At 34.4% G+C, this 128,744-nt stretch overlaps 3 protein-coding genes, 2 long non-coding RNA genes and 2 pseudogenes across 14 annotated transcripts; 6 read left to right on the plus strand and 1 right to left on the minus strand.

The window, feature by feature from the left end:
• The first annotated feature begins 31,271 nt into the window (after window positions 1–31,271).
• On the plus strand, window positions 31,272–38,208 carry LOC112034983 (cuscuta receptor 1-like). 2 transcript variants are annotated; one of them, XM_065763019.1, is made up of 4 exons: window positions 31,272–31,730; window positions 34,841–34,915; window positions 35,024–35,170; window positions 35,881–38,208. In XM_065763019.1, the coding sequence occupies exons 1-4, from the start codon at window positions 31,361–31,363 to the stop codon at window positions 38,106–38,108; spliced, it is 2,820 nt and encodes a 939-aa protein (XP_065619091.1). In that variant the 5' UTR covers window positions 31,272–31,360; the 3' UTR covers window positions 38,109–38,208. The 2 variants fall into 2 exon arrangements, with proteins under 2 accessions (XP_065619091.1, XP_065619092.1); XM_065763020.1 differs by lacking the exon at window positions 31,272–31,730 and adding an exon at window positions 34,365–34,522.
• Window positions 38,209–43,920: 5,712 nt separating this feature from the next.
• Window positions 43,921–51,659, plus strand: LOC112034776 (uncharacterized). Of its 7 annotated transcripts, none has more exons than XR_010624810.1 (3): window positions 43,921–44,109; window positions 45,758–45,899; window positions 46,926–51,659. It is a non-coding gene; the product is annotated as an uncharacterized LOC112034776 (long non-coding RNA). The 7 variants fall into 7 exon arrangements; XR_002885411.2 differs by having other exon boundaries at window positions 45,758–45,850; XR_010624809.1 differs by lacking the exon at window positions 43,921–44,109 and having other exon boundaries at window positions 44,654–45,850; window positions 46,926–50,266; window positions 51,119–51,659.
• A 3,014-nt stretch (window positions 51,660–54,673) lies between these two features.
• Window positions 54,674–55,926, plus strand: LOC112035065 (DEAD-box ATP-dependent RNA helicase 20-like). Its single transcript, XM_065763011.1, has 3 exons — window positions 54,674–54,787; window positions 55,214–55,299; window positions 55,402–55,926. Exons 1-3 carry the CDS (start codon window positions 54,677–54,679, stop codon window positions 55,556–55,558), a joined length of 354 nt encoding a protein of 117 aa, XP_065619083.1. The 5' UTR covers window positions 54,674–54,676; the 3' UTR covers window positions 55,559–55,926.
• Window positions 55,927–70,608: 14,682 nt separating this feature from the next.
• LOC112035987 (uncharacterized) lies at window positions 70,609–74,566 on the plus strand. 3 transcript variants are annotated; one of them, XR_010624812.1, is made up of 6 exons: window positions 70,609–70,871; window positions 70,978–71,128; window positions 71,439–71,486; window positions 71,605–71,728; window positions 71,914–72,028; window positions 74,204–74,566. It is a non-coding gene; the product is annotated as an uncharacterized LOC112035987 (long non-coding RNA). The 3 variants fall into 3 exon arrangements; XR_002885582.2 differs by having other exon boundaries at window positions 70,614–70,871; window positions 71,020–71,128; XR_010624813.1 differs by lacking the exon at window positions 71,914–72,028 and having other exon boundaries at window positions 70,615–70,871; window positions 71,020–71,128.
• A 1,414-nt stretch (window positions 74,567–75,980) lies between these two features.
• Window positions 75,981–100,993, plus strand: LOC136063099 (receptor like protein 21-like; annotated as a pseudogene).
• LOC112035797 (bifunctional UDP-glucose 4-epimerase and UDP-xylose 4-epimerase 1-like) lies at window positions 88,115–92,310 on the minus strand (annotated as a pseudogene).
• Window positions 100,994–106,172: 5,179 nt separating the features above from the next.
• Window positions 106,173–107,979, plus strand: LOC136063100 (uncharacterized). The gene is made up of 4 exons (XM_065763008.1): window positions 106,173–106,432; window positions 106,566–106,960; window positions 107,087–107,267; window positions 107,679–107,979. Exons 1-4 carry the CDS (start codon window positions 106,173–106,175, stop codon window positions 107,977–107,979), a joined length of 1,137 nt encoding a protein of 378 aa, XP_065619080.1.
• The last annotated feature ends 20,765 nt before the right edge of the window (window positions 107,980–128,744 follow it).

Below are 128,744 nucleotides of genomic sequence, written 5' to 3' on the forward strand. Positions count from 1 at the left end.
AGGGAAAATAATACCCAAGTTCAATATCATATACATAATATAAGGTCCAATCTATTCACTCGAATACTAATCAAATGATAATGAATTCCTCATGAAAATATGCAACTAAGCTGAAATTTGTTACAATGAAATAGATCTCGCCTCGACATCATCTATAGCCCAAGGCATGTGACATTTTGACCTGAAATAAAGAGCATAAATCAATGTAAATGTTAACTAAAATAGATGACAAAAATGCTTACTAAATAGTTTTAACATCCAAGTAAAATTTTAACATTTATGTTTTAAAAAATACCATAGCTAAGAAGATATGAAAGCTTTATGTGTTTAACAAAACTTAATATGCATCAAGACTCATTCTCCAAAAGAAATAAGTCCAAATTAACAATTATTACAATCATAACAAAGAACGTATCAAAAGATATTTGTGTTCAAAATTATTAACATTTTAGTTTTAAGAAGGTTTACCTCCCAACCATTTGTTTCTTATAAATCACATCTTAATTGATATCTACCTGTATTAAAACTCTGTAATGCCTTGGCCAAATTTGAAGTAAAATTGCACCACAAGTAGAAAAGCTCAACATATATTCCTCAAACCTACCATAAGTAGGTACCCACTAATTGAAAGCTTATTCAGTAGTGCACTCCCAGATTAGACTTGATCAGTATATATAAAATCAAATTGAGAATTGTATTCACCTCTTTTTTTTCTTTTCTTGTTTTTTTTTTATTTTCTGTCAGGTTCCAACAAAAAGCCCTGTAGCTTGGGCTATAAAAGGAGGTCCTTATTCCTATCTTATTTTCAAAAAACATAATCTACCAATACTATGAACACTTTTAAAATCTAACATATTTGACAATGAGGGTTAAATTGAATGGAAAAAAGGATCACACACTCTTTGCCCATAAACCTCATAATATAATTTTGGATAAAGACAGTTGTATCATATCACAGGAACTTCTTTTTTTGGATAAGTATACAGCTATATCATATCACAGGAACATAAGTACTGATATTGAGAATTTTCACAAGCATTGATTTACCTAACAGTAAAGAAGACTTGTATCTTTCCTGCAAAAAGCGTTAAACCCTGCAAGAAAGATGGTCCATGTGGAATCAATCTAATTCTAAATTTTTTTTAAAAAAAAAAAAAAAAAAAATTCGCATATTATTGAAAGCAATATTAGTAGTTATTGATTGAGCAATTGTTATGTTTATATGAGTATTTGTGATTGAAAATTTTTTATGTGCATAGGATTGTGTTTTGTTATTTCCCAACAGATACCCATGTAATATTCTGAATGTAAATTTTAAAGAAAAAAAAATGTGAAATATTATTAGCAACGACAATGTCATCGCTAATATTTTATCATATCATTAGTGATGACAAACAATATCATCGCTAATATGCAATTTTTAGTGATGACATGTTTGTGGTCACTTATATATCATTATCTGTGATGATAGCAAGTGTCGTCGCTAGTAATGACATATTAGTGACAACAAAAATGTCATCGTTAATAATAATCTACTAGCGACGACAAAAAAATTCTTCATTACTAATGAGATAGTAGCAACGACATTTTGTCTGGGGGTCTCGAGTTATTTATGACGACAATTGTCACTATTAGCGATGACTTTGTAGTTGTTAATAGTATTGTGTTTGTGACGACATGTATATCGTCACTAAAAAGCTTTTTAGTTACCACTTTCGTTTAACGAAAGTTAGCGACGACATTTTTCGTCGCCAATATAATTAGCGACGATATTTAAAGCATTAGTGACGACTATATGCCATCGCTAAAGACCAAATTTCTTGTAGTGCTCCTTGTTGCTTTCTTTTCGCAATAGGGCTTGATGTTTCAATTTTTCGTTTTGGCCCTTTAGATTTGATTTCATTTGCATACTAACCCTTCACATTTGATTTAATGTTCCATTTAGCCCCTCATGTTTGATTTAGTTTTCTAGTTGACCTGTTATGAAAACGAAAATTTTGAAATGTAATGGACCAAATGGAAAAATGAATCAAGCATAGGACCATTATGAAAATTTTGAAATATAAAGGGCCAGTGTGGAAAAAAAATCAAACATGCAAGACTAAAATAAAAAATTTTAAATGTAAATTGCTAAAATAAAAATAAATTCAAATTTTAAGATTCAAACGTGTTTTTAAGTCTGCAATTTCATAGAAGATATGAGTAGAAAATAGGTAACTAGAATCGGTTAAAGATTATTGGAAATGAATTATAGCTACAATGTCGTTATTAAATTCAAAACCATATTCAAGTGCTTGTACTCAAATAAACCGCTTTTACTTTTCTAAGAAATCAATGTCCATTTGGAAATAGTTTATCTTGTTTTTTCTAAAAATGTGCTAAAATATATTTGTAGATTGAAAAGTTTTAGAAAGTGAGAAAATGCATGAAAAAGTGAGGTTTTAAAATTTTTTACATAAAAGATAAAAGCTGAGTTTATAAGATAATACAAAACAAACACTCAAATGAGACCACTTCATAGATCGATCGTAAGTTCCAGATAAGTCATGGAAAGAATTGTAATTGCTCTTTGAGAAATGTTAAGTCTATAATATTTTCACAACAAATTTTAAGTAACCAACTATTACTAATGGATAAAAAAAGTGACGTTAGTAATAGACTTATATTATAACCGGTATCAAACCTCTTTTATAGAGTAAAGCAACAGGTAACTTTCTGAGTGCTTGATGGACAGTTTTGTTTTTACCTATCTAATTCCACCGCTAAGGTGGAATCTTCCAATTTATAGTGGACCAAAGAAATCTTTCAACTTCATCATTCTAATTCTTTTAAAAACAATTTGATTTCAATTATATGGGCATCCCACTTAATATTGCCTATTTTGGTGGAGACTCCATCAATAAATTTATATTGACAACATGTCTATCACAGAAACCCTAGCNTTTTTAGAAAGAAAATGTTATAAGTTATAATCATGGTAAATTCTAATTCTAATTTTTCAGATTATTTTATTTTTCATCATAAAAAATTACTTTATCTATCATTTCATACTATTTTATAATAAATAATATAAATTATACAATAAAATAGATAAAAAATTTCTCTCTCTCTCTCTCATTTCTGTCCTGCCTCTCATTCACTATCTCACAACCACACAACCAACCACCACCATACCACTACGATCCCATCACTGCCACCAAAATCCCAACGGAACCAACCCAAATTAAAAAAAAAAAAAAAAAAAACCAGCAAATCCATTAAACATAAACTCATTAAAACCCAACAAACCCAGCAAATTCAGCACCTGATTTGATGCTTCAAACCCATTAAATACCCAGCAAATCCAGCACCTGATTTGATGCTGTAGCCCCGCACCTCAAGCTTCTCCATAACGAGAGTGAACTCGTGCAACGGTACCAACGCAGAAGCCAGAGATCCGGTATGTGAACTCGCGCAAAGCATTTCTGAGGTTGCCATGTGGGAGTGGCGGTGATAGAGATCTGGTACTGTGCATTGTTGAGAAGTTAGAAAGAGACGTGAGAGAGGGAGAGGAGATGAGAGTGACCATGAGACGTTGAAGAGAGACAGAAGATGAGATATTTTGAAATAAAAAATATATATATGAGATTTAGGATTGTGCTACAGTATCGTTATATATTTGGGATTGTACGGTAGCATAATTGTAAATTTTTTAGGTTTATAAAGTCTGGATAAGGGGTGTTGGGACGTTTGATTGTAAAATATGTTGACATATGCATATGCCATTGCGGTGAGTATGCTCTAATATTTTCAAAACAAATTTTAGTAGTAATTTAGGTTTCATTGAAAATAAAATTATCATTTTCGATTTTTTAAATTTTAATTGAGATTTTTAATTTGTATATATTTATTTTATTTATTTCATATTAATTAATTACTAAATTAATTATAACATCATCATGATTTGACCTTAATCTAACTTAGGTTCGACCTTAAAAATCTTGAACTTTCTTTCTTTACCAGTTCTTTGAATGGTTTGGGTTTGGAAACCATGGACTAGACACAATGCTAGTTTGAGGAAGCAGGTTAAGAAAACTTATAATATTTTTCATATAAAAATATTTTTAAAATTATTACATTAATATATCTTAACTCTTTACAAAATAAAAATAAAAATAAAAATAAAAATTCAAATATCAAGGTGGCTTAGCTGTAGACCATTTCGGCAAAGTACAATTACAAACAAAACAAAACAAAGAAGTCCAATCTAAGTGTCAAGTGGATTAGCTGTATACCATCTTGAGTGCTGCTTTGAATCCAATGGTCAGTAACTACGTTGGATTCTTAAACGTTCATACCAAACTTCGTACCCTATAAACGTTATTGTCTTCTACTTATTTTTGCTTTCCCCTACAGCCTCCACCATTCTCTTCCTTTCTTGTCAACCTCTTTTTCACAAGTTTCAAACAAACAGTAGTCTCTCTTTCACAATTTTCCAACAAACAGAGAAGAAGTAGATGCATATACAGAAACAAGAAGCAGATTTGTAGTCTCTCTTCTACAGTTATCTATTCTTCTTCTATTCTTTTTCTTTTTTTTCCTGGGAGAATCTAGGGGTGTTTGGTTTATATTTTTAAACAACTATTTTTAGTTTTTAAACAATATTTTACACATTTAATGTACTTTTTCATTCATATGTATTTTTACAAATATTTTTAAATAATAATTTTCAGTTTTTAAATACATGTACCTGGACTCTTAATATTGGGAAATTGATTTGGTTTTGTGACTTTTTTAAGGACCGTTAGACCTGTGCCCGGCTTTGAAAACCGGGCGATTTGACTACGGTTTGAAAGGTTCACTTAAAAATTAAAATTTTCAATTTTGGTAGTTTAAAAAATTAAAATGATAAATGATTTTCAATTATTGCGGTTCGACTAGCCGGTTCGGTCCGTATTTCAATTATTAAACTACTGATATCCCATCCAATTACTTGCCTAATAAGTAACAATATAAATAAAATATATCATCTTTTTTTATAATCTATTCCAACCAATTTTTGTATTCTTTAAATTAATTAGTATTAAATCAACACAATGCTTCATTAATTTCTTTTTTAGGGAAATAATGGCCAAGAAGTTGACAAAAACCTCTTTGTAAATATGCTCTCTTTATTTCACACTAATTATTAGGATAAAAAAATGAGACATTTACTCGTAGCCTATGATCTGAAAGAAAATTATTAAAGTTAACACAGTTTTGCTCAGAATATTAATCTTGTAATATAAGTGATTTTTTTATAAGAAATTTATTTATGGTGCAAAATAATAAAGGGTAAACTATAACTTCATTTAATATATTCAATTTAGGCATTCAATTTTATATTAATCATATTTAATAAAGTATTCAAGCATTAATTAATTTAGTGCATATGCGTTTGTACAAAATATATTACTTAAATCTAACAAATTCAGCTAAAGACTAAAATAAACACTAATAGACTAGCCATTTGAAAAGGTGTCTTCTGAGAACACAATTTAAAAATCACAATTAGGATTTATTTGAGATCTACTTATTTTTCTAAAATTGAAAATTTTTTGTTGAGAGTACTGTAAATAAAAGAAAAAAAATTAAATAAAATAATAAAGTGAGACTCATACATAGTACAAAAAAGTATAATGGGGCCATAAATAATAGTAAAAATAAGTTAACTTTTAAATTTGGAGCCAAATGCACGCTTAGATGAAATCTCTTCTCTCGCAAATAGAAGAGCAAGCAAGTCGACAAAACTAGAAACAGTAGCATTATAAATATTTTCAATTTAAAATTGATGGGTAATTGTAAAGTCAATGGGTGGTTGGGATAGATAATGAAATTAATTGGACTTTATCACTTGATTTTATTTTCGCACATGGCACAAAGCACATCCATCCATATAATACATGGTTCAAGCTTGGACGAAGTTTGTCCTCTTGAAACAACAAATTTATTATTATTTTTTCAATTTGTATTAAAATTTTGATATAAAAGTATTAAAAACCTCATAGATTCACTTCCAAAAAATAATAATAATATGGATTTTATTAATGTGTGCCCTTAGGGCACACATTAATTTCTATTTTTGGAAAAAAAAATTTCTCGAGAATTGAAAAAGAAATGACAACTTTTTCAATTCTCGAGAAAATGTTTCCAAAAATAGAAAGGTTAATGTGTGCCCTAAGGGCACACATTAACCGAACCCTAATAATAATAATTGTTTGGTCACTTGATGTAATATTGATTACAAGTCTTTTGTAGTTTGTACTACAATTATTGATACATTGTCAACAGCTTATTAGCATTATTTGAACAACAGGGACAAACTGGGATTCTTAAAACATTTTCCTTTTTTCAATTATTATGCACTATATAGATGTTAAAAGCATTACTTTGTCGAATGGATCCAAAAAAATTTCTTAAAAATAACCACAAAAAACAAAAAGGTATGGTTTTAAAAATCGGTACGGTCAAAGAACCAGAATGGAGAGTGGTTGTCGGTTTTATGGTCGGACCAAGGTAGGACTGATGGTAGAATTGATGATGTCATAAATAATTAATTAATAATTATAAAATATAAATAAATAAATAAATTTATAACTAATATTTTAACTAAAAAATTAAATTAAATAACAATAAAACATTAAACCTTAACTTTAATTTATAAAAAATGATATATCCATAACATTTTNAAAAAAAAAATCAATTCAAAGGTCATGTGAGCTCCCTAAGTAACATGTAGAGCCGCAAGTGACATTTAGGAATCTATTTCTAAATGAAGTTATCCTTCATTAATGAGGGCATTTTTGAACCACAAAAAATCTAGTTGAATGAGGAGAATCCACTTATATATAGTATCTTATGTATAGTATAGAACTGTAGATAGTTAGAAATATGTTGTTAAATGATTAAATTTACCATATTTCAATAACTTAAGTTTTTTAAAGAATCAGTAATTTAACATGTTATTGTCATAAAATTAGAAATTAATTATTTAAAATGGTTGACATATTTCAAACTTTTATTAGTGGAACATAGAGTGGAGCAAGAAAAGTGCTATGCTACAATTTTTTTTTCTTTTTTTGGTAATAAGTAATACTAACATATACTTCGTTGTTAAACACTCACAACACTACAAATTCCATTTGCAAACCACGCAAGTTTAAGGGAAAAATATGAACATTGTGACTTCTACAAACCAATCTTTCAAAAATCGACCTATGAAAGACAGTATACCACATAATTATAGAAAGCAAGATCATTGTAGAAAGAAAAAGATATAAGCCAATTAGGCAATTACAAGTCAAGTTACCGTGTCAAGCGAGTCGGACTTCAAAATGATGTTATTCACTAAATGAGCAATCAATCGTAAATTCAGATGTAATACTAATTAAATTGATCTAGTGGGAGACTAAAAAGCAATCATGCGGGAGTAAGAGAATGTACAGTAGAGTAGAATAAATTTGAGATTAGAAGAAGGTTTTTTTTTTTTTTTTTTTTTTTTTTTTTTTTTTTTTTTGAGATAATTACAATATGTTACTATTCCTTCGGATCGAATTCCTTGCTTCTTACATCTCCAAGTACTTTATGTGAGAGGAAGTGTCAATTTAGCTATAATCCTACAACTCGAATTCTTTCCTCTCTACACTCTCAAGTACTTTTCGTATGAAGAAGTGTCAATTCAACTACAAGGCCTTTGGCAAGAAGGTTTTCAAATCCATAACCATGATTAATGTCTCCACATGCTTGGTTGGAATAATTAACCGGCCAGTGCTTCAAAAAGTTGTTAGATTTGATCCATGCAGATATCTATGGTTTTAGCCTAACATATTCAAAGAATTCAATTTGAATCCAAAAATTGATTAAAAAAATAGATTGAATTTATATAGCTAAATAAATAAGTTTGGGATGAGGTTTTTCAGTAAAATATTTTGCAAAATCAGAATATAATTTGGCAAAAATAAATTGAATTTGAATGTGTAGATGGGTTTATCTTATTATTATTATTATTTTTAAGAAAACCAGCACAGTAGTAGCATTATTCTTTGATTTAAAAAAAAGAAAAAAAAAAAAAAAAGAGCAGACGCATTGGCATTAGTCCTTGGTAAATTGAGAACAGGTAGGTATTGCACATGATGCAATTACAATATATGAATGGTTGAAATTGATAATTATAAAAAAGTAACTTTCATTCTTAACCATTAATTAAAATAAATAAAAAAAAAGTTATGAAAAGTAAAAATTGAAAGTTAAAAACGCCTTTTCCAGTAAGTCAGAAAAGCCTATGCAATAAAATGCTGTTTTCTACTGTACAAGTTTCCGTAAAACATATATGATCGGAAAAAAAAAAAAAATCTTTTACCAAAAAAAAAAAAGTGTTGAACTTATCTCAAATAAAAGTTTCTCAACACCATGCGAGGATTGTTGTTTTTTATATTATTTTTATAATATATAGTATAGTATATACAATATGCTATGTTGTTAAACACATAATAGATTCCATTAGTAACTGAAAACTAGTCAATTTTAAAGAAGAAAGATTAGATGAACATTGCGAGTTGTGACTTTTTACAAGCCAATCTTTCAAACTAGATGTGGGAAAGGCAAAAATAATAATAAGCCAATTACAAGTTATCGTGTCAATTGTTAACACAATACTCCATTAATTTCTTTAAACTAATTAGTATTAAATCAACACAATACCCCATTAATTTCTTTTATGGGGAAATCATGGCCAAGAAGTTGACAAAAACCTCTTTGTAAATATGCTCTTCTTATTTCAACCTAATCATTAGGATGAAAAAATGAGACATTTTCTCATAGCCTATGATCTGAAAGAAAATTATTAAAGTCAACACAGTATAGCTTAGAATATTAATCTTGTAATACAAGTGATTTCTTTATAAGATTTATTCATGTTGCAAAATAATAAAGGGTAAACTATAAGCTCATTCAATATATTCAATTTAGGCATTCAATTGTTATATTAATCATATTTAATAAAGTATTCAGGCATTACTTAATTTAGTGCATATCCGTATATACAAAATATATCACATAAATCCAATAAATTCAGCTAAAGAATAAAATAAACACTAATAGAGTAGCCATTTGAAAAGGTGTGTCTTTTGAGAACACAATTTAAAAATCACAATTATGGTCTGTTTGGGAATTGCTTATTTTACTAAAACTTAAAACTTTTTGCTAAAAGTACTATAGATAAATCGAAAAGTTAGCTAAAATAGTACAGTAGGACTTATGAATAGTACCAAAAAGTGCAAAGGAGTCCATGAATAGTAGTAAAAATAAGCTAAATAGTAAAATAAGCTGGCTAGCCAAACACACACTTAGATGAAATCTCTTCCCACGCAAATAGGAGAGCAGCAAGTCAGCAAGACTAGAAACAGTAGCATTATAAATATTTTCAATGTAAAATTGATGGGTAATGGTAAAGTCCTGGGTGGTTGGGATAGATAATGATTGAATTGAACTTTATCACTTGATTTTATTTTGGCTCAAGGCACAAGGCAAATCCATCCATAATACATGGTTTAAGCGTGGACGAGTTTGTCCTCTTGAAACAACCATTTTATTATTATTTTTTCAATTTGTATTAAAATTTTTAATATAAAAGCATTAAAAACCTCATAGATTCACTTCCAAAAAAAATAACAATAATTGTTTGGTCACTTGATGTGATATTGATTACAAGTCTTTATTAGTTTGTTCTATAATTATTGACACATTGTCAATAGCTTATTAGCATTATTTGAACAACAAGGACAAACTGGGATTCTTAAAACATTTTCCTTCTTTCAATTATTATGCTCTGCATAGATATTAAAAGTGTTACTTTGTCGAATGGATCCAAAACATTTTCTTAAAAATAAACACAAAAAACAATAAGGGTACTAAAATTTGATTTGGGCTTTTGGGCTAAATTGTATTTGTTTGGGCAATTTTTTAGAAGTCTTACGCTCGCAACATTTTCATGACACTTTTACAACAAATCCTAGATGAGCAGTTTTTACTAGTTATAATTTGAACCTACGATAGAAATCACTTTTTTGTCCACCAATAAACTGCCAATAACACCTTACTATGTAAGATTTATTTGTGAAACTATTGTGAAAATATTGTAAAAATTGTATTTTTTGAAATTCTTTGGTTCAACCTTTAACCGACCAAAATTTTGGAGAGATCAAGTTTTATTTTTAATGGACTCCAATTTTTTATTTAGGGTGTTCAAGTTTTTTCAGGGTGGTCAAAATTTTTTTCTAGGGTAGTCAACAACCCATATTAATTTAAAATTCTAAAATTTTAAGGTATTAAAAAAAAAAAAAACGATTCAAGGTGGTCATGTGACCACCCTAAATAACATGTAGAGCTGCCAGTGACATTTATGACCCTATTTCTAAATGAAGTTACCCTTCATTAATAAGGGCATTTTTGAACCACAAAAAATCCAGTTGAATGAGGAGAATCCTCTTATATATAGTATCTTATATATAATATAGAACTATAGATAGTTAGAAATATGTTGTTAAATGATTAAATTTACCATATTTCAATAACTTAGGTATTTTAAAGNCCTATTAATTTAAAAATTCTAAAATTTTAAGGTATAAAAAAAAAAAAAAAAAAACGATTCAAGGTGGTCATGTGACCACCCTAAATAACATGTAGAGCTGCCAGTGACATTTATGACCCTATTTCTAAATGAAGTTACCCTTCATTAATAAGGGCATTTTTGAACCACAAAAAATCCAGTTGAATGAGGAGAATCCTCTTATATATAGTATCTTATATATAATATAGAACTATAGATAGTTAGAAATATGTTGTTAAATGATTAAATTTACCATATTTCAATAACTTAGGTATTTTAAAGAATCAGTAAATTAACATGTTATTGTCATAAAATTAGAAATTAATTATTTAAAATGGTTGACATATTTCAAACTTTTACTAGTGGAACATAGAGTGGAGCAGGAAAAGTGCTATGCTACAATTTTTTTTTTCTTTTTTTGGTAATAAGTAATACTAACATATACTTCGTTATTAAACACTAACAACACAACAAATTCCATTTGCAAACCACGCAAGTGTAAGGGAAAAAAATATATGAACATTGTGACTTGTACAAACCAATCGTTCAAAATCAGACGTATGAAAGATAGAATACCACATGATTACAGAAAGCAAGATCATTGTAGAAAGAAAAAGATATAAGCCAATTAGGCAATTACAGGTCAAGTTACTGTGTTAGGCAAGTCGCCCTTGAAAATGATGTTATTCACTAATTGAGCAATCAATCCTAAATTCAGATATAATACTAATTAAATTGATCTAGTGGGAGACTAACAAGAAATCATACGGGAGTAAGAGAATGTACAGTAGAGTAGAATAAACTTGAGATTAGAAAAAGTTTTTTTTTTTTTTGAGATAATTACAATATGTTACTATTCCTACGGATCAAATTCCTTCCTTCTTACATCTCCAAGTACTTTGTGTGAGAGGAAGTGTCAATTCAATTATAATCCTACAGCTCGAATTCTTTACTCTCTACACTCTCAAGTACTTTTTGTATGAAGAAGTGTCAATTCAACTACAAGGCCTTTGACAAGAAGGTTTTCAAATCCATAACCATGATTAATGTCTCCACGTGCTTGGTTGGAATAATTAACCGGCCAGTGCTTCAAAAAGTTGTTAGATTTGATCCATGCAAATATCTATGGTTTTAGCTTAACATATTCAAAGAATTCAATTTGAATCCAAAAATTGATTAAAAAAATAGATTGAATTTATATAGCTAAATAAATAAGTTTGGGATGAGGTTTTTCAGTAAAATATTTTGCAAAATCAGAATATAAGTTGGCAAAAATAAATTGAATTTGAATGTGTAGATGGGTATGCTTCTAGAATTATGTTATTATTATTATTATTTTTAAGAAAACCAACATAGTAGTAGCATTATTCTTTGATTTAAACAAAAAGCAGACCCATTGGCATTAATTTGTGGTAAATTGAGATCAAGTAGGTATTGCACCCGATGCAATTACTATATATGAATGGTTGAAATTGATAATTATAAAATGTAACTTTCATTATTAACCATTAATTAAAATAAATTATAAAAAAAAAAAAGTTATGAAAAGTAAAAATTGAAAGTTAAAAACGCCTTTTTCAGTAAGTCAGAAAAGCCTATGCAATAAAATACTGTTTTCTGCTTTACAAGTTTCTGTGAAACATATATGATCAGAAAATAATAATAATAATAATTCCTTTATCAAAAAAAAAAAAAATCTTTTCTTTTACCAAAAAAAAAAAAAGTTTCGAAATTATCTCAAATAAAAGTTTCTCAACACCATGTGAGGATTTTTATTTTTTATATTATTTTTATAATATATAGTATGGTATATACAATATACTATGTTGTTAAACACACGTAACAGATTCCATTAGTAATTGAAAACTAGTCAATTTTAAAGAAGAAAGATTAGATGAACATTGCGAGTTGTGACTTTTCAGAAGCCAGTCTTTCAAACTAGATGTGAGAAAGGTAAAAATAGTAATAAGCCAATTACAAGTCATTGTGTCAACTGTCAAGCAAGTCGGTCTTGAAAATGAAATTATTCACTTAATTGAGCAATCAATACTAAATTTATATATTTAATGCCACTAATCAATGGTAGCTTGATACATTTCGGGGCTTAAAGTGAAAATTGATTATTTTATTTTAGATACAAAATTACTACTAATTAACATGAATCACATAGAATTTTTCTTTGTTGTAAAAATTTTAAAGAAAATTTAACAAAACTTTTGCTACTTGTTGATTTGGCAGATTGATAATAGTAAGTAAAAAAGTGGTGTTAGTGATAAACCTAGATGTGAACTAGTAAAAGTTTGTTAACTAAACTCTTATTATTATACTTATATTTTTTTTAAAAGTGCAAAACTCATAATATTTTTCACAACAACTCATAGGTTTAAGTTGATTCTTGTTTTCTATTTGAAAACACTACTATAATTAATGAATAACAAACTGTAACAGCCAGCAACTTAGCATTTAATGCTATCTGCAGAAGTACAAGTCTGATGCAAGCTACGAGTCAAGTTTGATGCAAGCTACAAGTCATTTAATGCTATCTGTAATGAGTACTGCTGTGCTACATGCAGTTTAATACTTACTATTATTGCTGTTTAGTCATCACGTGTTGATCATGTGATATTTGAGTTAGTTATTAGTGGACTGGTTTGTTAAGTTTGTTAAGTCAGTTAGTTATTTAGTTTTATGAGTAAGTGAGTCAATGCATATAAGCTGATCAGTTTTTCAATAATATTCAAGCAGAGCATTTCATTCATTTTGTTTTCTCTCTTCTAAATTCAATAGCTAACAAAATTTAATTCCAAGGTATTGTTTTGAAATTACCAATATATGTAAAGAAACGCAGAATAAATTTAAAATCTATTATTATATGATAGATTAGGTCCCAAAAAATTAATAATAGACATTTTACCCATGTTAAAGTCAATATTTAAGGAAACTTTTTTTTTAACAGAATAAATTTAAAATCTATTATTATATGATAGATTAGGTCCCAAAAATTAATAATAGACATTTTACCCTTGTTAAAGTCAATATTTAACTTGATAGGCCAAAAACATATTGACCCCTTTTGATGAATTAATTGATTAATTAGCCAAGTTTATTAATTAATCAAATTAACATGCAATTGTACTTGGCAGCACAAACAAGTCACCAATTAACTAAAGTATGCAGTGGAAAATAAATTGACACGGTGATTTGTTTATAAATGGAGAAAATTTACATAGCAAAAACCCCACCGAGTGATTTTAAGGTCACCACTCCCGAGAATCCACTATTACCAAAACAAGCGGTTACAAGTAAAGGAATCCCAATACCTTATATCAATCTATAGTTGAACCCTTACCCCAATACCCAATTAGACTTGTTCTGTAGTGACAATCTCTCCTTCCAATGCATGGCTCCCAGTATGTGACTAACCAATTGCGTGGATCCCAGTACGAGACTTGATCACCAACTTGAGAAGTATGTTGGCTACAAAGTTCTTCTGTTCATCACATGATGAAGAACATGAAGTTGCTTGGTTATAAAACCCTACGGTGTACAAACACAACAGCTTCTTCAAGAAAAATATGAACTAGGGCAAATTCTGTATCCGATCACAATTTGCATGAACAAAACTTTGCTTCACACTTGCACACCTTTGACAGCCCTTAAAATAATCCTTATATAAGTTTAGGGTTGTGAGAAAAGAAAGCCCAAACATACATTCACGGATTTGATGAAAATCAGCTTGAAAAACTAAACTTCATAACCTTGATAAATAGCCATCTATCGAGCTAGGTGTCAAGCCACGGGCTTCAGCAGCTTTTAAATCTCGATAGATACTACCTGTTGAGCTTTAAAATCCTGTACTTACTCACTTGATTCTTGGACAGACTTGCATGGCTTTAACACTTGAACTTGAAACCTTATTTCTTGAAGCATTAAACACATCCTAGATCTACCCAATTTACAAGTAAAGTGCATTTTGTAAAAGGATTAGTCAATTACATAAAATGTTGACATATGTTTCTAACATTAAATCACATATGTCCTAACATAACTTTTAACATCTTCTCTGTTATAATTCTTCTTTATTATCAGGTTAAGATCTTAATTGCTTTTTGGCAAGTAGCAAAGATTCCAATCTTAGATCTCTTTATTCAATACAAAAAGCTTTACATGTTAAGCTAAATGAGGAAACCTTTTTTCGGAGACATTAAACATAAGATCATTATCAAAATTGCTAATTTCTTACCATCATGGATACGCAAACTTTCATGTAAGTCATCAGACTAGTACGATTAATCCCCTACAACACGTCAGATAAAATTCGAGCCATTCAACTAATTGTGCCAGTCATTTCCACGTGTTTGGAGTAGCAGGACAAAAATCAAAGTCTTCTATTTCTGTTCTTTTCCTCTTTTTCTTCTTTGTCCCATTGTCCACGCACATGATCTTCATTTTTCTCCTCTGCGTTCTATCATCTATTTCAAATGGTTGGCTGGTATGTAAATGTATCATTGTACAATCTTTGAATTTCCTTCTCTCTCCCTTCACGTCCACGTGAATTTTCTTTTAAATGTTAGATATGTTGATTGATTAGGGCCACATTAGTTGCCCAATATTTTATTGGCCAAGATTCTCAACATATATATTATTGGCGAACATATTTGGCTGTGACATGGATTTGAATTTATATTCTTAATAAATCATTAGATAAGTTCTAATTTTTAATATATATATATATATATAAAATAGAGACAGAGAGTAACTGTTATCGAAATATTTCATTTTTTAATCTGTTAATCAAATTGAAATGAGGTTGGATATGGAATTCACAATATGGTTAATAAAACCCTGTAAATTTTCATAATATTAACACTTTACAATTAATATCACTTATATCTTCCTCTAAAAAAAAAAAAACACTTATATCAATAATAAAAAAAAAGGATCAAGTCGTGACAGAACCCAAAAGAAATGCCCTCACCCTGTTCAATATTGGTCAAATTACTTTCGTCATTACCAAGAATAATACCTGCATCATCTCTCTTTTCCAAATTTCAATAATAGCTAGTTAAACAAAAGGTGTAACAGGAATTTGACTGAACCTATTAAAACAGAAAAGGATAAGGCTGTGTTTGTTTCAGAAGAAAATATTTTCCAAACACCATAAAATGTTTTCAGGTGATAATATTTTTTGGAAAAAAAATTATTTTCAAGTATTTAGTTGTGTTTCTAAAAATGTTAGGAAAAATAACTTTCTTTACACATACCATCAATATTTTTCTCTCTACGTTTATTTTTACAAAACGAAATAAAATAAAGGAAAAAATGTACATAATTCTTTATAGTTTTCCCATAAAACACAAAAGCTCTATGAAGTTTTGATTATAATTTATAATGTAACACTTAAACCTATAACTATATATATATATATATATATATATAGAGAGAGAGAGAGAGAGAGAGAGAGAGAGAGAGATGGGTTCAAGTTACACTGGTGTAACTTGACTAGTGTTACACCTATTTTAGACCGTTGATTCTCATTAAATCTAACTGTCAGCAAAAGACTTCCTCTCACATCATTAATATGTAATTATTATTTACCATGTCTAACTCATTTAAATTAAATTCCCCACATTCATTGCCTTACTATCAATAATCATCTTCCTATCCATCAAGCAAATCACCTCGGCAAAGATTGAGGATTGGCAAGTAGTTTTGATATTAAATGCAGCTAGTAGTTTCAAGAGGTTCATTGAACAAGTAAATTCAGCAAAATACATTGGCAATGCTACTAAAATTATGTACATTCAAGCAATACAATCTGATTCTATCGACAATGTATATTCACCACCAAAGGTCCAATATTACACCAGAGAAGGAGTAAGAAAAAAGAAATATTGAATATTGATGAGATGTTTACAAACATCTTCTATTAATTTCAAGATTGGATTCTATTGACCTAATTGAATAGAATTAGAAGTGGGTGTGGAGAATAATATTTTTTATTTTTCTAAATAAGTGGAAGATGATTATTAAGGAGAGAGAGGTGGTGAATGTGGGGGGATTTAATTAAAATGAGTTGACCTATCAAATAATAATTACATATTAATGATGTGAGAGGTAGTCTTTTACTGACCGTTAGATTTAATAAGAATCAACAGTGTAAAATGGGTGTAATTCTAGTCAAGTTACACCAGGTGTAACTTGAACCCATCTCATAAATATATATATATATATATATATATATCAATGGTGGAGTTAGGATTTCAACTCTGGGAGGCAAGATTAAATGACACCTCGATACTCATTATTATGATCATGTTTCTTCATAAGTTCAATTAACTACATGTGTGTGTGTATATATATATATATTTATATATTTCATATCATTCAAATAAAGAAAACAAAAATAATCAAATTATAGTAAATAAAAAAAAAAATAATAATCTAAATACATAATGTCGAAATTAAAATAAATTGAGAAAATAAATTAATGTAGGAGTGTTAGGAATATAAAATATACCTATAAAGTTGTATTAATGTTTCAGTGCCTTGAATTCTTTTAAAAAAATTTGTAGAATTAAGCATATGTTTCTTTATTTGTTTAAGTAGTTAAAATTAAGAATTATAGAAAGAGTATGAAACTATGAAAAATTAGAAGAAAATATGAATCATGTCAAGGACACAATAAAAATTCACAACAATTTTATAACATTCCTTAAATTAGCACATCATCTCATACAAGTGGGTCACTAAAAAAATTTAAATCATATATTGTGGTTTACATCATGAATGGAAAGAACACAAAGTAGATTTTTTTAATGCCCTATACACAAAAAGAAGGTGATTTCAATTTTTCATCATTGACCTTTTTTATGTCTAAAAAATACCAATCCGTAGTTTGTAGTTTGTACCATATACTATGACCCTGTGAAAAGCAGATAAATTCCATAATAGTGAATTTAACCATTTAAGTAGCCCGCTAGGAAAAGACGAAAACTAGTATGATGATTGTTTTTTTCTCTTAGAGTAACATGCTTTCTAATATGTAGGAGGGCAATTTAGGCTTCTAACATCAAACTCTAGCATTATACTATTATATACAAATTCTGGGGCAGGTCAGGGGGCAGCCGCCCCCTCTCCTTGGCTCCGCCCCTGATATATATAAATATATAAATATATATATATATATATATAAAGAGTGAGATGGGGTACATTGGACAAAACTTATATTTGGGATGGGAAAAGTTCAGACGGTAGGATGACTCAAGCATAATGGAGAATTTTTACCATCATAACTCGTTTTTCGCCAAAACCAAACATACCATTAGTTTACTAGAAGCTGCGAATTTTCAAATAGAGGGAGGGTGAGAGCTATTTTTTCACTCGAACCAATGGTTTTTCAAAAATTGATAGGAAAAACAAAATGTCAAATCACTAATTTATCAGATGCAGTGAATTTTCAAAAACTCATAGGAAACAAATGTCAAAGTAGCATCATTTTTCTATGGGCTTTTTCATCAGTTGGCCCCATCATCTACAAACGGGGGGAGGGCGAGAGAGTTTCTTTTCCGCTTTCCATTGAGTTGGCAAGGAATTTTCAAAGTAGTCATTAGCATTATTCTTTTGATTTAAAAAAGAAAAGCAAACCCATTAGTCCTTGGTCTCCCACCAATCAGCGGAATACATACGCAAAGGCAGAACAAAACAAAAAAAATGCTTTTTCAGTGCTTTAGTTTAGCCCATATAATAAGAGACTGTTATCTCTAGTACAAGTTTCCGTTAAAAGAAAAAAACATTCCAACTTATCTCAAATAAAAGTTTCCCAATACCATGCTACGATTTTTGTTTTTGTTTTTTTTTTTTTTTTTTGTAACATATAATATGTTTTTTTTTTTTTGAGAAGCACATATACTACTTTTTTAAACACATATAACAGATTCCATTAGCAAGTACAAACAACTCAATTTTAAAAAAGAAAGATAAATACTGTGAGTTGTGGTTCCTACAACCCAATCTTTCAAACTAGACTAAAGCAAGACACGAGAGATTAACGATTGATTCTGCTAATAATAAATTCTTTTCACCAACCCTTTGGAAAAATTGGATCTTTTTGTAGGAAGAAATAGACATAAGCCAATTAGAAGTCATCATGTCTTTTTTTTTTTTTTTGGTAGAACAGGTCATCATGTCAACTATCATGCAATTCGGTCTTGAAATGATATTATTCACTAAAAATTGATCGATCAATCCTAAATTCGCATATACCACTAATTAAATTGATCCAATGGGAGACTAATAAGCAATCACATAGCAGCAGTAGGAGAATGTGAAGTAGAGGAGAATAAACCTGAGATTGAAAGAGACTTGAACCATTTCAATTAATGCATATTTTGATTTTTTTTTTTTAAAATTTTTGTTGACACCATTTAGGTGACAAATAATTTTGATCAAGACTACTATAAATTTTAGAAATAAGAGGATCAAAGTGTAAGTTTACCAATCCTCAAGGAAGTTTTCGGTATTTTCTCTAAACTTTTTCTATATAATACCCTTGACCTGTGAGATGTAATAATTTCTCCCCAATCTCAATCATTTCATAAGTTGTAAACTCACGGCACTTTTTGTTTGGCTTAACACTTTTTTTTCTTTAATAGCTTCCCAAGGCACTCAACTTCAAGGCCTTTATTTAAAAAAAAAATCAAGGTTTAAAGAATAATAATAAAAAAACTTAAAAGTCTTAAATTAATGGGGCCCATATTTTATTTAAGTACTATACGATAGAAAACCTTGAAGTTTTCTCTACTTTTTCCATTTTTTGAATATTTTATAGCTTTAAATTCTTGATTTTTACTATAAATCCAAAATTTAAGTACTTAAAAGAATAACGAAAGAATGTTGCATTTTAAATATTTTTTTTAAAAGAAATGAAAGTAGTGAGATTAGGTATATTACTATACTTTTAACATTGTCTTATTTTCTTAATTTATTTAAAGGAATCATATTCGATGTTTAAACTTTATACATTTAGATTAAGCTCTTATTTTTAAGTTAATTTTTCTTTTATACTTTGTCTTATAATCTTAATTTTTACTCCCCTATAAAAATTCTGGCTCCACCACCTCCTAATCCAAACATATTAATTATGAATCAAATGCAACGAATAATTTCAAGAAAAAATTAATAGGAAACAAAATCAATTTTACATTCTTTTTTTCCAACCAGTTGGCCCCATCATACTACAAATGGAGGGAGGGTGAGAGAGAGCTAGATAGCAGCATTTCATTAATAAAAACAGACCATTTTAATGGCACTTGTTAGGTTCTAAATATTTAGGAATTTATATATTTAGAACTCTAATTTGTATTGTTGGCAAACCATGATCAAAACAGGTTATTTAGTCTTGTTTAGGCTTGCTCAAAATTGTGTCTTTCATGTAAAGTTGGAATCGAGAGGCTGCAGATGCATTGGTGCATTTTGGCCTAGCTCGATTGATCAAAAGAAAGACTCAATTGATCGAATCTAGGGCAGAATGTTTTTCTGCAGATTTTTCCAACTCAGCCCTACTTCATTAAACGTTTAGGGTTTTATGTTTTTGCCCTAGGTATATAAGGCAAAACTCTAGCCACGTTTTTATGGGTTGCTTTGAGTGTATTGTTGCTTATACTTTGCGGTTTGTGTGAATCTCTTATGAGATCATTGAGGAGCTTTCCTTCACATAAACTTAGGGTTTTCAAGGTAGAGATTATTTCAACATCTTGATGATCAACTCGGTTGCTGCCATTGGAGCTTAAAGAATAACAAGCGTGGGTGCTTGTAGCTGATTGGAGAATCTAAGAAAGAAGGAGTTCGTGGATTCGAAGCTTGCACGTGGTCGTGTTAGTAAGTTCTACTGGTGGGTAGCATTAGGAAATCAAGCGGGGAGCTTGTAAGTCCTTTTGTATGAACTTCGATTCTTTCGTATAGTGGATTCAGTTTACTTTGAGGATAGCTAGGTCAAATCCTCCCTAGGTTTTTACCGTGTGGTTTCCTGGGTCATCATATCATTGTGTTATTTACTTTTCCGCTGCTTTATATTCTTGATATGATTGTTTTTTTGTGATAACTTAGATTGGCATAATTTGACTAAGTTAATCACTTGGCTAATTAACTAGTTTAATTTGATTGGGTTAAGGAGTCTAAAACCATTCAAGTGGTATCAGAGCAGGTAGCTCTTGTGTTGTTGATCTTTTGATCTCTGAGCTGATCCTTGACCCCTGTTGTCATGGAACATGGACACTCTCTTGTTGTTCCTTCTCACTTTGATGGGAATAACTATGCTTATTGGAAAGTAAGGATAAAAGCATTCCTGAAATATATTGATGAGAGGGTTTGGAATTCTGTTGAGTACGGATGGGAGAAGCCCATTACTCTTGTGAGTGAGTGGCAAACTTCTCAAAAAGAAGCAGCTGGGTTTAATAGCAAAGTTATGAATGCCATCTTTAATGATGTTTCTATGGAGGAATTTAAGAGAATCTCTAATGTTGAGGTTGCTCATATTGCTTGGAAAATCCTCCAGACTGTGCATGAAGGCACAAAGGCAGTTAAGATTAATAAACTGCAACAATTAACTTCTATATTTGAAAGCATTAGAATGTCTGGTGATGAATCTTTTGATGAATTCTATGCTAAACTGAATGATATTGTTAATTTTGCTTTTAATTTGGGTGAAGTCTATGATCAACCTAAAATTGTTAGGAAGATTATTAGATCCTTGACTGAGGACTTTAGGCCCAAAGTGACTGCCATTACTGAGAGCAAAGATGTGGACTCCATCCCTGTTGATGAGCTTGTAAGATCTCTTCAGTCCTATGAGCTAGACCTACCCAAAGCTAACAAATCCAAATCAATGGCTCTTAAGTTAGTTGATGATGTTGAGGTTGGTGGATTTGATGATGACCTCTCTGCTACAGAGATTGTGTACCTTGCCAAGAACTTTAGAAACTATCTTAGGAATAACAACAGAAAGGCAAGAGATATAAACACTGCTGAACCTAGAAATTTTAGGAAGAATGATCCCACTAAGGTTAATAACTTTGAAAAACCTAGAGAAAAAATTGGTCAATCTTCAAACAATTCTTTAGGTGCTCAGTGTTTTGGTTATCAAGGGTATGGTCATGTTAAGTCTAAATGTCCTATTTACTTGAGGTTTAAGGGTAAAGCTATGGCTGTAACCCTTAGTGATAATGAGGTTTCTAATGATGAGTCTGGATGTGACGAGGATGGAAACTTCATTGCTTTCACTACTACTGCAGTAGTTAATGAAAGTGTATCTGTTGAAGAGAACCCTTCTGATGGGGAACTCTCTGAGAAGGCAGATCTTCAACAGGCCAATAATAAACTTTGCAAAGTTGCTGCAAAGGATGCTATGAATGTTGAACTTGGCCTGAAGAAAATTGAATCTCTTGAACTTGAAAAGAAGAATTTGCTTATTAAATTGTTAGATGCTAATGATCTTTTGAACAATGTGAAATTTGAAAATATGCTCTTGCTTGATAAAGTTAAAATTTTGGAACATGATTTATCTGTTGCTAGATCTGCTAGTTCTAAACTTGATCAAATGCTGAGTGTTCAAAAGACTCATTCTGACAAATCTAGATTAGGTTTTATTGAAAGCATCAATGTGTCTGCTCCTACTTCCACAAACTTTGTTCCTTCATCTTCTTCTGAACCTTTCGTGAGTGAGGTCGTTAGTGAAACTGTCAAACCCCCTGTGAGTGAGGTTGTTAAACCCATAGAAGTTTCACCATCTAGGAAGATTAGGGTTGATCTGAAAGAGTCTAAACCTAAGGAGTCTACCCTTTCTAAGGACAAGATGCATGGTAAACCTGCATGGATTTGCCATTTTTGTGGAAAGTCTGAACACATTCGTCCTAACTGTTACAAGTTTCAAGCTGCAAAGAGAGCAAACAAACCAAAAGTGTCTGTGCCTCAAGCACAAGATCCTATGACACTCATTGGTGAAATGGTGAAGGCTTTAAACCTTTATTCCAATCCTGGAGTTGGAAATCACTCGAACGTGAATAGGAACTCCAATGCTTGTGGTGCATCTAATAGGTGTTGGATGCAAAAGACTCATTCTAATTGAGTCTTTCTGACATGGTCCTTGTGCTTCATTGCTCATTCCTTTGTGACCATTGTTCTTTGGTTTTTGTGTTTTTATTCTAGGATTTACATTGCATAACATTCATGCATTTCATTCTAGGATTTATTTGTGTTTTTCTCTTTTAAATAAAGAAAAAAAAAAAGGGAAAGCAAATTGTGTTTCGTACTATTTTTCTTGGTTTTTGAAAATAAGGTTGGTCAATTTATTTATACAGAACATGTACTTGTACCCTGTTTAGCTTTGATGAGCTTATTTATTGCACTTGACTAATTGAAGCTTTGTAGTACATGTTGTGTGGGAAAGATGTTTATGGTGTTTATCACTTTGTCTTAATCTTGAAGTCACATGTTGTTTGACTGTTGGACTTGATCCTTTTGAGAAAGGTATAAATAACCATCTCACCACTGTTCACTAGCCAATCATGAACACCTTAGTGCATATCTTAAGATTATGTGCTCGAGAAAGTGTAGCACATGCACAAAAAGAACATAAAGTGAAGCCTCGGTTTAAATGCTTAATGCTTAAAATTGGTGTGTACTATTAGGCTTGATGCCAAATCACTTAAACTAAAATTGGTGTGTATATTATGAGGCAAAAATTCAAGAAACTTACATGATCGCAAGCTTATGATCTAGGAGATGTGGGAGTTATAGGATGTAACTCTTTAGGTAATAGTCTCTATTAAATTCTATGTGATGAATTTTGTAGATTTTGTGATTGATTTCTATTCACATATCACCTCACATGTGTCTCAAGTTTTTGCTAGTTGCACACACTACACAAGTTACTCTTTGCTAAACACTGTACATAATATTATGTGTGTTTTTGGTCTGACCAACCAAGTTTGAAAATACCTTGAGTATTATGCAAAACATCATTTTTGCTTGAGAATTTAAAGGGAGAATGGCTGAAATTTTGTTTGGAGAAATTGGGATCAAAACTTGGGTTTTTGAAAAAGCATTCCATCTCATACTCATGCATTTTGTTCATCAATTTTAATGCTTTGAGGAGTTGTTTTCAAAAATGTGGTTTGTGTTTTTCAAAACTGTAATTTTTCTCAAAATGTTGTGAGCCGCTACCTGTTTCGATCGATCCAATCTGTTTTTCGATCGATCAAAATTTACTTAAAATTATTTTAGAAATCTCGGATTGATTCGATCGATCGAATGTAATTTCCGATCAATCGAATATCGTGAATCAAGTTTTTTAAAACTCAGATCTGACTTTTTCAAAGTCACTTTTCAAAAAGTTTCAAACTTTTCTCTTCTCTCTCTGACTTGGCAAAGCTCTACAACGATTTTTTTGTCGTTTTCTTCCAAAATTTTTGCAAGGTTTCTCTCTCCTTGGACCGGTATGTGTATTTTACCCTTCTTTTTGCTTTTATTTTCACATTTCATGCATTTTTCATGTATTTTAATTTGGGGATTTCGAACCTATGCATTTTGGGGTTTTTGATGATTCAATCCATTTTTTATGAAATTGATCAATGGGTTTTGTTCCTATGATGTTATTATATTGATCCTTCTTGTTTAATTTGATCAATTTTGAGATTTGTGAAAAATTGAAAATTCTAAGGTTTGAGTTTGATCCGATTTGGGGTTTTAGTTCAATTGAGTTAAATTGATAAAATTGACTTGTTGTTTTGATGAAATTGGTCATTTTAATCTATTTTCAACCCTGTGTGATGATCAATTCATCAATTTGTTTCAAAACTTTCAAGTGGTTTTTCAAATTTTTGGGGTTTTTTGGTAGAAACTTTATGCTCAAGCCAATTTTGTGTAATTGAACTTAATTTGAACTTTGTTTACTGCATTAGAACATGCATCATGTCATTAATACTGTTCATGCATCATATAGAATTTTGTTATATTTTGTTCTTGTGCTAACTTGCAGTCTGTCCTTGGGTTTTATTTTTTGTTCTGTTTTTGTTCTTTTGGTTATTTTTCTGTGTCTCTGTCCTTTCCTTAGCATCATGCCTAGGAAAACTAGAGCTCATAGGTCTGTTCCCTTACCTACTCCTTCCCTACCTTCTTTTGACTAAGAGAAGTTTCCGAGTGAGAAAAACGAAGAGATTTATGATAAGCTGAACCTTAGGAGAAAAATTTGGTCTGAGCGTGCTATTGTCTTAGATGAGCTTGATCTTGCCATTAGGGTAAACTTTGAGCGTCAGGGCTGGTTACCCTTGGTGGATATTTCTGATCCTTCTCCACCTGCTACCTTGATTAGAGAGTTCTTTTCGAACATCTCTATCTGCGTCTATGATTCCAACACTTTGGTAAAGAGTTGGATACGAGGCGTAGAGTACACCATTACTCCTACGGTAGTGGCTGATGCTTTAGGGGTACCCTTGGTCCAGCACCCAGTCTACCCTTATGATGAGTCTCCTTTGTTGAGTGATGTCATGTCTTACATCACTGGGTCTTCTATCCAGTGGGGTTCTGATTCTAGGATCACCACTGCTGAGCTATCTGAGTTACATTATCTCTTCTTTAGGATAGCGTGTCATTCTTTTTGGCCCATTTCTCATCTACACACCATTCCTCTCGAGCGGTGTGTCTTTTTGTTTGTTCTTGTCACTAATGCTCTTATCAGTTTTCCCCATTTGTTTCTTCGTTCTTTGAATGAAGTTTATAGAAGTTCATCTTCTTCTCATGTTCTTGTCCATCCTATCTTTATTCATAGGATTTTGCTTTATCTTGGTCTAGATGATTTCCCTTCCTCTAAGCCCGTTCATGTTATTGCTCCCACAGGTGCATCTTTTTTTAGACAGAGGGTTGCTCACCTTCGAGTTGGCTCTAAACACCCTAGGTCTAAGCCTTCTGGTACATCACCTCCTCCCTCTTCTTCTACAGGTCATGCTGGTAAGGACGTTGATGATCCTGTTGGTGGTGGTGCTGCTGCTAATGTTCCTCCACCTTTATCAGATGATTTTGATGTACGTCGGACCTTGGAGACTGTCACAATCGTTCAGGCAGCTCATGGTTAGATTTTGGTGGACTTACTTGATGAGATACGTGTTTTGTGAGCTGACTTGGTGCATCTATGTTCACCCTCACCACCTCCTTTTGATGATGGCTTGTGATTGCCATTTGGCATTCCGTCACAAAAAGGGGGAGTAGAGTTTTGACACTTGTAGAGGAGGTTTTGTAGTTAGGAGGAGATTTTTTTTTGTTTTGAGGAGCTTGTGGAGATTTTAGATTGTATATAGGTGCTTCACTTTGTATATCATTTTTTTGGGGCTACTCATGTTAGGGGGAGATACATTTATTTTGATATGGGTGATTCTTGTTGTTTGTGATTCACTGCTTATTGATTTATATTTACGAGATTATTCGTTGATATATGTCTTTCTTATGTGTTGTGTGAATCTTGACAAGAATGTTTTTTGTTGTATCTAACTTAAGGGGAAAGTTAGTTTACATGTCTGTTGATTTACTGTTTTTTGTCACACATGCATTTATACGTTTGTTGAGTGTTTCAGGAATATACAGGTTGATTCAATTGAGCTGCTTTCTACACTTGCAACCGATGGATCGTAGTTAGGATTGAATTGTAGTATTTATGAGCATTATTTATGTAAAAGGCTTTTACTTGTAAACTTTGAGTTTTGTGTTTGTGTTTTGTCATGGATTGCCAAAGGGGGAGTTTGTTAGGTTATAAAGATTTAGGAATTTATGTATTTAGAACTCTACTTTGTATTCTTAGCAAACCATGATCAAAACAGATTGTTTAGTCTTATTTAGGCTTGCTGATTGCCAAAGGAGGAGTTTGTTAGGTTATAAAGATTTAGGAATTTATGTATTTAGAACACTACTTTGTATTGTTAGCAAACCATGATCAAAACAGGTTGTTTAGTCTTATTTAGGCTTGCTCAAAGTTGTGTCTTTCATGTAAAGTTGGAATCGAGAGGCTGTAGATGCATTGGTGTATTTCGGCCTGGCTTGATCGATTGAAAGAAAGACTCGATCGATCGAATCTCGGGCAAAATGTTTTTCTGCAGATTTTTCCAACTCAGCCCTACCTCATTAAACGTTTAGGGTTTTATATTTTTGCCCTAGGTATATAAGGCAAAACCCTAGCCACGTTCTTATGGGTTGCTCTGAGTGTATTGTTGCTCATACTTTGCGGTTTGTATGAATCTCTTGTGAGATCATTGAGGAGCTTTCCTTCACATAAACTTAGGGTTTTCAAGGTAGAGATTATTTCAACATCTTGATAATCAACTTGGTTGCTGCCATTGGAGCTTAAAGAATAACAAGTGTGGGTGCTTGTAGCTGATTGAAGAATCCAAGAAAGAAGGAGTCCTTGGATTCGAAGCTTGCACGTGGTCGTGTCAGTAAGTTCTACTGGTGGGTAGCATTAGGAAGTCAAGCGAGGAGCTTGTAAGTCCTTTTGTATGAACTTCGATTTTTTCGTATAGTGGATTCAGTTTACCTTGAGGATAGCTAGGTCAAATCCTCCCTAGGTTTTTACCGTGTGGTTTCCTGGGTCATCATATCATTGTGTTACTTACTTTTCCGCTGCTTTATATTCTTGATATGATTGTTTGTTTGTGATAACCTAGATTGGCATAATTTGACTAAGTTAATCACTTGGCTAATTAACTAGGTTAATCTGGTTGGGTTAAGGGGTCTAAAACTGTTCAGCACTAACAGTTACGAAAATGGACAGGCAACAAGTGGCAAAACACCATCACTTTCATCGAAATTTCTTTTCCAATATGTTGGCAGTTGGCACCCATTATTAGAGAAAGAGCTGATTTTTTTCCCAGTGAATTGGCAATGCAACTAACTTTCAAAGTGGTCCATTAGCAAAAATTGATATTAAAAATAAAAATCAATAAAAGTCGTTCATGAGAATTTTTTGATTTCAGTCTACCCACATAAATAGACTTACACTCAATTTTATAACATATTTACATGTCAATATGTGATGATTACAGTAATTGCTAAAAAAAAAAAGCACACCAATTTCAAAATAACACCTAAGTATGTTGTGAATTTAAATATATAATTAGGTGTTCCTAACATTATTATTATAATTATTTTAAGAAAACTAGCATTATTCTTTTAAAATGTTGATAAATTGTTTGATGGTTGAATAAGAGATCTGAGATTCAATTTCCGCCTATACTAAAAACTGATTAGTATCTTGGTCTATTAATAAAAAACTAACATTAGGAGCAGACGCCATAGGTTGAAACTTTCTCCAAAAAAAAAAAAAAAAAATCTAACTCTAATACACGTTTTTCAAGTCTTAATCAAGTTACTCCTGTGAGATCTATGAGGTTTTGTACCTTCTAACTCTATCAAGCACCTATCAGAGATCAAATCCATATTGTTAGTACCAGCGGAGTAAAGTTGTAGCCAAGCCTTCAGCTATCAAGTGTATTAAAGATCAAGGCATGAACAAGTGGTTCATGTGAGAACAGATCCAAATCAAAGAAGTCTGTGGAGTTTAGAGCATAGTTTGGTACCTATGCTAGATTTACTATGAATTGGTATTCTTGACTATAAATGATCCATTTAAACACCCAGAGCGATCTAAGTGTCAGTTCGCTGGATTTCCATTCTGACTGGCCAGACCGGTCCAAGTTTAATAATCTTTTGCTATGGTATTTATAATTGCAATATCTCCTCTATCATTTATTCTTTTGCAAATTCTTTCACTTTGTGCAGAAGCGTGTAATGTGTTCTATTGAATCTTTTAAATTACACAAATCACAATCTCTCGTTTCTACTAGGTGTTGGTCATAACTTTCCATGTCTTGTCGTGTCTTTTCTTTAGTAATCAATAAGAACACACAAGACCATGATCACAGATTTAAACATCAATACAAGAACATAAGACCGCAAGCCCAGAACCAAACACAAACTCAAATTTAAAAACACAAAGAACACAATAACAAACTAAATCTTTCATCTTCAACAAGAACTCTAAAGAACACAAATGTAGATTTAAACATAAGAACACATGCCCAGATTTTCTAGCATTTTCTTGCCCTTTCTTGTCAACCAAACACAAAAACTCAAACACAAATTGATTTCCAGCAAGAACAAGAACAAAAACACAAACCCAGCAACAGATCTTCCTTGTCAACCAAACACAAAAGCAACAAACACAAACCTAGCAATTGATGATGATGAGGACGAAGATGTGGAAAAGCTTCTAGAGCCGTTCACGAAGGACCATCTCGTGGCTTTGATCAAGAAGGGAGTGAGCAAGCACCTAGACTTGATTGAAATTGTGCATGAGCTCGCCGATGTGGACCCCATCCACCGCAAGATCTTCATCCACAGCCTCGGTTGGGACACCACCGTCGAAACCCTCACCTTGGCGAGATTGAGGATTGCAAGGCGTTCACCGACCACGTCTTTGGTAAGTCCAAAGGCTACGCCTTTATTCTCTTCAAGCACCGGAGTAGCGCTCGGAAGGCTCTCAAGCAGCCCCAGAAGTAGATCGGCAATCGCACCACCCCATGGTCGAGACCTATGGCCACACCCATCAGTTGCTGATATTTTAACATAAACACAAGATCACAAATTCAAAATTCGAAAAGAAACAAGCACCGAGAGAGAGAAAAAGAGAGTCATGGATTTGAAAAGAAAGAAGAAAAACAAAGATACAAACACAAATAGAGCAAGTAATAGATCTGGAAAGAACGAAGAAAAAGAAGTATAAAATGAGAGTGAATGAGAGTCGGCCATGGCTGGGATAGCTCTGTTTTCATGTTTAATTTCTTGTTCATGTTTAATTTGATGTGGATCTATAGTTTGTTATTGTGTTCTTTGTGTTTTTAAATTTGAGTTTGTGTTTGGTTTTGGGCTTGTGGTCTTATGTTCTTGTGTTGATGTTTAAATCTGTGATCATGTTCTTGTGTGTTCTTGTTTAAAATGAATTAGATTTAAATTTATGTATTTTATTGTTTTTAATTCTTTTTTTTCTTTTTTTATTTAGTTAAAATTGATAAATTATTTAAAAAAAAAAATTAGATGCTGATGTGGCATTTTTAATAATATTTTAATTCCTGCGTCAGCCACCTCAAATATTTCCTTCGGTTGACTGACGGAAAGGACGAAAATAACACGCGTTAATTGGTTTAGGGACTAAAAGTGGTAAAATTAAAATATAGGGACCAAAATGGAAAAAAACCAAAATGTAGGGACTAAAAGTGTATTTACACCTAAAATAAAATTTGTAACAAGATCCACTCCTATCCAAATTTGTCTTCTCCATAGTTCAAATTCTTGGACCACCACAGCTCAATTCATATAATATACATTCTTCACATACTAAAATCAATATTTATCTAAAAAAAAAACTAAATGAAACATGCCATAATCATCAAAATTAATGGATTTGTACCATACCGATATGTAAGGTCCAATGATTTCATATAAGTCACCAAACTAGTATGATTATGTCCCTTGCAACATTTCAAATATCCACCCCAATTTATCTTGTGACAGTCATTTTCACGTGTTTTGACAATTCTAGATGGTAAAAACAATTTGAATTCATAGAAATTAAAATTCGCCTCTTTTACTTCTTTTCTACTTCCTTATCAATCGCGTCTCCCTTTAGATATTTTCTTTGTCCTACCGTCCACTCATATGAACTTTACTTTTTTGTTTATTAGTTTATGTTCTTTGTAAGATGATTCATTGGTGTGCACATGTATCGTTGTACGATCGTTTCAATTTCCTTCATTCTCCCATCATTTAAGATATGTAAAATGATGCCAAGAGTTTTATATCTAAATAGACACATTTTATTATTTTTAGTGAAGATACCTAAGTTTCAAATATCCTTTCTCTTAATTATCAAATTATTTCTAATAACTTTTGCTCATTATTAATAAAAGAAAAAAATTCTAGAGACAAACTATTTAATTACTCTAAATAAAATGACTATAAAATTTAATCATGTTAACATTAAAAAAATAATTACTTATTATCAATAAGGAACTAAGGATTACAAAGCTCAAAAGAAGTGCTAATCAGAAAATTATTAGGTACTCTCGGAGTACCATAAATATGTATTCTCCTCTCTCACATGAATGGTAGGTTACACCATGAATTTAATTAGTATGACTCATTATTCATATAAGAGGAAGAAATATGCATTTATAATACTCCAAGAATACACAATAATTTTCTGTGCCAATCACCCACATTGCCAAGCTGCTTTCATCATTTTGTCAAGAAGAATACCTTAATTATCATTTTCCAAATAAATAAAGCTAATAAAACAAAAAGTATAACATAAATTTTTCTGAGTGCGAGCCCATTCAAAACAGAAAATAATAAAATAGAACGTGCAATTAGTGCTTTCTGACTAAACAAAAAGTAAGCCCACATGTCAAGTTGATACCAATAAGATTCGGTAGAAACCAATTACACCACGTAGCCCATGAGATTCTTTTGCCCAAAGACTTTAACCAGAAGTTTACCATATTATATGGATTTAAATAAGCAAGCCTTCTAACTTTCTCTATATAAAGGCTCGTAGACTTCTAACTTTCATGTCTTGGGTACTAACACAGAAGTTGGTTTACCTAGAAAATTTAAGTAGGAGTTTCACAAAATTTCTCAATGGGGTGGCCTTTAGTTAAATCTTTGCTGTGGTCTTTACTACTCTTTGTTCAAATTCATGAGCACAGAGCTTGTATTGAGGAAGAGAGGATGGGTCTCCTAGAATTTAAATCCTTTCTAAAATCCCACACTAATTATACCAAGCCCTTTCTTCCGACATGGGTTTACGAGACAAAGGGTGGGTGTTGTAGATGGGAGCGGGTCAACTGTAGCACCACCACTGGTCATGTGATCAATCTCACGCTCTCCAATATAAACAATGATCCGAAGGGGACTTGGTTCCTAAACGTGTCCTTGTTGCAGCCTTTCAAAGAGCTAAGAATTCTTGATTTATCTGACAACGGAATTGCTGGTTGGTTAGGAAATGAAGGTACGTGAGCTCTTGCACCTACTATCATACACCCCACTCCTAAAACACACACACACCACAAAAGAACTTTATGCTTAATAGGAATCCTAAAACACACACCACAAAAGAACTTTATGCTTAATAGGAAAGGCTTGGGAACATGGTAAGATTCGATTAAGGGTCCGTTTAGATATAATTTATTTTGCTAAAAACTGAAAAATGAAAACACTGTAACAAAATAATTTTTAAATGTGTGAATAGGTTCGTGAGACCCATTTTTAATATTTTTTTCTTAATAAATTGGTTGTGGGTCCTGTGAACAGTGCATGAATAGTGTATAAACAGCGCTCTATGTCTCCTAAAACAATGAAACATGTGCATAAAAAAAAAAAAGAACTGTGCAGACGTGAAAAGCGCAAATGCAGATGCTAAATCCAAACATATACTAAATATCCCTAATCAAATTAAAAATATAATAGTTTGTCATCTGCTCTCAATTTGATTAATTAATTTTTTTTTTTTTTGAGGAATGGTCATTTTAATCATTAGATTAGATATAAGTTCTCTATTTTAAACTTTTTTTTTTGGAGTCTCATTTACTCTAAACTTTAAATACAAATATTTAGACTATAAACTTTACATATGTCAAATATGTATAACGGTAATTTATTTAGAAGTATTTAAGGAGCCTCATTATGATGCGTCAAATTTTTATGACGTATACAAATTGTTGTTTTCCATATGAAAACATAGGTTTATATCACTCTAAAAGATAACGCAAGTTATTGCCATATGCATCGACTAAGGGACACATAAAATGGTTCCGTCTGGCTTCTTAATTACCCTCTCTCAACGTTTGTTAAAACCAAATAAAAAGGTGCAACAGTCCTCGCAAATTCTCTTATTATTTTATATTTGATTTCATCCCTTCCCTCTCGACCCTTTCTATCTCCATCAAACCCAGTTTGCGCGAAACATTGTTTAGAAATGAAGCATCTTAAATAAACAGTGTTGTAGAGCCAAAAATGTGGGAGTGCTCTGTTTAGATGAGCTCTAATTTCAAGTATCCAGGACCAGCGGCTGCGAAATACATGACTCACATATACCCGCTATCGTAATAGATTACAGAATTCCATGTGTATAACTTAACTTGGAGATGTTTGGTCAATTTAAAAACTGTGTATTATTTATGTTCTTTTGGTATTGCATTCCAATGATGCCATACGTTGGATGAAATTTGTACTAAACTTGATATCAGTTCTCCTCATTCATAGATACAATGATTATGAACCAGAATTTTAAACTAAGGAAATCATTTTTCCTGTCAAAAAATTATTTTGGCTAATTTTGTTAGAGCATGGGAATGCCTATTGTTATATTCGTTAGCTAGGAGATAAAGTTATAAATTTTTTAAGGTTTTGACAGATTATTCTTAATTGATAAATTGGTCCTCTAGGAAGTCTCACCATGTTTGAGACAATCAAAGCCAAGTAATGTATCTGGTGTTAATGCTAAATCTTCATTTGTTCGACAATACGATTAAGCCTAAACTCAAAATGCTCGATAAACACATGCACAGAGGGTAGAGGGATCAGGGAAGCAGATTTTTTAAAAAGTCAAAAGGGCCTAACTCTTTTTTTCTTAATTCTTTTTTATTCAAAAATGCCTAACTTTTTTTTTTTTTTCCTTTTTTTTGGAGTCAAAGCATATGCGTAAATATTTTAGTTTGTCTTTCGTTATTGAATAATTGCTTTAGTATTTTATTGCTTTTACTTGTGTGTTATGATCAACAAATCAATTCAAGAACACGAAATGACGACAATAAATGCCAATCATTAATAAATTGTATTTTGTATGGTTCATTACTTGTTTTTTCTTACAAATAAATGTGCGTAAAATTAGATTGTAAATTGCTACTTATTTTAATACTGTCCTTTACTTATGCTTTCTCACTAATTGCTACCATTACGGTATTTGCATCAATCAATGCAAAATAGAAAAATGCATCAATTTTAGACATTCAACTCTCAAAATCATCCTTATCAGTCATGTTAAAAATTTGTAAATTTACAAAATTATTATAGTAATAGTGTAAATTTACACAAATACTATTCACTTTACATATATTTATTTATTTGTATCTCGAGACTAAAAGAAGATAATAGGTGGTAGTTATAGTATGTGAAAAAAAAATTGATATTTTAATGTAATGAAGTGTAAAATAGATAATGTAATGTGAAATTTTTTTAAAAAAAATGAGTATGTAAAATAAAAAAAAATTAGATTCTTATACTAAAATAGACAAAAAAAATTTTATGTAAATATTTTTACCAATACTTTATCTTTTCTTTAACATCTACTACCGAACACCTATAATAATGGTGGACTTTGACGTAGACTTGGTCTTGCTCTTGGCTTCATAAATAAGAAAGGCAAATACAACTGCCAACAATTCATATCTATATGATAAAAGTGCAAACCTATGGCTTACAATCATAAAACTTCACACCTATCCAAAAACATATATATCTATTTTAGAAACATATTTGATTCTTGATATATATATATATATATATATATATTTTTAGAATGACTTTCCGCATTTTGTTGATAAATTTAACAATGGTCTTTTTTTTTTTTTTTTTTTTTTTTTTTTTTCAGAATCAATTGTTTATCAAATATGAGCAAGCTAACACAATTAAATTTAAGAGGAAACAACTTTGACAAGGAAATTTTAAGATCCTTAGGTGCCATCCCAGTTCTTAAATCTCTGGATCTAAGTTTGAATAATATGTGGCCTCTTTCTAGCAAAGGTACGTGTATATCTGAATTTCTTCGCAAGAATACCATGAAAAAGTTTACACAAAACTGAAATCTTATAACCAATATTTACCTTTATCAAAATTTACTCTCTTTGTGTTAAAAGGCACAAAATGCTTCAGTGCAATAACTAATCCTTTTGATATATACAAATGATAGTAGTAGTTTGCCTTCAATATTCAATGAGCATTTTAACCGAAATTTGTGTCCATTCCAATATAATAGTGTTTAGTTCTACTAGATCTTTCTTCTGTACTATTGGTTTCAAGCTTATATATGAAATTTTGAATATCTCTTCACCGGTGATGTAGAACTGGTTTATCTAAGCAACTTGGAGGTCCTTATCTTGAATTCTTGTGGCCTTAATGGAAGCCTACCATTCAAGGGTAAACATTCCAACATCTATTTTTATTGATTTTCCCTCAATTAATCTCCTTAATGGAAGCCATTTTAAATACTTTCTCCTAACATACTATCATCAATTTTCCTGGTAGATATGGCAAATTTCAGCAGTTTGGAAATTTTAGATTTGACTGAAAATGATTTCACTGGAAGCATTACTCCATATATCGGAGCGTTATCTTCTCTCAAGGCTATCTCATTATCTTATAGTGGACTCAATGGGACTTTAAACACTCCAGGTGAGAATGTACAATGAAATCAATCATTTACAATTTTGATTAGGAGTGTGAGAACAATTGAAAGAGAATGGTTAGTAATTTTAATCCATTGGACCTACTCCACCATTTGTTAATTCATAATTGAGCCAATTTGCCTAAGGCAGCCGTATAGAATAAGGTCCCATAATTTTGGCCCTATAGTAGTACAATATTTATATTTTGTTACAATTTTAAATAAATCATGTCACATAATTTTTTTTTTTTTTTTGAAAAGTGACAAAGCTTAGCTACTCTTTTTCTATTTCACATCCAAACTTAGCTCCTACCTAAAATCAATTATAACAAAAAAAAAAAAAATTAGGAGCATTAGACATAATATCAATAATAAATAAGTTTTTAACAAAACTTGAATACAATTCTTCTCAAAAGAAAAAAATTGAATACAAAAATTTAATTAGTAATTTTACAACTAAAAAACAATAGTAACGAATATGCAGCAAAAACTTATAATATAGAAATTTATGTAAATAATATTAAATTGATATCGAAATATAAGAGAATATTTGACTTAAAATTGTCTTCTTAAGCCTCAAATCTTTTTCGCCCCCCCAAAAAAAAAAGGGTCAAATCTTATTGAGCGTTATTTCATATATTAATTAGGTTGTGTTGTCGATTCTTTCAGTGGCACAGGTTTAGGATAGACACCACTAATCTTTTGTTGCTTTTGACAGAGTTTTGTGCGCTGAAGAGACTTGAAGAGATAGATCTTTCTGAGAATGGCTTTGAAGGGATGCTTCCTCCATGTCTAAACAATTTGACATCTCTTTCGTTCTTAGATATATCTGGCAACCGGTTCAATGGAAACTTGTCTTCATCTCCAATAGCCAACCTAACATCCCTTGAGTACATTGATTTGAGTTATAATCTTTTTGAAGGTTTATTCTCATTCAGTTTATTTGCTAATCACTCCAAGCTTAAGGTGATTCAATTTTTGAGTGATAACAACAAACTAGATATAGAAACTGAGAATCACAGTTGGGACCCTTTGTTTCAATTAAAGGTCATAGTACTGTCTAATTGTAATCTCAACAAGCTCACTGGCAACTTTCCTAAGTTTCTCTTGAACCAACACGAATTGCAAGTCGTTGATATCTCTTACAGTAAATTGAATGGAAGCTTCCCCATATGGTTGCTTGAAAACAATGCTGGACTACAACTGTTAAATCTTCGAAGAAACTCTTTCACTGGCGAGTTTCATTTGCCATCAGATCACTACATGAATCTTCGTTGGTTGGATCTCTCAGAAAATCACTTTGATGGGAAACTTCAAGAAAATATCGGAAAGTGGATTCCAAAATTAGAATATCTAAATTTATCCCATAATCAATTTGAAGGTAATCTTCCATCCTCAATAGGTGACATGAGTAATTTGTGGGCTTTGGACTTGTCCTTTAATAATTTTTATGGAGAGGTACCAATGGAATTGGTTGCTAATTGCACCTCCTGGGAAATTTTGAGGTTATCTAATAATAACTTTCATGGTGAAATTTTCTCGAAGCACTTCAACCTATCCTTGGCATCTTTAGAATTGCAAAATAATAATTTCACAGGCCGTCTTCCAGTTGTACCCCTAAAGATCTCGTTGGTCCTAAATATTAGCAACAACCACATGACAGGTACAATTCCTCTATGGATAGTAAATCAGAGTACGTCACCAATGGATGTTGACTTCAGTAGCAACTCTTTCAAAGGACAGATTCCATGTGGACTACCTTCATCTAATATAATAAACCTTTCTCATAACTTGCTTTCAGGATTGTTACCTTCTTGCTTGAATCTACAAGATGTTAGGCACTTACTTTTGGAAGGGAACAAACTCACAGGGTCATTACCAAAAGCTATTCTCAATTCATCATCTCTTGTGACATTGGACATTAGAGATAATTGCTTTATCGGCAACATCCCTGATGAAATTGATGGACTTTCCAACTTAAAAGTGCTTTCGTTAAGTGGCAATCATTTTAGTGGTTTGATTTCAAAGCAGTTGTGTCGGCTAAAGAGGATAGGCATAATGGATCTTTCCAATAACTCTTTTTCTGGGACAATACCGTACTGCTTTAACAACATATCCTTTGGGAAGCTAGCTGCTAGTGATTTTGTCTATATACATGGCTTAGCTTTTGGGATAGGAGGTTTTTCCATCCCATATAAATCTCTTCTAAATAGGGATTTTCCAATTGAAGGGTCATCTTTGTACTTCTATGACCAAGTTGAGATTGAGATTGTGACGAAATATAGGCCTGACTTGTACAAGGGTCTCAACCTTGATTTGATGTCTGCATTGGATTTGTCATTAAACAAGCTAATAGGAGAAATCCCACCAAAGCTAGGACAATTATCTTCACTTCATGGACTAAACTTGTCTCACAATCAGTTGACAGGTTCTATTCCAAAATCATTCTCAAATTTGACTCAATTAGAGAGTTTAGACCTTTCTCACAACAATTTGAGTGGGGAAATTCCTTCGACATTGGTTGATATGAACTCTCTCGCCGTTTTCAATGTGTCTCACAACAACTTATCAGGTAAACTTCCAGACTTTAAAGCACAATTTGGAACATTTGAAAAGAGTAGTTATGAAGGAAATCCATTTCTTTGTGGTCCACCACTAGAGAAAAGTTGCACTGAGAAGGATAAGTCACCTCAATCACCGCAAAAATCTTCAAAGGCAAGTGGGGGAAAACGTTATGAAGCTGATCCTCTATTCTTCTATGCAAGTTTTGGGGTATCATACATTATTTTCTTTTTCGGTGTGATCAGTATTCTTTATATTAATCCTCATTGGCGGCAACGATGCTTTAACTTGGTTGAGGATCGAATGTACTGGTGTTACCATTTTGCTCTAAATTCTCAAAAGCTGCTAAACCGTACGTGTATTAGATGTACTCTATTTACATAGAAATCGTTGGTGATAGTATTGATAAATACCTATGTATATGTGTATGTTTGGTTATGAATAATGGTTATCATGCTCTATTATGGAGGAGTTTACTTGCACTTTTTCATTTGTATTGAAATTTTTGTCACTAGCCAATGTTATAATTTCATTTTAAAATAACTTGTGGAATGTTTTTTACATGTATTTATTTTGTTGTATACAATATCATTTACATTTTGAGAGATAGTTACAATTATATTATATTTCATGAGGAAAGAAAAAAAAAAGAGCTTACAATATAAAATGGAAGAATTATTATATGATTATTTTGTTGATATATTAAGATACGACATATCACTTCAATGAATTAACAATTATTTAAGTACTAGCCCTATGGCCTAATGGTTGAGGCATGGTTCATTGAAAAAGATTATACAATTTTTTCATGGAGTGTTTAACCAACATTTTTAGAAACTAAACACTAAAAAGAGAGCCAAGAGTCTTGTAACTCAACTGATTACCACTTCTTGGTGTTTCTAATAAAGACATCTATGGTTCAAATTCTCCCCTCCCCATATCTAGGCTGTAAACGAAACAAATCGTTCATGAACAACTCAAGCTTGGCTCGATAAAAAGCTTGTTTATTTTCGTTTGTATACAAATAAACCAAGCTTAAGCCTTAGTTTTAGGCTTGTTTGATAAACAAGCCGAGCTCAAGCAAAAAAAATTGTTCATGATCAAGCTCATGAACAATAGGGCTCAATACAAAACATGCCGAGCTTAGTCTCATTTATAGCTTGATATATGTTTACTAAATAAACTCATTATTATGATATTACACATATGCTTTGGAATATTACCTTGTAGCTTGTTTATTCATATATGTTTTGGAATGTTAGTTTATTTAGATTTGAGAAGATTATAGTTACACGAATGAAAATATATGGATGTAAAAATTGTATTTTGAACAATTACTCAAGCTATAGACAATGAATGATGATGGATGGATTTAATTATGTAAAATTGTAATTTAAACAATTTCTATTCATGAGTGCTAGAAGCATGATAAAATGAGTATATATATATATATAATATATTTTTTTTTTTTTTGTTTACTTGATTTTTTGGTGATATAAGCATTTGGTGATGCATTTTTTTGGATTTCAAGCTAAAAAGCTTGACTTGAGCTCGAGTTTGAGCTTGATATTAAGCTCAAGCTTGGTTTGACTAATTAATTAAGCCAAGCCAAGCCGAGCTCAAGCTTTTTGGCATTCTCACGAGCTCGAGTTCAAACCTTGTTTTTTAGGCTTGTCCAAGCTCAAGCCAAGCTTAAGCATTTGATTTTTATTGACGAGCCAAGCTCAACCACCACTACTCTACAAAGTTTGGCTCGTTTATAGCCCTACGCCACGTCATGTTGTGTGTGTGTGTGTGTGTGTGTGTGTGGGCGCTAAAAAATGAATAAAATACATTTTGATCCTAAAGTTTATCTACTAAACACTTTTAGCTCCTAAAGTTTCAAATGAGTATTATTCATTTCCTGAAGTTTTCATAAATCGGCACTATTAACTTTTGTTTATTTTTTGCCTACAAGTACTTTAACAAATAATAACAAAACTCTTTTTAAATGATATGACACATTTTTTAACCAAAACATTTCACTTAGACCGAATCTAGGAGGGCAACCCATTCCTATTTGGATTTTGCCTCAAATTAATTCTAGTCCTTCAAAATCTCTGTTTTAAGGAGAGAACATAAAATTCTTTGTTTTCCAAGAGCAAAGATGTGATACCAAGGAAGTGAATTCCGTACCGTACCGGCCAGTAATCCGGTACAGAATACCCCTCTATTTCGTACCGGAAAAAATACCGGTTGTACCGGCCAATTTCGGGCAATACCGGCCGGTACCGGGCATACCAGCCGATACAAAAAAAGTTTTTTTTTTTTTTTTTTTAAAGTTTTGTAATTTTTGAATTTTTGTTAGGACAAAAGGGTAACTTATTTGCATTAACTTATTAGTATTATTTGTTTTTTTAGTATGCAATGGTAACTTTTAATCTTTCTATTTTTTATATTGTGTTTTTTTTCTTTTAATTGATACTAAAGTCTAAAACCATAAATAATTAGTTTTTGAATTGAGGAAATGTTTATGATAAAATTTTATTTATTATAATACACACACACACACACACCCACAGACATACATAACATACACACACACACACACACACATATATATATATATATATATATTTATAAATATAAAAAATAGCGGTAAACCCGAAACGGTACACCGGTATTGGCCGGTATCCGAAATATATCGTACCACTGGTCAAACCGATACAGCCTCCAGTACGGTATTAACTCCCTTGTGTGATAACCGAAAACAAGCATACTCAATTCCAACTTATAAAAGCATTTGCATAAGATATGTTAAAATAGCATAAAACTGAAAATATAACTATTAAAGCCCAAATTCACTTGCTTCAGATCATGAACTAGTTATGCAAAATAGGATTTTCCTACTGTGCTTGTCCAAATTTAGGAGGCATTGTAACATATGAAATCTATTTTAATTTTATTAATTCTTTGCATATGTTGAGGGTGAATACAAAGAGTGGATTGTCGTTGTTGTTATGTGTGGAAGAAGAGAAATGAATTAAAAAAAATTAAGAAAATTTGATATTTTAATGAAATAAAGTATATAATAAATAGTCAAATGTTTCAGCAAAAAAAAAAAAAAAAAGTCAAATGTGAGTGTTTTAGAAAATGGTTGGCTAAATAAAAAAGTAGGTTTTTATTTTAAAATAAAAGGCAAGTATACGCTGGTATGAATGCTCTAAGAACTACTAATATGGAAAATTTTTTCACAGTTCTTTGGTGTAGTAAATCAATAATTCTAGGATCACAATTTTTACTACACATTTACTTGCAACTATTTTATATGATTGACTGTGAGCCGTGGAGAAAAAATTGTAAATATATATGAAAATGACAAATAGTTAATCATAATCTATCACATAGAATAATAGTGAGAAAAATTGTGGTCCCAAAATAAATGTAATTAATTATTAACGGTAAACATAGAATGCTTGCTAGAATAGCCTTTTTACATTAGAACACCTCGTTTTATTTTCTTCATTGGGGTGGGGGGAGGGGGTATTGGCATCTGGAAAAGATTCTATTCCGCCTTAATTGGTACTTTGATTGGGCAAGAGGGTTCAGGATTTTCAGGTGATTAATGACAAGTATTACATTTTTTTGAGGTGATTTTGTATTACGATATTTGATCCAGTCTTTTAAAACCCATCAATCTAAAATTGAAAGCACTTGTTTATAGCCAATATTCTGATGTTGACTATTCAATTGAAATCGGGGCAGGGACTAAGGCAATGGGAAATAGAAAGGGGCAGACAGCTACTGTGTCAGACGGTATTGCATGGGGCAAATCTCTCTCTCAACAGCTTATTTTGGATAATTTTTTTTTGGCCAAAAAGTACATTTTCGTCCCTACATTTTTATGCGATTCTCATTTTGATTCCTAAATTTTTTTTTTTACCGCTTTTAGTCCATATCCTGGAAAACGCGTCTCGTTTTTGTCCTTGCCGTTACATCAGAGACGGAAATTGCACAGGTGGCAAACGGAAGATGACGTGACCATTAAAATAATAATAAAAAAATATTATTTGGCATTAAAAAATGCCACGTCAGCACCTACATTAAAAAAAAAAATTTAATTTATTAATTTTAACTAAATAACAAAATTAAAAACAGAAAATGAGAAAACAACAAACCAAATTCACATTCTTTTCTTTTCGTTAATTTTTTGGAAGAACATGTTCATGTTCTTTGTGATCTTTCCCAGAACATGATTTTACATGTTCTTCGCAATTTAATCCTTGTTTTATTTTCTTTTCTTTGTCTTTCTTGTATTTTCTTTACAACCAAACACACTATAATTCAAAACTTAGATCAAACAATAATCAACATCAACAAATCGATAATCTGAAATTGAAACTAAAAACCTAACCCAGAAATCGAACCCATAATTTTGAACCCAGAAACTTGAACCCAACGCACACCAATCAAAATCAATAGATTTTCATCCTCTTTGTTCACAAAATCAACACCAATCTCCAAGTTGGAAACCCACTAATCCAAATTAGAAACACAAAATCAGCTCCAACTTGGAAACACAAAATTCATCGATCATCAAAACATCGAAACCCAGCAAATCAAACACTCAAAAAATGCAGAAATAACCCACAAACAGCTATCCACATTCCAGACCAACAACAAACCCAGAAACTTTAAAGAAACCAGCTGATCACAACCATCCACACCAACACCAACACCAACACCAAACCCAGAAATTTCAAAGAAATCAGTCGACCACAACTATCCACACCAAAAATAAACCCAAACCGATTCACAACCACCAACACCCATAATATCTTCCTTTCGCAACCGCTAACCACCACCACTACTAACAACCTTTAATTTACGACCACCACATTCACCACCAATGATCTATGTTTCACAACACCCACAGCAACCTATCCATAACTCGCGAATCCAAATCAACACACTACCCAAACCAATCTACAACCTGTGAATCTAGTTGCCGATCTCGCCGCTTCACTAATCCGCAAAGCTCCAATTTTGAAGCAGACTTGAGCTTGAGACCCGATCTAGACCAAGCCCCATACCAGAGCACTCAATTGGTTGGGGAGAGAGAGATAAGAGGAGGGGAAGGGGAAGGGTCTCACCGAATCGGCGGTGGCGTGGGCAGGGAAGGCTAGGTCGGCGGTGACCAGGGCAGGGAGGCGTGGGTCGGTGGTGTGTTGGGTCTATGTTGGGGTTAAACCAGCAACGTGGTGGGCTGAGCGACGGCGGGATTGGCATGGAGTGAAAGAGATGAGAGTGAGAGGGTTAGAGAGGGAGTTAGAGAGGGTTAGGGCATTTGTGTTTTTGAACTTCATTTTTTTTTTTTTTTTTAATTTCTGGGTTTCTGTTCTTAAATTTGAGTATGAGAGTGAGAGGGTTAGAGAGGGAGTTAGAGAGGGTTAGGGCATTTGTGTTTTTGAACTTCATTTTTTTTTTTTTTTTTAATTTCTGGGTTTCTGTTCTTAAATTTGAGTTTGTGTTCTTGTTCAAGACATACTTAGATCTCAATTCATGTGATTTTTAGTTTTTAATTCTGTTTTTAATTTTGTTATTTAGTTAAAATTAATAAATTAATTTTTTTTTTAAATTTAGGTGCTGACGTGGCATTTTTTAATGCCAAATAATATTTTTTACTATTATTTTAATGGCCACGTCATCTTCCGTTTGCCATCTGTGCAATTTCCGTCTCTGATGTAACGACAGGGACAAAAACGAGACGCGTTTTCCAGGATAGGGACTAAAAGCAGTAAAAAAAAAACATTTAAGGACCAAAATGGAAATCGTGTGAAAATGTAGGGACCAAAATGTGTTTTTCGCCTTTTCTTTTTTTTAGAATGTTATTTTGGATAATTTATTTATATAAATTTTATCAAAAAAATTATAATTTTTAATAATTTTAGTTCAACGTAAATAAATAAAAGTTGGATTATTTTAATATATATATATATATATATATTAGTTAAAAATCAATAACTGATTTTTTAAGTTTCAATTTTTATTATTTCAATTCTCTAAATTTTAATTTTGTCATTTCAATTTTTTAAATTTCAATTTTTATCAATTAAGTATTCTGTTAAACTTTTGTTAGCTTTTTCTGCTTGCTAACCAAAACAATGCAGTTTTGAGCTTTTATTTTTTATATTCTATATCCCGTAATTAAAAAAAATTGAAACTGTTATTAAAAAAAGAAAAGAAACGAATACGGCCGCTAAGGGGGAACGACGTCGTTCCCCTGCTGCCTCTGAAAACAAAAATATCCACAAGCGGCTTCGTTCTCAAAACCTTGCTGGCTTTGCAGAGAGCTTAGAGAGACAACAAACTTGCTCTACTTGTACACCACACCCAAACAAAAATGGTTTGTACATCTTCTCTTTCGATGTTGTCGTTTGTTGTTTATTTTTTTTTAATAAAATTTATTTTAAGGATATGAAATTGGCTAATGAATATTGTGGGTTTTGTTCACTGTCCAAATGGGTTTTAAGGGGTTCTATTCGTTTGGGATTTGGTTATTTCAAATGGGTTCTTTTGGGTGTTGAAGATATGTTAGAATCCGGATATGGGTGTTCAAATATGTAGATTATGTGTATGGTTTTTTTATTCTCTTTGCAAAGCCACCAAGGTTTTCTGATCGAAGCTGCTGGTGATTATATTTTGTTTTCAGGGGCAGGTGTCGTTCCCCCTTAGCTGCTGCTTTTTTTTTTTTTTTAATGACAGTTTTGCTTTTTTTTAATTATAAATTGAAACTTAGAGTAGTGAAATGAAAAAACTAAAAATTATTGGACTGAAGACTCAGTCTTCAGCTCTGCCACCTCAGCCTCCACCAAAAGAGTCATTTGCTCGGCGTTACAAGTTTCTCTGGCCTATGCTTTTGGCTGTCAACCTTGCTGTTGGAGGTCCCATTCTTTTTCTTATTCATCGGCTTTGTAATTCACTATTTATCTTAATTTCCTATACATTTATGTATGTGGGTGTTTATTAGTATACAAAGTAATTAAATTTATAAAATGATGGAATAGGTTTTGAGAGATTTCAGCTTAAAAGAATGGTTTTTTAAGATTATTGATTGCTTTTCTTGATATTGTTTGTTGATGGGTACTCTGTTGTTAGGATAGGGATTATGGTTTTAGCATCATTTTATGAGGATTCCTTGCTACAATCAATCATAGGGGGTGGTTTCTGATTAATGGTTTTGGAGAGAAGTGAATGTGATCAATGGAATTTGGTGTTCCAAGGTTGAGCTTGTGTGGGATTTATGATTCTTTCTAGTTGAGAAATTGTGTGAGAATATGTTGACTCTAGCCTCTATGGATTTAGATCTTAATTGGTTATGTGACATCTAATTACTAAAGTTCTTGTTCTTTGCTCCTCCTGTGCATTAAAGAATCTAGAAACGCAATATAGGGCTAATACACTGTTCTATTTTTCTGACAAGTAAATTATATATTTATATATACTGTTCAGAAATAAACATTTTATGTGTTGTGTGGGATTTATGATTCTCCTTGTCTTCTACCCAAGCACAAAGGGGGTTTATAAAAAGCTTATTTCTGGTCCCCAAAACCCTCCCCTCCCAGTTAGTTGAAGTAGAGGCAAGATCACTACTTGAATACCATGTGGTTACTTAAACTTTTAGTTTGCAACAGGTTTCGATCCATGCATATTTATAAAAGGATGCATATTCCTTCATTTTGCATATTCTTTAGGTGTACATGGTATCTTGCATACTGTAACAATAAGTATGCTGGAGTCATTCAAATGGCTCATTAGAAGCTTATAATAATATGGGTGAGTGGCAACATATTCTATTTGCTCAAACTCACTCACCTACTTAACTAATCCCTGAACAAATATTGATGGCTTTATAATTAGGCGTAAGGAGGCCCACCACTCATCTCTCTCATACCCTGCAAAAGTGGTATCTTTGTGCACTATGTACAATCTTTTTAATCTATAGGACCTACATCTGGTGATCATTTTTAATATCTTGTTTGTGTCTTAGTCAGGTTTGAGAAAGAAAAGCTGGAGTATACAAGAAGACTTCAGGGGTAGTAAATCTGGTTTCGTTAAATTTACATGGAAATTGACTGAGTGGTCTGGTAAAGGAAATATATTATTTGCATGTTATGGTCTTATATAGTTTGAGAGGTATTCATTACTAGCTTTGTGGTCAAACTTTCTCTTTCATCCACTCTCTGTTTCTGTGTAGCTTTTCTATATAAGTTGATAGTTTTTAATATATATATATATATATATATATAAGATAGACAATTGTATTTTCATTTTCCTTTGCCCTAAAGTAGCGAAAGAATGCACACAATGTTCTTGTTCTTATTTGGCTTAGTCCAAAAAGAAATTGTTGTTACTGCATTTGTTGATGGAGGCAGTAGTGGTCTTCGTTTGAGGATATAGCAGGCGTTCTATAATGTGGAGCTCTTATCATTCAAGCTTCAGCAAGATGCTAGGACTCTCACTTGAAACCTTTTGCCTATTGGATCATTTAAGCCTTTTTAATTCTATCTTACATCTTGTTAACACAATATTATGTTTCTTCTATCTTGGCGGAAAATTTTTATTTAATTTTTGATGTTTGGTATGGTGGAAAAGGCTAGGTCTTTTACATGGGAACTCCCACCAACTGGATCATATAAGTTTTTCTGAATTTTATCTTACAGCCGACATTATATTAAGTATGTTTTTTATTTTGATAAACATTTTCTACATTTTCCAACATTTGGAATAATATGGTTCTCGTCTTTAAAGCTTCAACTAAAGGTTGCTAAGGCTCATACATGGGCCCTTTTACCTATTGGATTGTTTAAGCTTTTTGAATTATATTTTATAGTTCTTTGACATAATATTATGTTTCATTTATTTTGATAGAAACTACAAATATAGACTTTTACACATAGATTTCTTTTACAAATATCACTATTGGAGTTTAACCTGAGTAATAGTTTTGTCTTTGAATTTTTGATTTCAACAATCAACACCTTGTACATTAGGTTTGTAACAAGTCAAAGCATTTGATGGTGTTTTTTGTTAGGCTTTAATTGAAAATACTAATAACAAGTAGGCGTGATTTCTATTTTGTTCTTGTATAATCTAATTTCTTTAAGATCTCAACATATGGGATTTGATGCAGACATTTTACTGATAGGTTTGATTTTCCAGAATGGTTAATTTGCTGGAGGATATCATGGATGGCAGCCGAATACTGATCTTCATGACTACCCAGGAAGGATGTGATCAGGTCACCCTGCAGCTTTGCATGGATGGTTAGCAAGCTCTTTCAATTAATGGAGATAAAAGTCAAGCAGAAAGGGATTGAGTCCTCTCAGATTTTAAAGCTGGCAGGAGTCCTATTATGACTGCAACAGATGTTGCAGCTTGTGGTTTGGGAATGGAGATAAAACTTTAATGCTTGTTGAAAGACTTGATAGAAATTCATTTTTAGTACAGGAAATTGTGTTGGTAAACAATAACTAATAGCATTCATCATCATCATTATCAACTCATTTTGGAAAGAAATCATTATCTAGATATTCTTGTTGTCCCTATTTTAGGTCTTCTTTTAATTTTATCAGGTTTATAGAGAATATTTTTTAGTATTGATCATGCTTTTCATTGATTAAACAGATGCGAGCCATTTCACTCAGCTCTTTGCTGCATATGTTGGAGATCCACCTTTATTTCTTGTTTGCACTCATTTGTTATATTTTCTATTTTGATGCTGCTACTTGGTCATTTTGAAAGATTCATGTTCTTTAGTTATTGCTTTGCTATATTTAGTGGTCTCTAATTGTCTCTTGAACATCTTTTTTTTATCTAAGTTGGTGTTATTTGTCACGTGGATTCTGCTTGTATGTCTGTTGAGCCACTTGTTTTCATGTCTATGGATGTTGCCCTTGAACACTTATTTTCAGCTACAGCAACACTCATGCATGCAGCAATATATTAAGGACTTAAGGTCACAGGTTCTCTGATCTAAATAAGATTCTGATGTGAGAGGTTGTTATCCTACTGCATTTCTTATGACTTGTGATGTGCTTTGGTTTTGGGGCTGATGTGAAGGACATGAATTATGTGATCAATTATGACTTCCAGGGGTATTTTCACCGCATTGGTCGAACTGGAAGGGCTGGGGCAAAAGGAACTGCATTAACTTTCTTCACAGTTGGAAACACCATATTTGCTAAGGAACTCAACTGCATACTTGAAGAAGCTGGATAGAAGGTCAGTCCTGAATTGGCTGCAGTGGGGCATGGTGCACCTCCTCCCCCTTAGATTAGTTTTGACTAGTTTGAATACTCTTAGGTGGTGTTTATATGCATGAGTGTGTGTACTTGGTTACTAAAATCAATTGTTTCAGTGAATATCAATCAATAAGGTCATGGGGGTTTTCGAGATTGTGGGATTGGTTATGGTGGTGGTCGCACGCTGTATTTTGTGGGAAACATTAGCATGTGTGATTAGAAAATAGGAGTTAAAATGTCTTTTCTCCTTTCAACTTTAATTTCTGTTGATTTTTTGTTCAATTACGTAGAGGACTAACTATAGTTAGTGGTGGACTATGTAAGATAAAACATCTGTTTATATCATAAAAGTTTTGAGGAAGATGATAAACAATTGTATTTTCATTTTGCTTTGCCCTAAAGTAGTGAAAGTATGTGCAAAATGTTCTTGTCCTTAATTAACTTGGCCAAAATAGAAATTGTTGTGGCTGCTTTTGTCCTTATTTAGTGGTGATAAATACATTTTTCTAGTTTTATATGTAGATGACATTTTACTTGCAATTAGTGTTGATTTTGCTAAATGAGAGAAAATAGTCCCTCTCAATATTTTGAGATGAAGGATTTTGGACAACCTTTTTGTGTCATTAGCATTGCCATTTCAGAGATAGATCACAAAGAAAGTTAGGATTGTCTCAAAAGGCCTACATTGAAAGGCTACTATTCATGAGTCCTATTGCACTTTCTGGTACTAATCATGGGTCTCATTGTACTATTTTAGCTAACTTATAGCTTTATTTACAGTACTTTCAGCAAAAACTTTTCAATTTCAACTAAATAAACTGTTCCCAAACGGACTCAAAGTATAAATATAAAGATAGTTTTATCCGTGGGTGAGATATGAAGGGGTACTCAAATGGCTAATAATTAGTCTATTCATAAAGAATTAATGGCTCATAAAGTACTCACAAAGGGAGTACCATACATTGTAATACATGGAAGTACTTGTTAAGAGTATTACTGCCATGATTCATGTATTGGATTGTTTATTTGAGTGAGAGCATTTCACAACAAGATGGCATAGGTAATATCTTTATCTTACCATGACTATCACTCATCAAGTTATTTAAATGTCATGTGGGCCAAATGGGAGAATGTAAGATTATCTCTATTAGGAGGCTTATGGTCCATGTAAAATTTACTCCAATTGATTAATTACAATATATATAGATTTATTTTAGAGTGATGGATAAAGACCCATCTTTTTGGAGTGTATTTGTTAACATCACTTAAAATGTCACTTAGTGAATAGATGTTATTTAGTAAATAAACACTTTAAAGTAACTTTGAATTAAACTTTTTGATGGAAGGAATATATATTAAAGAGAACAAACATTAAATTGGAAGAGTCCCTAGTATAGCCTTCAGAAGTCTGTGTTTTCTATCAAAGAGTTTTTAAGGCATTGGCCATAGACTAGAAAAATTCATTCACAAATCATTCTTTTGCAATGTGATTTTCTGTACAAATCATTTGAACAACATGACTAGAGGTATTTTATTTTTCTTCGACTGTTTTAGATTTCTTACATCCAATTGATGCTTACAGTCATTGTGTTGGGAGCTGTTGGTCATTCTAATCTTTTTGTTATTTGCTTTAATTGTGGTTAATTATGCAAGATGGGTTTTGATTTTGTAAATTAATTTGAGTGGAATTAATTCTGTACCATCTTCCAAGAGAGGATTAGATTTAGCTTCTCATCTCTTCATTTTCAATCTTAATTTTATGTAAAATATATTAGTAGAATTTTCAACGACTGTCAATCTTTTCAACTAAAAATTCTATACTTTGACTCAGTCATTGAAATGCTGTTTTGAATTCGCCATCGTAATGGTTGTGTTCAGCATAGTGGTGAGCTGGGGTAATTAGAGTTATGGATTCAAAAATTTATTATTTTGTAATTATAAATTAACTAATTATGTTTTGTTACTTCTATTTTCTTAATGTAAAAAGAGGAGAAATTTCGCTCGAATTTTTTTTTTTTTTTGAAAAATTTCAATTAATATTATTAAGTTATAGTTCGGCATAGTGGTCTTTCGTAAACAGCACAGTTGAAACAATTTCAAGAGCAGTAGCACCCACAGAAACCCAACGAGTTTTCTTCACCATCAGCAATGGAGACTCAGTCTTAAGCTCAGCCACCACCAAAAGAGTCATTTGCTCGGCGTTACAAGTTTCTCTGGCCTATGTTTTTGGCTGTCAACTTTGCTGTTGGAGCCTTGGAGGTCGCATTCTTTTTCTTATTCCTCAGCTTTTTAATTCAGTATTTATCTTAATTTCCTATATGTTTATGTATGTGGGTGTTTATTAGTATACAATGTGATTAAATTTATAAAATGATGCAATAGGTTTTGAGAGATTTCAGCTTAAAAGTACGGTTTTTAAGATTATTGATTGCTTTTCTTGACATTTTCTGTTGATGGGTATTCTGTTGTTAGGATAGGGGTTATGATTTTAGCATCATTTTCTGAGGATTCCGTGATACAATCATAAGGGGGTGGTTTCTGATTAATGGTTTTGGAGAGAAGTGAATGCGATAAATGGAATTTGGTGTTTCAAGGTTGAGCTTGTGTGGATTTATGATTCTCCTTAGCAAAGAAATTGTGTGAGAATATGTTGACTGTGGCCTCTATGGATTTAGATCTTAATTGGTTATGTGACATCTAATTACTAAAGTTCTTGCTCTTTTCTCCTCCTATGCACTAAAGAATCTAGAACCGCAATATAGGGTTAATACACTTTTCTATTTTTTTGATAAGTAAATTATATATTTATATATACTGTTCAGAAATAAACATTTTGTCTTGTGTGGGATTTATGATTCTCCTTTTCTTCTACCCAAGCACAAAGGGGGTTTATAAAAAGCTTATTTCTGGTCCCCAAAACCCTTGGTTCCCTCCTAGTTAGTTGAAGTAGAGGCAGATCACTATTCTTGAATACCATGTGGTTACTTAAACTTTTAATTCGGTACAGGTTTTGATCCATGAAATGTTTATAAAAGGATGCATATTCTTTCATTTTGGAAATCCAGGAATTTGTTGTTGATGAAATTTCTTCCTGTTTTGTTAAAATGGTAGGAACTGCAATAGCTCAAGGCATTCTTCACTGTATTAGTACAGCCTTATGGTCGGAGTGATGTTTTTGGCTATTTATCATATGGAATACAGCCAACGATCAAGTAAAATCCTTGTTTGTATATCATTCTAAGTGACAAACAATAGTCGCGAATCATGATCCTTTTTACTCTAGCATAATCGGTACGGATTATTGTTATGTGAGAAAATACATAAGTATAATCATTACAAAAGGTGGGAGAAAGAGACAGAATGCAATTCTTGCATAATTTTTAACTGGTAGGTTAAAGCTCTACTACTTGGTGTAAACTACTTGATGTAAAGTTGCAGGAATCAATTCTAGAGGATCAGCAGCGCAAACTTTTCATGTGGATATTGGAAGAGAAAAGGAAGATCAAACCAAAAGATCCTGAAGAAAAGAAGCGCATTGATGAAGGGAAAGCCACTATGAAACAGTTTATTTGAGCAAAACCTATCCCTAGTATCTAATTATTTAACACTTGTTCTCAAATTTAGAGATTAATGAATATTTTCTTTCTTTTTACATGAAGTTAAGTTTATCCTTATGTCAAATCTCTTCAAAGTTCTTTAAAACATTGTTGTTCAATGCAAAGGATAATGCTGATAATAGTTAGTAAAATATAGCACCAAGTGGCAACTGGATACATTTGCTTTGCTAATTGAAGAGCAGATGACTACTCTCTCTTTTGCATGTAACAAATATTGCATCATAAGATGTTCTCTTTTAGGTGAGGACTCAAGGGGATCATATTCACAGAGGGTAGGGTCTCAACTTAGCCCAAATCACTCAGATTGATGGCTAAGCCATCAGCCCTCAACTAAAAGATAACAACTGAAAATGATGACACAGAGCTCTCTGCTTCATTGTTTTCAATTACCATAGGATACAATTGCTGGCCATTACCTTTATCAAATGGCCCAGCCAAGCCCACAATAGTTTCTATTATTATGTTTATGTTCGTGGGCTGGACTGGGATTAATTTACTATCCTCTTTCAAACCAGCTCTTGCACTGTACCACTCACATCGACGAGATCTAATGGCCTTTTGAATCCTAGCTTAAAGTAAAATACTAAAATGATGTAATATTAATAGCAGAGGTTATTTTTTTTGTTCAAGAGATTCAGAACCATTCATTATCCAAAATTCGAATATGCATATTTAATTAATGAATATTAATAATTAAAAATTAAATTAAAGAATTTTTAATTTAATTAGAAATTTTTTAATATTGGGTTGCTTTATCCCATGAGAGTCAAGAGTATTAATTCTAAACTAATTAATTTAATTTTACATGATTTAATTACTAAAAAAAAAAAGAGAAGAAAAAAGGAAAAAAAATTAGTTAATTTTTTTTTACTCTCTTTCAATAACTAATAATAATAATAATAATAATAATAATAATAATAATCTTTCTCATTCTGCCTTTGGGCCGCCACTAGCAGTAGCAGAGTGCCTTTGGACAGAACTTGCAACATTTCGTGATGGCAAGTTAGCATCGTCAGTCCTTTCATCTTCAGAGCTAGAATCATCATCGAGCTGCTTTTTCATCGATGAATAAAGAAGACGCCTCTTGAATTTCTTCTTAGCATCGTCTAGAGGTTTCTTCTCTAAAATGGCAGTCTCAGAAAGGTGCATGTGTAATTTTGACTAAAATTTTGTCATTGTTATTGTTTTATTCTTCATTTATGTTTTTTTTTTTTTTTCAAAAATAATTTTAAACGTTTTATTTATACAATGATGCTCTCTGTTTGGTTATAAAGTGGACAGAAACCAACATGGATAAATATTGAATGCAAATTCTCTATAATACTTTATATTCTATCAATTACTACTTTTCATGTGTATGATCGCTTTTCATTTCAAACTTCATCTATTTTATAAGGGAAGTGAAATCAAAACATAGCAAACAGTAATTAGTAGAACATAGAGTAATACACAAAAAATAGTGTAGGGAATTTGTATTAATAAATTTTTACTTTTCACAAAATTTGTGTACTCACGTGGCATAAGAAATTTTAAATTAATAAACATCAAAGTGAATATTTAGTATTTTTAAAGAAATAAAAAAAAAGGATAATAAAATAAATGGTTTTGATGAACAGATATTAATAGCATAAATTAGTAACTATTATACAAAAAGAAAATATTTAGGTTGAATTTTATAAGAGGTATTTAAAGGAAAAAAAAAGCAAAATTTAAAACTAATTATAAATTTTCTTAAAATACATATGTGAAAACTCAAAATTTTAAAAATTTTCTTCAAAAAGATTATTATTATTATTATTATTATTATTATTATTATTAGTTATTGAAAGAGAGTAAAAAAAAATTAACTAATTTTTTTTCCTTTTTTCTTCTCTTTTTTTTTTTAGTAATTAAATCATGTAAAATTAAATTAATTAGTTTAGAATTAATACTCTTGACTCTCATGGGATAAAGCAACCCAATATTAAAAAATTTCTAATTAAATTAAAAATTCTTTAATTTAATTTTTAATTATTAATATTCATTAATTAAATATGCATATTCGAATTTTGGATAATGAATGGTTCTGAATCTCTTGAACAAAAAAAATAACCTCTGCTATTAATATTACATCATTTTAGTATTTTACTTTAAGCTAGGATTCAAAAGGCCATTAGATCTCGTCGATGTGAGTGGTACAGTGCAAGAGCTGGTTTGAAAGAGGATAGTAAATTAATCCCAGTCCAGCCCACGAACATAAACATAATAATAGAAACTATTGTGGGCTTGGCTGGGCCATTTGATAAAGGTAATGGCCAGCAATTGTATCCTATGGTAATTGAAAACAATGAAGCAGAGAGCTCTGTGTCATCANATGTGGTTGTGTAGTGTTTATCTTATTTCTTGTTCAACCCACTATTTTAACACCTAACAGCCATCAAACATATTCAAAATCCAATATTTTTAATACTGAAACCTACCTAAGAGAGTGTAAATCATTGGTTGAATTTTCAAATTTTCACTAATAAGGGGAAATCTCTAAACATTGCTTACCCTCCAGTATTTTGCTTAATTTTGTTGCCTATTCATAATATTAGCCATATACTCTTGTTTACTTGAAAAGCTATTGGCTTTAAAGACTAAAGTTACCAACATTTAATTATATAAATGCACATACTTGTTAGGTGTGTATCGACCATGCTTATGAATCTGATGATACATATATATGTATTGTATGAATCATATTGATTGTGTACGATTTATAGACATGTGAGTTTAAATTGGGTTTTTTGTTAAAATTTGTGCTTTGACTTGAGTCCAACTAGTGATTGGACTTGTTTTTAACAAACAACTATGGGACACTTGGTTGTTTTGAATTTTATAATTGTTTAGATTTAATAAATGCTTCATTCTAGGATTGACCCTGGTCCTGGGATACTGATTGCTTTAATGATCACTTTGTAATGTTTATGCCCAGTTGCAAGTAGTACAAATGTGGTATTTTGAAGATGCCAGCTAATCCACTGTTAAGTATCATTGATGGCAATGCGATGGGCCCTTTACTTCCCTCCTAATGTTTTGCTCAATGCAGATTCGCCCAGATCGTCAAACTTCGTACTGGAGTGCTACCTGGCCTAAAGAGGTTGAACAACTTGCTAGACAGTTTCTTTACAACCCGTACAAAGTAAGGTGCTCTAACTTAATTTTGCTACTGCCTACTGCAGTTGCGGGATTTCTTCTGTTAGGATATATTCTTTTCTGTGTTTCGTTTTAGTTTTATACTTTTGATGTGTGTAGTTGCCAGTCATAACTCATATGTCATTTTACTCGTTTTGAGGCAGCTTGTTTTTTTGGGAATTTTCCCCTACTCCTCCCCCCACTTTCCTTTTTCTTGAAACTGGGGGTAATCTCCCAGGTTTAATGGCTTGGTTTGTAATTGCTAGAGTTCTGGAGGGCATATGACCTTTTTTTTCAAAAAGGGCATATGCCTTTATTTTTTTCCAAAAAGGGCGTTTGCCTTTTTTGAAAGTTCCTGCTTTTGTGGTATGCGTATCTGTTTGTAATGTGCGATTATGTTATGTGATTGGCTCTTATCTTGGACTTTGCATAGGTGATAATAGGATCTCAAGATTTGGAAGCTAACCATGCTATATGCCAGCACGTTGACATTGTTTCTGAAAACCAGAAATATAACAAGTAAGGCCCCATTTCTATTTTGTTCTTGTATCTTTTAATTTCTTCAAGATTTATCATATGAGATTTGATGTGGTCATTTTACTGATAGGTTTGATTTTCCAGATTGGTTAATTTGCTGGAGGATATCATGGATGGCAGCCGAATATTGATCTTCATGGATACCAAGAAAGGATGTGATCAGATTACCCGGCAGCTTCGCATGGATGGCTGGCCAGCTCTTTCAATTCATGGATATAAAAGTCAAGCAGAGAGGTACTGAGGAAGAAGATAAACAATTGTATTTTCATTTTGCTTTGCCGAAAAGTAGTGAAAGTGTGCACACAAGAAAGTCTACTTCAACATTCAGTATCTCATTAGGTTGATATCAAAGCAACCCTGGTTTGGATCATTGGAAGGTTGCGAAAAAGGTTGAGATACTTACAAGGAACCAATGATTACAGGTTGACTTACATGCATATTAATCAGTTGGAGGTGATTGGTTACCCAAATTTCAATTTTACCGGATGTGTAGACAAGAAAGTCTACTACACATATAATTTCCTTTTTATTTTTTGGAGGTGATATATCTTAGAGAATTACTATATACAATTGTTGCTTCATCTACCGTGGAGGCTATTGAATACTAAGCTACAACACATGCATTATTTATGATTAAAATCTTTTTATCACAAATCTCAAGATTTTCAATTCTACATCAAGACCTTTAAAAATTCTGTCACAATTTATTTGATTGCATTTTTCTTCTCTAAGAATAATAAAAGTGCAAGCCAAAGTAAGCATATTGACATAAAGTACACTAGTGTTAGAGAGAATATTAAGAAACAAAAGGTGTCCATGAGCTATTGATCACTGATCCCATAAGGTCATAACTAAAGGTTTGTTGGCTTAACCATATAAAGATCACGCGGAATATGTGGGACTGGTTAGCTTATTTGATGCTTAATCTCTTTTTATTTGTTTTGTTTCACAATACTTTTACAACAAATCATAGGTGGTTAGTTATTAACTTGTTATTAGTTCTAACTTGAACGTACCACTGAAATTACTTTGTTGTTCACCAATAACTACTTGTAACAACCTCTCACTTAAGATTTGTTGTAAAAATGTTGTGAACATAATATTTCTCTTTACATTTAGGCCTTTATTTGGTTATTTATAGAGAATTAGGCAAAAAGTTTTTTTGTGCACATAAAGTATAAATATAAAGGGAGTTTTATTCGTGGTGGACATATGAAGGGGGACTTGAATGGCTAATAGGTAGTCTATTTATAAAGAATTGACGGCTTATAAAGTACTCGCATAGTACCATACATTGTAATACATGGAAGACAATCCTGGTTATAATTAAGAGTTTTACTGCCATGCTTTATGTATTGGATTGTTTATTAAAGTGAGAGAATTTTACAACAAGATGATATAGGTAATATCCTAAGTATGTTACAATGATCATCACTCATCAAGTTATTTAAATGCCATGTGGGCCAAGTGAGAGAATGTTAGGAGACTTATTGTGGCCCTCGTGCAATTTACTCTAATTGATTAATTACAATATACTTAGATTTTATTTTAGAGTGATAGATAAAGAACTTCTTTTAGGAGTATATTTGTTAACATCACTTCAAATGTCATTAGTGAATAAACACTTTAAAATCCTGAGTGGGTGAGGGACCGGCTTAAGGAACTGCTTGATTGCCGCGCCATTCTTGTTGCAAAGGAAAGCCATTCCGAAAGCGGCTACAACCTTCGAGCTGGCATCCTTAACCAAGATGCCTCAAAAAATACAGCAACAAATAAAATAAGGTAGAGGTCTTCCATGAATGGGAAGGACGCACGCTGGGTGTTCCATTTTATAGAATCTGGGCGTACATTTGTAGGTACCTTCTCAGGCAGGATAAGTAACTCTTAATTAAATTTTTTAATGACAGGAGTATTAAAGAGAACACACAATTTACATTAAATTGAAAGGGACCCTAGTCTAATTTTTAAAAATTTGTGTTCTCAATCAAAGAGTTTTTAAGGTATAGGCCGTAAGCTAGAAAAGTTTCCTTCACAACTCATTCTTTTGCAGTGAGATTTTCTCTACAAATCATTTGAACAACATGGCTGTAGGTATTACTATTTTTTTCCTTCCACTGTTTTAGATTTCTTACATCCAATCCAATTCATGCTTACAGTCACTGCATTGGGAGGTGTTGGTCATTGGATTTGAAGGAATTACTCGTTTTATGTTTTTTTTTTTTTTTCCTTATTTACTTTAATTTTGGGTTATTTTGGCCTTGTCCACTTTGATTTTATTTCTTTTTATTTCCTGTGAAGTGTGAGATTGGTTTTAATTTTGTTTCATATTTGTAAATTAATTTGAGTGGAATTAATTTCGTACCATCTTCGGAGAAAATGGGTATTTGCCCATTTTGCCAAAACTTTTCAGCAAAATGCCCATATCTGAAACTATTTAAGAAAATGCATCTATTTTAAAATTCGATTTTTGGACAATCGAGTTATAGTGAGCTGAAAATTAAAATTTTATTATTATTTTTTATTTTTGGAACTCAAGTTCCATGAACTAGAGTTCCATGTGAAGTACTCGAGTTCATGGAACTCGAGTTACTTGAAAAAATTCAAGTGGAACTCGAGTTCTAGAAATTTTTTATTTTTTTTTTCTAAGTCCACGTTCGCTATAACTCGATGTTCCAAAAATCGAGTTATACATTTGAAACTTGATTATTAGAAAATCGAGTTTCAAAACAGGGGCATCTTTCTAATTAGTTTTAGACATGGAGCATTTTGCTAGCTATTTTTTTTTTAAAAAAAGGGCAAAAGCCCATTTTGGCCTCCAAGAGAGGGTTAGTTTTAGCTTCTTATCTCTTCATTTTCAATCTTAATCTTATGTAAAATGTATCAGTGGGACGTTCTATAACTTGCCTTTCTTATATTGATTTGTCAATCTTTTTAAGTGGAAATTTTGTACCTTGACTTAGTTTTTGAGATTTTTTTTGAACTCGCCATCATAATGGTCGTATTCGGCATGGCAGTGGGTTCAAGTTATAAGAATTATGGATTTAAAAATTTATTACTAGGGGCATGTTTAGTAAACTGTAATAGGCATTGTAATGTAATAGCTATTCTTATGGTTTAGCTATTCAATAGTTTGGTTATATTTTTATTAAAGGGAATAGTAATTCCTTATGAATAGCTATTCTCTAAAATGAGGAATACATATTCCTCTCTAAAAGGGTTGTAATAGCTATTCCTTAGTAGATGTAATAATCTTTAACATTAATATATTTCCAAATAAATAAACTTTCCATATCCGCCTAACAATTATGGAAATAAAAAATCATCAAAAAATAACTCATCTCTGTAAAATTTAAAATATATTAGTTTTTAGGAAATATAATTGTATGAATGAGATATTTTCTAAAATAGATCATAAGTTTTATTCTAATGTTACAACTCACAACCAAACTAATGGATAGGTTTAGTTATTCCATTACAACATATTTTATTTCCAGTAATAAAGATTATAATTTTTGTTGTAATCCACATTCAGTGTACCAAACGAACCCTAGATTGACTAATTATGTTATGTTACTTCTATTTTCTCAATGTAAAAAGGGGAGATGATTCACTAGAAAATTATTTTATTTTTTTGAAAAATTTTAAATGATATTGTTAATTATTATTAATTTAAAATATAAATAATTTATTTATGTTATTAAATAAGTCTAAATTTAATTGCTTATTGCGTCATGAATTTGACCATTGATTAAATCCGATCAACAACCAAAAAAAAAAAAAAAAAGAAAATTGATTTGTCAATCTTTTCAAGTGGAAATTTTGTACCTTGACTCAGTTTTTGAGATTTTTTTTTTGAACTCGCCATCATAATGGTTGTATTCGGCGTAGTGGTGGGTTGAAGTTATTAGAATTATGGATTCAAAAATTTATAATTAGATTGACTAATTATGTTTGTTACTTCTATTTTCTTCATGTAAAAAGGGGAGATAATTCACTAGAAAATTACTTTATTTTTTGAAAAATTTCAATTGATATTGTTAATTATTATTAATTTAAAATATAAATAATTAATTTATGTTATTAAATAAGTATAAATTTAATTGCTTATTACGTCACAAATTTGACCATTGATTAAATCCAATCAACCAAAAAAAAAAAAAAAAATTTGAAAAACCATTTTCTTGTTTGGGCAAATTACAACTTATCTACTTGTAGTTTGTCTAAAATTTAAATTACTTATGTGTGGTTTAAAAGTTGGCACTTTGCTTACCTGAAGTTCACTTCATTAGACTTTCATTACCCATCTCTGTACTTTTACAATTAAAAACACAAAAAACATAACAAAAACATAAAAATCAAGATCTAAAAGTATATTTTTTTAAATGGTGAAGTTTTGGCTCAAGAACTTTCTTAAGCCTATCAATCCGAATAAACTCTCAAGGGGATATTCATCGATGAATGTTTGAATTTTGCATGTCTTGACTTATGGATGTTGTGCAAATCACAAATGTTAGCCTCTTACAAAGTAATTTTTAGGCATATTTTGATATGATAAACTTATTTTGGACTACAAAAAACCAAATTATTATATTCTGGGAGAGAGGCCATGGGGAGATTAAGGCTTTGGGCCATTTAATCCAACTGGTTCATCTCCAACTCTACTATTGTGCTTGAATGGAGTTCATTTTGGGTATTACCAAGAGTTGATGAAGATGAGAAAGAAGCGGTAGATGTAATGATTTTTAATTTCATCATAATTTTAGTATTACTTCGAATTTTTATGAAATAATGAATTTTTAAATTTTGAATATAGAAGTCAGAAATGTACTTACTTTTTAAGTTGCTGGTGTGATATACTCCATGTAAGACTCCACTTTGTATATTGTACTCCTTTAGCATTTTCCGTAATTTCAAGAGGATTTCTATGTTTATCTTGTTGTGAATTACGAATAAGTGATTTGGAGAAAATCCATAAGTCATGACATGCAAAATTCAAACATTCATTGATGATTATCCCTTGAGAGTTTTGTTTGGATTGATAGGTTTGAGAATGTTCTTATGAAGATGAAAAATGTTCTTAAGCCAAAACTTCACCATTTTAAGAAATATACTTTTAAATCTTGATTTTTATGTTTTTTTTTTTGTATTTTTAACGCTGAAAGTACAAAGGTGAGCTACAAAAGCCCAACGGAGTGAACTTTAGGTGGGCAAAGTGCCAAGTTTTAAATCATAGGTAAGCAACTTAAATTTTGGTCAAACTACAAGTGAGTAAGTTGTAATTTGTCATTTTTGTTTCTTATATTCTTTGTTTGATCTGATTTTTAAAACCTTTCTAAGGGAATAAATGAAATTGGAGTAAAATCAATGAGCATAATTTTTTTTTTTGAGAAAAAAATCAATGAGCATTTAGGTGTATTAAAAATTAATTGATGTGTTAACAAATATGCCACTATTAATGGTTTACTTTAGTCCACTACAAGGAAGGCACACTATTTTAAAATTTATTATTTTGTGCAATGCTTGTTTGCAAATATACTTCTTACATGCCAATATATTTACAAAATGTTGTGAGTTTCAGTTAGCTCAATTGGTAAAATTTTTTATAGTTGAATAAAATACTAGGGGTTCAATTCACGCCTACAACAAAAACAAATTGATGTCTTGGTTTGATTATAAAAAGCGCAATCGTCAAAAGTAGACGCCATAAGTTGATATTCTACCCAAAAAAAAAAAAAATTATGAAATGTTTCACGTAACATCACCTCTCATCAAGGTCAAAGGAATAAGGAATTTGTCTCTTGCAATGAGAAAAAAGGAAGTAGCTTTAATTCTTCTTAAAAGTGACACACATGCTTTGAATGTGAGAGATGGCCAAAAATTATTGCGGCGCCAATCAATACAAAAGAAATCAAGCAACTGATTGCTTGAATTCAAGAATATTGTGCAGCCCAAGTGCCGAACAAAACAAAGAAATAAGTTGTTTGGAAGGAGGCAAGCAGATCATGGTTGTTGGCTTGTTGCCATGCATCAAAAAAATTGGTTGGAGTGTCAACTAAAAGGAAAAAGAGCAAATACAAGCATTTAAATTTTTTTTGTGTAACAGGAGGAGCATATCTTTGATTTTTATTTTCGTGTATTTTTCAAATGAAAGATATTTAAATTAAAATTTTATTTTATTTTATTTTATTTCAAAAAATATTTTTTAGTATTAATTTTCATATATTTAAAAAAAAAATGCAAACTATGTTATTTTGGAGGTTACTAACGACGCAATTCTAATGGAGACTAACAGGAGGCATGAATTGAATAAATTTGAAAGTTAGAAAATTTTACTAAATAAAAATAAATTTAGAGGAAATGAACTTTAATCAAAGTCAGAGAGTCAATATGTAAGATATTTAGTCAAATACTAAATATTGACAAGTAAAAAGAATGGGAGAGAAATGGGGAAATCGCAATTTGAGTTGTAAACACTAAATTGTAATAGATTTTTTTCACAAAATATGTAGAGACAGCTCAAAACTTTTCATTGTTCATTTCAAGTTCCTAAACTTTAGGATTTTAATATTAAGACTTCGCTATAAAATTGCCCCTACTCAGGGGCGGAGCCACCTTATGCACTGGGGGGGCCATGGCCCCTCCAAATATTTTTAAAACCTCTCTAATTATAGGTAAAACTAGGACAAAATGGGCTTTTACCCTTTTCAAGCAAATTAAATAGCTTTATACCCTCTTTCTCAAACTAATTAGGGAAATGTTATTCTTTTAAAACTCGATTTGTTATAAATCGAGTTAGGTCCTATAGTGGCATTTTTAAATAGCCTATAGTGATGTTTAAGGCCCTATAGTAGCATTTTGTAACTTGACCTCAATGAAATCGAGTTATAGGTAAAAAAATTGCCTATAACTAGATTTCATTGAAGTTGAGTTAAAAAACGTCACTATAGGCTCCTTAAAACGCCACTATAGGGTTTCAGGAATTTTTTTTTTCTAACTTGATTTATCATAAATCAAGTTTTAAAAGAGGGACATTTCCCTAATTAATTTGGAAAAGGGGGTATAAAGCTGTTTAATTTGCCCGAAAAGGGCAAAAGCCCATTTTGTCTGGTAAAACTAGGCTAGAATCATTTTGAGTTAAGAGTTGGCCCCCACAAGATTAAAAGATTGGCCCCTATCCAACACGTCACTCATAAAATTCTTCCCACCCCAAATACCAACTGTGCAATCATAAAAATTAACTCCTTTTGTCTTTTCCATTCTTCTCTAAATCATGATAGCCACGTCTATATTTTTTTAGTTTTTAGTTATTCAATTTTTGTAAAGGGATAAAACTGAGGTGTAGTACATCAAATTACCTAATTAAAATCATATGTATTGAATTTAATTGTCTTTAAAAATAATAACATTAGTTGTATTTTATTGGTCATGTTAAACATGTGCTTGAATTTAATTGAAGAACCTAATGTATTACACTTAGGATATTGTACTTAAGTTTTGCACTTTCTCAAAGCTATTACAATATCCATTTCCACTTAAAAACCATTGAAAAGACTCTCCTCATCACTTGGTGCTCTCTCTTCAGTTACTCTTCATTAACTCTTCCATGGAATGCTCTCACATAATCACATTTTCATTAGTTTCTCACTCTTCCTTAACAAAGAGTTTTCTTATTTAAGGCTAAGCAAATATTGAGAAATACCAACTTCTTCTTTTCTTCTTCTTCTGCAGTTTTGTTGTATACTTATATTTGATTTCTATGAATGTTATGGAATTATGGTTTTTCAAAAGAATAGGAAAAACTCAAGAAAAAATTACTTAAGACGCTCAATTGGTTGATTAACTTGTTAGTATTTTGATATTTGAGTGCTATAGAATTACACTAACAAAAAAATTCTATCAATAATCTTGTATTATAAATATACTGTATTTTGAGTTTTTTGTTGAATTGCAAATCAAAACAATAGTTTTACCTTGGCCACTCCAAGCAAAAATTCCTGACTACGCCCCTGCCCCTACTCAAAGTCACATATTCTATTTTTTTGAAAAAGTGGAGTCACTTGAAGTCTTGAATAGCATGTTTACCACATCAAAATAATACTACAAAATCAACGTACCAAACATATTATCTTTTAACAAGTTGACTAAATGTAAGGCAATGTTTTAAACAATCTTTTTGACCATTGCTCTTTGGTCCTGCAATAAAAGACAATGCCGTAGAAATTTGACAAATCGAGGCGTGGTCATGAGAATGTTGGCACCCAGAAACAGGCCACTTGGAATCTGTTTCTCTATAATCACTACAATCACAATGGCCAATTGGTCATATAAGCAGACCACACGGGGCGTGCTATCGAATATAGATGCTCGGCATTTTCAAACTGGCTTTTATCCTTATGAACACAGATGGAGTCAGGACTTGAAGTCAGGATGGAGTAAATTCTAAATTTTAAAACGTTAGGATATAAAATTCAAATACTTCCAAATTTTAGGGTTGTAATTTGTAATTTACCCTTTATTTTTTAATATTTTAAGTATATGGCAATCATCATTGAAATTGGTAATTTTATACCATATTGATCAATACAGGTTGGCAGTTTTCATATTGGTCACTAAGCTGGGAACGACTATGCCCCTACTACATTTTAGATTCAGTTCTTTTAGGATGACATCATTTGCCACAATTGTTACCACATTTGGATGATATATGCAATTTTAATCGGTGAACTGACAATTTCAAATGGGCTCAATACATTTTTTCCACAACTCACAATTGCCCATATATTGTGGCAGAAATTGTGGTACAAAACGTGCTTACACGTACTTTCTCTTTCAATTTAAATACCAGCCATTTCAACTACAATCATTCTAGCAAAGTTTCACCTCTTTTTCATCTCTCTCCTTTCTCCGTCAATTGCGTTTCCGGACTCCATACATACGAACTTTCCTTGTTCTTTCTATTTAGTTCTTTGTCAAATTAATGGTTGGTTGGTGTGTGTGAATGTATATGATCTTTTCATCCTTCTTGTTTCCATCACGTTTATGTGTAATATTTATTTATTTAGTGCTATATACGTTGATGGATCAGGCCACATGAAATTGGCAGGAATATTAGTCTGGGACGTGTCTGTTATTTATTTATTTATTTGCTGAATGTAAAAAGGAGGGTCTCCGGTATAGGCTTATCAACCCTACGTCACGTGACGGTAATGGATAATACCACAAATACTATATGGGCTTTTATGGGGCTATCATTCTAACCACTCATCTCTGGAAGTTGGGACCATTCCGGCCTTAGACATTTTGTATTAATTAATTTAATGTTTTCTATATTATAATTATTTCATTTAAAATCTATTTTTTTTTGCCTTTTGAAATGCAAATTGACTAATTAAAATTTTGTATTCAATTTCTTCTAACATCTCATTTTCAATCAATAATATAGCTATTCAGTTAATCCACTCCAAATGAACCTCTTTCTACTAATAAATCTCCTAATTTTGTGTCAATATTTTTCCAATTACCTTGATCATAAATATTTGTAGGAATGTAATTCGACATGTCATTATTATTTTCATTTTCTTCTAGTTGAACATCATTATGGTGAACTTGTTAATTTGTGACATTTTCATCATTATTTTCATTTTATTCTAAATTCTTTTGAAGTTCTTTATCAAGATTTGTTGTATTGCAAAATTGAACATCTTTGTTATCTTGCAATTGTATTGTTTCATTATCTTCTAACTATTTTTGGTGGATTTCTTGCTCATTTGTGATATTTTCATCTAAATTTTGTGTTGTATTTTGTTTATTACTAATAACAAATTTATCCAGATTTTTTGGAGTTTCATTTAAAACTAATATATATTTTTTTCTTTTCTACTACCCTTCTTTACCAAAACTTTTGGAGCCCCTTTCCACTTGGGGGCCTTAGGCAATGACCTAATTGGCCTAATGGAAGGGTTGGCCTTAGTTGGGACAAGGACTTCTACTATCAAGCTACATCTCCATGTGGTCGTTTGGGACATGTGTTTGCATTTATAAAGTCTGTTAATAAATTAGTGATGTGTCATCAATCAATCATTCAAAAAATCATTTATTATGTTGGTGTAATCTGCTAGTTTCATTCATAATGATAGAAATTTATACTTCATAGAAAGGGAAATGTTAACAAATGCCGTAAGTACATTTGTTAGTAAACTATTTTAAGAAAGTTTTATGAAAAAAGAGAAAGAACAATTAATATTTTGACAGTTTTTTCAATTTCCCGCGTGGAACCCACATGTCATTGAGATATGGGTCTTGTGAGCCTGTCTTAGGAGATACTTTCTCTATTCTTTCTTTTAGTTTTGTTTCTTGGGGTTGCATGCCATTGTGCTGGCTTTTATGTACAACTTCCGGGTAATGGGACGAGTACATTTCTTCTTTATTAATATACTTTTATCATTTATGTCAAAAAAAAAAAAAATCAAAAGGCTAATGGAAAAAAAAAAAAAATCAAAAGGATAAAAAAAAAAAAAAAAAGAAAAAAAAAGAAGCGTAACAGAGATTTTTCAGAACCCATTAAAACAGAGATAATTAAATGGAAAATTCGATGAGTGCTTTACTTGAAACTTACTAGACCAAAAAAGAAAAAAAAAATGAAGAGAACTTTTTTTTTTTTTTTTTTCGTGAGAAACAAAATATAAAATTGCAGAGAACCTAAATGAACATGCAAATGAATTCCGGCGGAACCCAATTACACATAACCCATGAGAGAGATATATCCATACACATAGTTCCTTCTCCTAAGTCTTAACTATTACTAAAATATAAAAAAAAAAATCTTAACTATTTGTTGCTAAAAAAGTGTTAACTATTTGTTCCATTACCCTTAGCACCTACTCATGAGTTAGTATCATTAGGGCCAAAAAGTACTAAAAAAGAGCTTTAGATAATACACAAAAGTTATAAAAGATAGAGAAATGCTTGTCCACAACATTTTCATTATACTTTCATGACAAATCTTAAGTGGTAAGTTATTATTGGTTATTATTAGTTGGTAGGCAGAAAAGTAAATTTAATGGTAAGTTTAAATTAGAATCAATAATAACTTACCATATATGATTTGTTGTGAAAGTATTGTGAAAATATTGTGAACGTAAAACTTTTTTATAAAAGATAACTATTAGCATCTACGATCTAGCTTCTATAGAATGAAATAATAGTTTTTGCTTGATATAAAGAAAACATAAAGAAAAAAAATATAGAAATGTTGAGAGTTTGTAATTTAACTGGTTAATATTTTTTAGTGTTTTTAAGACATTCAAGGTTCAAATTCTCCCTTCCTTGCTATCAAATTATATATATAAAGATAGGCACATATTTGATCATTAAGCAAATAGTAACCACTTCAATTAGTCGTCACAATTGAGCTTTTAAAAAAAAATTCATTAACCATTTTTAACCTTATAAAAAAATATAAATAACTACTTGTCTAGCATGATATATATATTGTGAAATAGTAGAAATTCTAATATTCAATGTTGTGTTTTGAGACTAGTAGAAGCGCATTCACATGGACAGAAAGATAAACTATTAAATGAAACAACAATATATTTAACGTGGTTTGATAAACTCCATACCTACATCCACAAGCAATGCAACACTAGCTAAATTTACTATTAATGATATGGATTACAACAACACTTAATTAAACTGACTCACACACCTTGCAAATATAAACAAAACCTCTCACAACTCACAAACCTTACTCTCACAAACACAAACTCACTTACAAACCTCACACACATATACTCACAATCCAAAAACCCCAATACACTAAAAAAACTCACACGCTCACAAAACAAACTCTTAACTAATACCACATGTATCTTTCAACTCAAACAAATTTATCAAACTGCTTTAAGAAACCCACATTATGTTCTTCTAAGAGTCTTCTCCCCATGTGGAAGGATTTCAAAAGTCACCAAATCCTTTGCAATAAATTTTGTTTATAAGGCGGTTTTGATTATATTTTTTCCTGTACAATGAATATCCATATTCCTCTTCAATAAGATAATTTTTTTCCTTTCATATCAAGAAAAATCCACATCTCGTTAAGAAACCTAAACCAAATCTAATTAGAAATTTGATGCAATATTTAATGATATATTTATACAACACTTAATTGATATAACAATGAATCTTATAAGTAAGAAAATTTATATATAAACACATACAAATATTTAAGTTAAATGAAAATAAGTAGATAACCCAATTGAGAGTGATTCTATGAGGTATATCTGTTTGTTTGTTTAGACCCCTGAACACTCAGATTGTTTAACCTAATTAATTAACCAAGTTAACACTTAGGTTTATTATTCAGATCTAGGTTAAAGAGCAATAAATCATATCATGTAGTGCGGAAAAATAAATAAGACAACGATATGATTATGCAAGAAAACCAATGAAACCAACCATTTCAAGGTAAAAAACCTAGGGACGATTTAACCTGATCTATCCTTAAGGCATACAAAGCCACTATGATAGAATGGAAGTTTATAATAGATTTCCTCCCTAAAATCTAAAGCTACCTCTTGTAGAACTTACTCACACAACCACGTGCCGCTCTAAATCCATGGACTCTTCTATCTTGAATTTGTTGCACACAAATACACACGTTTGTGACTTTGAGATCTCACTCAAAGGTTTTAGATCACCATCAGTAGTGGATCTTGTATGCAACAACTTCTACAGCACTGGATGAGATTCTTTAAGGAATATTGCCAGTAGAAGACTTTAGAGAGAGCCTTGGGTACAAAAATCCCAGATCTACAATTGGAGGCACATGATGCACTCTTTTCTCTCTAAAAACCTCTAAAAACCCCATCTAGGTTAGCTTATAATGTCCTTTAAATACTGCAAAAAACAGATCGCAATTTGAGCTTCAAACGGACAAGTTATGGCCTTTTTATGTTTGCTTTTTTGTGCTGATCTACGACTTCCGATCGATTGAGCCTGATCAATCAAACCCTTCCGATCAATCGAGCCTGATTGATTGAACCAGTCTGATTTTGACTTTTTGAATCTGCAGCTTGTATGTTCTTAGAATTTTGACTTGCAACACTTTGAGCATTATCTAATATGGCTTCACAAACTCTAAAATCTATATCTAGACAAGTTTATGTTCATGGTTTGCCAATTGTTCTAAATTTTTAGAACCTAACAATATCAATGCGGATTAGGATCCCATACAATACCTAGGATATTGCATAGGCTCATTTGTCTCACACACGATTTTTATTTCTTTAATTTGTAATTTTATAATTTGTAATTTTTTATTATTATTTAAAGATTGAGATTGAAATTTAAAAAAAAAAAATTAAAATTCTCAATCTCGACAATAATTGAGAGCAATTGCATATGGTAAAATACCCCTTAACTTGATCAGTGTGAATACTGTCATCAATAAAGAAGCTGGTGTTCAGTGGAGGTTGACAAACTTTGTTTCCGACATTCAAGGTTTAATTTAGAATCAAAGCAATGTGAACTTAAGAAATGTTTTGTTGTAGCTTTGATGTTGGGCTTGGGCGGCCGCCCCTAATTTTTGTAAAGTCAATTCAGAAGGATTGCCTAGGTCTTGCTTGACAAGAAAGATTCCTTCTCTATTGCATGGGATGTTTTGCTGTTTTGTTTCTCTCTTTTCCGGCTATAAAAGTTTTTGTTTCAATTTAAAAAAAAATGAAAAAACCCAAACCGGAAAAGCTTTATTCATTTAATAAATGAGAAATATTAGTAGAGTAAAACTACAATTACAAACTATTTTATAACATTTTTACAAACTGTTGTTGTGGGTAACTTCCTATTGGTTTTCATTTAGGCCTACCATAAATATCATTTTTTTTATTTACCAATAACCACTCGCCATATTAATAATTAGTAAAATTTTGAAAAAAAATTTTGTGTCTCTAGCATTACTCATTCAAGCAAGAATGTAGGTAAAATAAACACTATGCTTTAATAAATGCTTTATTTATTAGATTCAAGAATTATTATTATTATTATTATTATTTTTGGTTTGTGGAACTCAGTATTTTATTTTTTCAGTTTTTGTCTTCATGTGACGTAGAGGAGGGTAAACACGAGATTGTGTTTCTATGATTTTAGTTGACACCGTTTAGGTGACAATTTTGACTTTAATTTTTAGAAATAAAAGGATCAAAATGTAAGTTCAATAAACCTCAAGGAGCGTTATATAATTTTCTCTAAACTTTTCTATATAAGAAGACTAAGCTAGAAATGAAAGTCGGTGCTTCACAATATTTCTCAATGGAGTGGCCTTTAGTGAGGTCTTTACTGTGGGTTTAAGTACTTGTTGCTCACATTCATGAGCTAAGAGCTTGCATTGAGGAAGAGAGGATGGGTCTGCTAGAATTGAAGGCATATCTGAAATCCAATACTAATTATACAAAAGCCCTTCTTCCACCATGGGTTTACAACCTAAAGAGTGAGTGTTGTAATTGGGAGCAGGTCAAATGTGATGACACCACTGGCTACGTGATCAAGCTTTGGCTCTCCAATATAAACCATGAAACTCACGTCTATGCTGGTAGTGAAAATTGGTTCTTGAACGAGTCCTTGTTGCTGCCTTTCAAGGAGTTAAAAATTCTTGATTTATCTCACAATGGAATTCGTGGTTGGCAAGGAAATAAAGGTATGTGAGCTCTATTTCTAATTTCAAACTCCCCAAAAAAAAAAAAAAGAGTTAAAAGAAGAAGAAACACAATCATTATAACTCTAGTCGGTAACATATACAATGCACAAGAAATTTTATTTTTTGTCTAAATATGAAATTTGATAATTATGTTAGTTATTAACAGTCTTTTATTTTTGTCTAAATAAGAAATTTAATATGGTAGTTATTAAAAAATAATTGTTATAGTTATTAATAGTCTTTTATTTTAATTGCAGCAACAATTTACTGCAGATCTAATCTAATACTATATATAATAGCAGAAGCTTTTAATAAGGTGCTGACATGTAAGGCAAAATGACCCCTTAAAATGTTGACACGTATTCAATTTTCCCTTTAAAAACCCGTACGTTGCAACGTTTGGTACTTCAAAACTCTGCCACGCTTGCAATTAAAAAACCGGTTAGAAAAAAAACCCGTTAAAATAAAATAAAATAAAAAGGCGTTGCAATTAAGAGAAAGAAAATTAGTTCTTACATTTAAGGAGGTAGTGACACGTTTAAATAAAAAGGCGATAAATTAGGTTGTTTGGTATTGCTACACACCGTTTAAAAGCCTGTTGTTATAAATAACAACAAAATAACCGGTTAAAATTAAAGCATACACGTAAATGGAAATTGAGAAGCGATGAAAGACAGAGAATGGAGAACGGAGAAGGAGAGAGATCGAGAGATCAAAAACTGAAACCTAAAACATCAGACACCATTCAAGATGAAGAAGAGTCGTACAGTCTCTTCCAATATCCCCAAACTCTCTCTCTCTCTTCTCACGAACCCTAATCTTTTTCTTCAAGAATATTCAATCCCTTCAATCCAGGCTACAGGTTTGTTCTTTAATTCAATCTTTTTCCGATTCAAGATTCACGTATTTGTTTCTTGCTCTCTATATTATTGAATTCCTCAAAATTTTAAAATTTTTTGAAAAATCAGATTTGAATCGATCTTTGTGTGTGTGTATGGCGAACGGTACAGATTCGAAGGAATTCGTGTTGCTATGTCGGATTCGAACGGGTCACCAGCGCGAGTTCACCTTCGCAATGAAGGCGCAATTAGAGATCTGCGGGTATCAGAACCGGCTCCGGTACGTTTTTCTTCATTTTTTAAGACTTGGGTATGAAATATTACTTTTTATTGAGTTTTTTTTTTGTTGGATACGTTTAGATTTGATCTTGGCTTTGATTCCTTTTTGTTTTGGGTTTTTGGGTTCTCTATGAAAATGTTTGTTTTCTCAATTTTTCGATATTTTTTTCCCTATTTTGGATTACAGAAATCACTAAGCCTTTCCCTGTTTTCTAATATCTGCGTTCAAAGTTTTTTTTTTTTTTTTCCTGGGGTTTTGATTTGGAAAACCGGTTTTGCTGTTGATTCACCACCAATCTCCTCTTTCACAGGTAACTTCTTTTCTCTTTTTTTCTCTCTTTGGAGCACTGGCCATTCAGGTTTTTCTCTCTCACTCTTTGGGTTTTCAGTTTTGGTAGATTTTTGGATTCCAATTGGTTCTTAATTTTTCCAATTCTACTTTTAATTTTGATTTTAGGTTTTTGAATGTTTTGGTAGGTATTTAGAAGCCAAAAACAGCGATTGATAGAGATCACAAGGCAGAGAGAGGAACATTTGAGGACTGCCATTACCGCTATTCTGGCCTTCTGCAATCATCCGGTCTCTTGCTGACTTGCTATCAGTAAGTTTCGACTTTACAAAACATTTTTTACTTTTTGAGAAAGAAATTGGCGTTAAATATTATTTAGGCTTGGGATTGTTTTTACTGTACGTATTTGGCTGAGATTATGGTATTTTGATTATTTTGGTTTGATTTTTTTTGCTTAAACCTTATGACTGACAACCTCTTACTGTTTACATATAAAGAAACCAAAACATTTAGAATCAACATTAAGAGAAAGTTGGTAATTGTAAGTCACGCACAAAGACGAAGAGATGGACAGCGAGAAAGAGGAAACAGGGTATTCACACCCATTGGCAGGTAAAGCTTTTAAATAAAAAAAACAAATTCGGCTTTAAAGTCTACAATTTGGTTTGGAATCCGTTTGAACTAAAGTCTTTTGGTTAGAATCAAATAGTTGCTTTAAGAGATTTATTTTATTTTGGGTATTTGTGTTAGATTTAATTTTGTTTAGGGCATTTGTTTTTATAAAACATCAATTGACTCAAATTTAAACTTCGCTTTTAAGATAATGTGGTGTTGAAGAACTTGCGTGGCTAACATGTTTTATTCTTTACAAATTCTCATCACAGTTTTTTAAAAAATCATGTGGGTTGCATGTTTTGATCATTCTAGAATAGACTTTTTACATTGTTAGTGGTATCCAATAGAGTTTTTTCTCTCGCTACCCGTTTCTACTTTGCAGTCTCTACTGATAGTGTTCTGCAAAACTTTTCAAAAAAACATAAACAATTTTGGCCCCCAAACTCTCCCTATAATGTTTTTTTAAAGATAAGATTATCATCCTGTATAGTGATAAACTTTGTATATCCCACACAAAAAATAAAAAATAAAATAAAATTAAAATTAAATGGGCATTCAAAAAAACTAGGATGTATACAAATTTTTTTTGAACAAACTTACATTGGAGAGTTGGAGTTGACCATGAAAGGAGACCCATTTCTTGGTCTCTCTCTCTCTGAGTCCTTAGTATTTGGCATCTAGACTCAGTATTTCTTCTTCTTCTTTGTCCTTACTTCTTTGTCCCTTTTACAGTTTTTTACTTATGAATCTCTAAGTCGAAGGTTTCTTTTTTCACGTTATAATTTGCTGGATTGCTCCAACTCCGACCACATGTGTGGCTCACGTGTTCTAGCCACCGGCTATCACCAACTTCAATATATTTACTATTTTATTTGTTATTTTTACCATTTCATTAGTGTTTTTAGGACAATAACATTTCATTCGTTTTTTTCCAGTTTCTAAAAAGTGAATTTGACACTTGATGTGCTTTTCTTTGTTTGCTAGCAAAACACTTTTTGCTATTTATATCATCATTTTTTGCTCTGTACTCCACTAATTTTTTTTTTTTTTTTGGAACCAACCTTTTTTTAACCCCTCCTATTACTAAAATAATTTTAATTATTGATAGATTTTGTAGCTATCTGAATTCTGGGCTGTACATGAACCACTAACAAATGCAGAATCAAGTTTTGATTGGTCGTGGTCCAAACCTTCATTTTTCAGATTTAAATTTTCACTGAACTATTGCATTACTTTTTACAGTTCAACCCATATTTTCAATGTTTTCTTAGGCTTCGTTTGCAGTATTTCTTTCATCTTTCTCTGCTGCAATTTAAAATTGCTATGTTTTATTTATTTATTTATTTTTGAGCAATTGGAAATAATGGCTGCAATTATATGGATTGCCCTCTTTGCAGTTTCACTAAGAATAGTTAGGTATACAAAAGTGCTCACCACAGCCAAGAAAGAAAACCAAAAATCCATAAACTGATACCAAAGCAGAAGTAAAAGTTACAGCACACATCACGCGCATGATACAATGCACTTGAAATTCCACTAGACATGAATTGGATCTTACCTTCTGTTGTAGGACTTTAAAAGTAGAAAGTAAGGCTACAGCATTTGATGCAACATGAAAAATAGTTTGCAATCTCTGTTCTAATGGTTAAGAGATGTTATTTTTTGGTTTCACATGCTGTGCAAACCAAAAACCAGCTCAGCTAGATGTTGCATAGATCACTATTATCCATAGAAACATCATGCCAAATTAAATTAAATTAAAGGGAGTAGATATATCATAGAGTCCAAAGAGAATAATTGCACAGATCACTATTACCCATAGAAATCCTTGGGTAAAGTATAATATTGAAAACCAGATTTCGCTTATACTTGAGCTCACTACATTTTCTGTTTTAGAGCATTTTGGTTTCTTAAGTTATATTTAAACTTAATTAATTTTTGCCTTGCTACTTTGTGTTTTGTGTTATAGATGTGGTTTTGATCTTTGCAATATGTGTTGAGCATGAGAGTTATATTATTTATGTGAAATGAAAGTTATGTTTTTCTCACCTCTAAGTTTTAACCATTTGATCGTCTGGGTGTTTCTTTTAAATATTATTAGATATTATTCTCATATACTTTAAATGAAAACATGACAATTGTTAATGCCTAACTGATTAAAAAAATTTGTAGGTAACTATTGACTGTCATTCACGTGAGCAACAAAGCTCTACATCAACTTTGACATTCCAAAAGTCACAAAGGAAATTATGCCAAAAGGACCTCCTAAAGGACTAGATGGATAACTTTCTTACATAATAGAAAAATAGTTGCTGAAATAGAAGACTTGGATGCATAAAAAATGCTTAAGAATTATGCACCAAGCTCTATTCTTCATACCCTTTTCTTATTTACTTAATTTTCTGTTTTATTTCAGATTATGAGAGATTTAATTTTCTGTATTTAGGCTATGGTTTTGTAATATGAGCATCCTAAGACTCTTATATCAACATGAATTTAAGTTTTGTAATATATGTGATTCTAATTTTGAACTCAGTTATAAATGTAGATTGTAATTCATTTGCCTCTATTAGATTGCCGCACTGTTTAGTGTAGCCTTATTTTGGGAATACAAGATTGATGAAAATTGAGAATGCTATGAGTATGCATTTTTATAGGTGCTACATTAAAAAGCTTCTAATTTCAAGTAATGAATCTGAGTCCTAATTAAGTACTGAGCTTAATTGTTGACATTTTGGGTTTATATTATACAAATAACAACTAAAGGGTATGAACAAGGCAAATATTCGGAGTTGAGAAAATTAAAATACAAACCATTGCGGGAGATCGCCAACTTTTGGAAAACTAAATATCAAGAAACCTATTAATCTATTGTGCTTGGTCTCTTACTTTTTTCCTTTTTTGAAGTCCCAAGTTGTTCAAATATTAGGAAAGCTGTTAATCTGTTAAATAAATAAAAAGGAATAGCATAATGGTGTGAGTGATGTAAAGGTGCTATATACAATTTTATATAGATAAAATTAATTGGTGACATGCAAAGCCAAGATTGTTAATGTTAATAACAAATGGGGTATTATTTTTGCATGTCTTACATGCAACACAAAGCTCAATCCTATCAAAGGAGTTTAATGGTGTGAGTGATGTAAAGGTGAGCCTAAATTATAAAATGATCCCGCGCATTGCGTGGGTTAAACGCTAGTTTAAATAAAGAATATGATTTAAACTTAATCAATATATATATATATATATTAGAATAATGATGTGTAAAATTGTTAGGTCTCAAAAGCTTATATGACAAAATATATAAGGTCAACAAAAATCAAATGTCCCAGTCTTTAGAGTAATGCTACATCTACAATATTTTTATAATAAATTTTTAAAGAACTTTTTTTTTTATTTTAAATTTCAATGTTTTTTGAGTTACTTTGTTATTCTTTATTCTTGATTTACCTTTCTCTAAACTTGAAAACTATTTCGAGAGAGATTGAGAAACATTTGAAAGGAAACTCAATCCTGACGGGGGACAACCTATAAAGTGTACCAACCAAGGAAGTTGATACTATATTGATACCGGCTATACCTAGAAAATATATTGTATTAGCCATTAAACCGGTATTGGTACTCCTCTGAAATGTACCCAAAAAAATACCAGTTTGTACCGGCTTCTTTCGGTTGTATTGGCCTGTATTGGCGTCTTGGCTAGTACAATAAAAAAATAAAAAATTGAAAAAAATTTATTAATTTTTTTTTACTTAATCTAATATATTTTTTAATATATTTAAGCTAATATGTAGTAGGCTTATAAAATATGTGGATTTAAAATTTTTTGTTGATAAACATAAAAATTAAATAATAGCTATTATTCACTTAGTAGTGACTAAGAGCTCATTTGAGATGTGCTTATTTGTTTTAGCTTATTTGAATTTTTAGCTTCTTTTTGGTACTATTCATGGGTACCATTGCACTTTTGGTATTATTTATGGGTCCTATTGCACTTTTGGTACTATTCATCGATTTCATTGTACTATTCAACTAACTTTTAACTTTTTTTTTTTTTACACTTTCAGTAAAAAAATTTCAATTTTAGCTAAATAAGCTGTTCCCAAATGGACACTAAATGTACTTAATGCGTGTAGATTTCTTCCACCTTCCCATGGGATAATTTGATCACTGAACTTGTCCTTGGAGGAGTGTAGATTATTTTTATCCATGAAATTATTTTGAAATAAAATTTTATTTATTTTGTTTTTCCCTTTAAAAAATATTAAAGGGCACCCGTTTTCTATTGCATTCTAGGATTTAACAATTGGTTGTATACTTTCTTCAGAATGGAATTCTTTGCCTAAATTGAACAAGCTAATGCACATAGATTTAAGTTGGAATCTCTTGCAAAATGACATTTTAAGATTTTTGGGTGCCTCCCAGATCTTAAATATCTGGACCTAAGTTACAATGAAATGCAAGGGCCTCTTTCTAGCAAAGGTACGTACATGTAAATTCGAATTTTTCTCAAAATTTCCCCCTTAAATTTCTTTATAAAAAATACCATGAAAAACTCAAACAAAATTGAAATCTTATATGTCTTATTGACCTCATCTACATTTACGCTAATTGTACATGCTTTCTAGTGAATACTTCAATGCAACACTTCAATGCATTTAATAAGATTAAGATTCTCTTGAGTTTTTAGGGTACTTTACTACAAAGAATTCTTTAAATCCTAATTTTTCTTTCAATATGACTAATGTAATTCTCTTCACCTATGATTTAGAACTAATCTAAGAAATTTGGAGGTACTCATTGTGCGAGAGAATCGACTCAATGGAAGCCTACCATTCAAGGGTAAAATTCCATCATACATTTTTTAAAGGCTATTGATAATCCTGGAAAATCAGTGGGTTGAAAATCTCCGGGCTTCGATGATCTTGAAGGTTAAGTCTTGAAAAACCAAATTCAATCAGAGAAAGACCGGTAGAGGCCGGTCTAGGGTCCTCCGATGGTGAAGTCAGTGGGCTGGAATAGAGAGAAAACTATTTCTAAGGCTTTCTTCTTTTTCTGTAAAAAAAAAAAAAAAGTCTGAATCCCTTACCTCTACGTATAGAAACGTTTATATAGTGCACATGGAACGGTTACTTGCTCTGATAATTGTTCCTATTGTCGAGAAATTCATCAAAGTCGGAGGTAACTTCCATAACTTCCATGGAAGTTACTTTATTTGGACTGGTGCTTCATCACGAATAATGGAGGTTTTGGTTCATAGATAAGATCTAAGTTTAAGTTCAAAATATTTGCCTCGTCCGTCCTTAATTAAGGACAGACAAGCCTTGGCACAAACTTGAGTGTTTGCCTCATCCGTCATTTGGGACGGACGAGGCCTCGTCCATCCTTAATTTATGACAGACGAGGCTTGATGGGGACGGACGAGGCAATTTTGTTGCGCCCTTCCTCCGTTCTTTTTCCAAGGACGAACCATATGGACGATTTTGGAGGTCACATTTTATAACATCATCAGTTGCCCCCTTGTCCATGGGTCGTCCAAAGAGATGTAAGACGTGTGTTGGTTGCAGATTGGTGTGCCACGTGTCATGAATTCATTGGTGAAAAAATCTCGTCGATTGATCTAACCGAGGAGTTTGCCACGTGTCTTTTGTTGATTTGGTTACGTCGCTTCAGATGCCGGGGTTTGTTCCCTATAAATAGTGGAATACCTCCGGTACCCTCTTCATTTCTGAAATTTCTCTCCTTGTCCTTCCTCATCCTAGATCCTCGTCTAGAAGCTTCTCGTATCTATAGCTTTCCTTCGTCCTAGATACAGGTATTTCTCTTTTTCTCGTCCTTAGTTTTCCTGTTAAGATGGTTGACGTTGTACTTTCCTCGTCTAGCGATAGTGTAGATAAGGCTATAGATGAGTATAATGATGAGAGTAGTTACGACAGTTCTAGTAGCAGTAGTGATAGTAGTGGGGGGAATACCACGGACAAGGAGTATGTCTCTAGCATCCCTAGGCTTCCTATAGAGGTTGTACAGGAACAGCTTAGGAAGGCCTCAGGGTCTCAAGCTGGTACCTCGTCCACTGCCCCTCGTTCTGGTCCTTTGGACGAGGAGGAGGTCACTGTTTACAGTTATGTAGTAGATATCCCTTCTAGGACAGACGAACAAAGACTAAAAAACCTTAGGGAGTGGTACCAAATCCCAGACGAGTTTAACCCTAGGTGGCCCATCCGAGGAGAATGGTGTTGTAACCCTCACTTTGGGATAGGCGTTTATGAGGCTTATCTTTTGGGGGGTTTAAGATTCCCTTTAAACGCCTTTACTAGGGAGTTGTTGATTAGGTTAGGTTTAAGAGTATGCCAATTCAACCCAAATGCAAGGAGACTAATCATCTCAATGCAAATTTTATAGGGTGAAGTATTTGGAAAGGACCATCCTCTTACTGTGGACGAGTTCCTTTATTGTTACAAACCTTCAGAGATACATCAATCCCTTGGCTTTCATCAATTCACAGTCAGGGGTAAAGATTGTAAATTGATAAAGTCCCTGGCCTCGTCTGACAGAAAATGGAAGACGGAATTTTTCTTCGTCTCCGGCTTCTGGGCTGGGAATCCTGTAGACGTTGGCCGGGACACATTTGGTCGTTATACCGGGGACCTAGGAAACCTTCGTCCTGAGGGTAAGTTGCTCCCCTTTTTCTTTTGATTTTTCCCTTTACTTCTTTTAATATTAACGATTAACTAAAAGAAATTTACTTGTTTCATTTCAGCTGTTGAACGATCGTCTTTGAGCAAATTTTACCGTGAACGCGTCAACAGGGCTCGTCTTCACGCGGATAGGGACTTCCATTCTTTGGTCTCACTTAGACGACTTGCCAAGTGGGGTTGGGCCTTAACCCATTTGACGAAGCAATTGCACACGCAGTCACAGTAAGAAGAAGTAAGTCTTAAGTTCCAAGCATCCATGCACATTGTTTACTTTGTTTTAATTCTAAAAGTATTTTTACCTTTTTTTTTTTTTTTTTTTTTTAGGAATGGCAACAATGAAAGGGAACAAGGGAAAAGATGTGGCTTCTGAGGGGGATCGTCCTGAGACTGAAATTCAAGCTTGTCCTACGACTGGGGAGAAGAGGAAGACGCTGTCAAAGAGCTTGGATTTGGGAAATCTCCCCAGTCGAAGAGGCAAAAAGGCCAAGTCTAGCTCGTCCCAGGTAGTCAAGCCTACCCTTCCCTCATCCCAGCAGCCTGTACATATAGTTGATGTGGACTCGTCCATCCCAATTGAGACCACTCCGTCCCAGACCACTCCGTCCAAGACTGTGTCAACCCCGTCTCAGCCTTCTCGAACGGTCCCTTCAAATATTATTGAAAATGAGGACCTGGCCTGGGAACGTTTCAAGAAGGTTATGATCGACGAAGATATAAACGTTTGCTATGATATGTCCCTTAAGGATTTTGAACACTTTGGTGTTCATGACCTTTTCAAGGTAATACTCATATCTCGTCTTGACCAAGGATTTTCACTTTCCTTCTTCGTCTCTCTCCTTTTTTTTTTTAACTTTTATTTGTTGTGTTTCTTTTTTGTAGGGCATGTCAAAATTTATAGCGGCGTCTAGGCAGGCCACAGGGTTGGACAAGATGAGGATCCTATTAGAGACGAGGGTCCAGGAGTTGAAGGTCGAGGCGAGACAATGGGCTAAAGTGGCTGCCTAAACTACGGACGAGGTGAAGGAGTTAAAGACTTTGGTTGAGGAGCTGAAAACCAATACTGCAGAGAAGGACGCTCGTCTTGAGGTCCTGTAGAAGAAGAATGACGAGTATGGCGCTCTCCTCTCCAAAGCGAAGAAAGACGCAGTGGCTGAATTTAAAGCGTCCAAACAGTATATTGATGTTTTGGACACTAATTACGCAGCAGGGTTTGAAGATTTTAGAATGGAGGCTATGGAAAAGTTCCCTAGCGTAGACTTCAGCCCCATTTTACTTAATCTGAATGCTGCTGCCACTAGTTCTCTCGTTCAGACTGGCTCCGACGACATCAATGTTGAAGACAATGCTACAACCCTGCCTCCTCAGGACGCCTCCAATGTTGCTCCCTCTACTTAAAACTTTTCAATGTATTTTTATTTGGTCCATTTTGTGACCTTTATGTAATTTCAATACATTCACTTCGTCCAAGGTTTTAGGATGAGGTTTTAAACAATCATTTCAGTTTATTTAGCAAGGGCTTTTTTGGACGTAGGATATCCACCCTTGACTTAATGAATGTCATTTTCCTGTTGCATATGTATGGACGAGTTTTATTTATTTTATTTTTGCTTGACTTCGTCCATATTTTACATATATTCGTCTACCATTTTCATTGGAATTTCAAATGTAATTCATCTATGTGAAATGGTAATAATCAACATTACTCGTCCAAGGACCTGTTGAGAAATGATAAAAATTAGCATTCCTCGTCCATGGACTTGGTTGATTTTTATGCTTAATAAAGTCTAAGGCCTTTCATTTTACTCGTCCATGGACTGGATTTTTTTAATAAAGGCCTTAGCGAGATTGAAATACAGCCATACATTTCTTCGTCCATGGCTTAATATGCACTCGTCTATGCATTCTCTCGTCCACGAGTCAGACATGTATTATGCTTTACTTCGTCCATGGTATGGACGAGTATGTTTTGGGCTTTATTGCAATTAGCTTTAAGCACTGGCTTTGCTTCATCCTCTGATTTGGACGAGCATGCCTTGATGTTTTTCCCTTAGGAAAGTTTGTCATTATATCTCCGCGTTCAGAGAATTGTCTCATCTTATGCTTTTCAACCTTTTCCAGGGTAAATTTGAACAAACGTAGTATGGGAATCAGTGAATTACACAACATTATGTACATTTCACAAATATCGTTCATAACATAAGTATTGTTCATAGACGAGGCATGCACCTTAGAGGCCAATGCCTTTATTTAAACAACACAAACTATAACGTCGTCCATAAATTTAACATAATAATATAGCCACACCAAATATAATAATAAAGTTTTTAATCCCTGAGCTCATCCAGAGTTATGCTCCCCCAGGCTGGCATTCTACTGATAGTACTTCCTCAAGTGCTCCACATTCCAAGGATGCTCCAACTTCCTCCCATCAAGGGGTTCTAACTAATAGGATCCTTGTCTTTTATAGTTGACGACTCTGTAGGGGCCTTCCCAATTTGGTCCCAACTTCCCATGGGCTGGGTTCTTAGTTGCTAAGGAAACCCTTTTTAGGATGAGGTCCCCTATGTTGAATCGCCTTGGCTTTACCACTGCGTCATACCGCCTAGCCATAAGGTTTTTATATCTTGCCATCCTTTACTCAGCATTCGTCCTTACCTCGTCTATTAAATCAAGGTTCAAACGGAGTTGTTCCTCATTAGCTTTGTCCTGGTAGGTTGTCACCCTATGATTGGCCACGTGCACTTCTGCGGGTATAACTGCTTCAGTTCCATATGCTAGCTTAAAAGGAGTTTCTCTTGTAGGAGTTCTCACTGTCGTTCTATATGCCCACAGAACACCTGGAAGCTCATCTGGCCATATTCCCTTAGCCCCCTCAAGCCGAGTCTTGATTATTTTTAACAAGGATCGGTTTGCAACTTCTGCCTGGCCATTAGCTTGTGGGTGGGCTGGTGAGGAGTAGTGATTTTGAATTCCAAAGTGTATGCAAAAATCTTTGAAAATAGCATTGTCAAATTGTCGTCCGTTGTCCGATACCAGCACCCTGGGTACTCCAAATCTGCACACAATATTCTTCCATACGAAGTTCTTGACATTTTGTTGTGTGATGTTGACCAAGGGTTATGCTTTTACCCACTTGGTAAAATAATCAATACCAACCATGAGGAATTTCATTTGCCTTATACCCAATGGAAATGGACCCAGAATGTCTAGTCCCCATTGCGCAAAAGGCCACGAGGCTGTCATTGGAGTCAAATACTCTGATGGTTGCTTGGGGACGTTGCTAAACCTTTGGCATTGATCGCAGACTTTGATGTAGGCCTTAGCGTCAGCTTGCATGTTTGGCCAATAGTATCCCGCACGGACGACTTTGTGGACGAGCGACCTGGCTCCTGAGTGATTGCCACATGCTCCTTCATGAATTTCTCTTAATATGTAGTTCGCTTCGTCTGGGGCCAAACACCTGAGATAAGGCTGGGAAAAACCTCTTTTGTAGAGAATCTCATCCATAAGAACGTACCTGGCCGCCCTTGCCCTCAGCTTTCTAGCTTTGTCTTTTTCTTCTGGGAGTCGTCCGTCTTTTAAGTACGACACAATCGTAGCCATCCAATTTGCTCTATTTTCCACCTGTTGTGCTTCTGGGATGTCTATACTTGGCATATACTGAATTTCATCAAACTTGTCTATGGCTTCACTCGCTGAGGCTTCTTTCGCCAAGGCATCAGCTTCCATGTTCTCCTCCCTTGGGACTTGAACGAAGCTAACTTCTTCAAACTTCTTTATAAGGCGCATCACTCTGTTTAGATACTTCCTCATTCGTTCTTCTTTAGCCTCAAACATTCCATTCACTTGGCCTATGATTAACTGAGAATCTTCCAAGACGAGGAGTGACTTTGCTTCTACATATTTGGCCAATTCTAGCCCTTTGAGAAGAGCTTCATACTCAACTTCATTATTAGTTGTCTGGTACTACAAACGAACTTTGTATTTTAGTTTGTCCCCCTCTGGAGATTGCAAAACCACACCTATTCCTCCTGCGTACAGTGTAGACGAGCCATCCATATGGATGACCCACTTCTTGCTGTTTTCCACTTCTCCATCATCACAACTTAAGGTAAACTCAGCAATAAAATCTGCCAGAGCTTGAGCTTTTATGGCATGCCTTGGTTGATACTTTATGTCAAACTCACTGAGCTCGACGGCCCATTGGATCAAACGTCCTACAGCCTCTAATTTGTTCATTGCCTTCTTGAGTGGGTGATCTATCATGACGTTAATGACATGAGCCTGAAAATAATGCCTTAGTTTTCTGGAGGCTGTTATCAATGCAAAAGCCAATTTCTCCATTAACGGGTACCGTCCCTCTGCTCCCTTCAATGCTTTGCTGGTATAGTATACAGGTCTTTGTACCTTGCCCTCTTCCCTCACTAGTGCTAAACTCACTGCTTGTGGGGTGACTACCAAATATAAGTACAACTCTTCTCCTTGCATGGACGGGCTCAATAACAGGGCTTTGGTGAGATATATCTTCAAATCTTCAAAAGCTTTCTGACACTCGTCGGTCCATTTAAATGTTTTTTTAAGAACCTTAAAAAATGGCAAACATTTGTCAGTAGTTTTAGAAACAAACCTGTTGAGGGCGGCAACTCGTCCGGTGAGGGACTGGACTTCTTTAACATTGCTCGGAGGCTTCATATCCAATATTGCTTGAATTTTATCAGGGTTTGCTTCGATTCCTCTGTAGGAAACCATAAATCCTAGGAATTTCCCTGATGATACTCCAAAAGCACATTTGTTAGGGTTCAACTTCATATGATACTGCCTCAATGTGTCAAATGTTTCCTGCAAATCGTCCAAATGCCTCTCCTCGTCCTGAGTTTTTACCAACATATCATCTATGTAGACTTCCATATTCCGCCCGATCTGTGGACGAAACATGTGATTGACTAGTCGTTGGTATGTTGCTCCAGCATTCTTTAAACCGAAAGGCATCACTTTATAACAAAACAGTCCCTGACTGGTGATAAAGGACCTCTTCTCTTGGTCTGCTTCGTCCATCCTAATTTGATTATAACCAGAGAAAGCATCCAGGAAACTAAGCAACTTGTGCCCTGCAGTGGAATCTACCAACTGATCAATGCGCGGCAACGGGTAATTGTCCTTGGGACAAGCCTTGTTTAAGTCAGTGAAATCAACACACATTCTCCATTTGCCATTCGCCTTCTTGACCATGACCACATTGGCTAACCAGTCAGGATAGTATACCTCTCGAATGAACTTCGCCTTAATTAACTTCTGAACTTCCTCCTTAATAGCATTATCTCTCTCAGGAGTGAACACCCTCTTCTTTTGTCGCATTGGCTTGGAGGAAGGGCATACACTCAGACGGTGGGTAATGACATTAGGATCTATACCTGGCATGTCTTCGTGACTCCAAGCAAACACATCTCTGTTTCTTTTTAAAAAACAAATGAGGTCCTTCTTAATCTTCGCTTCTAGATCTACTCCAACCCTGGTACACCTCTCAGGGTTATTTTCATCTAAGGAAATATCTTCCAATGCTTCTATAGGTTCTGCCACAACTTTCTTTTCTTCAATATTCATTGCTTGAATTTGCCCGTTCGTAGCCAGCATGGCTAGATAACACTCCCTTGCTGCTAATTGGTCTCCCTGTACTTGGCCTATCCTATGTTCCGTCGTGAACTTGATTGACAGGTGGTAGGTAGATGTAACTGCCTTCCACCTGTTTAGGGTTGGCCTTCCAATTATTGCATTGTAAGATGACGAGCAATCTACTACTAGGAAATTCACCTTGGTAGTCAACTGTCGTGGATATGCTCTTGCCACCATTGGTAATGTAACAGTACCTACAGGTTGTACCTTCATTCCTCCAAAGCCTACTAGAGGTGAGTGCACTGGACAGAGCTGGTCTCGTCCGATCCTCATCTGCTAAAAGGCTGGGTAATAAAGAATGTCCGTTGAACTTTCGTTGTCTATTAGCACTCTTCTAGTTGTGTAATCAGTAATGAGTAGGGCGATGACAATAGCGTCATCATGAGGATGATGGATTCTCTCAGCTTCCTCGTCCGTGAAAGTAATCGGTTGTTCGTCCCTAGACTTCGCTCTTGGCGATCGTCCTGAAAGTTAGACGCTTTGTACTTCCTTCAAGTATGCTTTCTTCGTCTTGGATGACCGTTCTGCCAAACTTCCCCCAATGATAACTTTTATCTCGCCCAGTGGTGGTCGTGATGACTCCTCTACTTTCCCTTTCAACTTCTCATCCTTGTGATCTCGTCCAAGGAAATTTCTCAACTTCCCTTGCCTTATGAGATTCTCAATCTGCTGCTTCAGATCAAAGCACTCATCTGTGTCATGGCCATTGTCTTTATGAAAGCGACAATACTTGTTCCTGTTGCGCTTGTTGGGATCTCCCTTCAATTTCTCTGGCCACTTTAGGGGAGGCTCGTCCTTGATTTGCATAAGGATCTGTTCAAGTGGCATGTTCAATGGAGTATATTGCTGGTTGCGTGCTGATGGTCCCGTCTTCTTGTCCCGGTCTCTTCTGTCGTCCATCCGACCCTTCTTTGGACGAGGGTCATGTTTTGGGTGGCAATTTGTCTCCATTTTCTCTGTCCTCTTTCTTTTCTTAGCTATAATCGCATCTTCCGTGTTCATGAAGTTTTGAGCTGAATGGACGAGCTCCGCCATGGTTTGTGGCTCTTGCTCATAGAGTTTGTGGATGAACAAATCTGAATGGACTCCGTTGTGGAAAGCTGCTAACAGCAATTTGTCGTCCATCTCGTCCACTGTCAAGGCTTCCCTATTGAATCGAGTGATAAATGATCGCAAACTCTCATTTTCCCCCTGTTCTATTGTTAGCAGACTGGAAGTAGAACGTTTGTGTCGCTGACCCCCTATGAAGTTATTGACAAACAACTTGCTTAATTCTTCAAAAGAACTTACTGAATTTGGGGGTAATTTGCTGAACCATACTCTAGCTGGACCCTTAAGAATGGTAAGAAAGGCTCTACACATTATTTCGTCTGGAACTCCTTGAAGATGCATAGTGGTCTTGAAGGTCGCAATGTGGTCAAAAGGATCTCAATTCCCATCGTATGAATCTAAAGAAGACATTTTAAACTTTGGTGGTAGGGGATGGCCATTGATGGAAGCCGTAAAGGGAGAATCAGTTCTATAAACCAAATCCTCTACTGGGTTCGCCTTCCTCATATTCTCCTTCATTTCGTCCATGGCTTTCTTCATCTGATCCAACTCTTTTTTCAAGTTGGGTACCCTTCGTGAGGTGGTATCCCTTGATTGACTCCCATGTTAAAAGTTCTCTCTGCCTTCTTGACTCCGAATTTGCCCTTCTTCTTCATGCTCTCTATGTGTCTGCCTTCTTAGATTAACCTCTCTCTGTAGTTCCTGATTTTGGCGAGTTAACTCCGCCATCGCAGCCACCATAGAGTGCATATGTTGGACAGATGGGGCCTGCATATCCGGTGCAGATTGGCGATCGTGATGAGGATTACTCGATGCGTCTCTACTCTGTTGAGGGCCTGGGCTAGTTGCCCTTGATCTTGTCCGAACCATTTCAACCCTTCACGAGAGAAAGAAATCGCAGAACTAAACAAGTTCAAGAGCGACAAATATTTCTTCCCCACAGACAGCGCCAACTGATAGTCCTGGAAAATCAGTGGGTTGAAAATCTTTGGGCTTCGATAATCTTGAAGGTTAAGTCCTGAAAAACCAAATTCAATTAGAGAAGGACCGGTGGAGGCCGGTCTAGGGTCCTCCGATGGTGAAGTCAGTGGGTTGGAATAGAGAGAAAAATATTTCTAAGGCTTTCTTCTTTTTCTGTTAAAAAAAAGTCCGAATCCCTTACCTCTACGTAGAGAAACGTTTATATAGTGCACATGGAACGGTTACTTGCTCTGATAACCGTTCCTATTGTCGAGGAATTCATCAAAGTCGGAGGTAACTTCCATAACTTCCATGGAAGTTACTTTATCTGGACCGGTGCTTCATCACGAATAATGGAGGTTTTGGTTCATATATAAGATCTAAGTTTAAGTTCAAAATATTTGCCTCGTCCGTCCTTAATTAAGGACGGACAAGCCTTGGCACAAACTTGAGTGTTTGCCTTGTTCGTCATTTGGGACGGACGAGGCCTCGTCCGTCCTTAATTTATGATAGACGAGGCTTGATAGGGACGAACGAGGCAATTTTGTTGCGCCCTTCCTCCGTTCTTTTTCCAAGGACGAACCATATGGACAATTTTGGAGGTCACATTTTATAACATCATCAGCTATAATAATTTTCCTCTGAGAAGGAATGTCTTTTAGTATCCACAAGTATGCCATTTTAAAGATTTACTCTATCTCTTTTTAATTCTCTTGGCAGATATGACAAATTTCCGAAGTTTGGAGATTTTAGATATGAGTGGTAATATGTTCACTGGAATTCTTTCTTCATATATTGGGACACTATCTTCTCTCAAGGCTATATTATTATCTCAAAATAAACTCCATGGGAATCTACATGCTAAAGGTAAGAATCTACTATGAAATTTGACGTTTATACTTTGTTAATGTTACCTGTACTTATTTGACATAGATTAGGAGTGTAAAAACTAAAAACAAGTGAAGAAGAATGACTGAAATATAATTATTAATGTTAGGTTTTATTGGCACATTCCATGACAATGTAATCTTGTTTGAATATGTAATGTGTCACCAAGAGTTCAAAATTACAAGTCCAAAATGTAGTTCAAAAAAGACACCTGTTTGATTGATGATTGATCAATCAAATAAGTTTCTTTAATAGACATTTGATCGTAGCTTGACCGATTAAAAGAAGATTCTCGAAACTGCCTTGATAGCAACTCGATCGATTGAAAATCTTGAAACACGGATTTTGACATGTTTTAGTTGAGTTAGTGCTACCTTGTTTTTAATGCCTTACTCGCAAAAATATATAAGATAATTATCATCTGCTGTGTTGCTACTAACATGGTGCGGATCAAGAGTTCACTACAACAAAGCTGACTTTTTTTAAGGATCAAAATCCTTGAAAAATGTATTAAAAAATCTCGAGAAAAATTATTTTAAGAGTCAAATTGACCCTTGATAACTTTCGAAACTTATACCATCGAAAAAGAAATTTTGAAGGCATTCATGGCCCTCAAAACAAGTGCTCTAATCTTATTTTAAGGGTCAACCTTTAAATAACCTTATTTACCAAGGGTTAAAAGATCTACATGTATAACCCTTGAAAAAAAAGATTATTTAAGGGTCTTTTGACCCTCAAAATAAGATTTTCTTTATTAAAAAAAAAAAAAAAAAACAAAAACCACAATCATGCACAAAAACCACATACTACAACCAAATACATCAAAAGTCCAATGTATACAACCAAATACATCAAGTCCAATGTACTAATTGTCTAACCAGTATATTTCCTGTATACTTGGGTGGCTCATTTTTTCGGATTTATATAATCTTATTACTTATCAAAAAAAAATTCTCCTTTGCACATACATAGATCTTATTACTACGGCATCGCAAAAACCGCTAGTTCATATAGAGCCATCAAACTGGCCGAACTAGCAACTAGGCCTCTATGCATTACATGGATAGATATCAATCAACCCAGATCATTATAAGACAAAAATTAACATCTGAAAATAAGGATATTGTAAAGGTACTGAAAGAGCATGACCTTGGAACTGAATTCTTCTGTCGAAAGCCAAGAACCCATTTTCAACAAGGCAGCCAAAGCAGGGGCAGCAGCTGAACCAAATTCAAGTGCAGAAGCTAATAATGGAACTAACTGTAGAAACAAGAAATCAAAAACATAAGCTGGCACTCAAAGACATTTCAAGTAGATATATAACATTAGAATTTCCATGTCACACCTTTTTCAGGACAATTGGACGAGGAAGTTGCTCTGCTAAATTTGGAAGCTTGCGGAAGAAGGTATCCTTTTCAACAGTCTTTTAAATTTAGATTCTCCATAAAATGTATTGTGTCCACCAGTTTATTTTGGAAATATTCTGCCAATCCATTGGTTGAAAAGCTTTATAATAAGAGGAAAAAGAATGGCAGAGAAAAGAAAATCCAAGAAGCAACATTATGCCAAAAACAGAAAAGCAGAGCTGAGTATAAGAATTCATAGCGAATTTCATCAAAATAGGTACACAACTTGACATAGACATCACTCACAAGGCACATCATGTAGCAGGTTACCAAGACTAGAGTTTCTCCAAAATTATTAAATACAATCAAGTTTAGGAACTCACCACTATTTTCAATAAGCTTCGATGTATTCAACCTATGAGAAAGCCGCTGATAATCTAGAAGCAAAGTCTGTGAGACAAGAAAACAGATGCAAATGAAAATTGAATCAAAGCAACCAAAACATGCATAAACAAAATAACACAACAATTAATATATTACTAAAAAATAGAGGTAATGAAGGCAAAGGTTGGGTGGAGATAGTGTAGCAAAGAGGCAGGGAAATAACTCATTGTAAGAACTCACAAAGCCCTACACAAAACCAATCCAAAAGGCCCCCAAAAAAAAAAAAAAAAAAACCCCAATTCCTGAGCTTTACCCAATTCCGTTTATTGCTAACTCATATGACCTTACAACTTTTTCTCAAGATGTACCAACAAATTGAAATTGGTCCATCTTATCACTCACAATGTGTTCAAGGTGACATTATGTTATAAAAAAAAATGATTTTATCAATCAATAGCAAATCATGTGCCTTCACTTGTCTCTATTGCGATATCAATCTCCATCTTGCTTGTGAGTTGTAAGGAAGAAAGATACCCACTGTTTTACCCATTTATCGCTGTGCAGACTGTCATTTTGTTGCCGAACTTAAATGCATCATCTTTCAGGCAACCTGATATATATAGAATCTTATTTTTATTTTTGAAGACCCAAAATTTAAAACCATAACCTACTAGCTACTAGCAAAGATCTTTTTATTTCAAAATTGAAATCACCCTGAGACTTGAGTTGCATTGGATAAACACAGCTTCTTAATGCCATGTGTTTGTAAAATATGGCTAAAACAAGATTTTCATAGAAATCCCATGATAAAAGCATGAGTGTGTTAACTAAATGCCTGATAAACAACAGGTGACAGAAAATTCATTGACATACAAATTCGTATGCAAGGAAGAATGATCACCAATATCCTCTTTAGTAAAAAGCTTCCGAAGAGCAACAATGTGACCATCAGTTAAGTCCATGACATGGATGTAGTCTCGGACCTGTTTAACACAAAAACATTTGATATTTTGTAAGTGCAAAAAAGTTGTCAATTTAATCAAATTTTATGTAATGACAGAAAGTCAAATACTACTGCCATGGTTATAAAGGATTATAAGTGGAATACAAAACTAGACATAGTCTGTGTCAAAAAGGTCAATGAGATGGGACTAACGGATATTACTGAAACTAGGGAAATTCCTATCAACTACTACTCAAAAATATTTACACAAAAAAGAACATACCGTACTACCATCCTGCGTGAGATAATCATGACCATACACATTAAGCTCAAGCAATCTGCCAACAGCTACTTGCTGTATTTATAGCATGAGATTGTTTGGGATGCCTTTTGGATCTTCACCAATTCTACCACTCTCATGAGCCCCAACAGGATTGAAGTAACTGAGTCATATAATTTTCCAATCTGGCTCTGCCTTCTGAATATCTCGAGCAATTTCTTCAAGGAAAAGCTATAAATATAGAATATATTAAAAGTCAGGAAAGAAAAGAAACTGCACTCCTATGAACACAAGAAACAGCAAGTGGGATTATCCAACTTCAAAGACGGATCCTATATGTGGTATGCCCAAAATAAACATTACTAAGCCCCCAGTGATACATACCTTGGTCCTCCCATAAGGATTCATAGCTTTCAATTCGAAATCCTCAACACAGGGCATTTTTTCAGGTTGACCACAAACTGTTGCAGAAGATGAGAAAGCCATCTATTTGGCCACAGGATAACATTACTTGTGTCAGTAGTGGGTAGAGCATGCCAACATGTGATGTAATCGATAAAAAAAAATGGTTCACATTCTAAGACTAAACAATTCTCTGTTAAAGATTCAACTGGAACTTGAATGCTATAACTACTTTCGACAAACAAATAATTAGACATTTTTTTTATGATTTGATATTTACAATGGTGGGTGATTTACAAGGCCCGTGGCGACAAAAGAATTAGACATTGAACATAAAAGCTTCAATTTAGCAGTAAGACACCAAAAACAACAATATTGCTTCCACAAATATACAGCTATATATACAAATCATAGTTTATGCAATTATGATTTGAAAAGAAATATACTGGAATCAAATATTTTGCAAAATCAAATATGACTAAAATGAATGTTTAATGCATAACTGAACAGCCAAAAATTCTTTAAGACATAGATTATTGTTGATTCACTTCCAAACCATTTGTTACAAGCGCAAGATTCTAAAACAAAATCAAATGAGTTCAAGAAATTAAATTGTGGACGTTTTTGCAATCATATTTTGCCATAACCTCATAAAGATTAATAGTGCCAATCAAATTGTTATCAAAATAACGGCGAGGGTTTGCAACACTCTCCCCAACAGCTTTTAGGCCAGCAAAATGGATCAAAGCATCAAATCTGTCTCAAACAAAGCCAATGGCACACAATTAAGCCAAATCTGAAAAAGTCTATGATTCTGTCTGTTTCCGCAGAAAATAGTTAACAGTAAAATTGAATGAAAACAGTGGAAAATCATAGCACTGCTAATGTAATTGAAATTAAACATACTGTATTTGATAAAAGAGCTTCTCCAAGTCCTTATTCCTAAGATCAACCTGCAATCAAACCAACACGTAATGTAACCAAAAGCCAAAAACCTCAAAACGCCGCCATTTGGTTGCCAAGAAACTGTTAAAAAAAAAAAAAATTTAAAAATACAAATCCCCTGAAAATTAAAACCAGCTTTGCTCAAGATATTCAAGAATCTCTAATTTCTAACCTTCTTTTCCCTCATTTTCTCGGTAACCAAACAAAACAGAAATTCACATACACGCACAAAAAATTGAATACCAGGTGGAATTCAAGATTCTTAGAACGCTTAGGGCCGAACAAATCACGAACCCTATCAACAGCTTCGGTGACGGAATTATCAAGATTGTCGATGATCGAAACCCTAAAGCCATCATTGATAAGCTGAACCACAGTGTGAGAGTCAATGAAACCGGCTCCTTCGGTAACCAGAATAGTCTTTTCCGAGAAAGTCATTTTCAACTCGAACTATAAAGCACAGGTAGTTCAGATAATATGTTCAAACCTCATACATCCAACCCATACTTTAGATTCCAAAGGACAGGTATGTAATTCCATTTCCAAAGTATCCAAACCCTAGCCCCAAATTATATTATTGGCGAGGAAGAGAAATATTAATGGAGAGAATGAGAGAGAGAAAACAAGAGAGAATACCAAAAATTCTTTGCAAAGTTCTACTAGGCAATTTCCAAATTCAATTTTTTTTTTCTCGGGAAACAAACAGAGAGAGAGAAAGACCTGTAATCGGACAGAGGGGCGGAGGAGAGGGCTCTAACTATCAACGGCTAGTCGTCGTAGAGATAGGATCGCAGACCACCACGCCTCAACCTATCGTCGGAGATGAGATGAGCTCCGAGAGAGAGAGAGAATTTTCTAAGAGTTCTCATTTAGTTTGGAGGATGGTTGAACAAAATGAAAATGGGTTTTCTAAGAGAGTGAGCAAAGACTTTATTCGAAAATTGGTTTTTTGAATTTTTTGAATTCTGAGTTCGTGAGAGAGAGAGAGACTTTATTCCGAGGTTTGAGTTAGAATTCCGTTGAAGAATGTAAAAATTTGGAGGAAACAATTACGCGGGATTTTAGTATTTTAGTTTATTTCAAGGGTTTTAATGACCATTGAAAGAAGATTAGTCAAGTTTTACTTAGTGCGCCAGTTTTTAGCATTTGTTTCAACCATTTTCAGCGAACCCTTGGAAAAAATAGGTTGAAACAAGTCATGTTTTTTGTAATGGTTGAAGCCACAGAGCCCTCTCAGTTTGTTGTTACAAATACAAAATCTTCAAGGTTTTACGCAACCCCTGTAGCGTTTTTATCTTTCAAGGTTCTCCATCGGTTTTTCACTTTGTCACCATTTTGCTGAATTTATCATGAATTACTTTTTACATATGGTGACATGCTTGCTTGGGGTGATTTACCTATGATAATCTTGTTTACAAAATTTTGTTAATTGGCTTAAATAGTTTAATCTACTGGTTTATAATCCAAGGGGTCAAAACATATTCTTTCCAATTACTATTCTGGCCAGTAAACTAATTGATTGTCTTGTTGATTTTTACATTGGCACATAATTAGGATGGACACTATTAATGTTATTGCTTTCGACAGATTTGGGTATGCTGAAGAAACTTGAAGAGTTAGATCTTTCTGACAATCATTTTGAATGGATCCTCCCTCCATGCCTAAGTCGTTTGACATCTCTTATGGCTTGTTTGAAAGTTTAGAGAGGGAGGAGAGTAGAGGGGAGTAGAGGGAAGGGGAGTAGTGGAGAGGAGAGTAGAGGAGAATGATTCACCTCCACCTTATTTGGATGTTTTTAAAATTAGTAAGGGGGAAGGGAGTAATTAGCCCTTCCCCTTGTGTAATTTTGTTAATATAATAAGGGTAAATTAGGTAATTTACTTGGTCAATAGTTTATGTACTCTACTCCCACTCCAAATCTCTCAAATTTGGGGGAATTAAAATTGGGAGACTAGAGGGAGTCCAAACCCCTCCAAACTCCTCCAAACCCCTCCCCCTCATTCTTTAAAAAACTTCCAAACAAGATAATTGCATTACTCTCCCTCCCTCTACTCCACTCCCCCTCATTTTTTAAACATCCAAACATGCCATTAGGTTATTAGATCTATCTAAGAACCAATTCAGTGGAAATTTGTCTTCAACTGTGATAGCCAACTTGACATCCCTTGAGTACATTGATCTTAGTTATAATCGTTTTGGAGGTTTATTCTCATTTAGCTCATTTGCCAATCACTCTAAGCTCAAAGTGATTCGATTTAAAGGTGAAAACTACCGGATTGAAGATGGTAACAAAATTGTGAGTGAAGGCAACACATTTGAGATTGAAACTGAAAATCCCAGTTGGGAATCTTCATTTCAGTTAAAGGTGCTAGTGCTGCCTAACTGTGATCTGAATAAGTTATCCTCCAAAATTCCAAAGTTTCTCTTTTACCAGCAAGAATTGGAATTGGTTGATATCTCTCACAATAGGTTGAAGGGGAGCTTCCCCGTTTGGTTGATTGAAAATAATACTAGATTGCAATTGCTAAATCTTCGGGATAATTATTTTGGGGGTCAATTTTATTTGCCAATAGATCAGTGCAGTAATCTTTCTTGGTTGGATTTCTCTAACAATAACTTTAATGGGCAGCTGCATGAAAATATTGGAAAGATGATTCCAAACTTACAATATCTAAATATATCTCAAAATCATTTTGAAGGTTTTCTCCCATCCTCAATTGGTGACATGAGTAATTTGGAGAAATTGGACTTGTCCAATAATAATTTTTCAGGAGAGGTGCCAATGAAATTGGTTGCCAATTGCACCTCCTTGGTAGTTTTGAAGTTATCTTATAATAAATTTCATGGTAAAATTTTCTCAGAGGGATTCCGATTTTTTAACAGTACCTTACGTATTTTGGAATTAAAAAACAATCATTTAACAGGTACTTTGCCAACTATGGTACCAACAACTGGTAGTCAGCTGGGGCTCCTAGATATTAGCAACAACGGCTTTTCAGGTTTAATTCCCAGATGGCTGTCAGGAAATCTGCGGTACTTATGGTCTCTAGACATGAGTAATAATTTTTTCGAAGGTCCAATTCCATGTGAAATGCATGCATATATTTTAATAGACCTTTCTCATAACTTGCTTTCTGAATTGTCACCTTCTTGCGTTGATTCAAATACCATTCAACATCTATTTTTACAAGGCAACAAACTCACTGGATCATTACCGAAACTTTCTTTCAATTTTTCACTTTATCTGGTGACATTGGACATTAGAGATAATAATTTTTATGGTAGAATCCCTAATGGAGTGGGCATGCTTCCAAATTTAAGAATATTGTTGTTGAGTGGCAACAATTTTAGTGGTGTGTGTTAAAAATATAATGTGAAAAGAGAATGACTGAATAGTCTGTATATTGATGTGTATAAAACAGTGTACAAAAGAAAGCCTTATATAGGCTAGGTATGTGTGTAGTACAAGTAATATAAGTGTAGTATAAGTAATATACTGGGCTAAGCCCAATGGGCTAATCTAGCCAATCTATACACTAACATACCCCCTCAAACTCGAGGTGGCAAGGAGGAAGCCAACTGGAGTTTGGATATAAGATCTCGAAGACGACCAGGCGGGTGAGACTTGGTGAAGATATCAACAGGCTGGTCAGCAGATGAGATGGAGAACAACTTGAGATTGCCTTTCATGAGATGTTGGCGAGTGATGTGGTAGTCGATCTCAATGTGCTTGGTGCGTTCGTGGAAGACATCATTATGAGCAATGTAGATAGCACTACGATTGTCACAATAAAGAGGAGTAGCAGTGGGCTGTGGAGCATCCATGTCAGCCAAGAGCCAGCGAAGCCAGACAGGCTCGCAGGTGGTGTCGGCAAGGGCACGATACTCAGCCTCAGTACTGGAACGGGAAATAACATCCTGCTTGTTGCTACGCCATGAGACAAGAGAAGTACCCAACAGGAAACAGAAACCTGTGATAGAGCATCGATCAGTCGGATCACCTGCCCAGTCCGCATCTGAATAAGCATGAAGCTCAAGAGAAGGCCGAGAGGAGTAGTGTAGACCATGATAAAGTGTACCCTTGACATATCGAAGAATCCGAAGAATAGCAACATAGTGGACAGAACGAGGGGCATCCATGAATTTACTAACCATACCCACGGCATGTGAAATATCTGGACGAGTAACAGTGAGATAGATCAGACTACCAACCAACTGATGATAGCGAGTAGCATCAGATATAGGTTCACCATCCAAGGGTGTGAGTTTTGCATTGTATTCCAAAGGAGTGGAAACAGTCTTGTTGTCAGTGATACCGGCTTTGGAAAGAAGATCAGAAGCATATTTAGCTTGGGAAAGATAGTATCCATTAGAGGATGAGGTAACCTCAAGCCTAAGAAAATAGCTGAGAGTGCCCAAATCTTTCATCTCAAAATGCTAACTAAGGAAGTGCTGAAGAGAGCGGATACCTGCAGAATCATCTCCTGTAATAATCATATCATTAACATAGAGAAGAATAAGAGTGATACCAGTAGAGGATCTTCGGACGAAGAGGGCAGTGTCATGAGGACTTGAAGTGAAACCCTGCTGAGCAACAACTGAGCTAAACTTTTCAAACCAAGCTCGAGGAGCCTGCTTGAGGCCATAAAGAGCACGGCGAAGGCGACAAACTTGACTACCTGAGTGTGGATAGCCAGGGGGTGGGTGCATGTACACTTCTTCTTGACGGTCTCCATTGAGGAAAGTATTCTTCACATCCATTTGATAAAGAGGCCAACGACGAACAGCAGCCACAGCAATGAGACATCTGACAGATGTAAGGCGAGCAACAGGAGCAAATGTTTCCTCATAGTCAATGCCATACTCTTGGGTAAAGCCCTTGGTAACTAGGCGAGCCTTGTATCGTTCAACAGATCCATCAGCCTTGGTCTTGATCTTGTAAACCCACCTACAACCTACTACAGACTGACCAGAAGGCAAATCAACCATATCCCAAGTGTGATTTTTATGAAGGGCATCTAGTTCATCATTCATAGCTTGCTACCAAAGAGGGTCAGTATGGGCCTCATGATACGTGTGAGGTTCATAGAGGGTGGCAAGGGCAAAAGAGCAGTGATAATTAGAGAGATAAGGGGGAGAAATGCTTACTTGAGTGGAATGACGAAGTTCAGGACCATCAGGAGACTCAAGAGAGGGTGGTGCCACAGGATCCAAGACAGGCGGGTCATATGCCGAGGACAGAACCGGAGATGAGTCGTCTGGAGAGGCAGCCGATGTTGAAGAGTCCTCCACAAGTTCAGGATAGAGAGGGAGGAAAAGATCAGTAAAAATGGGAGACTCAGAGGAAGAGGATGTAGAAAACTACTGAAGACTCGTGAAAGGACGATGTTCCAAAAACTCAACATGACGGGAGACACGAAGACGATGAGAAATGGGATCATAGCAGCGAAACCCCTTTTGAGATACACCATAACCAAGGAAACAACAGAGACGAGCACGAGGTTGGAGCTTTGTTCGTTCATGAGGAGGAAGAGAGACAAAGCAAGCACAACCAAAAACCCGAAGAGAGGAGTAGTCAGGGGTTTGACCATAGAAAAGCTCAAATGGTGATTTGTTGTGTGTAGTTGGTGAAGGGATACGATTAATGGTGTATACAGCAGTGAGTGCAACCTCACCCCAAAAGCGCTCAGGAAGAGAGACAGAAATGAGAAGGGTGCAGACAATATCAAGAATGTGACGATGTTTTCGTTCTGCACGACCATTTTGTTGAGAGGTGTAAGGACAAGACCGCTGAGTAAGTGTACCATGATTGTCCAAAAAGGATAGGAAAGATTTATTATTATATTCTTAAGCATTATCTAATCGAAAAACTTTGACGATGCGATTGAACTGTGTTTCAATCATTTTATGAAATGTTTGGTAAATAGACACAAGTTCAGACCTATGGTGAAGCAGATAAATCTAAGTATATCGAGAAAAATTATCCACAAATATGACAAAATATCTAGATCCCCCCTTAGTAGGAACAGGTGCAGGACCCCAAATATCAGAATGTATAAGATCAAAAGGTGCAGAAGAAAATGAGTCACTATTATTAAAGGGTAATTTTGTTTGTTTGCCAAAATGACAGGAAGTACAATCAAATTTTTTAAACTGAACTGAACCTAAATGACCTTGAGAAGCTAACAATTGAAGACGAGATAAGGGTGGATGACCAAGACGAGCATGCCATAGATCAGGTGAGGAGGTGGCAGTGGTAGCAGCTGCAGAAATAACTTGTGAAAGAATCTTCAAGTCATGAACCTCAAACATGCGACCAACCTTATGGCCTATCCCAAGCACTTGACCCGTCCAGGGATCCTGCACATCCACACCATGATTAGTAAATAGAAGATCTACGCCTAATTCACAAAGTTGACCAACAGAAAGCAAATTGAGGGATAAATTTGGGATATGAAAAGTGTCACTAAGGGAAAAACAAGGAGAAGAGATTGTTCTTTTATGACTAACAGGCATAGGAGTTCCATTAGCAGTGTAAATGGATGTTCTAAGGGTGCCTTATCAGAAAATTGAGATTCATTAGGAGTCATATGGTTACAACATGCAGTATCAAAAAACCAAGGTTGTTTACCTGAGGTGACAGAAAGGGCAGTGGAAGTGCGGGATAAAACCTGTTGAACAACTGCCTCAATATCAGCTGTAGTAAGTGAGGAAGCCAAAGATAGACCTGTAAGAACCGATGGATCGGAAGGACATACAACAGCTGCCCGAGGAAGATAAGCTTTATTCTGCTCTTGCATAAATTTTTGCAGTTTGCGACAAACTGAGATGTCATGGGCTTTAGCACGGCAAAACTCGCAGCGAGTACCTTTGGAAGACTGAGAGGTGGAACGCCCAGAGTTTATTCGTGGAGGAGCAGTGAATGCAGCAATGGGAGGCTGTGGAGATGGTGTAGCCAATACATGATCAGATGATGACATGTGATAAGCAGGCCGACAGTTTTCCTCAGAGATGAGCTCCTTGACTGCATCATCAGGAGAAGGAGTAGGAGACCAAGCCCTAGTAGGCTCAAAATCCTCACGCAAACCCATCATGAAGTGCATAAATTTACGGCGATCCCGATATTTGACAAAGAGCTCAATGTCCTTAGAACACATTAGTGGAGGATCTGCAGCAGAGAGTTGTTCCCACATAGTAGAAGTCTGAGAATAAAAATTAGAAATGGACTGACCTGTCTCTTGGCGAATTTGATAAAGTTTTGATTCAATGTGGAACTCCAAGCTTGAATCATTAGTACAATTATAGCGATCGGCCAAAAATTTCCAAGCAGCCTCAGCAGTCTCAAGATGAGGGAGAAGATTATGAATGGAGGGAATAGAGGTATTGATAAACCAAGACAAGATCTTACTCTGAATACTCTCTCATTCCTCTAGGCGGCCTTCATAATCATTTGTTGTAGTCGTGGAAGATTCTTCAGCAGTTGTGGCTTTGGACTTAGGGTTTGGTACTGGCTTAGGAATTGAACCAATCACATATCTCCACAGTTTACGACCCTTGAGAAAGACAGTCATATTCTAAGACCATGCATGATAGCTAGTAGGACCATCCAACATAATGGTGATAGGACGTATGATGTCTCGTTCATTTTGTTGAGCCATAATGAAGAAAATGACCCAAAAAATGAGATTTAGAGACCTCAAATGCAGAAACGGAGCCCAAAATCGGAATCTACGTGAAAAACTGAGCAAGATAGGTCCTATTGAAAAATTTTGGACTTTGGTCAAAGTCAACGGTCAACGGTCTGGTCAAAGTCAACGGTGCTAGGGCTGACGTGGCACTGGATGAGGTGTGATGCTGATGTGGTGATGACGTGCTAGGGTTGACGTGGCACTCAGAGGAGCTGGCGCGTGAAGGCGCGTGGCGAGTGATGGCGTGTGGCGCGTGAAGGTGCATGGCGCGTGGGAGGAGTACGTCAGGCGCGTAGGAGCGCGTGTAGCTTTGCGGTGGCACGTGGGAGCGCGTGAGGCGCGTCTTCGACAACCAAAAACTTTGGGCAGCGCATGAGGGCGCGTGAGATCTCCTTTGGAGCAGTTTCTGGCTGGGTTTTGATCGGGGAAGTCTGTTCTATTACGTCGTATCTGTGGTTCGACGATTTGATTGATGAATAGACTAGATCCGAGATGTAGTGGTTGGGTGTGACGGCGGTGACTCACTTCTAACGGTGGCTACCGGTGAAGGCGAGGGTAGCGGAAGAACGCCGGAAAATACCACTAGGTCAGAGCAATGGTTCTGATACCATGTTAACAATATAACGTGAAAAGAGAATGACTGAATAGTCTGTATATTGATGTGTATAAAACAGTGTACAAAAGAGAGCCTTATATAGGCTAGGTATGTATGCAGTACAAGTAATATAGGTGTAGTACAAGTAATATACTGGGCTAAGCCCAATGGGCTAATCTAGCCTAATCTATACACTAAAAGTGTGATTCCAGACAAGCTGTGTTGGTTAAAGAATATTGCGATAATGGATCTTTCCAGGAACAATTTTTCTGGAACAATACCGCATTGCTTTCACGGCCTAAAATTTGAGAAGATAGATGCTTTTGATGGCCTTACTGAACCAAATTCCACTTTTTTGGAGTTCAGAGATATAATTGTCCCATATCAAAGTATCCTCAAAAGGAATTTTGAAAATTTTGAGGTAGAACGAGAGGTTGCTGCACAAATTGGGATTGAGTTTGTAATGAAATATAGATCTTACTTCTACAAGGGTGGCATTCTTGATCTCATGTCATTGACAGGTTCCATACCAAATACATTCTCTAAATTGACTCAGTTGGAGAGTTTGGACCTTTCTCACAACAATTTGAGTGGAGAAATTCCTTCAACATTGATTGATTTGCACTTTCTAGAAGTTTTCAATGTGGCTTACAATAACTTATCAAGTAAAGTTCCAGACATGAAAGAACAATTTGGAACATTTCAAAATAGCAGTTACGAAGGAAATCCATTTCTTTGTGGACCACCACTAGAGAAAAGTTGCACCAGGGTTGATAAATCACCTCCATCACCAATAAAATCTTCAGATGCAAGTCACGGAAAATGGTATGATGTGGATCCTTTAGTCTTCTCCACAACTTTTATTGTATCATTCGTTATTTTCTTTATTGGTGTAGCTTGTATTCTTTATATTAATCCTTATTGGCAACAACGATGCTTCAATTTGATTGAGAATCGTATGTACTTGTGCTATAATTTTGCATTTTATAAGCTAGAAAGGTTGTCAAACTGTATTTGTCATTAGTTATACTTAATAGTTGATGGACACCTATGTGTCTATTTGGTTATGAATAATGGTTATTATGAATATGAAACAAAGTGTTCTGTTTACAATTTCCCAATCTCCATTGTAGTTTTGTTTTGAAACAATTAGAAGGAAGTTTTTAATAGCCATATGTGATGCTCATCTACGTATGAAAAAACATATAAGTCATTTTGTGGCATATGATATCTTTAAATGGGAAACTAGTTTCAATTGTACAACATATCATTAAGAAAAAAGGAAAATTAAATAACATGATTTATTAAGAATAACATAGATAATGTGAGTGAATTGTGAAAATTCTTTTTTGACCCCTATCTGTTCTAATTAACATACTTGAATTTCACTTAGGCTGTGTTTGGTTCCCGTAAAATATTTTCCGGAAAATAGCCTAATTTCCAGAAATGCAATTTTCGGGAAAGGAAAATATTTTCAAGTGTTTGGTTGTATTATGAAAATTGTTGTAGAAAATATTTTTATGTGTTTGGTTCTATTCTAAAAATGCTATTTTCCTACACATTTTTGATATTTTCTCAGCATCCAAACAAATTTTATTACAAAAAATTTCAAAATCACAGCCAAATCCCAACACCACACACCACCGAAACTCCAATTCAACCCATGGCAGCAAACTCTAGCAATCAAAAGCCACAAAAGAAACAAAACCAAAGAAAAAAAATCATCAAATCCGGTCAAATCGTTGCGATGAGGCGACTGGGTATTCAAATCCGATGCGACTCGTGGCGTAGTGCGACTCGCCGGTGCGACTCGCAGTTCGTTGGTTCGCGGAGCGACTCGCAGCATAGTGCGACTTGCTGGGTCTAGGTCGAAGGTCAAAGGCGATGGGTTCGTGGGTTTGTGGCGATGGGTCTGGGTTGAAGGCGATGGGTCTAGAAGTGCGATCGACAATCGGCGCGGCGCGGTGCTGCAATTGACGATCGGGGTTTGCCGACGAAGTCTCTTCTTCCTCTCTCTTTGCGATCTGGGCTCTCTCTCTCTCTCTCTCTCTCTCTCCGGAAATACTTTAAAGTGAAAATAGGAACTGAAAACCATTTCCGTGGTCAAAGGGAAAATAGGAAATGATTTTTCAAAAAATTCTATTTTTCGTAACTGCAAACACGCAGAAAAGGTGGAAAATGATTTCCTGAAATTGTTTACCACAAATTCAAACGCAGCCTTAGACGCAACATCAATTCAAATAGTTGTAAAAAATTGACATTGGTAAATTAAATACTCATGCATCACCACAATCAATAAAGAAGTAAAAATAAATCATAAAGAACACAATCTTTATTGGTGTAGCTTGTATTCTTTATATTAATCCTTATTGGCAACAACGATGCTTCAATTTGATTGAGAATCGTATGTACTGGTGCTATAATTTTGCATTTTATAAGCTAGAAAGGTTGTCAAACTGTATTTGTCATTAGTTATACTTAATAGGTGATGATGGACACCTATGTGTCTATTTGGTTATGAATAATGGTTATTATGAATATGAAAGAAAGTGTTCTGTTTACAATTTTCCAATCTCTATTGTAGTTTTTGTTTTGAAACAATTAGAAGGAAGTTTTTAATAGCCATATGTAATGCTCATCTGCTTATAAAAAATCATGTAAGTCATTTTGTGGCATATGATATCTTTGAATGGAAAACTAGTTTCAATTGTACAACATATCATTAAGAAAAAAAAGGAGAATTAAATAACACGATTTATTAAGAATAACATAGATAATGTGAGTGAATTGTGAAAATTCTGTTGACCCCTAACTGTTCTAATTAACATACTTGGAATTTCACTTAGACGCAACATCAATTCAAATAGTTGTAAAAAATTGACATTGGTAAATTAAATACTCATGCATCACCACAATCAATAAAGAAGTAAGAATAAATCATAAAGAACACAAGGATTTGGTGACGTTGTGGAAAGCTTCTGAAGGACTTCTTCAAAAAATAAAAAAACAACTCTGAGGGTAAACCTTTCCCATAAGGAACCCTCTATAAAAGAAATTGTTATGAGACCGAATTACAAACCTTTTAGCTAGACTTTGTTAATCAAGCAAATGACCCTCTGGCTGCAAAATCTTTAGACCAATGTTATTAATTCTGTTTCGGACTCCATTTCGGTTTGTTCAGTAGAATAAAATATTTCGGTATCAGCTTATTTCGGCGTATAGTTTTAAGGTGTTTTGGGGTTTCTAAATATATATATATATATATATTTATTCTTATACAACATAAAATTATTAATTCAAAGAAGTAAATATCAAATAATACAAATCATCTAATCTTAAGTCTTAAACATCAATATAATAACCTCACACAATAAGAAGATTTATATAACAAGTCACTACTCATTACATAAGCCCATAATAAGCCAACAAAGTTTATAACATGATATTACTCCTTATCATAATGTGTGAAAAAAGGATCAAATTCATCATTAAAGAACTCCCACAAGTACTACAAGGACCCATTAGAAAATTTGTCAAAATAGTACAAATACCTGTATTTGGACTCTTAAAAAAAATTGAGAGCATATATATATAAAAAAAAAAGGAAAAAAGAAAAAAGAAAAAAAGAAAAGAAAGAGACTATAGCACATCTTTGAGTTGGACCGACTGTGCTGCAGCCCAAACGTTTTATTTTTTGTTCAGCCCAGACGTTGTAAAATGAGAAACCCAGATGCTAACTCCAAAATAAAAAGATAAAAACCAGCTGGGTTCACATTCCACACAAAGGCATTCAAGACCCTTCCTCAAAAGATTTCATAGAATATACCCTTCACCATTTAAAATCATAACCGTCCATTATCCACATTCTCAGTCTTTCTCTTCACTCGGTTAATTCAGCTGCACGCCCTTCCATCAACACCTCAGTTTTCTTTTGATGTGGATTTTGTGCCGGCAAAAAGTTGTGAAAGGTGGTCAAGAAGAAACAGAGAATTATGGTCCAAATGGAGATTAAGAAGGAATGGTAGATGGTAGTGAAGGGCAGCAACTCAGATGGTCAGAATGTCAGATATGAAGTTGAAGGTAAAGGGGAAAACAAAAAAAAAAAAAATCCCAAAATCCATACCGGCGGAATTTTGAGTTTCGGCTGGAATTTACCGAAATCCCTCGGAATGCCTGAAACACACCGGAATGGCCTGGAATTTTGTCCGAGGTGGAACAAGGGCGGAATGGAACGGAATTCATAACATTGCCTTAGACTTCTTCTATATGATTTCCACCACGAATGTTGTCTGCATGAAATCAAAACTCCGGGAAGTTGTGGTTTCAACTAAGCTTACGCTCTTGAAGGTTCTTGCACAATGGTTCATCAATATAGGATCAAGAATAAAAGGAACCTCAGCTCCTTGATTTTGCACTGAAAGGAAGGCTTTTCTAGATTTTCTATGGTATGTTATGGCCTTCTTAGGTTAAAAGTTATGCTACATGGTGTTTGCAAATTAAAAACCAGCAAAAGTCATTTATCAAGTATCTTGAGATCTCGAAAAGCATACATCTAATGAGAGTCAGGAGAACTCTCTACTTAGCTTAATTCCTTACTCAAGTGTATCCAATTTCTGATTAAGCAAAACTTGCAGCTGTGCAATTCCTCAAGCAACTCTTCACAGTGAATATCATTTAACTTCAACTGTTAAACATGCTTGTTACAAACCTTTTCAATACAGAATTTGTCACAAGGAATTCACCAAAACTAAACCCTAACGAATTGTTTGATTGAATTAATAATTATTTTAATTATTCCCACTAATTTAAGTGTATAATTATCTTTTTATTATTAATATTTTTGTGCAATGCATGACTTAATTAGAAGATATATGTAAACTAAATAAAATGTAATTAATTTTGTGGGGATAAAAGCCTGAGTTCGTATATTGGGCCTTGGGCCCTATTTGAGAATGTGAGTACATCCGAGGAGGAATAGACTATTGGGAAAGACCCCAGAGTGGAGAATCATGTAAGGAAAGGATAAGAGAATATAGTCTGAGGAGTGTATCCTTCTCGGATACGATGAATATCAGTCAAGCAAGTACTTCAACGATTTAGGTGACTTTCCAGGAAGTTTCAACGATAAGGATAAACTTTAGGTACATACAAAAATGATAAGAATACAGAAATATCTAAAAGAAAAGCTGCTACCACTGCATTAAATGCGCTGCAACCACTTTTCTGGCCACATTTATGTGGAGAAGACTTCTGAACAGTGCAGTCTCAACCACCACCATTCACAGAGAGCCAAAGAAGATGCCTGATGAGACATATACTCAAGTGAAGACTTAGATAATGAACAAATGTACGATCAAGATGGTTTAAAAGGAAGTTATATAATGTAAGAGACCTCCCATAAGAGGTGATCGAAAAAGATAAAGAAAGAGGAGAGAAGTAGATTCACTGTAGCATTAAGGATTATCTTAAATTTCAAGAACAGTTTATTTCATAATTCATCTTCTCAGACTTCAATTCCATAAAGTTTTAAGTGTGTTTTTATGCTGATTCATCTTTGAAATCTTTGCTAGCCGTTGTCTAATTCAAATATAGCCCTTCTTTTTCACCCACACTCTACAAATTTATTGTATTGGGCTCATTAGGCTCATTGGGCTCACATCCCATCTCATTTGGGCTTGGGGCTTCAAATCGTGACCCTATAATTGGCGCCATCTGTGGGAAGAGCTTGAGCGATTGTAAACGCAACGTCCAACTATGGCAGAACCAAGTCCACAATAAGCAGAGTCGGGGGCATCCCAACATTGTGATCCTTTCCTCAACCTTGAGCGGAGAGGTGACCGTGAAGGAAGTGTACACCCCATATATGCTGGTGAGAGTCAACCACGAGATGGAAGCCATATCTCCCATGCAAGGAGCAACAGGGGCATACAGCTAGAGATTGACCAGTTGAAGAGAGAATTATGTCACGCAAAGAGGAAGCGAGCTTCCCCTGACAGTGATGTTTCTTTTGATGATGGAAGAGACACTAGTTATAGGCAGAAATCATGAACCCCGCCCAGTGAGTCTTTCTCTTACGAAGAAGAGCTCCACAACGATCGGCGGTTTAAAAGCTCACTACACAAGGGGCGTAAAGAATGATGCTATGAGCAAAGCCTTAAACCAAATCTCCAAGTCTCCATTCATGCGTAAGATTGAGGGGGCAAGGCTTACCCGGCATTTTCATTAGCCAACGTTTACCATTTACAACGGATGCACAGATCCTGTTGAGCATGTGAGTCATTTCAATCAGAGAATGGCTATTTATTCCAAGGACGAGGCCTTGATGTGCAAAGTCTTCCCATCCAGTCTCGGACCCATTGCGATGAGGTGGTTTGATGACCTAAAGGCAGAGTCCATAAGTTCCTTCCACGAGCTCACTCAAGCATTTGGTTCTCGGTTTGTGACCTGCAGGAGAGTTCCTAGGTCATTAGCTTCCCTACTGTCCTTAAGCATGCAAGAGGGTGAAAATCTTAAAACATACTCCGACAGATATTGGGAGTTGTTTAATGAGAGGTGACTTCGACGATGTGGCCATCAGCACATTTAAGCTCAGCCTTCCATCGGTGCATGGTTTAAGAAAATCTTTGATTGGTAAGGCCGTTACCAATGTGCGTCAGCTTATGGACTAGATTAACAAGTATAAAAGAGTTGAAGAGGACCAACAGCAAGGGAAGGGAAAGGACAAGGTTATCCTTCAGGAGAGGAGGGATTTCAGGTCGGATCGATACAGTAATAACAAGCCGTGTAGGGATTTTGCTAGGCAGTCAGGATTAGCAAATCTTCAAACAGTCAACGCTGTGTTCAGAGAGCCAGTGCATCAAGTGTTGAAGAAGATTAAGTACGAGCCGTTCTTCAAACGACCGAATAAGATGATGGGAAACCTTAAAAGATGCAATCATAACCTCTATTGCCAATACCATCAGGATCATGGGCATACCACAGAGGATTGTAGGAGTTTGTGGGATCATTTGGACCAACTTGTCTGCGAGGGCAAATTGAAACAACTCCTGCATCATTCCAGTGGCCAGGGGAGACAGGCAGGTTCATAATCTAGAAGAGATGATTCTTTAAGACCCCCTTTGGGAATTATCAATGTCAACTTCGCTGCATCAGGGAGAACAGGGTCCTGGCCATCTAGGATAATGTCTATGGTCCGTCTATCCACAGGAGACATTAATCAGGATCCGAAAAGGGCTAAAATGGAAATTCCACCAGTCCTGAGCTTCTCAGATGAGGATAAGATTGGGACCATCCAACCCCATGACGACGCTTTGGTAGTTACCCTCAGAATTGGTGGGTATGATGTGAGGAAGGTGATGGTGGATCAAGGTAGTGGAGCTGAGATAATGTAACCCGACCTTTACAAGGGGCTGAACTTAAAACCTGAGGACTTAACACCCTATAGTTCCTCTCCGGTGAGTTTTGACGGAAAGGTTATTATCTCGAGGGGTCAAATACGACTACCTATGCAAGCTGGTCTAGAGATAGTAGAGGTGGATTTCATTGTTGTAGATGCATATTCACCATATACAGCAATCGTGGCCAGACCCTGGCTTTATACACTAGGGGCTGTTTCTTCTACTCTGCACCAAAAGGTTAAGTACCCATCAGAAGGCCATGTTAAGGAAATTTTGGGAGATCAATCTGTGGCCAGACAATACTTGGTGGCTGCCATACAACATAAGCTTGAAGAGGAGTCCTCGGCCCATCTAGGAGAGGATCTATAACAGTTAAAACCCCCAGCGTTGCCCATCGATAGATCAGCCGAGGAAGCGAAATGTGAAGATTTGGCAAAGGTTGCTATCGGGGCTGATCCAGAAAAGTTTTTTCAAGTTGGCTCTCAGTTGCCACCTCAAGAGAAGGAAGAACTGATAGAATTTCTTAGAAGAAACATAGATGTATTTGCTTGGAATGCCTATAAAGCCCTAGGAGTGGATCTAGAATTCATCTGTCATAATCTAAATGTCAACCCATTGGTCACCCCTAAGAAGCAATCTCCTCGACGCCCATCCAAAGAGCACGTTGATGCAGTACGAGAAGAAGTAGCAAAGCTCAAGTAGGCTGGAGCGATTAAGGAAGTTTTTTATCCCGAATGGTTAGCGAATACTGTGGTGGTGAAGAAGAAGAGTAGGAAGTGGCGAGTGTGTGTAGATTTCACAGACTTGAATAAGGCTTGTCCTAAAGATCCATTCCCCATGCCTAAAATAGACCAACTGGTGGATGCAACTGTGGGCCATCCTCAGATAAGCTTCTTGGACGCTTTTAAAGGTTATCACCAAATACCTTTAGCCTTGAATGATCAAGAAAAGACTATTTTTGTTACTCCCATTGGGAACTACCACTACAAGGCGATGCCATTTGGCTTGAAAAACGTGGGATCTACCTACCAAAGAATGATGACAAGAATGTTTGAACCACAATTGAGTAAAAGTATTGAGATTTACATAGATGATATGGTGGTGAAAAGCAAAGTTGTTTCTGAGCATGTGAAGGATCTTGGAAACATTTTTGAAGTTCTTAGAAGGTACAAGTTGTGTCTAAATGCTTCCAAATGCTCGTTTGGCATGGGGTCAGGAAAATTATTGGGTTAGATGGTAACTCACAAGGGAATTGAGATCAACCCTGACCAGATGAAGGCCATCAACAATTTACAACCACCTCGGAACCCCAAAGAGGTCTAGAAGTTAACTCGTATGGCCGCTGCTTTGAACCGATTTATTTTTTGATCGATAGATAGATGCAGACCTTTCTTCTTGCTGATCAACAAGTGGAAGGGGTTTGACTGTACTGAAGAATGTGCCTTAGCTTTTCGGCAGCTTAAGGAATATCTTGCTCAGCCACCTATCATGTCTAGTCCTGAAATAGATGAGGTCCTATATGCCTATATCGCTGTGGCCCCTTATGCTATAAGTTTGGTGTTGGTACGAGTGGATCGTGGTGTACAAAGGCCAGTTTATTACGTGAGTAAGTCATTGCATGAGGTCGAGATTTGTTATCTACCACTGGAGAAAGCCATCCTGGCAATAGTGCTTGGTACGCGGAAGCTGCCTCATTATTTCCAAGCACATGCGGTTATTATTCTTACCTAACTTTCGCTTAAAACCGTACTCCGAAATGCTGACTACACAAGGAGGATTGCTAAGTGGGGCATAGTCTTAGGGGCTTTTGACATCAAATACATGTCTCGCACCTCCATCAAGTGCAAGGTCCTTACGGATCTAGTGGCCAAGTTTGCTGAGCCCCATTTAGAAGAAGTAACACCAACGTAGGTCATGGATGAAAAATCGGTTGGCATGATTTCTCAACAAGGTCCCTTATCTTGGGAAGTATACGTGGATGGCGCAGCGAATTAGAAAGGTTCCAGAGTGGGGCTAATGCTGATATCCCCTAATAAAATCACCATTGAAAGTCATTGAGGCTGGACTTCTTGGCTACAAATAATAAGGCCGAATATGAAGCTCTACTAATGGGAATGACCATGGTTCAAAAAATGGGTGGAAATTCAGTGGAGGTATTCTCAGACTCAAAGTTAGTCGTCGGCCAGGTGACAGGAGAATTTGAAGCAAAGGATGAAAGAATGCAGGATTACTTGAGTCAAGTTAGACACCTACAATCAGAGTTTGAATCCTTCAATTTTCTGCATGTTCCCAGAAGTGGAAATACACATGCGGATTCCTTAGCCACTCTGGCAACTTCCTTGGTCAAAATTTGCCTCGAGTTATCCTCGTGGAAGATTTGTACAAACCCGCTGATATGAGAAAAGGGACAGTTCTAATTCACGAGGTTAGGGCAGGACCTAGTTGGATGGATCCCATAGTTCTATTCTTGAAGGAAGACACTCTGCCTGAAGAGAAGTTAGAATCTGACAAGGTACGAAGAAAAGCTACTAGGTTCTGACTGTCCGAGAACCAGAAATTATATAGACGTTCATTTTCAGGACCATATTTGTTATGTATACATCCTGAGACGATTGAATCAATCCTCAAAGAATTACACGAAGGAATTTGTGGAAGTTATACTAGGGGTAAATCCTTGGCACATAGAGCCATCACTCAAGGCTATTGGTGGCCAAACATGTAAAAGGAGGCCCAAGAATACGTGAAAAAATGTGATCAATGCCAGTAGTTCCCACCAAACATACATCAGCTTGGGAGAATGCTTAATCCATTATCCAGCCCATGGCCATTCGCTCAATGGGGCTTGGATATTATGGGACCATTCCCTAAAGCAACAACAAACAAGAGGTATCTGCTAGTTGACATAGATTACTTTACTAAATGGGTTGAAGCTGAATCTCTAGCTAACATCAGAGATGTGGACGTAAAGAAATTTGTCTGGAAAAGTATTGTCACACGGTTTGAGATTCCTCATACTCTCATCTCGGACAATGGCCTTCAATTTGATAGCAAAATGTTTAGAAGTTATTATTGTGAATTGGGGATCACGAATAGGTACTTTAGCCCTGCTTATCCCCAAGGGAATGGGCAAGCAAAAGCTGTTAACAAGGTTATAGTAAGTGGGTTAAAGAAAATGTTAGATAATGCGAAGGGCAAATGGGTGGAAGAATTTCCACATGTCCTTTGGACATACAGAACTACACCTCATAGGTCTACCGGGGAGACCCCTTTTTCAATGACTTATGGAGCTGAGGCTGTTATCCCCCTGGAGACTGGTTTCCAAACTTTAAGAACTAGTTCATTTAGTCCGAGTAGCAATAACGAGCAACTAAAGAAGAATTTGGACCTGATTGAAGAAATGAGGGAAAATGCAATGGTCCAATTGGCATATTACCAACAAAAGTTCAAGCAAGGTTATGATGCCAACGTAAAGCTAAGGCCTTTATCACCTGGTGATCTAGTGTTAAGGAAAGTTGTGGGCACTGTAAAGAACCCAGCTTGGGGGAAATTAGGGCCCAATTGGGAAGGGTCATACCGTATTATCTCAGGGGTTGGTATCAGAGCGTATTTTTTAGAAGATTTGGATGGTCATGTAATACCACGCCAATGGAATGTAAACAACCTTAAAAGGTATTATTATTAACAAGTTTTTCCCTGGATCAATATGCTTATCTATTACATAAAGGTTTTGTATAATACTCCATTACAATTCTTATAAGTGTTTAAACTTAAATTCAATCATGCCTGAAGTCTTTGGACTAGATGATATGGGTTAGTTAACACTTCATTACAATTCTTATAAGTGTTTAAACTTAAATTCAACCATGCCTAAAGTTCTCGGACCAGATGATATGGGTTAGTTAACACTCCATTGCAATTTTTATAAGTGTTTAAACTTAAACTCAATTATGTCTGAAGTCCTCGGATTAGATGATATGAGTTGGTTAACACTTTTACAATTTCCATAAGTGTTTAAATGGATCCTAAATTATGTAATTCTCTCGGACCACGTATTCAGGTGAAATTAGCACTCAACAGTGTTCCTTGTGAGTATTAAACATAGCCCAACCCAGGTAAAGTTATTAAATTCCAAAACATGCCCAAAGCCTTAACTAAAATTTTTAGACTGATAATTCCAAATGAAGTAGAGTCTTTAATGATTTACTTAGGCATTGAAGCGCATAACAAAAATATTTCTCTTTCGTGGTTTACCGAGTTTATTATTAATTCTTGTTAAAGTAATGGCTTCATTAGTAAGGTGTTGTTATTGATTCTTCTCAAATTAAAGTAACAAGAAGTCAGTACTATTTTGCAATAACAACAAATCAAACATTGTGTACAGTGAAGACATACAAGGTAAAAATAAGATGCTTTCATTAATCAGAGAAGGAGTATTTTACATCTTCTTATACTAAAAAAAAAAAAAACAAAAATATAATAAAGATCCTAATATCTAAGGCTTTGTCTTGGGGCTAAGAGGGTTAACAGTCTGACTGGGCAAGGAGGCCGCAACATCTTGGGCTTGGTCCTGGGGTTTAGAATGAGTTTTCTTCTTGTTCTGACCTTTGCCTTTGTCCTGGATATCCTCAGCTCCCTGCTCTTGGCCACCAGCTTGGACTGGTTCCTTGGACGCTTTAAAGGGAGCAGGAGGGGCTTGGTCCACCAGTGGCTGTTCGGACATTCCTAGAGCTTGCTTGGAGTGGGAGGAGTCAGGACCTGGGAGCTCACGAATCTCAAGATCATAGTAGATTCTCTCAGGTCACCTCAAGACAGAGTCTGCAGGAACTCCTGTAGCATCAAGGGCTTTACCCCAAGAGATATCGCAGCAGTCCCTGCATACCACAGAGAGCTCCTCTGTGAGCCTGATTTGAGTCTCCTCCACTCCAAACTTATATGCTGCCTACTTCTCGACCTCAGCTGCCTCCTTAGCCAGTTGGGCATCCTCTTTGACTCTTTGAAGCTCAGTGCAAAGATCTTTCACAAACTGCTTCTCAGTAGCAAGATTGATTTCAGTGAAACTACTTGCGTTGATCTTCAGCCTACCTCTCCGCAGTCTAGAGGCCAGTATCAGCACTGTCCCTTTGTTGAATAGCCTCTTTTTGCTTCTCGAAAAGCTTATCCTAGTCCTCCTTGAGGCTGCCCAAGGTCTTCTCTACCTCGGACCGATGATGGGCCTCTGCCCTTGCCTCACTACAGGCATCCTTGACCCATTCTTCGGCCATGTAAATTTGTTGGGTAATCTGCACAACAAAAGCAGAGAAATTCAATGTAAAATAAAGAAAAGAAATGAGTAAAAACGACCAAATATTTATGAAGAAAGGTGGATCGAATCACTTACCAGGGCTAGATCCCTTTTGAGGGATAGGAAAATTTCTTGCTGACTGAAGCGCTTGTAAGACTCCATATTCTTTGGTAAGAGAAGTGGCTACTCCAGGACTTTAGCAATATGGCCTGCCTTCCCTCCTTGATAGTTCCTCACCGAAGTGTCCCAAGCGAGGGGGGCATCATCCAACTCCAACATAGGGGACTAGATGCGCGGTCCTCAGTGCACATCAGCAACGAGAGAGTCATTTCGGCTGTTAACAGACGAAGCCCTTTTGTTTCGTTGGTCCTTAACCACTTTCTGTTGTTTATTCCCATTTGAGGGTTTCATTTCACCTTCCTTAAGAGCTACATTAGGCCTTTTCTTCTTCAGCTCAGGGATTGGCTTTAGGCCAAGGTTAGCAGGAGGTTGAGGAGGAGGTAGGGGAAGATTAATAATGGGTTGGGACTTATTGGTTTCTTTGGGATCAGGTGCTTTGTTCCTTCCCTTCATAAGGTCCTTTAGGCTCTTGCTTCTTATATTTAAAGCCATTCCTTCTTCCTCTTCCGAAGAGTCGTCTGGAAGGGTAGTTATTAAAACGGGGGCGTGGACGCTGGAATGCCTATTAGTCTCTTCCTCGGCGTCCGAGAAGGGAATTATCTGAACCTCCCTAGATACCTCTTCTTCAAAACAGAACTTGTCAATTTGCTCCTCTAGTGAGGAGGTCAAAGAAGAAACTCTTTCCCCTGTTGCGGCAGTTTCAAGGGGAATCTGTTGAACTAGAGGGATGAACAATGGTACACCCTGAGGGACTGGATGTGGTACGAAGGGAAGATCGAACGGAGCTAAAAAGTTAGGCCGAGATACATCTATCCGGTTTATCCGATAGTCTCCCTACCTTATAGCGTTGTTAACCGCTTGAAACGTGTCCGAGAGAGGCTTGAAATCCAGAATAAGATGGATGGCCCAAAGTTGCTCGTCTTCACTTACAAAAATCTCTGATCTCAGTAGATAATTAAGCACGACAACGTTAGTCAAGCTGAGCCGAAAAGCTACGTGCCTTTTATTTGTTAACACCACAAAAGAACTAAGCATAATCAGAAACTTAAGGTAAAACACTAATAAAAAGAGAAGAAAAACAACGCCAATGATGAACACCCTAAATCTATTGTTAGGGAACCTAAGTCTAGGATATCCCACCCAGCTCTCGTGGTTGGGTTGGGCAATGAAGACCGTCATGCCACGCTCTTGAGACGATCAGATAGTCATCTTTCATCCCCTTGTTAGACTTGGGAAGACAGGAGATGAGCCTAACGATGCTGGATTAGGATTTAAGGTAAAATCCTGCCCCTTTTTGTTGGTGACATTCGTACATATGGACTACGTCTAGCCAGGTGAGCCCTAAGCCCAAATGTTGGTTTAAAGCATCAACGGCTCCTAGGATCCTAAAGACGTTAGGTGCACACTAGTGGGGACAGATCCTATGATTACGAAGGTAATCTTTTGTAATGGGACCCATAGGGAGAGTTATCCCTCCTTCTATGAAAGCTATCATAAGGATTATGACTTCTCCCACCTCTCGGTCAGTTGCTATTCCTTTTGGAGGACAGTATCGCAGGTTTATGTCCTGGGGTATATGATACGTTTCTTTAAATACCTCTATCAGGGCAGAACTATCTACTAAATACTTAAATCTACCCATTTCGGATAAGCAGAAAAAGGGAAAAATCTAAAGATGACAACTAGGAAATGAGAATTTGAAGGCCGAGGAAGCTGGCCGAGGAGAGAAAGAAGGGTTCGAAGAAATTGGAACTTACACAAACTGGGTTGGAAAGTGATCCTTGAGATCCTCAAAAGATTTCTTAAGAACTTTAAAGAAATAAGACTGATGATTTGAAAATCTTTGTGAGTTTGAATACTTGAGTTTGTTGGAGAATCTAAGAAATTGTGAAGTAAAGAAAAAATGATTTCCTTTGAGGCTTTATATAGGGCCCAGAAAATGAGTGGGAGTTATCCTACCCAAACCCTGAAGAAAAATGTCATTCGTTGGATCAATGGTTCACCGTTGGATGCCAAAGACACAGCGCCGCCTGGAGCAGTTAATGACGCTTCATGAATTCTGAAACGTCAGTAGCAATGATGAAGCGTCTAAATCTATGATCCCACACGTGTAAACTCAGGTATTTTTTACATTTCTAGCCCTTATTTCTGTGGCAGATCAAAATCTATTTTTTCTCCTCGGATGAGAGGGAAAAATTAAAATTTTGAGGGGCTATTGTGGGGATAAAAGCCTAAGTTTGTATATTGGGCCTTGGGCCCTATTTGAGGATGTGAGTACGTCTAAGGAGGAGTAGACTATTGGGAAAGGCCCCAGAGTGGAGAATCACGTAAGGAAAGGATAAGGGAATATAGTCCGAGATGTGTATCCTTCTCGGATACGATGAATATCAGTCAAGCAAGTACTTGGGCGATTTAGGTGACCTTCCAGGAAGTTCCAACGATAAGGATGAACTTTAGGCACGTACAAAGATAATAAGAATATAGAAATATCTAAAAGAAAAGCTGCTACCACTGAATTAAATGCATTGCAGCCACTTTTCTAACTGCATTTATGTGGAGAAGACCCTGAACAGTGCAGTCTCAACCACCACCATTCATAGAGAGCCAAAGAAGATGCCTGATAGGACATATACTCAAGTGAAGACTTAGATGATGAACAAGTGTATGATCAAGATGGTTTAAAAGGGAGTTATATAATGTAAGAGACCTCCTATAAGAGGTGATCGAAAAAGATAGAGAAAGAGGAGAGAAGTAGATTCATTGTAGCATTAAGGATTATCTTAAATTTCAAGAATAGTTCATTTCATAATTCATCTCCTTGGACTTCAATTCCATCAAGTTTTAACTGTGTTTTTATGCTAATTCATCTTTGAAATCTTTGCTAGCCGTTGTCTAATTCAAATATAGTCCTGCTCTTTCACCCACACTCTACAAATTTATTGTATTGGGCTCATTGGGCTCACATCCCATCTCATTTGGGCTTGGGCTTCAAATCGTGACCCTACAAATTTTATCAAGAACGTTCTCAATAAAATTAATTACATTTTTCTTATGTTTTGTAAGTTTTATTTTATTTTTTTTCTAATATAAGTAATGAACTTAGTTATATATGCTTCCTCTTTAGGTCGTTTAAAATGTATAGATGATGAATCGTTTGTAAAGAGTACTAGAACAAATTCCAACCATACATTACATTATTTACAAAATATCTAGTCTTATATAATAATTGAATATAAAATGCATTATGTTAATTTTGGAAAAAAAAAAAAACTTTCAAATATCAAATATAGATAGTTTATTTATAAAATCTAATATATTGTATCAACTATACATTGTTAGAAAATAATCACATCATTTTAAAAATGGTTTGAGACTAACACTTATAAGTCTTACCAACTATTTTCATTTTTCACTTAACAAAAAAAAATAAATTGTCAATTCTTCCCATGCATCACACAATTTTGCGATTAGTATGTGATAAATTATGAATTCCCAGGATCCCCTGAGGTATGTTCACCACATTGGCCAAACAAGAAAGGCTGTGGTGTTTTCATGAGGATCTTGGGGGAGACCCTATTTATCTTGGCATGAGCTTGCACTACCTCTTGTTCAAGAAATCTCACCTTTGTGTAAGCTTCTGATAGCTCACCATTAAAGGCTTCAATCTCACACTTTGCCTTCTTGTATCTGACTAGCAGGCTTTTGTAATCTTCCTCTGCTCTCTTCATTTTCTTCACAGCTACTTTCGCCACCTTGGTATACTCACCTGATTTTTCAAGAAGTAAGGTGTAATTCTTTTGAAGACTAGATGTATCTTCTTCTTCTTCAGCCTCTGATTCTTCAACAATCCCAATAGACTCCGAATCAAAATATTCGCCAAGTTCCTTCACAAGTGAACCCAAATCATCCGAGGATTCCACATGTGCAATGGTCATGAATGCGGAGTAGTTTCCTTCTCCGTCACAGCTCTCTTCAGAATTAGAATTTGAAGAGTCTGTATCACTCAGCGTTGTGGCATACACCTTGCCTTTCCCTCTCAAGAAATTGGGACACTCCTTCTTGAGATGTCCATGACCATTGCATTCAAAACACACAATGTTCGAAGGAGATTGAACATCCTTTCCTTCTTTCCTCGTAAACTCTTTCCTATCACCTCTTGAAGATGAAAATTTCCCTCTATTGAATGGTTTCCCACTATTCTTCATTTTCAAAAATTTTCGAAAGTTTTTCGCAAGGTACGCTACTTCCTTCTCCACTCCATCTTCTTCGGAAGGATCACCCATTCTTTTGGTGATGGTTTTGAGAGCAAGCGATTTACTCGTCTTGTGGGAAGGCAGTCCAAGCCCATACGTTTGAAGTGACCCAATGAGCTTTTGGATCTTAATTTCATCCAAGTCCTTGCTTTCCTCTATAGCTGTGACTTTTGGTTGAAAGTTCTCCGGTAAGGACCTCAAAATTTTTCTCACGACCTTAGTATCCTCAATCTTCTCACCAAGATTAAGCTTAGCAATGACAATTTTGTTGAGCTTCCCATAGAATGAATCAAACGATTCATCTTCACCCATCTTGAGCTCTTCAAACTTGGTGGTAAGCATTTGGAGCTTTGTGTCCTTTACCTTCTTAGTCCCCTCGTATGTAGTCTCCAAAATCTCCCAAGCTTCCTTGGCCACTGTCATGTGAGATATCCTATGGAATTCATCTGGTGACACACCACAGAATATAGCATTTAAGGCTTTACTATTAGCATTGGCTGCTGCAAGAGCTGCCTTATCCCAGGTGGATTTTTCAGCCTCCGGCTTGGTCCAACCTATTTCAACCGCATCCCACACGGTGTCATCAATAGAGCATAGAAATGCCCTCATTCTAACTTTCCAGAAGGCATAATTATTACCATAAAAAATGGTGGAACATTGAGAGATTGAGACCTATCCATATCAACAAGGGGTCAAGGATCACACTCAGGTATTAAAACCACAACAAGTGTACCCGCTCTGATACTAATTGACAGTTCAATATGTGTATAAAACACCCTTGAACGTTTAGACCCCAAATTATAAAATATCAATTCAAGCTTATAATCAAACAATTAATGTGCGAAACATGAACATAAGCCAATCACAGAATTGATAACTAATCTAAGCCAAATATAAACACATCCACAGTAGTAAATATAAGGCAAAGATAAAGGGAAGGAAGATGCAAACACACGGACAACACACGATATGTTATCGAAGAGGAAACCGAAGTTCTCGACGTAAAACCTCTCCGCCGCCCCCTAAGCAGTAAATAATCCACTAAAAAATGTAGTTGGGATATATGAACAGCAGAAGACCCTCCAAGCTTAATCTACCCAAGTACCTAAGCCCTCCAAGCTTCTTGCTCCAACAAGGTTACGCCGAACCTATTTCTTCTTTAACTTCTCGGATTCCGCTACTATACCATAGCATCAACCAATGTATATTGGTTCCTTCCAAATTGCTTCCCTCAGCACCAAATGAACCTTCTCACAGACGTGGGTGTGGTGAGATAAGGATTTGATCAATGACCTCTCAAGGATGTGACAATGGAGAGGAAGAGAGTAGAGGAATTTGTAGAGTCTCTAAGGTAAAGATTGGGGATGAGGCAATCTTATTTTTCTCTAGAGTTTCTCTCACAAAATTCTCTCTCGAAGCTCTCTCAATTTAGTGGGTATAAGGGTCTATATATAGTGGTGTATGTTTGGAATATGAAGAGTCAGTTTTTGCCAAACAGGGCTGATTGGCGGTTTGACCTTACAGCTTGTCCAAGTCGCGAGTTCAAGTCACGACGTAACGTCCTGGCCAGCCTGGAACTTTTGTCCTGTAGTGTGACAGCTGGCGTGACCCTTTAGCTCCCCTGTGTGCGTGTCACGTGCCAGCATTTAGCGGCTTGCCAGTCGTGAGTTAGTCGCAAGTCTTAGCCGCTAAACTCTGCCTTCTTGCATATACTTGAGTTTTTCTTCACATCTTCTCACACACTACCCTTACAATGATCCCACCTAAATACAGGGTTACTAAGTGCTAAATTACAAGCAAATTGGCACGGAGTAAAGCCAACAAGATGGTTGATAAATTTCAACCTTACAATCTCCCCCTTTGGTTTTTCCGTGACAAAACCCTAAAACAAACTCTAGACTTAACGCGTGAGTTGGGAACAGTTAGAAAACTCACTCACACCTAACTCTAGAATCTGTGAAGCTTTAGAACCATAAGAACAAGTAACTCCTGAAACACAACAACACAATAAGTTCATTGTATGCAGAAAACTTGTAATGCAAATGGAGCAAGCACAATGCAATCAAGCACAATGGAGTAAAGCAATAAACCATGGCAAGACCAAAACATGCAATCACTATAACCAAGTGATCACAATGCTCATTCACACTTGGAATGAACATCCAGACATTCAAGTTGACAAAACTCAAGGTAAATCACTTGAATGGCCAACACTCAACCAATGTACAAAACATGAAGTATGTGCATCTAGGAAAAATCCTACACGGGCACAAGAGTGACAGTTCTTAAAAAGGAATGCATAGCATTTGGTTAGAAGTACTAATTTAACAAAGTACAAAGGCTGCATAAAGCATGACACAAACCACAAAGGCCTACAAGTGTGCATAAACAAACCCTTAAAGCTTACATAAGCAACATGGGTACAAAACTAAAAAACAAACACATGCTGAATTAACTGAATAATATCAACAATATATACTTTAATAACTGTACCAGAGAGCCCACAAGTTTTCCAAAAGTATAAAACCATATTAATAAAGATAAAAACTCTAAAACAACAAAGTATGAATAGCAACACATGCTGAATTAACTGAATAATATCAACAATATATACTTTAATAACTATACCAGAGAGCCCACAAGTTTTCCAAAAGTATAAAACCATATTAATAAAGATACAAACTCTAAAACAACAAATTATGAATAACAACTATAAAAACACTCCCCCTTTCAGTATGCACCCTCCTTTTCCTATTTAAGCTTCGCTCTCCCCCTTTTTGGCACGAATAGCTAAAGGCTGTCTTCTAGCATCTGTTGGATGTTATCTAATTGTAAATCAATGGTTCTGAGACGCATTTCAGTTTGACTGTGAAAGGAGTTGAAAGGAGTTTGACTGTCATTATCCTCAAGAATAATACCTGCATCATTACTCTTTTACAAATTTCAATAATAGCTAGTTAAACAAAAGGTGCAACAGGAATTTGACTGAATCTGTTAAAATGTTTGTATGTCAAGACAAATAGAGCATAGTACGATTCAAACATGGGTCTTTGCCTTTTAGCCTTGGGCTCGACTCATACTGGGCTGTCTTACTCTTACTTTGTAGACTTATTGTGTTGAAGGTTTTTTTTTTTTTTTTGCTACAATTCTACAAACCCAATGTTATATATGGGCTCAGAACACATTTATTTATTTTTATTGAGTTGTTCTACAATTCAAACTTCTTATATATCTCTTTTTTGGGGTGTGAATTTTAAAAATTTAATCATTGAATTTTATGTTTCTTATATTCTTAACATGCATATCAAATTTCATTCAAATTGGATGTTATTTAAGATTCAAGCAATAAACATATTTTTTATACATAATTTTATATCACAAAAACTTAAAATTTAAACATTTGTTTAATGACATAGCAATTTGTTTAATGAAATAGTAATTGATCTTTGATCTTCTTTAAAAATTGTAAAAGTTAAATAAATAACAAAACCCAAGAAGGAAGTGCTTGACAGCAAGCAAGCATTGCATGTAAGTAGTTGACAGCAAGCAAGCATTACGCACGCAGCAGCAAAGAAAAAATGTTCAGAAGCATGAAGAAGTTTACAACATTTTTAGCAATATTTTCACAACAAAATTTATATAAAAAGTTATCACTAGTTTTAATTTGAACCCATCATTAAAATTATTTTTTTACTTATTAATATTAACTAATAACTATCTATTACTTAAAATTTATTGTGAAATAATGTGAAAATATTATGGTAATATTTTATTGTGATTTTTTATTCTTTTTCCTTTCTTTCTTTGCATCCATATGAATCATACGTTTTTTTTTCTTTTATTTTTATCCTCCACACACGTTTCCCTTCCCCATCCCCATCCCACTCCTCTCATCTGACTCCTTAGTCCTCTCTGCTTTTATTTGTCTTTCTTCATCTCTAGCTTTGTTTCTCATTCTCTTTCTCTCAAACTCTCACCCTGTCACACACACATCACCAGGGAGAACAAAGCTAGAAGATCTCCCCTCTCATCTCCAGTTCCTTCCTCCTCCAAACTTGATGAAGATCTCCCCTTCTTGCTCAAATCCCTAAATTACCCTTTCAAATTCAACAAATCCATTCTCAAAGCCCCTGGTACTCCTCACCACTAGCCTTCCATCTCGCCATCATTCACTGGCTCGTCCAGATCGCTCTTTTCAACTAAAATCTCTCCTCTTCTATGTTTTTTTTTTTTTTTTTTTTTTAAGTTTAGATTCAAAGGAAGCAGGGAACTATGAGGAAGGTCTGATCACGGTTCTCAAAACTGTGAGGTCCGACTGTAGTTCTCACGGGTTCCTGCTTTTTTCACTAGAACGGTTCCTGATGCTAAAAGAACCGTAAAAATGAGCAGTTCGAGGTTTTCCCGGTCAGACCGTACAGTTCAGTCCGGGTCTAAAACCATGGATAATGATGCCAACTGATGAAAAAACCCATAGAAAAATGATGCTACTTTGTCATTTTTTTCCTATCAATTTTTGAAAAACCATTGGTTCGAGTGAAAAAATAGCTCTCACCCTCCCTCCGTTTAAAAATTCGCAACTTCTAATAAACAAATGATATGTTTGGTTTGGGTGAAAAATGAGTTATTATGCTTGAGCCATCCTACTGTGTGAACTTTACCCATTCCAAATATATAAGTTTTACCCAATGTACCCCATTTCACTCTTTATTTATATATATATATATATAAGAGAGAGAGAGAGAGAGAGAGAGAGAGGGGTTTAAGTGTTCCATTATAAACTATAATCAAAACTTCATGAAGTTTTTGTGTTTTATGGGAAAACTATAAAGAGTTATGTATTTTTTTTTCTTTTTCTTTTTTATTTTTTGCTTTGTAAAAATAAACGTGGAGAGAAAAATATTGAAAGTACGTGTAAAGAAAGTTATTTTTCCTAATATTTTCAAGAACAAAACCAAATGCTTGAATTTTTTTTTTTTTTCCAAAAATACATTGTCACCTGAAAACATTTTATAGTGGTTGGAAATTATTTTCTTCCAAAGCAAACACAACCTTATCCCCCAAACATTTTAACAGATTGGATTGAATTTTTTTATTATATCCTTTATGCCTACAAAATTTCAAGAAGATCGAAGATCAAAGATCAATTACNAAATATATTAAATAAATAAAAATTGAAAATTTAACTAAAAAAATCCAAAACAAATATAGATAGTTTTTTTTTGTAACATAACTTTCATAATACAAATAAGATTTATTAAATTCTAAAAAACATAAATAGCTATTGAATTTTTAAATTATTTTTAAGTCATGACAAAGTACACTTTAGTACCAATAATTTTTATTTTATGAAACTCAATAAAATAGTTAAGAGACAACTTGTTCATTTGCTCATGGCCAAGCCCATTTGACTACAGATCATTTTTTTTCCCCAACTCCCAAGCCATTTGAATAGTCAATGTTCACCATTTATTATGAATTTAAAAAAAAAAAAAAATCAAAAGCTAGATGAGGGTGTCCGTGCATTTAAAAATTGTAAAAGTTAAATAAATAACAAAACCCAAGAAGGAAGTGCTTGACAGCAAGCAAGCATTGCATGTAAGTAGTTGACAGCAAGCAAGCATTACGCACGCAGCAGCAAAGAAAAAATGTTCAGAAGCAATGAAGAAGTTTACAACATTTTTAGCAATATTTTCACAACAAAATTTATATAAAAAGTTATCACTAGTTTTAATTTGAACCCATCATTAAAATTATTTTTTTACTTATTAATATTAACTAATAACTATCTATTACTTAAAATTTATTGTGAAATAATGTGAAAATATTATGGTAATATTTTATTGTGATTTTTTATTCTTTTTCCTTTCTTTCTTTGCATCCATATGGATCATACGTTTTTTTCTCTTATTTTTTATCCTCCACACACGTTTCCCCTTCCCCATCCCCATCCCACTCCTCTCATCTGACTCCTTAGTCCTCTCTGCTTTTATTTGTCTTTCTTCATCTCTAGCTTTGTTTCTCATTCTCTTTCTCTCAAACTCTCACCCTGTCACACACACATCACCAGCGGAGAACAAAGCTAGAAGATCTCCCCTCTCATCTCCAGTTCCTTCCTCCTCCAAACTTGATGAAGATCTCCCCTTCTTGCTCAAATCCCTAAATTACCCTTTCAAATTCAACAAATCCATTCTCAAAGCCCCTGGTACTCCTCACCACTAGCCTTCCATCTCGCCATCATTCACTGGCTCGTCCAGATCGCTCTTTTCAACTAAAATCTCTCCTCTTCTATGTTTTTTTTTTTTTTTTTTTTTTTAAGTTTAGATTCAAAGGAAGCAGGGAACTATGAGGAAGGTCTGATCACGGTTCTCAAAACTGTGAGGTCCGACTGTAGTTCTCACGGGTTCCTGCTTTTTTCACTAGAACGGTTCCTGATGCTAAAAGAACCGTAAAAATGAGCAGTTCGAGGTTTTCCCGGTCAGACCGTACAGTTCAGTCCGGGTCTAAAACCATGGATAATGATGCCAACTGATGAAAAAACCCATAGAAAAATGATGCTACTTTGTCATTTTTTTCCTATCAATTTTTGAAAAACCATTGGTTCGAGTGAAAAAATAGCTCTCACCCTCCCTCCGTTTAAAAATTCGCAACTTCTAATAAACAAATGATATGTTTGGTTTGGGTGAAAAATGAGTTATTATGCTTGAGCCATCCTACTGTGTGAACTTTACCCATTCCAAATATATAAGTTTTACCCAATGTACCCCATTTCACTCTTTATTATATATATATATATATATAGAGAGAGAGAGAGAGAGAGAGAGAGAGGGGTTTAAGTGTTCCATTATAAACTATAATCAAAACTTCATGAAGTTTTTGTGTTTTATGGGAAAACTATAAAGAGTTATGTATTTTTTTTTCTTTTTCTTTTTTATTTTTTGCTTTGTAAAAATAAACGTGGAGAGAAAAATATTGAAAGTACGTGTAAAGAAAGTTATTTTTCCTAATATTTTCAAGAACAAAACCAAATGCTTGAATTTTTTTTTTTTTTCCAAAAATACATTGTCACCTGAAAACATTTTATAGTGGTTGGAAATTATTTTCTTCCAAAGCAAACACAACCTTATCCCCAAACATTTTAACAGATTGGATTGAATTTTTTTTTTATATCCTTTATGCCTACAAAATTTCAAATTTATAATTTAAATAATTATTAAATTAATTATGACATTATCACGGTTCGACCTTGGTTTGACTTCGGTTCGACCTCAAAAACCTTGAACCTCTCCCTTTTACGGTTCAATGAATGGTCCTGAAAACCATGTCATTATCATCTACAAACGGAGGGAGGGTGAGAGAGTTTATTTTCCGCTTTCCATTGAGTTGGCTGGGAAACTAAGTTTCAAAGTAGTCAGAAGCATTATTCTTTTGATTTAAAAAGAAACGCAGACCCATTAGTCCTTGGTCTCCCACCAATCAGCGAAAACATATGCAAAGGCAGAACAAAAAAGAAAATGCTTTTCCAGTACTTCAGTTTAGCCCATATAATAAGAGACTGCTTTCTCTTGTACAAGTTTCTGTATAAAGAAAAAAACATTCCAACTTATCTCAAAAAAAAAAAAGTTTCCTAAAACCATGCTACGATTTTTGTTTTTTGTTTTTTTTTTTGAGAAACACATATACTACATTGTTAAACACACATAACGGATTCTATTAGCAACTGCAAACAACTTAAATTCAAGGAAGAAAGATGAACATTGCGAGTTGTGACTTCTACAACCCAATCTTTCAAACTAGGCTAAAGCAAGATGCGTGACATTAACAAATGATTTTGCTAATAATAAATTCTTTTCACCAGCCCTTTGGAAAAATTGGATCTTTTTGTAGAAAGAAATAGATATAGGCCAATTACAAGTCATCATGTCAACTGTCATGCATGTCGGTCTTGAAAATGAAATTATTCACTAAATTGAGCGATCAATCATAAATTCGCATATACTAATACTACTAAATTGATCCAGTCGGAGACTGACCAACAAGCAATCACATAGCAGTAGAAGAATGTGAAGTAGAGGAGAATAAACTTGAGATTGAAAGAGACTTGAACCATTTTTATTAATGCATATTTTGAATTTTTTATTTTTGTTGACACCATTTAGGTGACAATTAATTTTGATCAAGACTACTATAAATTTTGGAAATAAGAGGATCAAAGTGTAAGTATACTAATCCTCAAGGAAGTCTTTGTTATTTTCTCTTAACTTTTTCTATATAATACTCTTAACCTGTGAGATGTAATAATTTCTCCCTTATCTCAATATTTTCAATAGTTGTGAACTCACGGAACTTTCTGTTTGGCTTATCACTTTTTTTTTCTTTAATAATCTCTCAACTTCAAGGCCTTTATTTAAAAGAAAATCAAGGTTTAAAGAATAGGAGAAAAAAAAACTTAAAAAGACTTAAATTAATGGGACCCATATTTTACCACAAAATCATTTTTAAAAAATTACTTAAGTACTGTACGAAAGAAAACGTTGAAGTTTTCTCTATCTTTTTTCCATTTTTTGAATATTTTATAGCTTTAAATTCTTGGTTTTTACTATAACTCCAAAATTTAAGTACTTAGAAGAATAAAGAAAAAATGTTGCATTATAAATATATTTTTAAAAGAAAAGAAGGTAGTGAGATTATGTGCATACAACTTTGTAGGTATATTATTATACTTTTAAGATTGTTTTAACTTTATATATTAGATTAAGCTCTTATTTTTAAGTTATTTTTTCTTTTATACTTTGTCTTATAATCTTAATTTTTACTCCCCTAAATAAAAATTCTGGCTCCACCAGTTCCTGATCCAAACATATTAATTGTAAATCAGATGCAACAAATAATTTCAAGAAAAAATTGATAGGAAACAAATGTCAAAGAAGCTTGATTTTTCTACTGTTTTTTTTCCAACCAGTTGGCCCCATCATACTACAAATGGAGGGAGGGTGAGAGAGAAGGCTACATAGCAGCATTTCATTTATAAAAACAGACCATTTTAATGGCACTAATAGTTACGGAGATGGTTTCTTTTCCAGTGAATTGGCAATGAAACCAATTTTCAAAGTGGTCCATTAGCAAAAAATTCATATTAAAAAAACAAAAAAAATCAATAAAAGTTGTTCAAGCGAATTTTTTGATTTCAGTCCGCCCACATAGAAAGACTCACACCCAATTTTATAACATATTTACATGTCAATTTTGTGATGATTACAGTAGCTACTGAACAAAAAAAAGTACACTAATTACAAAATAACACTTAAGTATGTTGTGAATTTAAATATATAATTAGGTGTTCCTAATACTATTATTATCATTATTTTAAGAAAACTAGCATTATTCTTTTAAAATGTTGATATTTTATTTGATGGTTGAATAAGAGATCTAAGATTGAATCTCCGCCTACACTAAAAATCGACTGGTGTCTTGGCTGATGATAAAAAGCTATCATCAAGAGCAAATGCTAATGGTTGAAACTTTCTCCAAAAAAAAAAAAAAAAAAATGGACTTACATCTATCTTGAACCATCTCAACATCGATGGGATATGAGTCACCTCTGTCCAAACTTAATTAGATCAAATTCAAAGAAAGCTAGAAGGTGATGAGGACTAGCTATTCCGTGACAAAAAAGGGGGAGATGATGTTGGCAGGGGAGTACGATGATAGGGGAGAAACAGCTGCATTAAAGGGGGATATTTCAGCAAGAAGGACTATGTTTAATTTTTGTTTCATATTAGCACTTTTCAGTCTTTATGTTTTTTTGTATGTGTTAAGGATCTGCACCTGTTGCTTTTGTAAACTTTTAAGGTTTATGTACCCATGCTTTGTAGCGTTAGTACTTGATGCTAAATGTCACGCATATATGTTTTATGTTTTAGCGTTAGGATCTTGTTCCTAGATGCATATATGTTTTATGCATTGGATGAGTGTTGGACATGCAAATAATACTTTGCAAATAAGCTTATTAGCTTCCATGTCCAGATGTTCATTCCTTGAGTGAATGAGCATTGTGATCACTAGTATATAGTGATTGCCTGTTTGGTCAAGCCATGGTATATTGATTTATCCCATTTTACTTGATCACATTGTGCTTGTTCCATATGCATTACAAGTTTTCTGCATACAATGATCAGATTGTGCTATTGTGTTTCAGGAGATACTTGTTCTTATGGTTCAAGAGCTTCACAGATTCTAGAGTTAGGTGTGAGTGATTTTTTCAACTGTTCCAACTCATGCGTTAAGTCTAGAGTTTGTTATAGGGTTTTGTCATGGAATAACCAAAGGGGGAGATTGTAAGGTTAATTAATCAACATCTTTTGGCTTTATTCCTGCCAATTTCTTGTATTTCAGCACTTAGAAACCCTTATTTAGGTGGGATTCATGTAAGGGTAGTGAGTGAGAGAGTATGAAGAAATGCCAAGTTTTGCAAGGATGCAGGGATTTCGGCTGGGACTCGGGGTGACTCGCGACTGGCAAGCCAACTGCAGCACATGCGTGAAGCGTGGAGAAGATTAAAGTAGCCAGCTGGTGCATACAGGACAAAGGTCAGCCTGGCCATTCTTTATCTGCGGCTTGAACTCGCGATTAGTCAAGTCGCGAGGCAAGCCCCAACCAGCCCTGTTTGGGAAAAACTGTCTCTTCGCATCCCTTTCTCACCCAAGTATAAATACCCCTTAACCCACAAATGTTGAAAGCTTCTAGAGAGAATTTTGAGAGAGAAACCTAGAAAAACAAGATTGATTCATCCACAATCTTCATCTAAGAGACTCTTCAAATTCCTCTACTCTCACCTCTCCATTGATACATCCTTGAGAGGTTCTTACCAAATCCTTTTCTCACCATACCCACGTTTGTGAAAGGTCTTTTGGTGCTTAGGGAAGCAGTTTGGAAGGAACAATGGTTATTGGGTTGATGCTATGGTATAGCGAATCCGGTAAGCTAGAGAAGAAAAAGGTTCGCGCAACCTCGTTGAGCAAGAAGTTTGGAGGGCTTAGGTCCTGGGTAGATAGGCTTGGAGGGTCTATTGTTTCATGTATCCCAACTACATTTTTAGTGATTATTGACCGCTTGGAGGGCGGCGGAGAGGTTTTACGCTGAGGGCTTCGGTTTCCTCTTCGATAACACATCGCCTGTTGTTTTTGTGTTTGCATCTCTCTTCCCTTAATCTTTACCATTTAATTTCTGCTGTGGATGTGATTTTAAATTGGTTTAGATTTTTTTATCAATTTGTCATTAGCTTATGTTCATGTTCCGCACATTTATTGTTTGATAATAAGCTTGAATTGATAATTTGTACTTGGGGTTTAAACGTTCATAGTGTTTTCAACACTATTTGAATTTTCAATTTTGTATAACGTATACTACATTCTTAAACACACATAACGGATTTTGTTTGGTCACAATGTGAATGACCCCTTGTGATTAACCCTAATTAATTAATTTAGCCAAGTAATTAATTAATCAATTAATCATGCAATTTTATGGAAGCACAAACAAATCACCAAAAAACTAAATATGCAGCGGAAATTAAATAACACGGTGATTTGTTTACGAATGGGGAAAACCCTAACGGCAAAAACCCCACCGGGTGATTTTCAGGTCACCACTCTCGAAACTCCACTATTATCAAATCAAGCGGTTACAAGTAAAGGAATCCCAAGTACCTTACCAACCTACAGTTGAACCCTTACCCCAATACCCAATTGGACTTGATCTGTAGTGACAGTCTCCACCTTTGATGCACGGCTCCCAAGTACGTGACTAACCAATGC

Source organism: Quercus suber, unplaced genomic scaffold, assembly GCF_002906115.3.
Source record: "Quercus suber isolate HL8 unplaced genomic scaffold, Cork oak 2.0 scaffold_486, whole genome shotgun sequence".
In the NCBI taxonomy this organism is placed as follows: domain Eukaryota; kingdom Viridiplantae; phylum Streptophyta; class Magnoliopsida; order Fagales; family Fagaceae; genus Quercus; species Quercus suber.

Bases quoted from the DNA above. Each gene is read 5' to 3' on its own strand.
- LOC112034983 (XM_065763019.1), top strand. From the start codon at position 31,361: ATGGGGTGGCCTTTAGTTAAATCTTTGCTGTGGTCTTTACTACTCTTT. The intron at 31,731-34,840 runs GTACGTGAGCTC...CCGGTGATGTAG, and splicing joins TGGTTGGTTAGGAAATGAAG to AACTGGTTTATCTAAGCAAC. The intron at 35,171-35,880 runs GTGAGAATGTAC...TGCTTTTGACAG, and splicing joins TGGGACTTTAAACACTCCAG to AGTTTTGTGCGCTGAAGAGA.
- LOC112035065 (XM_065763011.1), top strand. From the start codon at position 54,677: ATGTTTTGCTCAATGCAGATTCGCCCAGATCGTCAAACTTCGTACTGG. The intron at 54,788-55,213 runs GTAAGGTGCTCT...GACTTTGCATAG, and splicing joins TTCTTTACAACCCGTACAAA to GTGATAATAGGATCTCAAGA. The intron at 55,300-55,401 runs GTAAGGCCCCAT...TTGATTTTCCAG, and splicing joins GAAAACCAGAAATATAACAA to ATTGGTTAATTTGCTGGAGG.
- LOC136063100 (XM_065763008.1), top strand. From the start codon at position 106,173: ATGGCTATTTATTCCAAGGACGAGGCCTTGATGTGCAAAGTCTTCCCA. The intron at 106,433-106,565 runs GTGACTTCGACG...CAAGTATAAAAG, and splicing joins TGGGAGTTGTTTAATGAGAG to AGTTGAAGAGGACCAACAGC. The intron at 107,268-107,678 runs GTAACCCGACCT...GCCCATCGATAG, and splicing joins GGTAGTGGAGCTGAGATAAT to ATCAGCCGAGGAAGCGAAAT.